Source organism: Ostrea edulis, chromosome 5 (assembly GCF_947568905.1).
Source record: "Ostrea edulis chromosome 5, xbOstEdul1.1, whole genome shotgun sequence".
In the NCBI taxonomy this organism is placed as follows: domain Eukaryota; kingdom Metazoa; phylum Mollusca; class Bivalvia; order Ostreida; family Ostreidae; genus Ostrea; species Ostrea edulis.
Window position 1 is genome coordinate 77758289 of NC_079168.1, and position 144179 is coordinate 77902467.

The following is a 144179-nucleotide window of genomic DNA, read 5'->3' on the forward strand; positions in this document are numbered from 1 at the left end:
CCTCTGTATATTCAACTCTACCTCTGTATATTCATCTCTACACTACCTCTGTATATTCATCTCTACTCTACTCTGTATATTCAACTCTACACTACCTCTGTATATTGAACTCTACACCACCTCTGTATATTCAACTGTATTCTACCTCTGTATATTCATCTTTACTATACCTCTGTATATTCAACTCTATACTACCTCTGTATATTCAACTCTACTCTGTCTCTGTATATTCAACTCTACTCTGTCTCTGTATATTCAACTCTACCTCTGTATATTCAACTCTACTTTGTATAGTCAACTCTACACTACCTCGGTATATTCAACTCTACCACTGTATATTCAATTCTACACTACCTTTGTATATTCAACTCTACCTCTGTATATTCAATTCTACTCTGTATATTCAACTCTACCTCTGTATATTCAGCTCTACCTCTGTATATTCAACTCTACTCTGTCTCTGTATATTCAACTCTACACTACCTCTGTATATTCAACTCTACCTCTGTATATTCAACTCTACACTACCTCTGTATATTCAATTCTACTCTACCTCTGTATATTCAACTCTACCTCTGTATATTCAATTCTACTCTGTATATTCATCTCTACTCTACTCTGTATATTCAACTCTACACTACCTTTGTATATTCAACTCTACACTACCTCTGTATATTCAACTCTATATATTCATCTCTACTATACCTCTGTATATTCAACTCTATACTACCTCTGTATATTCAGCTCTACCTCTGTATATTCATCTCTACTCTACCTCTGTATACTCAACTCTACACTACCTCTGTATATTCAACTCTACACTATCTCTGTATATTCAACTCTACACTACCTCTGTATATTCAACTCTATACTACCTTTGTATATTCAACTCTACTCTGTCTCTGTATATTCAACTCTACTCTGTCTCTGTATATTCCACTCTACCTCTGTATATTCAACTCTACTCTGTATATTCAACTCTACACTACCTCGGTATATTCAACTCTACCACTGTATATTCAATTCTACACTACCTTTGTATATTCAACTCTACTCTGTCTCTGTATATTCAACTCTACCTCTGTATATTCATCTCTACTATACCTCTGTATATTCAACTCTATACTACCTTTGTATATTCAACTCTACTCTGTCTCTGTATATTCAACTCTACCTCTGTATATTCAACTCTACTCTGTATATTCAACTCTACACTACCTCGGTATATTCAACTCTACCACTGTATATTCAATTCTACACTACCTTTGTATATTCAACTCTACTCTGTATATTCAACTCTACACTACCTCGGTATATTCAACTCTACTCTGTATATTCATCTCTACACTACCTCTGTATATTCAACTCTATTCTACCTCTGTATATTCATCTCTACTATACCTCTGTATATTCAACTCTACTCTGTCTCTGTATATTCAACTCTACTCTGTCTCTGTATATTCAACTCTACCTCTGTATATTCAACTCTCTGTATATTCAACTCTACACTACCTCGGTATATTCAACTCTACACTACCTCTGTATATTCAACTCTACTCTACCTCTGTATATTCAATTCTACTCTACCTCTGTATATTCAATTCTACTCTACCTCTGTATATTCAATTCTACTCTACCTCTGTATATTCAACTCTACTCTACCTCTGTATATTCAACTCTACTCTGTTTCTGTATATTCAACTCTACACTATCTCGGTATATTCAACTCTACCTCTGTATATTCAACTCTACACTACCTCTGTATATTCAATTCTGCTCTGTCTCTGTATATTCAACTCTACACTACCTTGGTATATTCAACTCTACTCTACCTCTGTATATTCAACTCTACACTACCTCTGTATATTCATCTCACTCTTCCTCTGTATACTCAACTCTACCTCTGTATATTCAATTCTACCTCTGTATATTCAACTCTACTCTACCTCTGTATAATATTATATAAATGCACATTACAAAGTTATTCTGGCAAAGGTGAGAATAATCTTCGGATAAATCAGAATTGAACCCGGGATTCTTGCACGACTACCGATATTTTGGTAATCTAACCACTGAGATAACAAGGCAGTCTGGCTGACATACAATATGTAAAGTATGGTACTATTGCTACAATATCAAATTCGGAAATCATCACATCAAGATGAAAAATAATTTAAACAAGAGGCCCATATTGCTCACCTGAGCCCATATCTAAAGATTTTCCTTACATAATCGCATGTAAAATGTAAAACTTTGATCCCCTATTGTGACCCCAACCTACCCAAGGGGCCATGACTTTTACAAACTTTAATCTGTACTATGTCGGTAAGCTTTCTTATAAGTGTGAACTTCTTTGGCCCAATGATTCTTTAGATTTTCGCTATATATTAGTATGCAAAACTTTGATCCCCTATTGTGGCCCCATCCTACCCCTGGGGGTCATGCTTTTAACAAATTTGAATCTGTACTATGTCAAGAAGCTTTCATTTAATTGTAAAGTTTTCTGGCCCAGTGATTCTTCAGAACATTTTTAATGATTTCCCAAATATATTTGTATGTAAAACTTTCATCCCCTGTAGTGGCCCAATCCTACCCCCGGGGGTCATGATTTTAACGAACTTGAATCTGCACCATGTCGGAAAGCTTTCATGTCTTTCCTAGCCAGTGGTTCATCAGATTTTCCCTATATATTTGAATGTAAAACTTTGATCATCTATTGTGGCCCCATCCTACCCCCAGGGGTCACGATTTTAACAAACTCCTCTTGAAAAGAAGACTTTTAAATGACTCCACCCTATTTTGTGATTATCACCCCTTTGAAGGGGGCATGGTCCTTCCTTTGAACAAACTTGAATCCCCTTCACCAAAGGATGATTTGTACCAAGTTTGGTTGAAATGGGCCCAGTGGTTCTGGAGAAGAAGACGAAAGTATGAAAAGTTTACAAACGGATAGACGACGGACAACGGGTGATCAGAAAAGCTGCTCACTTGAGCTTTCAGCTCAAATGAGCTAAAAACAAATGGCAGAAATCAAGCATGACCTTGAACATAAACTCAAAATTAAACCAAGGTCTTTAAATCATCTTGGGTCAGTGTCATGGCATCTTCAAGTCAAAAGCAACCTTTGCCGTAAATAATATTGCTATAGAATAGACAATTTAACCTCTGCTTCCTTGACATCATGACACATCCTCATCAACCAATCCTGTGAAGACCCGAGTACCCAATATTTCTGAAATGTTCGAAAAATGTGGCCCAGACACCATTAGCACAAAGTAATATCTACCCCCCACCCAGTCTATGCAAAAGTTTTTTTGACAACACAGGACATTCGGTCCTGTGTAATCAATGAACACACCGGACCGAACCAAATTTTGTCAGACCGAAAAACCTAATGTATAAAAGTGAAACACGTGAAAATGCAAAACCAAGGAAATCTTATTTATTATACCAGTAATACTATACCAGGGATCCTTCCCGCATAATACTTTAGACGGTCCATGCGGTTTTAATCATATTCATTTACGTATTTGGATTTGTGTGATAGTTTTTACTTATAACAAACATTTAAATGACTCCGCGTCAAAATAGTAAAGCTCAAAACCGGACAGTGAGACATCGGACATACCGGTCCGGTGTAAAAAATGACGCATCGGACCTTAGGCACTGCACATCGGTCAGGTCCGACGGTCCGATGTCTTTCGCATAGACTGCCCACCCCCACCCCAATAACGAAAAACAAAATCCTTTCATTTCAATTTTATTTCATATATACAATATTTTACATACAAAATGAATATGTACAAATAATAAATTGATTCCACTTGATCTCTCACACTGAACACAAACATGTGTGGTTCAACATCACTTATCACAGACACTCTCATCATGCAGGTACACATGTGTAGCACAAAAGCACTTGTAGTAAGATGAGATCCGACAGCTAGATATAACATATCCACATATTCATTGTTATTGGGTCAGTTTCTGACAATTTAATACAGATCAGAACAAAATGAGTAGCTCTTGCAAAGTTTTAAAATCTGCATCAAGCAGAGGTGTATAAAAAAAGCAATTTCCAAATGTTTTCAGTATTTTTTTCAAATGAAATATTTTTTAAATGAAATTCTGTTGACTGATCCACTGTTTTTCATACTATTCAGGATATTGGAAATTAAAAGGATCATTGTTACTTAAAATGATATGATAGTGATTTGCTATGAATACAAAGCCAAAACTCAAACTGAAATTCAAATATACACATATGATTTAATGTGAAGACTTTTAGCACGGTTTGTGTGTTATTCAAAATAAATACTGGAACATGCAATTAATTACCTCTCATAGGAAATAAAAACGAAGTCCTACTTCCATGTAAGTTTCCTCAAACCAGCTGCACTTAGAAGTGGGAGAAATCCAGACACAAAAACAGACACACGAATAAAAGTGGTTCAGCCTGTAGTCTGATGCTTGAAAAGCAAACACAACTTTCACACATTCCAATCATAAAACGGGCAGACATTTGTAAGAATAAATCCAGTCTACACGAGGGCTTCAAACTAAAATAACTTATCACATTTTCCTGAATGTGTCCGATACAAATAAAATGCACTGATGTTTTGTGGCAGTGAAATTTGAGAAATGAGTCCAGGCTAGGTGATTGGGATCATCTGTGATGGCGTCTAAATGAGATGATAATGTATGACAGAGAATGGAACATTCCCCGAGTTTAGGGGATGGGCAACTACCTCCAGTGTTTATTGTACATTTGTATGTGGTGTAGTGGATGAGGGGTGGGGGTCAAATCTTGGCATCCTGACTGGAGTTGGAGTAAAACGATGACCGATTCGTGTCCTCAAGAATTCGAGGCTCCTTCTGAGATCTACGGTCTGGAATTGCATCACCTTTACGCTTCCTATCTGAATGAGACTGGTAACTGAAAAGAAAAATTCTTAAATCACAAAGTGGATATGAATAAGAAATTGACAAAACTAAATCATATCATCGCCAGTGAAGACACTATTCAAACAACTCCCTCAAAAATGCTGAATACAAAAGATGGACATGTATGTACACTATACAACAAAGCCATCCCTTGCTGCTACTTTGCTTTCCACGCAACACATAATTTTCTGGGGTGGTCATAACATACATATAAGGTTCATACACTTTTCAACTTCCATGAAAGAATTTTCCTTGGTATACTTATCACATTTCTTAGCAACAAGTTAGTCAATGAATTCCACTTACTCTGTATAAATATATACAGATTAACATATAATACAACATTGAATGATACATTTAGATAAAAAAAACAAGAGGTACTGTGAGCAATGCTCACTAAGAACACCCCCCGCTTACCCCAATCTCCCAAAGGGTGTTGGTAATAGGTATAAACTACCTCTTTTCTGAGTGTATAAAACAAATGGCATGACAAACCGAACCATATTGCTACTTCGATGTCCAGTGTGCTTGACCTTTTGACCCCAAAATCGATAGGGAGCATCTTCATCCCATGGGTAGTCCATATGTATGATATGGTGACTGTAGGTGGAAAGGATAACGCTTTAGAGCCCGGAAACCATATTGCTACTTCGATGTCCAGTGCACTTGACCTTTGGACCCCAAAATCGATAGGGAACATCTTCATCCCATGAGTAGTCCATATGTATGATATGGTGACTGTAGATGGAAAGGATAACACTTTAGAGCCCGGAAACCATATTGCTACTTTGATGTCCAGTGCGCTTGACCTTTGACCTTTTGACCCCAAAATCGATAGGGAACATCTTCATCTCATGAGTAGTCCATATGTATGATATGGTGACTGTAGGTGGAAAGGATAACGCTTTAGAGCCCGGAAACCATATTGATACTTCAATGTCCAGTGCGCTTGACCTTTGACCCCAAAATCGATAGGGAACATCTTCATCCCATGGGTAGTCCATATGTATGATATGGTGACTGTAGGTGGAAAGGATAATGCTTTAGAGCCCGGAAACCATTGCGTCTACAGACGGACGGACGGACGGAAGGACAGACAGACGGACAACCCGATTCCAGTATACCCCCCCCCCCCCAACTTGTTGCGGGGGGTATAAAAAGAACATATGAAACAAAATATGCAAACTAAGTTTTGTTGTACAATTTCAATGGAAAATGCTGAAATTCAAGCACTTTAAAAGGACAGAGTCTAAAATTACACAACTTTCCATTTTATTTTCCATGACTTTCAAAGATCAATGTAAATTTCATTCATAATGAACTTTATTTCTATGATCACAAGTGTCTATAGTGTGCACCTACCTACTACTGTCAGGACGGTTGCTGCCGTAATCTCGGTGTCCATATTGTCCATACTCTGGACGACGGTCACCTCTGTGATCTGACCGGTAGTTACCATGGTGATCATGATGGGAATGGTAACTTGATGAGTGATCACCGCGGTCACGATGGTATGAATGGCTGGAGGAATATTCTCGCCGGTCATTATTAAATCTGAAGTAACATGGCATTGGATAGACATGAATGTACGATAAAACAGTCATAGCAAACTCTAGTATACAGTAAAACATGGTTATAGTGAACTGTCAAGTCCCACAAAAAACAGTTCAAAATAACCAAACTTCATTATACAGTAAAACACGGTTATAATGATCTGCCAAGACCCGCAAAAACAGTTCAAAATAACCAAATTTCATTATACAGTAAATCACGGTTATAATGAACTGCCAAACTTCATTATACAGTAAAACATGGTTATAGTGAACTGCCAAGACTAGTAAAAACAGTTCAAAATAACCAAACTTCATTATACAGTAAAAATAAAACATAGTTATAGTGAACTGCGAAGACCAGCAAAACACAGTCAAAATAACCAAACTTCATTATACAGTAAAATTTGGTTATAGCAAACTGCCAAGACCCGTGAAAAAGTTCAAAAGAGTAAACTTCATCGTATCCAATAACATTTTCATTATTATCATCTCGTACAGGATATCACTTTGAAGTCAGCGAGAATGCATTTTAAGCGTGGTTTACTGTATATGCACGTATTATACATGAACAAGAGATGTTTGTAAAACACATATGCCCCCCATGGTGCAAAATTGAAAAGGGTTATACACACACCTCATTTAATTGATAGTATTATCATCAATTCAAAATATTGAGCAGACAATATCTTCCTATGTCAAGAGTGAATTGACCATGTGACCTAAAATTCAATAGGGGTCATCTACTCCTTATGCTGTACCAGTGAACCAAGTTTGGTACGTGTCAATCAAGCAAATAATTCTTAAAATATAGGAGACAATGTATTACTATGTCCAGTTCAACTATTGACTTTTGACCTCAAAATCAATATGGGTCATCCTCTCCTGAAGATGTACCAATGTACTAAGTTTGATGTCTGTCAAGTATAACGGTTATCAAGATATTGAGTGGACAGTATATTACTATGTCCAGTTTGACCCTTGACCTTTAAACATGTGACCTCAAAATCAATAGGGATCATCTTCTTCTGAAGATGTACCAGTGTACCAAGTTTGATGTCTGTCAAGCAAAGGGTTCTCAAGATATTGAACGGACAGTATATTCTTATGTCCAGTTTGACCCTTGACCTTTGCTCATGTGACCTCAAAATCATTAGGGTCATCTTCTCCTGAAGACGTATCAGTGTACCAAGTTTGATGTCTGATCTTTGACCATGTGACCTCAAAATCAATATGGGTCATCTTCTCATGAAGACGTACTAGTGTACCAAGTTTGATGTCTGTCAAGCAAAGGGTTCTCTAGACATTGAATGGTCAGTATATTCTTATGTCCAGTTTGACCCTTGACCTTTGACCATACGACCTCAAAATCAATAGGGGTCATCTACTCCTTAGGATGTACCAGTGTGCCAAGTTTGATGTCTTTCAAGCAAAGGGTTCTCGAGATATTGAGCGGACATTATATTCCTATGTCCAGAGTAGATTGACCCTTGACCTTTGGACCTGGAAAACAATAGGGGTCATCTTCCACTCATAACCAACCCACATATGAAATATCATTATCATCAAGTGAATGGTTCTCAAGATATTGAGCGGACAACATGTGGTCTACAGACCGACCGACAGTTGCAAAACAATATGCCCCCTCTTTTTCAAAGGGGGGCATAATAAAAAGAGAATCTTATACATGTCTACAATTACATTTGATAGTAAAGGGAGAACTGACCTGTGGTGTGAATCGCCAAATCTGGGGTCATTGCCATGGTAACTCCTGTCTTGGTAATGCTGCTGACGCCCATAGGCACTTGAGCTGTTGTCGTACCTAGAGGTAGACGAATAAATTTCTTAATCAAGAAGCTCTCACACAGAGAATCCAAAATATGGGTATCACCATTCACAAATATACATGTAACTCAAACACAAAACATGGAAGCTACTTTTGCAAGAAACTTAAAATTTTACAACAGTACATGCATCATGACCGTGAACTTAAACTTCGCTTAAAAATTAGTGACATCCTTTCAATAAAATGAGACCAGAATTGACATTTTGTAAGCTTCTTGCCATTATGCCTTCATGGAATACAAGATTACAGTGCAGTATTGCCAGACCTTTATTATATGTAACCCCTAGAACATTCCCTCCCCAGGAGCCAATAGACAGCACACACAAATGACTTGCCTATTTCTAGGTTGATCTTCAGCCCTTGCTAAGGGACTAGCATGAGTCCACCTATCATTAGAGTTGGAGTCGTGACTAGAATCTAGGACACTGTGTTTGTGACTTAAGCTGTTGGTGCTGGTACTATGACGGGGACCATTACTTACTGAGGCGGAACTTAAGAAGGAAACAAAAATCAAAATCAAAATCACACTGACAAAATAGCTAACTCCAATCATCTTTCTGTGTAAATTTGTATGTATGGTGCAACATTTTTCTGTCAAATACTGAGACTGAACTTGTAAATGTAATGCCTTTCCAGTACAGGTCCTATGATCATAAAGGGACAAACTTTTGAAGACTTGAAGCTTTCACAATATATATAAAAAATACGAAAAATTAATAAAATAGATACATGTACAAGGATACAAGAAATTAATCTAGAAGCAGTGAAAATTGTACATGCATTATTTTCTTTTTTTCACAGAGCCAGAGTATTGATACATTCTATAAATAAATGCTTTTCTCCTGTCGGTAGCAAGACAACAAGGCAATGATTTCATAAAATTTACATCCTACAAAGACACCGAAAAGACATGCAATTACATAACACAATAAAGCTGAAACTACATATATTCAAAGCTAGAGGACTGGTGTCAGATAGACGCCCGGCTTACCTTTTATGTTCCTTGGCCCTATGTTCATGTGGGGGTCTCTTGGTGGCCTTGTCCCCATCCCCAAATTCTGCCGGTCGTTTGTGTTTCTTGCCCTCACTTTGTTTGTCTACATGGTTTCCGTGTTTCTCAGAGGTCTGGGGCTTCGTACTGCCACCCTAAAACAAATATGAGGATGTCTAAACATATTGGGGGTAGTTTGTCACCCGGTCATGTGGAACATAAGGTATATCACCTTAAGTTGGCAAAAATATTTTGCATTTTAGAATACATATTCCAAGGAGTGCATGTAACATGCATTTACTTTATCATAAAATTATGATTCTACTTGGTGAGAGAAAGACACTTCTCTGGAGGCAACAAAACCAACGATTGTAGGGAAAACTGATCGATGATTCAAGACGAGCAGAAAATCCGAGTTGCATACCTCCTGTTCCTGCTCCTCCTCCCGTCTCCTGTGAGCGTGCTTGTACAACTTATGAAGCTTTTTGGCATCAAACTCCGTGAACTTGGATACAAATATCCAGAGAAAACTGCAATAAAATGGAATACAGCTACAATCTTCTGATTAGACAAAAAATAACAAAACGGAACTAATACCCCCCCCCCCCCCCCCCCAGCACATTGAATAGTGGGAAAACAGTGAATTTATGCATACTGAAGTTTAATGAAGAATAAATGGTTTTTAAATTATACTCTGAACAATGACAACTTAACACAACACCTACTTCAAAATGGGGCAAAAAAAATCCTAACTTCTTAGAATGTTAAAAAATCTCAATCAAAATAGTTATTGCACATCTTCATTATTCATTTAAGATATGCACAAAGTTTTAATCATATCTGTTTTTCGGTGTTAGAGATATACATTGGACAAATTAAAAGACAAACAAGACGATTCCGGTATAACGCCCCCACCCAAATTCCTTTGTGGGGTATAAACAAAAAGGGAACATATTTTCTGATTCTAAGGTACCCCTGCATTGTAGCTACCCCATAGTTCAATCAACTCAAATTTCAATTTTGACAATTATCATAAACAGTCTATATTTTTGAGAGTTAAAAATGATACATGTAAATGTATCATTAATAGTTTAAGCTTAACCCACTTAAAAACATTTATTTCAAATTCAAATTCCTACTAACAAAGAAAATTAAGGTGGCTCACTACACCCTGAAATAGTTTCTCAAATCAGTACGAATTGATTTAATCATAAAAGATATCACGATATTTAATAAGTATTTAAGTCAAAAAGGCAGAAAATATGCAAATTTGGGTAAAAACATGATTTTCAAAAAAATATTTTAACACATATGAACAAAAGACTCTGGCGTATTTGAACTCTAGATCTGCGGTTCACCAGCCCTATGCTTTAACCACTGAGCTACGATGATAGACAAACAAATCCATCGATACAAATAATTTCACAAAACATTTAAATTGCCATTTTGTGACGTCATGTCATAAAGAGTATAAGCTTTAGTGTAGTGAGCTACCTTAAGTAAACTCATGCAACACCACAGCTGAATTCAAAACACTGTTTGCTACATGTATATCAAATTTAGAAAATTATGAATCGCAAATCAAAAGATTTATGTTCTGTTTTCAACAAAATTGACAAGACATGGGCTTGGGTAAAATCTAAGTACTATACTTCAGTATTGATCTTACCTTCTCCACTGTTTGATGACTTCTGGGTCATTATAGTGAGCCATACACTCATTTATCCTGTCCCCAATTTTTAACAAACACTGTCGAGTATGCACCAACTGCTCCCTGTCAGATAAACCCTCATCTGGGTTATCTAAACGTTTTAAAGCTTTCTTCACAGGTCGCATCATTTCTTTACACTGAAATCAAAGCACATTCTTTTCAAAATCATCACAGTTGCAGTACAAGATCATATGCCCGTCATTATTTTCATTAAGTATTTCATGGAAAAACACATTTTTTAAAGTCATACATGTATCTGGACAAATAATAAATATAATTAACTACAGAAATATTAATAAATTTCTAATAAATTTTTTGTTGAAAAATGACTGATGATTTAACTCCAATCATTTGAAATAGATGTACTTGTTTATCCCTTGCATTTTCAGGAAAAACAAGCTTACTTTGGACTTGCGTTTGCCAAATCTCCTTATTTTAGACTGGAAAATATAGTGGAAATTTACTTCAGTGTTTGAGAAGAATCAGCTAACATTTCTATATTTCATATTGTAGAATCTAATTTTAAAACTGGACCAAAAATCACATTAAAACATATTTTTCAGTTAAATACACTGTATCTAGTGTATAAAAATACAATGATGATAGACTAACCTGTAGGACCACATGGTGTACTTCTGAATAATGGAAATTGTAACAATTCTGTAAGTGTAACCTGAAACAAACTTTGAGGTTAATATATTACCTTAGCAAACACATCACTGGGGAGTTCTCCACTGAATTTGGTCTCTAATGCCACAGGCACTGGCACTGCTCCAGCAGTAAAATGCATCGCATCATTCTTCTTAGCTTTTTTGGATGCCTATATATAAAACATATAAATCATGTATACAACAAATCTTGTACACTAAAGACACTACTGTAAACATTTATCTGAAATCTTATCAAAGTATCCATTTGCAGTTTGTCTGCAAACATTTCTGTGGAAAATTTGGTTGAATTTAACGCCATAGATATTGCCCTCTGATTTCATCATGCAAGTATGAAGAAATGTCTTACAAAATTAGAGTTACTCCTATGTTGTTTAGCATGACGGGTTTTCTATGATGAAATATCAAATCTAGCACTTGAAAGAAATTTATATTACAGACATAATTACCTATACCAATCAAATCATTTTTCGTTGTACCTGTGTTTATGTCTGGGTTTATTTGAAACAAAATTACAGGAAAATTACTGCATAGTTTTCATTCAAATTTTCACAAGTAGGTTTGCTTACTGACAAGGACTGATCAAATTTTAGGAGTAACCTGTGCAAGGAAACAGTTACATTGGGCAGTATATATAGAACTTGTGTAATGGCTAGCTAGTGCCTAGGCCAATCACACAGGTTGAGCAACCGTAAGCGTGCCTTGATCAGTCTGGCTGGGTGATCACCTATTGTTACAATGAGAGATTGAGGTACATGTCCTTGGCACAGGTTTGCATTCTCTTGTTAATCTTCATCGTCCGAAACCCACGGTTCATCACATTTCCTTTACCTCCCGTGGGACACAATGCCGATATTTTTGCACAACTTCCAACTTTCACTCAACAGACACATCGTTTGTGTGCAGCTTTTGTACAAATAAATGATATCTGGTATAAAAATTCAAGGAGTCAATGGTCACAAAAGTGGACCAGATGAAGGCGGAAAGAGAGAGTTGTTAGGTATGTTTATAATTTGGAAAAAATTAATTTCAAAACAAACTGACAAAGAAGTTGTATAGCATCTCATTGAAAGCTTTGTAACTTTAAGATCTTCGCTTTGAAAGCATATTTGCTATGCCCCCAAACACTGGAAATAAGGGGCTTTTTCATTGCTTGAATATCGCAATAAGGAAAGGAAAAGTGACCAATAGCATATAGAAGCTGGGACACACCTTCCAGTGAAAATATTGGCGTTGTGTCCCATGGGAGGTATAAGAAGTGTGACTGAATGTGGGTTTCCGATGATGGTTAATCGTATTAAATTAAAATCATGGAAGGACACTTAATAATTGGGTACATTCAAATACATGTAAAACTGACTGAAATGCATGATATGATTGTCATGTACAGTTAAAATCATGAGTATCATTTTTATGTTAGCTTTTAACTGTACGTTATTTCTTTCAACTTTGCAAAATTTCATTTTCAGTGTTGAACTATGTGTAACAGTGTCACTATTTTCTGCCACGATTTGACAATCCTTCTTCCTGCACTCCAGTTGTTCTCCATTTTCCCTACCTTCTTCTTCCTCTTTTTTAAATCCAAAGAATCCCTGGTGTCTTCCTCCTCAGGAATTTTTTCACTCTTTACAGTGTCCTTCTTTTTCTTCTTTTTGAGGTGATCCACAAAACTATCACGACTGTTGTCGTCTCTAGCACTATTATTGTTTAAATTAGCACGAGAATCATCTTCAGAATCACTGAAGTCTTTGTCAATTATTTCTGCTGTAGACTTTGGTGGTTTTCCTTTCCGCTTTTTTCTTGGTTTGCTGGTTCCAATGGACACAGTGTCCTGAAAATCAAAAACAAAATAATCAGAATAAATCTCCTATATATGAGCAGTGTTTGAAGCTGGCTGTAAAATCAGCTAGACAAGCAGGGCCGACTGCTTGTAAACATTGTTAAGCCCTGCCAAAGACCTACTAGCCCTGAGAAAATAACTGCCATTTTCTATATTACAATTCATCTTTTAATTCAAACAATTCTGTGACTAAGACTCAGTTCCCATAACTTTCATCCAAATCATATACGATTTCATAAAATCGATGAGGTCTGCCCCTTGACTTGTTATGTAATGGTACAATAAGGAGATTTGATAAATCTAACTTTTATTTAGCAAAAATTCTAACACATCCAGTTGGACGACTATGCAAAGAAATTTGTTCGCCCACGGCAGAATTTACATGTATGTGTCTTGGGCGGTCAGGTACAGTTATTTCAAACACTGCTACAAGTGAACATACATGTACAATGAATGCATCACATCTCAAAAGTCCTATGTACACTTTACATGCAGACTCTGTAGAAAGGTCCTTACCCCTCCATTTTCCTGACCAGAATTCTTCTTGAGCACCTTTAGGAGATAGTCAGCCCGTGTAGCTAAGTGTTTTCCTTGTGGTTTGAAATCACTACCATCTGGCAGAATCTGGAAACAATTCAGACAATAATCACTCCAAGAACAATCTGACTGATTTTACAAGTGACATGGATATTTGTCTAAAAAAAAACAACTTGTAGTGACCTTGTCATGAAGCTGAAGTTCTGGGTCCATCTTAATGGCCTCCCAGCTGCCCATTCCGTACTCGTAAATACCCTTAAGGAGGTTGGAGTCCTCCTCTATGTCCCATACACAGTCCCAATGGACAGCCTTCACCTTGTGTGGAAGTTGGTATCTGATATAAAATAATCATCAATCATTAAGCTGACTCAAACAGCAATCTAAGAAACCACAAAATATGATGTAAAACTTGTATTTCAGTAGGATTGCAAGATAAGCACTTTTTCTTCTCTTCCTTTTCTGTCGGAATGGCTGCTGCCAGGGGCTCCAACTCCTGTCCAGCTTTGACAATTGCCTGGGCATTCACGGACACACTAGACATCTTAAAGGACGGTCCTCTATTTCCCTTCTTACCCCCTATACAAATCAAACAAAGACCAGTCACTGTATTAATCAATGGTACAGACAGAGACATCACACTTTACTGTATTGTCATACAGAGACAGCATGGTTCCCAGTTTCTGTATGTTTGACTGATTATAAGGAACACATTTAATACAAATTCACACTTACTGTGAAGCGATATTTATTATGAAAAGAAAATAACGACATTTTTTTATCAGATATAAGGAGCTATTTTTCACTGGCCCTGGAGATTAATTATAACCCTGTTTTACTGTTTAATGAAGTTTGGTTTTCACTCCTATCACTGGCCCTGGAGATTAATTATAACCCTGTTTTACTGTTTAATGAAGTTTGGTTTTCACTCCTATCACTGGCCCTGGAGATTAATTATAACCCTGTTTTACTGTTTAATGAAGTTTGGTTTTCACTCCTATCACTGGCCCTGGAGATTAATTATAACCCTGTTTTACTGACCTTCATTGGTTTCTGATTCCATTTTACTTTTAGCCTCCTCCATGGCCTGTTCACATCCCTTGGCCAGCACCTCTGCTAGTCTCTGTAGGTCACTCTCAGACTTCTCCTGCAACTCAGCATCACATGCAATAGCATCCAACCTACATTTACAATTTATTGTCATTCATCACTATTGAAAGTTCCAAATATTCTAGACTGCACTCATTTCTTTTATTCTAAGCAACGTCACCCACCTTGTCAATGGTCTGCCAAACTTCTTAAAGCTTTTAATAAACCGTCGAATTTCTGAATCATTAAATCCTTTGACTGATGTCTTTGACATTTTTGGTCGGCCTCGTTTTCTGGGTTGATCATCATCTTCGTCATCATCATCCTCATCATCTTCACTGTCATCATCATCGATATGCCTTCTACTCTTTTTTCTATTATTATCATCAGAGTCATCACCAACCTGAGGCTAAAAGAACACAAGTTGACTTTGTAAAATGTTGTGCCCCCAAGAGTGGTTTAGTTCAATTGTGGTGAAGTTCATCTGTGGCAAATCTGATCTTTTGACCTTATAACATCAAATTCAATATGGGTCCATTGTATCAAGTTTAAAGTCTATCCAACAGAGGGTTATCAAAATATTGAGTGGACAATGTTTTCTGATGTGCAGAAAAGTTTGACCTCTGACATCTTGATCTCAAAATCAATACTGATATCTATATAGGGCTTACATGTATACCAAGTTTTATGTTTATCAAGCAAAGGGTTCTCAAAAAGTTAAGCAGACAATATTTCTTCTTCTTCAGTGGCTCACCCTGAACTTTGAAACCCCAAAATCAACAAGGGTCATCTACTCCTAAAGGGGAACCAGTGTACCAAGTTTGATTTCTAGCAAGCAAACAGTTCCCAAAGAAATTGTCCAGAGTAGCTTGACTAGGGGTGCAATGATACGCTTGCCTCACGATACGATACGTATCACAATACAGACCTCACGATACAATACGGATCATGATACATTTAAGATGCTATGAATAATAACAAATGAACAATTACACTGCTCTTAGCATCATTTAATTGCACCTCATTGTTATAACTGTATGTTTTTCTTTAAAAAGATCAAAACATCAGCATGATCTACCCTTCCACAGAATCCATTGTAAATTTATGGGTCGCAGGATAGAAATAATTCAGCAGCACAGTCAGCACCACATTTTCCATTACCGTAACAGAGTTGGCGAAAGAGTATAAAAAACTACCAGACATCATGTCCTGTAGATTTGGGATAATTAAAAAAAATCTACCAGACAAGTTAAAAATTTATCAGACAGAATAAAAAATCTGAGATTGTTTCACCTTTTTTATTTTCAAGCCTTGAGTGCGACAGTTTAAAACATTTACTTGTGTTTAACAATTCTTTATGCTTTGACCACATATGAATTAAATTGTTAAACTTTCTTATCAATATTTTGTAGTTTGATTTTCATCCTTTTTGTTCAAAGGTGCTTGTGGAAATAACCATATATCCCAGAACCTTCAGCCAGCACCCCCCCCCCCCCCCCCCCTTACAAAAAATATCTATACAACAAATATAACCATTTTCGTTTCTTTACTCATTCTACAATGCATGTTCACCATGAAACGTAAAACTTGCCATTTCTAGCATCTTTGATATATCTTAAAAGTAGACAAGGTCGGAGACTTCGAAAATGAAAGTAGATAACTCCTTGGAAAACTTCACTAAGTACTAATAAAGAAAAGTAGTTGTTTACTCACTCAACCTTACAATAAAAATTCTTCAAACTGTGCAGCACAAAGCCATCCAATATTTACGTGATCTATTACATATAAATTTTCATAATTTGTAACCAACGAAAATCAGAGCTATCGCCATGGAAGTGAATAGTTATATTTATTCTAAAAAATATTTGTTGTCAACTAAAGGGGAGGGAGATATGCAATCATGTTGACATACTGTTCAAGCACCTGTGTTTACACATTCAACTTTCTTTTTTACGTCTGAACTATGATTTTTCAACCATGTGATAGGCCACACAAGTAGAATGACATGCGTGATATTGAAAGTACACGCACGGAGTGGGCTTACAATTTCTGGGAAAACACATTTGTTGTACAAAAGCAAGTTATCTATTCTATACTAGACTTAAGTTTTTGCTTGCACAAAAGTCAATAAACAAACACAGATATGATCCCTTTTTTGTCTGCCAATATCTACCGGACAGTTGGTCAGATGAGTTTCTAAGATTTACCAGACAAATTGAAAATTTACCGGAGATATCCGGTAGTCCGGCGTCTTTCGCCAACTCTGCCGTAAGCCATTTTTGCCAACATAATTTTAAAGCCAATCAGACGATTCAAATGAATCTGAACCGAGAATACCGAACCACGGTATAGTGTAAAGTATCGTGAATCCAACTGTAGCAAAGTACTACCGTGATAAACCGTCTCACGGTCAATCACTGCACCCTAAAGCTTGACCCGACCTTTGAACTTGTGAACTCAAAATGAAAGGGCCATTTCTCTATTGGGGATATCAGTGTCACAAATTTGATGTCTATCCAACAAAGGGTTCTCAAAATATTGAGCATACAATAGTTTCTTATGCCTGGAGCATTGTGATCCTAACCTTGGACCTTGTGACACCAGAATTCATGTGTATCATCTACTCCTTGGAAGGTACCAGTGTATCAAAGGGTTCTAAAGATAAGGAGAGAGCATCACTTGCTTGTCGACCAACAGGTGCAAACAAATTTCAAAGGGGGGGAATAACACATGAAATACATGTATAGTGCAAATTTAAAGGCTACCTGTTGTATAGATTTTCTAGGTCTTGGTGGCAGGTTAAGCTCTAACAATCTTTTTTGTTCCTCCTCTTCATCAATTCTCCTTCTATCAGCTTCAGGAATAATTGTGTCCCAGGACTTATCTGTGAAAGTCAAACAAACTACAATTACAAAAAAGATCATAATTTTACTAGAGGTTAGATTTAATGGTAGGTACCTATTGATAAGTGTGACGAAGGCACAGAATTTTACTACAGGCTAGATTTAATAGTAGGTACCTACTGATAAGTGTGACAAAGGCTCAGAATTTTACTAGAGGCTAGATTTAATAGTAGGTACCTATTGATAAGTGTGACGAAGGCTCAGAATTTTACTAGAGGCTAGATTTAATAGTAGGTACCTATTGATAAGTGTGATGAAGTCTTTCTGACAAGCATTACCTTCTTCCTCTACTTTTGTCCCTGGTGTCTGTTCAATTTCTTCATCCTCCATATTGTCAAAACTGACAACTTTAAACTGAGACAGCAGCTCGTCTCCCGCACCGGTGTTCTGATCTTCCACCTCTCTGGTCTCCGCTCTCTTTAGAATCTCATCGATGTCCACCTGATCCAAGAAATGATACACATTAGTACCTTTCCTTTCAAACACATAATACATTTTCTTTATTCATCATGCTGAAAGATTTTGTGTACATTTTACCTGTGGTTCATCCTCATCATCTTCATTTTCTTTAAACAATTCTTCAGCACCAAATTTGAGAATGGAAGTCAGCTCCTCTTTATTAAAGGGGGTAGAATTACTGTAACCCAACAATAAAAAGAGAATTTGTAGTAAACAACATAACAGACCATGATCATCAAAATCATTATCCATATCCTACTGTTTAACTGTTCTACAATGTATATACTGTATATGAAAGGAATCCCCGGTTGACCACTGCATGCCTTGTGGTGTTCATTCTCTGATTAAGCAGTATTTACCAGGAGAGAATCCCCGGTTGACCACTGCATGCCTTGTGGTGTTCATTCTCTGATTAAGCAGTATTTACCAGGAAAGAATCCACGGTTGAGTACTGTATGGCCCGTGGTGTCCATTCTTTGCTTAAGCAGCATTTACCTGGAAGGAACCCCCTGGTTACCACTGCATGCTTTGTGGTGTTCATTCTCTGATTAAGTAGTACTCACCTGGAAGGAATCCCACGGTTGAGCACTGTACGACCCGTGGTGTCCATTCTTTGAATGACCAGATGATCCAGCACCATTTTTCTTTTAGCCCGCTCGACTATATCTTCTTCTACACTGTTCTTGGTGACGAGCCTGTATACACTAACCTGTAAGGACACAACATATTTATAGAATGAATACTGACCCACATGTACACCTCCACTTCACTACGGTTAAGATTTGTAACGGTCTCTGCAATACATTAAAGAATCTGCATCCTGAGATGTGACAAAATTAAATGGGATGCAAGAAAGTTAAAGAATATGATTCAGCAAAAACTCTTAGTACTTGTATTTAAACAACTTGTCTCTGTGGTTCTGACAATTGCTCATGTAGAAATCATGAAGTACACCATCATGCTTTGCTGAGACAATACAAGGTTAGCTAAACCAAATCCACTGATTACTTGTTCATTCATGTCACTCCATTCTACAAATTACTGCATGTAACAATACTGCTCGTCATTTTCAGCTGATCGCCGTGATGCACCTTTCAGCTGATCGCTGTGATGCACCTCGTAACTTATTGAATGACAATAGATGTTTATCACTATGTTGAAATTGGCTTATAATTAATGTGGAATCATCAATTAAATTCTGAACTGATTGTAAAATGCATTACAATAGTTTAATCTTTGCTGAAACAGATGTACAATGACAAGAGCTCTGCAAGGTGGGGCATTTCCCCTAGCAATGACTGTCTACAGGCTATTCCTACAGTGTATCTCTAGTCTCTCATTAGGATAACCTCCTTTGCCCTGCCAGTGTACAGATCTTGTTCTTATTACCTGATTTTTTTGCCCTATCCTATGAGCTCTGGCCTGAGCTTGTAAGTCATTTTGGGGGTTCCAGTCGCTGTCAAAAATAATGACAGTGTCTGCCGTTGCGAGATTAACACCAAGACCTCCTGCTCGAGTGGACAGGAGAAAACAAAAGTCTATTGAGCCTTCGGCGTTGAAGTGGTCCATCGCTTGCCTCCTTAGATCCCCTCGAACAGAACCATCTAACCTCTGTAATGCACAGAATATCTGTTATATCATAAAATGAAACATGATTTCATAATAACTTTTTTATTTTTAGCATACCTTAAACTGTGATGACCCTCACAACCCTCTTACATATATTTCCATAAAATGAACTAACTTGATCTCCATGTAGTGAACTTACTTGGTATTGAAAATGTCTCATTTGTAGATACTCTCCCAAAATGTCCAGCATTCTCACCATCTGGGAGAAAATTAGAACTCGGTGACCTGATTCCTTGAGCCTCAGTAACAATTTGTCTAACAAAATCAGCTTGCCGCTGCCTTTGACCAATGCCTACAAAACAGAACATGAAACACAGATGTCATAATGTACACTAGGAAGATGTCATCCCAGTTTTATTTTCACTCATTTTACCATCATCCTGATTGGTTAAATTACCCTCCAGTTCATCTCGTAATTGACAGTTTATAGTTATGAATATATTCAAAACAGGGACAAAATCTATTTTCAAAGCATGTAAGCAAAACTTTCTTGGTGTATAATCTACATGTAGTACTATCAATATTTTAAAATCATACAAATTCTTTTTTTTATCATACAAAAGTTGGTAACTTACTGCCAATCTGTCTGTTGTCTCTTCTTCTGGCGGACGAACAAGTTGAGCATGATTACAGCATTTTTTCAGTTCCATTATAATGTTCACAAAACTTGACACATTACCCTTCAGACCTTTACTTAATGCTTTGTAGTTTTTCGTTAAAATCCATCTGCAAATAAATTATGATTCAATTGTTTATCAAGGCAATTCAAAAATTAAATAGACAAACCACTTACACGTATATCCAGTATCTTTATAAGAAACTCATGCGACAGAAGATAACCATTAATTATGAATTTTACAGCAACCGTAACTACAACCACAACAGGGACTGGTTTGCATTAAAACATGTGTGTAACTACATCTAACTGTGGCAAAACTGATCATGTTGGATGACCTTGACCATAGTCACAGAGCATTGACCTTGATCTTTCAGTTCACTATAAATGAAGTTTCTACCTTGAACAGTTCACAAGCTGTGTTTCTTTCTCTTTTGTTTTATGTTATAGGAATGGTACCTATACCCATTAAATTGGGAAAAATAGCCTCAAAATAGAACAAACTGGGAATTTTCTTTCATATCGTTTTAAATTTGGAATAAATCTTATTGTGAAGAATAAACAAGTATTCATTGTTTATAATTTTACAAACAAGCACCATTTTACTGACCTCTACTTTCTATTTGAGAGGAAGTGAAGACATTAGTTAATTGGTACGATGTTTCATACAAAGCGAATACGAGCCTCAAATTATGAAAACTTAGCAGTTGATTACTGGGCATTTATTACACTCAAAATTGAGAAATATCAAAAGTTATCAGTACCAGTCATATATAAGGGGGAAAAAATGCTGCTATGACTAAAAGTTAAAGTTCAGTATAAACAAAGGACAGATAGTCCAACAATATGCCCTACAATTTTCTATCTGTGAGCATGATAACACAGAATTCATCATACTAGTTCATTGTATATTGCTTATACTTTACCTGTAATATTGTCTTTGTATAGATGACATTTCTACTCTAAGAATCTGTTCTGTCTGAAAATACATTTGAATCGTACATTCATTCTTACATCCTATGAACACAATGAGCAAGAAAACATCAACAAACAGTCATGTCATTACAAACCTCATTTGAAAACTTTGACTTACTTTAGCAGGTAGAGATTTTTCTACATCCTTTTTGACTCGACGTAACAGGAAAGATTCCAGTTCTTTGTGCAGTCCCACAAACCCTGTCTTCTGAGCTGAGGAGTGTTTATCCTCGAAGTCGGACCACTTATAAAATCTTCATAAAATAAACATTCAAACTAACAATCGGCAGGTTTTATTGGATAATTGAATGATTTTCAAAACTTTTTAAATGACAATCACTAAAGATGAAGTTTTAAGCAGAGTTTGATTACAAATTTATCTATGGTATGAATACAAATCTGTTTTATTGTGCTAATCTATTCTGTAATTCAGTCTGTTAAATCTGTTTTATTGTGCTAATCTATTCCATAATTCAGTCTGTTAAATCTGTTTTATTGTGCTAATCTATTCCATAATTCAGTCTGTTAAATCTGTTTTATTGTGCTAATCTATTCCATAATTCAGTCTGTTAAATCTGTTTTATTGTGCTAATCTATTCCGTAATTCAGTCCGTTAAGTCTGTTTTATTGTGCTAATTATTGTGCTAATCTATTCCGTAATTTAGTCCGTTAAGTCTGTTTTATTGTGCTAATCTCTTCCGTAAATCAGTCCATTAAATCTGTTTTATTGTGCTAATCTCTTCCGTAAATCAGTCCATTAAATCTGTTTTATTGTGCTAATCTATTCCATAATTCAGTCTGTTAAATCAGTTTTATTGTGCTAATCTATTCCGTAATTCAGTCCGTTAAGTCTGTTTTATTGTGCTAATTATTGTGCTAATCTATTCCGTAATTTAGTCCGTTAAGTCTGTTTTATTGTGCTAATCTCTTCCGTAAATTAGTCCATTAAATCTGTTTCATTGTGCTAATCTATTCCGTAATTCAGTCCATTAAATCAATTTTATTGTGCTAATCTCTTCCGTAAATCAGTCCATTAAATCTGTTTTATTGTGCTAATCTATTCCATAATTCAGTCTGTTAAATCTGTTTTATTGTGCTAATCTATTCCGTAATTCAGTCCATTAAATCTGTTTTATTGTGCTAACCTATTCCGTAATTCAGTCCATTAAGACAATAATATCTCAGCCATTCATAATCAACATCTTCCTTATTGTAAGGAAAATTCTGATACACCAAATCTGCATCTACACTGTAACTCACAGCAATGCGACTGCTTACTACATGTACTGATCGTTAGTTTACTTTGCAGATTTTTAGTAAAACAAGTCAATGAAAGAGATACAGGAGTGTAACTCATTTTGGCGATTTCCTTTTTCTCACTCCCAAATTATCTTGTGTCAAAAAGATGAATATTTATCAACTTTGAAAAAATGATTGCATGATCATCAAAAGTTACATTAGGAGCCAACTTACATGTATATCGCAGAATAAATTTTGTCCAGGAAGTAATAATTCAAGGGATTTAACTTGAAGATTATAACTGTACTGTTATAAACTTCGAAATAAATGCATAAAATTGTGATTATTCACAGGAAAAGACCGGACTAATTTAAATTCTTTATATAAAAAAAAAATGAACAAAATGACCTTTATTGTCCCTTTAATTTAAATCTCCACTTCAAGTCAACTCTGATTTGTGCTCTTAAAAAAGGAAAACCATTTTATGAACTTCAGGACATTTTTATGAGAGACAAAGTGAAATAGCAATACTATAATATTATACCCAAATAAATCAAAATTAAGCATTTATTGGACTAGAATGGAATACTTCTCCAACAGATTTATATCAATTTTTTACTAAATTTTTCATCTACGGAACATATCTATAGCAGTCTTATCATGAAAAATGCATTTTTTAAACTAATGTACTAGACTGTCTTAAAAGACAGACAAAATGTCATACTTGTCTGGCATGATGAAATGAAGAAGAGCCCACAGTTCCTTGAGGGAGTTCTGCAGTGGAGTACCCGTAATCAGAAGTCTATGGTTGGAATTAAACTCAAAAAGAGTTTTGTAGAGAAGTGAATCATCATTCTTCAGACGATGGGCCTCGTCTACCATTAATACAGCCCAGTTAACACTGCCAAGGAAGGACTAAAAAAAAATTATTCATCTTTTATTGTCAATGGATACTTTTCTTCAATTCGCCCAACTCAATTTTAACATTCTACACAACAAATAATCTACAAATTTTCTAGAGTATGGCTGACAAATTTGACCTCAACAGTTGAGAGTGTAATCAGAAGATTTATCCCTTGAAGACATACCTTATCTTTAAGAAGAATTTCATATGTCGTAACCAGGACATTGAACTTTAACCTTTTGTTGCCACTGTGACACCATTCATGTTCTCTAATCTGCAAAGTAAGAAGAAATGCTGTACAATGGCATTTTGTATACATAGATTATACATCCCTATTATTGAAAAAAAAAATCAATCAATACTTGCCTTATTTCGACTAGAAATATCCCCTAAATATACTACAACGTTCATTTCAGGAGCCCACAGCTTAAATTCCCTCTGCCAAGCAGCTATTGTAGACAAAGGTACCACAAGTATATTAGGTCCATACACTTGGAATGTATTGTATAAAATTGATAAAAATCCAATTGTTTGAATAGTTTTTCCTAATCCCATTTCATCTGCTAAGATCACACTGTTTTCTCTGAAAGAGTGAATGATGATTAATGTCAATGATACACTTGGATGAGTTTTATAAACAAATCTGTCAAATATAACATTCTCATTACTTGCATGTTCATTGTACATGTATAATACACACTTACTTTGACCATGTATGCATAAGCCAATTCACACCATCTAACTGATAGTCCCTTAATACTAAACTATCTCCACCCAGAAATGAAGGCTGAATTTTCAGAGGAGTAAATTTTGGACGGTATCGAAGAGCCTGCAATATCCAAATATAAGCGTAAATGAAGCATGGTAAGATTTCATAATATAAAGAATACATGTAAATGACAAACCTAAATACATGTAAATTCAAAGCAGTTACCTTAACTAAAAAATTAATTTAATCAATTCTTGGCTAAAAATGAAGCTTTTCTTGGTAGTATATTTCTAAAACCTTATCTCAAAATGGGAATGATGATTACAGCTTCAGATTTCATCTGATTAATTGTAAAATCAAACACTGAATTTCGGTCCAACCTTGCAGTATTTAGCTGGAGTGGGCGTCTTTTGTGACTTGTGCCTCAGGTTGTACTCATCCACAAGGATCTGGAATTTCCGTGACACCAGTTCTCCCTCTTCCCATGTACACTCCGAGTACGGAAGACCTTGCCACTTACACAGGTAATCGGGATAACCATTGTTTTCATTCGCCATTTTCTGATTTGAGTGAGCTGAAAAATGAAAACACATCTTGCATAACACTGTAAAAACAGCCTGCAATTTTAAAATACTGCTATGATTCTAATAATGCCGGATTACCAATAACTCTCTCCACAAGCATATGTTGTTGATACAGTTCCTGAACCATTTCCTGCTGACATTCAAAGTAGTCAATATCCTCTGGGGTTGCTTGATCTTTCCTGTAACAACAATAAAAATATAACTTCAATGCTCAGAACAAGTACAACATATTTTAAAGTACAGAAAGGTCAAATTTAAAACCACCTGACTAGCACCTCGCCCAACACAATTTTCTTCAAGGACACCATATATTTTCTCATTACCCGTTTAAGTATCTACATAACTAATGATACAAATTTTGACGATTATAAAAGCCCACACTGTAAATGCCTACTGGACTACTTTAAGTCAGTTGTGCTGTCACACAGATCTTCTTACATAACTACTGTAGATGATTGTGATGTCACATATCACGAAATATTCAATTCGATACCTTACTCATTTATACATGTACACTACACATACCATTCATTGATTTCCTCTTGCTTCCTTACATAGTTGTCCAACTTCTTGAGTCCATGGACTTTTTGATCTCGGAGTGTTTTGTAGGACTCCCAGGTGTTGTGTATGTGAGCCCAGTTTTTCCATTTGATCAGGAACTGTTTCTCCGTGTCTTCTGTTGTTATGATGACACCATCATTCGGATCTCCACTGTCCTGTACATTGTATATGGTGGTTTTGCTTCCAGTGGCTAAAAGAGTCATCCCATTTTTAAATAATATAAAACATTCATTTTTACAAATTAGAGTTGCAGTAAAATTCCACATTTTTGTACATAAAATTTCCCTGGTTTCTCTGTACCTGAACTCCGCCCAATCCGATCATCCAGTACTTTCTCTATAATTTCCTTGTTGTCTTCCTCCACTTCTCCCTCTTGCTGTTCTAAAGCAACCTCAATCAGATCATCCGAATCTGTCTGGTCATCTGAGTCTTCCTTATAGCTACACAAAAATAATTATAATTCCAGAAATCATTTCAAAAAACAGAAAAATCAGAACATTTTTTTCTGCAAAATTTGGGCCTTCATTTTCTTAATGGGACCCAACTCAGAGTAAAACAAAATAAAACGTGTTTGTGAGTCAAATTAACGGGGAAAAAATGCAACATTTCCATGTTGTAATTAATTATCACTGCAAGAACAATACTACCTATTTTATGGGGTTGGTATCTGAAAATAAATCTCGGGGGAAATGTTGGGTCCCTTGAAAAAATTGAAAGCCAAGATTTTTGATTTTTTTTTTTACCTGACTTTGCTTTTACTTCCCTTCCTTCGTGTCGTGTAGTCACGCCTACAACAAAAATTCAAGTATTACAACTAAAATCAATATGCATTACTGATAAGACTTATTAAAAAATTATCCTGTTCCCCCTGAGATGTTGGCTACAATCACCTGACTTTTTTGGAGGAGTATCTGTATGAAATAGTGTCTTTGTCCTCGCTCTCAGACTCATCAGAATCACTGAGGTTGTTGGTGGTCATATGTCCTCGTTTGGGTGGCGCTGACCGTAAACTCCTCCTATTACCAGATCTGAAAAGATTCTCTACCTTACTCACTGTCCTTTAATTCAAAACTGCATTACAAGAAAAGCTACCACTTGATACAAATCTTGGGAAAATTCATTCTATATTAGGGCTGTTCCAGAAATGATCAAATGGGGGGGTCGTGCGGCAAATGATATTTTTTTGTGTGGGTGGTCGTATTTTTTCATATTTTAATTGGTTCGTGGTTGGACTGTTAAAAAAATATTTATTATGGGTAGTGGGTAGTTTCTATTGTTTTATTTTGTGCCACGTGGGTGTTGAGTTTTCAGAATATTTTTATTGTCGCTCTTGTTGTGTTGGTTACGTCAGAGGGAAAATTGAAAACGTGCTTTCGAAATGCTGCTTTCGAAATCGGAAATCGGAAGTAACATAGAACTATTCGAGTTGTCGCTCTTTGCAGCGCATAACTTTCCATTACGGCACTCTTCAAATTAGAGGCGCGTTTAGTAGGGTCCCTTTGGACGTGATGGCGGCGAACTCTGTTCTGTAGATTATTAGTTTACAGTGCATCGATTTTGGGAATATTTTGAAACCAATAGGTATTCCGTTTTCTAATAAAAATAGGCAAACCTTAGTTGATTTATACGAGGGTACCGATGCGTTATATTTATCAGTCGGTGTGATGGTGATATAGAGGCCTCCGGGCGCGGGCTCCATTAGAAGACGAACGATTCGTGGAAAAACATATCCATACCCATTTCATGATAATAGCATCGTTTGGACTCCCAATCTTTCCAACATTCCCGCCATAGATGCCTTTGATTGTTGATGTGACATCGTTTCTTCAGAACTACTGTGATGCAATGTCGCACAGGCATTACCGCGTCATTGACTAGAATGTTTGTCCCGAAAACCTCGCGAGATTTGTACCGTTTTCATTTTTAAAAATATTTTTGTGGTGGGTCTGGTTAGTTTTTTTTTTTATTAGATGGGTCATTGTAAAATGAGTTTATTAATTTGATGGGTCATGGGGTAATTTTTTATGTTTTTCTATGGGTGCTTGGTATATACAAAAGGTGCCTCCCGACCCCCGACCCCCCCCCCCCCCCCCATGTATTTATTTCTGGAATAGCCCTTAGTCAATATAAGAATGCTTCATTATCATTTCCATTAATTCTTGTATTAGTGAGCGAAATTTGGCTTTAATTGAGGAGCGTTTTTAAAAGACTTGGATCAAACTTCATGCAATTTCCTATTCATCTTTTTCTTTGACGGCAGATAAATTTACATCAGAAATTGAATGTAGGATTTTCTAATGACAGAAAAAAAGACTTGATGAAAATGCTAAAGTTACACACTTAACCAACTGAATATCACCAGAGACCATTCTGATTGATCAGGAAATATTTACTCAGGATATGGGGATTAAATTTATCAAATGCATACATGGATAACTACCTTTCCCATAAACAAAGGATTACGGATTAATTTATGATCCTTTTTTTTTATACACATACTTATGATTTTACTATGTCACGAGATCAACTGAAATTCACCCAAGTAAAAATTTCTATGAATAGGTAATAGTTACACAGACAGATAGGTAGAAAATTGAACTACACTGTAATAGACTAAGTCAACAAACCCTGTTGAATTTGTGGATACAGGGCTAATAACATGAATAATGGAAAATTTCAAGCATTAGTCTTCACACTGCAAGCAGTCAAAGAAGTTTAAAAAGAAATATAAGCACAGCACAACAATGCATTCAAACAAACTCAAAAATTCATGTACAAAATAAAATGAAATAAAACCTGGTTTCTTTGTACTTACACTCATTGAAACACCGATAAATTTCAATTTTGGTTGCACATGTATTTGGTCAATTTTTTCTCTATTATTTATTTTTTTCTTCCAGTTTTTTTAAACACGATGCAAAAAGTATAGCAGTGCAGAGAGGATTGATTTAGAATGTTAACACCAAGGTTTCTGTCTTTTTTAACAGCAAGTTTTCAAATTAACACTATGCATGTTATTTCTGGCCTTGCCAGACAGTCATATGACTTTCTGAATCATGTGACTGGTCATGGGGTACCTGGACAAGGCCTTTGTAGAAGGTTTGTAATCATCACTCTCATCACTGCCACTATCAGAATCGTTCCAATCGTCTGAACTGAAAAAGTGTACACAGAGACTAGTAAGTGAAAGTTATAGGACACAACGATCAGTAAAGCATGGATAATCCAACACCCAAAACACATCACTGACATCTGGCAACTTAGTGATATTTGATACCATCAATTCAGACTTGAAAAATGGATCAAACTTTATCAACCGTATCATTTTTATTAATTTTTTTGGGATGAAATCTGTTTCAAGGTTGAGTCAAAGTTACTCATCACATTTTGAAAGCCCAAAGAAATCTTTATAGTACCACAAATTGGATGCAGTTCCACCCAAAAAAAAGAGAGAAAGGGACCACACAGCTCACCGATTCATTATTAGAATCTAATGCAGTTGTTATCTAACATTCCTACTCCACCAGCAACATATGCTAACAATTATTCAAATAATAACTTTTAAATATTTACATTTTCAATGCTTTTGCCTTTGATATCTGTACAAATTGTAATGATAGTCATTTCCTCGTGAATGTATTGCAGTTGTAAACAATGTGCTTATGAATACAGAACTACTTAATAACAAGATATTGAGCGGACAACATGTGGTCTACCGACCGACTGACATACCGGTGCAAAGCAATATGCCCGTCTTCTTTGAAGAGGGGCATTAATAAAGAACTTCTATTCTAACAGCACAGCAGGGGATTCCAAAAGAAATGAAGTGTGTTAGCAACAATCAAAATTATTTCTTAAAAATCCTTTACAAAAATGAAATGCTTATAGTGAAATTTCAATTTTATATCTATCAAGTCACTGCTGACAAATTTGAACAGAAAAAGTTACACATTCATTGTAATAAAGATATGAATAAAAAATTAACATGCACATTTAGTCATGCTTGTACATCTATACAAGATAACAACATAGTCTTTTCAATGTTCTTATAACTCTACATAAAACAATAAATAATTTCTATATATAAAAACATATAGATGTATCAATATATAAGTCAACATACTCACCCCTTTCTTCTTCCTCTTTTCTTAGATTTGTCATCATCATCACTTTCGCCCTGGAGTTGAGAATATTTTAGTTTTAAAAATCATTTATTACAAGGATATCAACTACATGTATGAGGCAAGTGCTGTATTTCAAAGATAAGCAATAAAGAACTCTTCATAGTATGACAAGCAGAGCTCCGTCTCTTACACTTACCATAGCATTGTATCTAACAGGCTCTTTTTTGGCTCTTCCTGACCTTCTAAGACCCAAGAGGTCAGGGTCATCTGACATTTCACGCAAGATCTACCAAAATGGAAAAAACATTGAACGAAATCAAAAACAATCTTCAATTATGATCATGCAGGTTACATGTTCAAAGATATCTTTTGAAAAAATATATACAGTATAATCTGTCTAAACCGGCTATGTCTGGTTCCAAAGAAATTGGCCGGTTTACACAGAGTCCGGAGTGCAAAATGTTGACAAGAATGAGAGTTGCTTCCCTTGTATTCACTGTCTATGCATACATGTGTAATGATTGCTAACGTTTTAATATTATCAAAATGTAAAAATATAAATGTCAGTGTTTTATTGTCGTGTTCTTTTGAAAAAGTTTCAATTTTTATTAAACAGTTTAAAATCTGGGAATTATTCGCGCACTTTTCTGTTGGTAAACTGTCGATTTCGTCTACATCATCAAGTGCTACATTATATACGTTTTCGTCAAGTTTGTGTTGTGTTCGTCTAAAATTTGTCTTTCCCAGCTTTCAGCGTAAATGTATCGCTTTCAACGGCGAGTTGTGCTAACTAACTGCATATCATCACTGTCTGACTCGCCGGAGAGCTCCGAGATGTCCACAAGGGGAAACCCTGCTTTTGGAAAACATAACTGGATTGTTGACGATTTTGTTTCATTCCAAGAATGTATCGAATTCATCGATTAATTGAACTTTGCCTTTTAATGTCAGTTCTCGTCTCTGTCGTTAGGGGGAAGGGCGCCATTACCTTGTGCGTAGTGCTGTCATAATTGAAAAGTGCATCCCCCCAATAATCAGGTTTTACTTTAACTCTTTGCCGATCACGCCGCCTATGACGTAACAGTAGCATTTGCTTTCGCCGCTGAATGATGACGTTATCCTTTTCCCCACAGCGCTTTGGAGTTGATTTGTGAAAATTCGGATTTTTTAACACATTTCTTCATAGCGTTTTCCATTATTATATATTCTGTTAGTTTATCGCGGATAGTTCTGATAAAAGCTGATACTTTAAGACTGTCAAATCGGGAGTGAAAGCAAGTGAAAAATTACGATAATTATCGGATAAAATATATTCTTTTGAAAAGATATATTATCCAAAATTCGCTTTTTTTCTTATTATTTTTATTTTATTAATTCTTGAACATGTATGTTTGTTTAACAAAGATATACCATGAATGAATACTTGCTTATCTACTAGTATTTTTTAAAATCATATCAATATATCTACATTTCCAATGGGTTTTTTCCCTTCGATATGTTCTGTATATTATTTGATTTCAAAGAAAAAACGTAATAAATTCAGTTTAAGACAAGGTTTAACATATTCATTTATACTGACGACTGATTCAAAGTTTACTTAATAAAAAATGAACGAATATACTACATCATGTTTTGTAAATAAGAATTCTCCTTTAGAGTTGAAAAATTCTCTTCAATGTTCAAAACAAGATGTGAAAAAAAAAGCAAAGCACTGTTGTACATTACGCAGTCCGCATCCATATGCAGCGCCCTACGTTTTTTGGGGGAGGGGTGTGCTTTAGAACAGAAATTACAAAAATGCACTATAGACACCTTTCAATTGTTTTGGCGCTGTCCTGCATGTTCCGATAAGGAGCTGTGTCAGTGCAAGGCCTAAGTGTCATGCTGTCTAAATACCTCCTCTTCAGGCACGTAGCATCGTCTTTTCAACAACATAAAAATGGAGGGGGGGGGGACGAAGATGTCTTGTCTAAAATCATTGGCAAGGAAATAAAAATAGGGGAGGTTGTCCAAACTTCAAGTCCAAATTCGTGGAAAAGGGGAGGAGTGTTCATCAACTAAAACTGCCTCAATCTCCACCCGACTGCGATTAATTAGATAGTGTGTGTATGTCAAACATGTTAATGTCTCGAAAAAATGATTGGTCTGAACAGAAATAAGAACATATCGTAACTTATCACAGCATTTGTAATTCTATGAAGATGAATTTAAAACTACACTTATTTTCCTTCTATTCTAGAAATTGGATGAAACGGTCCATGTCAAACAGTCATAATGTGATAAAAGAAAATCTAAAATTTCTGGTCTAATGATTATTTGATAAATACTTACATGTGCACATTGTTCTTAACAACTGATCCAGTGAAACACTGAATATTATAAGCAAGAATATTGTCTCTCTACATTTAACATACGTATCAGCTAGCTAGTGTACCCACTCTTAGAATAGGTTAAAAGTAATGATTACATAAATCTAAACTAAAACCCAGTCTTTAGATATTTGACTCTCGTGTTTATTTTGACACCATTCATTTCGCAAATCATTTTATGTGCTGAAAAATGCGCATTTTACTGGTAATTGTATCTTAATTAAATGGTAGAATATTTACATATATATATTTGCCTTGTTACAGTGTATCTATGTATGATTGCGCAATATTTTCCGTCTACAAGTGCGCTTGAGTCTTGATAATTATATCATCCCGCGGTTCGCTCGTAAAAGCGGGAAAATGATGTATTCACGTTATAGTAGCGTGTTTTGATATAGTTGTCTTGGTCCATTATAATATTGACCAATAGGGGGTAGTATACTGTCACGGGGATTAAGCGGGTTTTGTTAGGTTGGTCACTTTCTAGCCGGCGTTCATGCAGATAGGACAACTTTTGCTATTTTTAGTTTTTATCTAGCATTTTATATATTTGTAAAGTGTGAGGTCCGTCACGCTCTCCCTGCATCATGGAGCAATGACATCGGATACAGGCTTCCTAAAAAATTTCACGATTATTATCGTTTTATTTCTAGGTTTTTCCTGGCCGATTCTGGTGTTTACAAAGGACCGCACTTATTAAATGCAATTGTACTAGTATGTTTATAGGAACGGTATTGTGTATTTTCACTCACATGTGCACGTCTTCCAGCGTACACGGCTGGCTGTATGCTATGTACTTAGGTGTTGAGTTATGTTAAACAATGTTAAATACATGTAGGTAGTAAAGTTAATACTTACACGAGCGTTATTAACAATCGATACACTACATGTGGCCAAATTGGCAAATACATTTTATTGGGATTAAAATTGATGGGCTGGTGTCTTTTCCTTAAAAATATATTTCTTTTTTATTGAATCTTCAACTTTTTAAAAATAAAATAAAATAATAAATGCATAGATCTTAACAAAAACTCGACCAGTCTTCAATAAAATTTAATAAATTAATGAAATTATAATTAAATCCAAGCCTTCGTTTGAATCTCGTGTGTGTGTGTGTTGTTATATATATATATATATATATATATATATGTTTTGTAACCCGTGTGGTTTTATGGTTACGTAATACTTCCTGTCTTTACGCGTGTTCAATCGGAGTTTTGAAATGCACGGGTTTTACGAGGAATTGTCAGTTCGAAGCGGCATGGCTTATCTGCAAATTCTACCTGAAACTTGGCCAAATTGAAGGCGCACCCCCCCCCCCCCACCCTCTTATATTAAAAATTGTTACTTATTCTGTGATTCATCTTTCATTTATTGCAAAGTAAAAACTTTTAGAAATGAAATAAAAATTGCAAAGATCCAAGCCTACGATAAATCAATGAATTCACTTGCGAAAAATAATGATAAACAAAAAGAAAGATTTTGGGGCGAGATCAAAAGTTCAACGTCTGACAAAAAACTAAATTCACATAGTTTTTACCAAGACCCCCCCCCCCCCCCCCAAAACTAAATATGACGACTGTTGAAACTAATCGATTAACAGGTAATGACCAACGAGTATACCTTTTCCACTGTTTATTCACAAAAGAAAGTGTACATTTAAACTATTTTAAAATGTTAATTAAAATGTAATATTATCATGTGGTTTTTAAGTCACTAGTTTTTTTTGTTTGTTTTTGTTTGGTTTTTTTTTTTCTCTTTCCACTAATATCTAATCGATGTCGGATGACAGAAACTTGCGGAAGTTTTCACCCCCCCCCCCTCCCCCTCACTATTTGAATTTAGATTTTTATCCGACACCGATCTTTAAATCTCGCCCCTTACATATATACTTCATTTTGCCAATCATTTCATTTAAAATCTAGTAAAATGTTAAGATTTCCTGTCCATTACTGACTTGATTTGTTTCGGTAATTTCTTTTATGTAGTATGATTTTTTTTAAGGTTGCGTAATCTGTGTGTTCGAGTTTTGAAAGGCACGGGTTTGACTAGGGTCTCTTTATCAACACTACAAATGACCAAATTGAAAATGTACACACATTTCCTCTCTCATTTAAAATAAGAATGTTGTTGCGTTAACCTCGCAGGAGAATACATATACATATATGTCTTTTAGAAAATATTTCCCCCCATTTTTTATATTTTGTTTGATATACATAACTTATGCATACCACGAAATCGATGATGTAATTTGTGATGGGTTTTTACCCCCCCTCCTCTTTCTGATGCTTCTTTAAAATAAAATAACCATCTTCCTGATGATCAGAAATATTCATAAACCTATAGATATATAATAAATTGAAATAATCAAATAAAATAATAAAACCAAACATGAATAATTCTTCTGCAATACCGCGTTAGATTTTTCCCGTTATGTAGTAAACAATTTGGAGCTGCGTTGCAGTAGTGTATCCCCTAATCTATCTCTTTACTACTGTTGGAACTATCAAATAAATCTGGTAAATCGCTCATTTTATCATTATTTTGTCTTACAACCCAAGATATTAAAAAAAAAACAAACACCACTTTTTGCTGTATCAACGATAAAACGCAGTCAAAACAAATGCGCATTGAAAGTGCGTTAAAGTGCGTGATTGTGGGGCAAAGGTATATGCGTTAAAGTGCGTGATTGTGGGGCAAAGGTATATGCGTTAAAGTGCGTGATTGTGGGGAAGGGGGTTAAACTGATTACGACTCATCGCCGGTTGTACTCTTTTACTTACCTGAGGCTCCCCTTAAAACACTCTTTTTGTATACCGCATGTGATCAGCCGAATACCGACAGGATGGTCATCATGGGGTGGCTGGTTTAAATACGATAATTAGAGCTAATTACGAGGAGTTGGGACCTCGTGTAAACCGAATACAATTAACTGTAACAATTAGGGTGGTGCATCATCGAGGGGCCGGTTTACACAGGATAATTAAAGTTAATAGATAGCAGTGGGGACTGTGTAAGCCGGCCGATATACAGAATACGCAGTGTCCGGAGTACAGGGAATTATTAATAAAGGATTTGTTAAAGAAATGTTAGGGACTATATTTTGTGGCCAGAATTGACAGAGCGTCGGAGTACTCAGAGGCCGGTTTGGACAAATTATACTGTAATTAAAAAATACATGTAAACTCAGAAACTGAGAAGGCACCTGTTTGATTTCATTGATGCTGGACCTGCGTGGTCGTCCTCGTTTGGTGGACTGAGTAGTACTCTGTGTGTCTTGCGAGTCGGTATCATCTAATACTGATTCTGTCTTGCGTTGTTCCTTGTTATCAGACTTGGAATCATCAGAGTCTAACGAAGAGCTGTCTGTGTCTGACCCTGACCTTGAACCGGACTCGGAGTCACTGTCATCAGAGCTTGAACCACTACTAAAATGTATCAAATTTCATAAGTTAACCAATTTGACTTCAGATAGATTGTTTTAACAAATTATTATGATGTACAAAATCTATGCCATTTATGTGCCTGTGCTGTCATAGAGTACCCACCTCGAGTTCCCTGAGTCTGAGCCTGATCCACTTGCATTGTTGTCAGCTTCCTTTTTAATAGATTCTTTTTTGTCTTTCTGAGAGGAAACTGATTTGGGACTCTTGTCATTACTTAATGGACCAAATAATGGACTGTCAAAGTCTGCAGGATCTTCAATAGAAGTCTAGAAAATAAAATAAACAACATCAATTTCAAGAGCAATTTAACTATGCACACATAACTAAATCTATACATACATATCAATACTGCAAGCATGCATTTCTAAATAACCAGGTTTAAATGATAGTACAATATAAAACAAATTAATATATGTTAAAAGTCTATGATATTCATCTGTAGTATATAATTAATAAGTATTTCCCTTTGTCCTAAAATTGGACCATCTTCAGAATTTTGTGAATAACTTTCTAGATTGAAAAATGAGACAAATTTCATTGCAGTTCTTAGTTTCTATGAATTCCAACATTGCTGTAAACACCATGTTTGATCCATCTAACCACAAGTAACTGAGAGATTGCTATGCCTGTTTGTCTATCGCAATATATTCAATATATATGTGAACTCCTTAAAGATATTTTAAAAGTTTGTTTTAAAACAACATGTGATCTGCTGTACAGTGGTTGCAATTTAGAATTTTACATAGGTTACTCCCTGTGGGGTATTACCAAAAGGAATAGGTATCAAATCCAGACTGTTTTAGTTTTTGTAAGGAGAATATGGAAATAATTGTGCATATTATTACTTTTTGTGAAAAAAACCCTCAACCATTGTGGAGCGAGTTGAGCCTTCACATTTACAGAAAGACAAATGTAAGAGTTGGTTTCAATGTGTCAAACATAATTTTTGGTGAAATTCCTTCCTTTATGCTTTCATAACAAAGTATTTAATTGTATTAATCTCTATGCCAAATTTTTTATTATTATTTGTTTTAAGGATTTTTTTTTAAAAATTGGGTTGGGGGGGGGGGGTGTTGAAATAAAAATAAAAGTTATGTGTGTATGTATGACCATGGCACTACTAAGCCTTCAAACTTCATATCACAAATTATGGATTCAGTATTTAAGAAAATATCTAATTCAGTAATAACAAGGATTTAAACGTTGAAAATGTTCAGATTTTCAAACAAGGAGGAAAAAGTCAATCCAAACTACCTTCTGCTTTCATTATTTGGTTCAAAAGATGTGGTCAATAAAATCAATCCAAATTTCTGAAAATGGGCCCTCTTCAAAAATGTAAAATTTAACAATCAAAATAAATTATACAAAGTGAAAAATCACTGGTAGGAGCTTTGCTGTGGTTCAGAATTGTATAAGTATAAGTTAGAGTATATTAAGTGAAATCTTAATGGATAAGAAGGGGCGGAGCGAACGTTAGTGAGCGAGCCCCTTCTTATCCAATAAGATTTCACTTAATATACTCTAACTGGCTTAGAATGTAACCTAGTTTTTCATTGGCTGGGAACATTTACAATGTCATAAAATTTATTTTCAAATAGCCAATCACAGTCAGTCACGTGATATCTCTCTGTTGGGAATTCTTAATGAATAAGTGAGCCACTTAATGAACAACTTCTTGAAATCTGATTGGTCGACAAACTAGGTTATATTCTAATGGTTGTTTCAATAAAGACCTCTCTTGTGGATAGTATTCATGTATGATGGCCACATTCCATGAGGAATTAAGTAAAGTTTATCACATTTATCAATTAATACATCTTCAATAAACTAACATTTCTTAATACATGTAATATTCATAAACAAAAAAAGAAAGTGATGTAATTTCAATTAAAAATAGCACAACCTTTCCAAATTGCTTTGCAGGATATTTCAATAGCATCATTCTCAAAACAATTTCAAGTCTCATCTGAATAGCATACCATAAAAACATAAAGATGACATTTTCACTAGAAGAAAAAAAAAAAAAAAAAAAAAAACCGGGGAAAAATACAAACAAACAACCCAACACCAAAACCACAAAAACACCCCTCACCCAAAAAAACCAAGCTCTCCAAAAGTAAACACAAATATACATGTATATTCATGAAATATTTTTCATAAATAAAATCTTCTTTGTACATTTTTAAAAAATTTTGGTTTTGTTTAGCTAAGAAAATGTTCTATAATCGTAATGTAACAGAGGTTGTAGTAATTGAAAACCACATCATCATCACACACAGATATGTAAAATTATAAAATAAACCAATCATTTTTTTTTTTTCAAATTAAGTATCATTCTAAAATTATAAAACTAGATAAAAGATCTATGATATGCCTTACAGAATCATGAAATAAATAAAATATGAGAATATTCCTATTCCTCTTATTTCATTTATGTATGCTTTATATTTGATGAGGGTGCATGGAATCAAACCAATTTCCTGAAAATGGGCCCTCCTCAAAAATTATAATTTTTAACCATAAACAGAAGCATATACAGTGAAAAACCACTGGCAGAAACTTTATTGTGGTTCACAATTGTATAATGGTTAATAATACTTAAATCTTTTCTGCGGACACTGTATTTATGTATGGAGGCAAAAATCCATGATGAACCAAGTTACAGAGAACACCTTTTTGAATAAATAAAAATGCAAGTTGGAACAAATTGCAATAATAATCACTCACAAAATAAGGATTCACTCAAATTGCTACTTAAAATGATACATATACTTATTCACATCAATATACAAGACACCACTCACTTCCCAGTAACACTGTCTCAATCAAGTCACATTTGGAACACAAGTTTTACCTCAAAACCATTTTAAACATGCATAAATTTCACAGAATGCAATCAAATGTAATAAAAGGAACAAACAACTCACAAAATACCTATAAATTATCTACCAATGCTACCCACATTTAAACACGAAGACCAATGTCACAATTCAAAACACCCATGTCAGCCATTTTGTTTGTCAAAATAGAGCATCCATTTTGTTTTTCTGCAGTTACCTCCTCTTGACCAAAATCAATTTAAATACTTTAATTTTTAGAATGTCCCATCAACATAATCAACACCATCCAACAAATAAACTTCATGATGTAACATAGTACATGATCACTGAACTACAATATCTTGTCATATTTTTATTTTAGAAAAAAATATGTAAATGGACAGTTTCAACAAGGGCTATTTCTTGTGCAGGTTATTCAATTGTGATGGAAGGAGGCATATATCTAATCAAAATTTGAGTATATGCAAGGTAAGTTGACTTTTATTAAAAAAAAGAAGAAGAAAAGCTTAACCAAAATATACTACGAGAATTCTCTAACTTAACTTCCTAGCAACAGAAATTGGTCAAATTAAAGGAAGATTTGAATCCTTATAACATTCATTCACACCTGAAATATACATGTATGTGTATATGTGCACGTTTCATGTCATTTACACATTTTGAAACAGAAATGATAATTACAACTGAACTTCATTGAAACTAATATTGTGTAACTGAGTAAAGAAAACAATCAAGAAAATAATTATATATGATTGATTAATTTAGTAACCAACTTCATTTTATTTACTTGCTTTCTACTCTCATGTGTAACAACGTATCTTAATGTGACTCATCCAATATTTTTCATACATAAGAATTTTTACCATATTCAGACAGTTTCTTCTCACAAAAAGTCTCAAAATGGTGTCAAAATTGCCCAGAGATTAAATGATAAAACTTGGTTTCGACTTTAAGTTGTATAATAAATTCAAAATAGTAGCAAAACAAAGCTAATATGTTACAAAAACCTAATTCATATAAGGCTTTTTTTTTATTGAGTTGGTTTACGGATCCGCCACACTGATTTTTTGATGTTGGAAAAAAAATAAAATGGTTTTTCACTCCTTTTTATATTTCCAACGCTGTAATTTTTCCTTTTCACAAAAAAAAAAGAAAGAAAGAAAAGAAAATAGATTCCGCTGAACTGGATATTTGGACAGACGCATCCGTCAAAATCTCGGGACAGTCCATAATATTCAGAGTCATATGTGGAATATCAGTCAACTTCAGCCGGTGCTAACAATTATTCTGCACCTTAGTAATAATGCTTTTTGCTTCCAATAAGTTATCTGTTTATGAAACTAACTTCTAATTAGCATTAGTTATGCATTGCATACCATTTAGATATGTAAATCCCAGAATAAAAACAAACACTTGTTTTCAGATGGCATCCTCGACGTACGTTAGGTTACACTAATCGCTTAAAGAAGTATAACCCTACCTGACCTTACCATGCATACATTTTGCCGAGGATACACTTTTAACTTCTTACTAATGAATTTCAAAGAAATATTCTTCATAATTAATATGTGTAATTCTTCATATATTGAAGGAGGTTGAAAACATATTTAACATTATTGAATTCATTCATTGTATAAAATTTGTTGACTACCAACAATAAATTGATCTGACCTATATAAAATTCAGAATTTTTTAATAAATGTTTATAGGGTTCATGAATTTTATTTATAACTTTACTTGACTTCATAAATATGACTTTAAAACTTAAAAGTAAATTTTTAGACAAAATATATGCTTGGTAAGGTCAGTCAGGATTTTAGTACTTCAGGTGATTAGTGCGTCCCTATATATACGTCATGGATGCCATCTTTTGAATGGAAAAATGATGTGGTTCTTTTATTTTGGGATTTACATAAATAAACGGTAAACAATGGACAAAAGTTAATTTAATAAACAAATAACATTTTTGAAGGAAACAGCATTGTTGCCAAGGTGCACAATAGTCACTATATACCACCGTCTTAAGTTGACAGTGAAGAGAATATTAAAGTTGATAATAAAACATTGACCTCAAATCAAGTTCATTTTTATTACATAACATTTTGTCATTTGAACTTTTTTTTTTTTACCTCCTCCGAACGGATTTGAAAATTTTGAAATCCGTAAACCAATTAAAAAAAAAAAAGGGCTTAAATATATGTGTAATTTTTCAAACATCAAAGAAATGGACATTGAAAAATTCCCAATATCCGAAAATGTTGATGATTCCCCAAATCAAAAGGACATGAAGTTTTGAAATTTGTGTGGAAAAAAAACCCTGCACACTTAAAATGACTCCTATATTTTGCATATATATTGTTAGATACAAAAATTATATACTTTCATCTTCACAATTACTAAATTGGTACCAGTAAAGTGTTAAAATACTAAACTTGATCTCCTAATCTGTCGTGGCCATCAAATACATTTATGTTATGAATATTTTACAAATGTAAAGTTTTGATGGTGAATATGCATGGATTTTATTATACATTAAAATTTCTTTGAAGATAAAATGGCAATTGAATTTACGTGTAAAATGAAGTTGTGTATATCTACAATGATCTACGTGATAACCAGGTATTACACATTCTATAAATTTATGCAAGACTTTTAAGAATGATTTAGAAAAATATGATAAAAAAATGTTTGGATTATCCTCAGAAAATTGTCAGACACTAAAGTTAAAAATGCAAATGCATAGATTTCTAAACAGTACTTAATCTCTCATATTTTACTTCCCTCAAGAATAGAAGTTAACCTTAAAACTTACCCTAAAGTGCAATTGACAATCTGCACTACCATAATTACATACATTGTATCTGGTACGCAATGTTATTAGGTTAAGGATACTTTGATAGAGATACTTCCAGAATTCAAACCTTGGTACAAGAAAATTCTGGCAAAATGAATGATTTTATGATATAAAATTAAGTATAAAAGCATTCAATTGAAATATATATATAGATATTTGTATACTTTATATACATGATTGTATTATAGTCTGTATAAAGAGCATTTGTCGATGGAAAAAGAAATAACCTCACATCTGAATAAGAAACTAACCTTAACATTCTACTTTCGATTGTGATGTAAGTTGATAAAACATATCTTAAATCAAATGCTGTTTTCATCATGCAATCAAATAATTAATTTAAAATGTATTTTTTCATTTCACTTTGTTCATTATTGTAAAAAAATAATAATTCATTTTCTAATTTCAAATTCCTAATTTTCATTTCCATATGCTGTTTGTTGAGATTCATTTGCTCATCACATGTCACATAGGATAGTGCATGTATCATAATTCTTGGTCTAACTTTACATTAATAACCTCACATGCATCGTACACTATAAAGAAAACTTACATTGTACTGCATGTAGTCTAATAAAAATTCAAGACGTTCAACATCCATAATTCAATTATGCAAATTATTGAGCAAAGAAAATATCTGAAAAACCTATTTCAAGAATTACTAAACATTCAATATTCTAATCCTTTTCACAACTTTATTCCTAACATGTTCACTAAATATATGACAAATCAATCTCTGCAGGTATGTTCCAAAAATACATGTTTTTCTTATCAATTATGTGAAAGGTTCAGAATATTTCTTGCTTAAGAAAATGCAAGTATGTATTATTTCACATTTAGAATTAAGTCTTCCCACCTCCATGTTCGCATAGTGGTTGCAACTAAATCAACAATTAAAAGCACTATATTGTGATAATGAAATAAAAAGGCATGGTTTAAGTAACTCCAAGAAACCATATATATTTTATTTTCATTTAAATTATTACAAATTACCTAATAATTCTACTGATAAGAAATGGGTATCACCAAATATAGAATAATTTTTTTTTAGTAATGCATGTACACTCCTTTTAAAGTTGAAAAAAAAGAAAGAAGAAAACACTCAAAATCCACCATATTTCCCTTATTCTATTCTATTGAAAGGGGGGGGGGGGTACTTAAATCAAACCTATTTCCTGAAAATGGGCCCTCTTTATAAATCAAAAATTCTACAATCAAACAGAAGCATATTGAATACAAAATCACTGGTACAAAATTTATTGTGGTTCAGAATTGTATAATAGTATTTTATATAACTTGAATCTCCTTGCGGACAGTGTGTATAGTCCACATTCTGAAATCAAGTTGTAGAAAACACTTTTTTCTTAAATCAGTTATATTCAAAAGGGCATAAAACATTTTTTTTAAAATAATAATGATCATCATGAATAAGGAACCAGACAAATTCATTGTTAACAAATATGACAAACATAATTTTGTTAATATGCAGGTCAACCCCCACATCCCAAATGATATAGTCTCAACAATGACATTCTAAAGAAAAGTTTTATGTCAAAAGCATAAAAATTGTGTATGAATTTCACAAACATATAATTAAATGCTGCAAAAACAACAAATAAATTGCCAACTATTTATAAAATATCTGCTATGGCCACTCGTATTTCAATCAAAAGTTAATGTTACACTTCAAATCTCTATGTCGGCCATTTTGTTTGAAGCATCCATTTTGTGCATTGGTAGTTACCTCTCTTGATTAAAATAAATACTCACAATTCACTGAAGGTGGTATTGCTTTAAATCATCAACATTTTAAAGACTGTCCCACAAATTCAATCCAACAAATAACATTAACTCTCAACAACTTCATTTTGTATGCTCTCCAAACAGCAATAGCTACAAATGCAGACATTTCAGAACAGCTAAAATTTTACAGATTATTAATGTATGTAAAAATGAAAATGAAATAAAAGACTGAATCAACAATTAGGTACATTATTCTATGTCTAGATGCACCAGACTTTTTCCAAATAACAGCACTAGGTTTTGAATATTCTCTAACTACATTATGTAATAGAATGGTGTGAAATAAAAAAAAAAATATATATTAAAAGAATAAAAATTATGTATAGCATAATTGTGGAGGAAATAGAATTTTGAAAAAAAAAACATACCATACATGACTTACAGAGATTTAAGTATATGTGTAAGTACACATCTGGTGCTATTGGAGACAAAAATCATGGCAATATTTAGAGAAATCCAAGACCACCGAGTCTTTAAAGTACCTAATATTAAAAAGAATAATGTGCATCATTTAAATGATTTAAAATATCAAAATAGTAACATAACTGGATGGAAACAATGTCTAATTGAGATTTATTCCAGTGAACCTTTTCCTTTGTGATAATCTACCTATGGAAATCTACATAAAGACAATCATTACCATGATATCCATTATCTTTTGATTCTTAAACCATTCTTCTTGACCATCTATGTGTCCCACTGACTTACAAAAATGCTTTAACGAAGCCTAGTAAAAAGCAATAATTCAGAGCAAGTCATATCTAATAGATTTTGATTCGATCATCACACACATCCCAAAATGTAATTTCTGTATCTCAATTGATATTTCAATATTTTATACAGAAAAGAAAAATCATTACATAATATGAAATGCAATTAAATTACCATTATGATTCAAATTCAATGAACATTAAGTAAATCTGTTTTACACTATAATCTTTGGAGCTTTAGATATGCAATGTCTAAGAAGTTCAACATATCTCAAGAAGTAAGAATAAAAAATGAAATCAATGTATGCCTTTAGATAAGTAAATTCTGTGATCTACTTGGTAATACATATAAATACTAATGAGAAGCCCTATTTACAAACATGCTCTCATTCCTTAGATCGCCTCAATTTATCTGGAATTATCAAGAAAAATATATTTCAACCTCCACAATATATACTACTTATATATTAAAACGACTGAATGAAAAAAACAAAACAAAAAAAAACCCATATCAAGTCCTATCAAAACTATATAAATCTAAACAAAATTTAATGGAAGATATTAATACATGACGCACATCCTTGTTTCACCTCCAGTCATAGGGCTGAAACAATTAATCGCGGTTCACTCGAACCGCGATTCACAACATTCGGTTCAATTTTAGGTTCAACATCTTCAAAGTTCGATTCGGTTAATGTTTACATTTTTTCTGGAAATAAAGAATTCAACACGGATTTGGTTTTTTACCTTACAATTTATTACAACAAAAATGGCGGACACTAACTCGGGAATCGTGATTAAAAACCCTCCGGCAATCTAAGGTCCCCTGTATGGAAGCATTTTGGTTTTAAAGAGAACGGAACTGTGGCAGTATGTAGATAGAATTTGTTTCACTGAAATAAATTACCAATGATCTTGGATATTTTATAGCATGTGATATAATAAAGACCATATTCCGTTGTTGAAAACAATGATTTTCAGGGGGAAAATGAAATAAAAACGTGAAAGTTGTGTATTTTTTTTAATTGTTTATTAGAGTGTTTGACAACTATTGAATTGAATCGAAAATAATCGAATTGTGGCCTAAGAATCGAAAATTGAACCGAACCGGGAGGTACCTGAATCATTTCAGCCCTATCCAGTCAACTTAAGATTCTAGGTTAATTCTGTACAGAAAGGGCCATTCTGAATGTGACTTTTAAGGGTTTTCAAAATACATTTTGTCTAACATTTACCTCCCTTATTTGAATTGAAGCACGGCTTTTGAAGGGTGGAAATCAAAAGAAACTGATAATTTTGTTGGCAACATACTCCCTTTTGTTAAAAAACATTTGTTTACTATCATTAAAGATTTACTAAACATATATTTTTGAAGCTTTTGAGAATATGAACAATGACATTACATGGGGGAAAAAAACCCAAACAATTAAAAACACCTTAAAATCCATTTAAATTATTAGCATCATTTTCCCCCCAATAAGAAATACATTTCTTTATGAAAGGAATTAGTTCAATCCAATTGTATGTGCACCTCAAAATCCATGTTGACAATATATCGTATTTAAAGATCTTTACACACACACATGTATGCAATAACTCATATATCTGAGATCCTAAATATAAATAATTTGGTGTTTTTCAAGAATGAATCATTTCTAAGTCTACTTTTTATTCAAATATGTTATAGTTTTAATCTTCAACGATACTCCCATAATGTACTTACTACGCCCTACCTGCAAGTTCACAATAAAAGCAATTTCCCCTTTGATTTCATGACACCATTAAAAGATATGTATTCCATCAAAAGGGGACTCATCGCATGAAATTTAAAACATTTCCCTCTTAACAGTACCATAAAAAATATGATAGCATAATCACGCTCATGATTTAAGAGTTATCAAAACTAAGAAATAAAGCAAAGAATGAAAACAACTGCATTAAATGATCTTTTTAAATACTATATATATGCATTCTTATTCCAATCAAAACATTTATGCTAGATGAAATAAAATGCATCAACATGCCACAGTGTCTTTACAGCTAATCATTGTGGCATTCCATTGTACAGCCTTCAAAACTATCAAATATCATTTCCTTTCTCATAACCACAAATTAACAGCAAAATTAATGTAAATAATGTATGTAAGAGACAGTTCACTCTTAAAGGAGCAAACACTGCAGCAAATGCCTAGAATTTCATTCTTTTGATGGATACAATATAAGGACAAAAAAAATCATTAAAATATGTCTGTAATTACGAGGTAATTGCAAAAAAAGAAAGAAAGACATCCAATGTACTGTGACATTTTCTGTACTAATCAGATTGTGATGAGGAATACACATACATAATGTTCATGGCCATGTAGGTATTGAAAGCAACATTTTCACCTTTTCCCTGAAAAAATCTAAGTCCAAATACATGGTAATTTTTCTAAAATGGGTCCCATTCAAATTCAATTTTACTGAAGGTCACATCAAAGTCAATGCACTACTGACTTCATATCAACACGAATTAGACATGTTCAAGATCTATTATACACATATATTGCCAATTTATTTTTTAAATTGTAAAAATCAAGCATGAAAGTATCAACAAAGCCTTGCAAACTATGGATATTTTTCAACATATTTTTCATATTAGCTTAAAAAATAATTGTTAATTTGACGCTATATAGCACAGGTAAATCGGAAATAAGCAGTACATTACATATATTGTCATCAAAATCATGCATAATTGAAGATATTTCGAATATCTTACAAGTCTTCCACAAATTTTCAATTTTTCCAAGATGGCGTCCGATGTGCACAACGTCGCAAAATTCATTTTCTGGAAGCAAAACTGTCGTCTTCTAAGTTCTATCTGTAAATATGCTAAAACGAAACACATTTCTCATAGAAAAACATGAATATGAACCAACCTTGCTCATAATGACTGGTGCATTGCCGGTGACATGGCTTCGCGTAACGGGTTGTACTGCGGTAAAATCGAACAAAATTCCTTTCTAATCACGTGTCATGCTCACGTCATGAGTGTTCCTAAACTGCAAAAAACACATAAACAATCACTTAACATAAAACTACCCCAAAATTAGCTAAAAATAACAACTTTTGGAAATAAAATACGAACCTCTAATGAAGGCATGGTGTGTCCAAGTTTATTTCACATTTCGAAGCGAAGACTTGCTGATACTACGGCATGACGAAGGAAAACACGTTCAAATGCATATAAAGAAATGCAAAAAAGAATGCAAGTTACACTGAGCACAAAATCAAGTCTGTTTTACCGTTTTGCTCTTCATTGTTTACATTTTTCTTTATCACAACCTCCTCAGACAGTAATCAACAAATATGGCTGCTGACGAGGTATTCAAAGCGGTGCATTCTGGGTAATGATATGCTAATGATATTTTTGGGAAAGGTGTGACAACATCGTTCGAACATCATCATCTCTATTTCGTCCAAATCCCACAAAAACATATGGTTTATTATGGAAAATATTTTATTCTTAATTCTGTGGAAATCTTTATATGATAGTTACATGGTTACTTTGTTTAAAAATATCTTTAACGGTAAAAGTATACAATGGGTTCAGTAGTGTAGTGGTTATCACGTTCGCCTCACACGCGAAAGGTCCTGGGTTCGACCCCCAGCTGAACCATAATTTTTTTCCCCCAACAAGGTAGCTCGTTACACTAAATTTTTATTTAATAACTTGTTAAAACACCTCCTATGAAGTATGATTTCACCATCGAAAAAGTGATACAAGCTCTCAAGTATTTTATATGATTTTTTTGTGATTTATCCCTGAATGATAGAAAAGGTACTTTGTTTGCAAATAAGATACTCTAGACAGAGTCCAAATGTCGCTGTGATTTCATGCATAATATGAATATCTAAGAAAACAGGCCTATTGCCTAAACGACTCAGATGGACGTTCTAATTTTTTAAATAAAAAAATATTTATGAAAATTGAAAACGTTATTTGCATGCTGATATTTTTTATATCTTCGGATAAAATCTTGGAAACATATGTCAGTTAGAAAAAAGATATACCAGAAAAATTTATTTTAAAAGAAATTGAAATGAAATGGTCAAAATTCAGAAATATTACGATTTTTCTGATTTGATCCAAGCCCGATGGGAATTATAAAAAAGGTAGTCATAGAAAACATTGTAATCAGACAACCACATTCCTTTGATGTAAAATGGTTTACAAATTAAACGAATTTATTAAGGAAACTAATTTCTTGATTAACAGTGCATACAATTAGCAACAATATGATTATTTTAGTAATTTCTATCAATTTTGATCAGTACTTTTTTCTCCAGTTTGAATATAGTGATAATTATATCTAAACTATGGTCAGTTCGTTTCAAATTCTTTTTATAATATATTTCTTTGATAAATTTCTTTTCTAACTGAATGTTTTCTGAAGATTTACATGTATCCGTAGATTAAAAAAGTATTAACAAATAACGTTTTCAATATTTTTTCTAAAACAAAAACAAAAACATAAACAAAAAACCAGAATGTAAATATCTTAATCTTTTATGCATGTTTTCAAGACTTACTTGACTTAGTCCTCTTCGTCCCTTACGGAACATAGGGCTGAAACAGTCATCCTCCATCTAACTCTGTTTTGAGCAATTTGTTTGGCTTCTCTCCAGATGGTTCCAATGTTATCTAGTTCTTTCAGCCTTGTTCTTCTCCAGCTGTGTGTTGGTCTCCCTCGTCTCCTGCATCCCTGTGGATTCCAGTCCAACGCCTGTGTTATGTTGTTCACAGGTTTTCTCAAAGTATGTCCAATCCACTGCCAAGATCATTTTTTAATTTGTTCATTCACTGGGTCTTGCTTTGTTTGAATATAGAGGTTCTTGTTACTAATGGTTCGAGGCCACCATATTCTACATATATAACAAAGACAATTGTTGACAAACACCTGGATTTTGTGTTGGAGTCCTTTGGTAAGTCTCCAGGTTTCAGACCCATAAAGTAGAACAGATTTTACGTTTGTGTTGAATATTCTGATTTTTGTATTTGTAGAAAGTACGTTGGATTTCCATACAGGCTTTAGCATGGCAAATGCCTGTCTTCCTTTGCTTATCCTAGAATTAATGTCTTTTTCCGTTCCACCTGTTTTGCTTACAATACTTACCAAGTATGTAAATTGGTCTACTTCCTCAATGTCTTCACCTTCAACTGATATTGTTACCCCTTTCCTGGTCATAACTTTCATTATTTTGGTCTTCTTGATGTTAAATTTCAATCCGATCTTTATCCCCTTTTCATATAGTTTCTTGGTTTTGTCTCTCATGTCTTTTATACGGTGGGGTAGCAATGCTAGGTCGTCAGCAAAGTCTAGATCCTCAAGGTTGTTCACCATTGTCCATTGTATTGCTCTCTTTGAATCAAAGGCCTGTCTTGTAACCCAGTCAATTACTATCAAAAACAAGGTAGGTGATAGAAGGCATCCTTGTTTAACTCCAGTTGTTACTTTAAATGATTCCGTTAGGTTTGAATCATGTATTATTTGTACATTGAAATACATGTATTCATATAATGCTTTTATCATGTTGACTATTTTAACTGGCAGACCTTAATGTCGTAGCAACTTCCACATTCCATCTCTGTTTACATTATCAACAGCTTTCTCAAAGTCTATAAAATTTATATATAGTGAGGACTGCCACTCTACAGATTGTTCGATGATGATTCTGAGTGTAGCAATTTGGTCTATGCAGCTTCTGTTTTGTCTAAAGCCAGCTTGTTATTCCCTGAGAATCTTGTCTAATGCATTTTTAATCCTGTTCAATATTATACATCTCTTAGCTTCTCAACATTGTATTTTGTACGTTTGTTTTCTTTTTCTCTTTTGCAAGTTTGATTTTAACTTTAGCTATCACTAAATGATGGTCTGAGCTTACATCTGCACCCCTAATTGCCCTCACATCCTGTAATGAGTCTCTCCATCGTTGACTTATCATGATGTGATCAATCTGGTTCTGGTTTTTCCATCTGGTGATTCCCATGTTGTTTTATGTATATTTTTATGTGGAAAAATTGAACCACCTATCACAAGTTCATTGATCTCACAGAACTCAGTCAGTAATTCTCCATTTTCATTCATTTCTCCTGCTGCTGCATGTTTTCCCATAACTCTCCCCATTGGCGGTGTTTTGGCCTACCTTGGCGTTCATGTCGCCCATTAAGATCTTTATATCACGTTTTGGGATATTTTTCCAAACTAGTTCTAACTGTTCGTAAAAATGTTGTTTATCCTCTACTTCTGCCTCATTTGTTGGTGCATAACACTGTACTATGGTAAAGTTTTGACCACGAGCATTAAATCTGGCCCATATAATTCGTTCATTTACAGGTTCCCGTTCCATTAGGCTGTTCTTTGTTTGTTTAGAGATCATGATGGCGACTCCTTTGGTGTGATGGTCATTTTCATTTGGATTACCAGAGTAAGGATGGTCTCCCCGGTCGCTAGTGTTACAACTCCACTTTGGTTCCATCTAGCCTCATTAATTCCAAGGACACTTATATCATAGTTCCTCATTTCTTTTGCTATTTGCGCACATTTACCAATTTCATACATGATGCGCACATTCCATTGTGCAACTTTAATGACTGTTTTCGGCGAGAACAGAGGTTGCAGTGTGTTATACGTCATTCGTTGTCTCGCATGTCGGTCTACAGTTGCTGTGTTTAAGATACCTGCTGTCACATCCCTAACAGGGCAAATGGCAGGATTTTTGACTGCTTCAGTTCCTGTAATCCGCGATTTTCTACAGGATTGGGTGATTGACCCAATGCCAAACTCCACTTCCAGGAGGGCCAGGGGTTTATAGTCAACCTTCCTCTAGATGAGCTGCTTTCCAGAGCTAGTGACTCCCAGCCAGCCATGTTTTCATATCTTGCATCAAATCACAGCGAAATTTTGACTCTCTTAGTTGCAAACCAAACACCTTTTTTTATCATTCCGGAAAAATAAAATAAAATAACTGAGAGCTTGTATCACTCTTTCGATGGTGAAATCATACTTCATAAGAGATGTTTTAACGAGCCAATAAATTAAATCTTAGTGTAATGACAAGAGTTTAAAAATTAAAAAGCCATTATAAACATCAGAGGATAGCTAGTGCAAGATATATATTTATTATTCGCTACATAAAAAGTTATTTCTAACACCATATCATTAAATTCTCAACCTATCAGAAGCGAGGCCTGTAAAGTATGCAGATCTTGTTTGTTCCATAGAGGTGTTCACCAGTAATCTGCCATGGCAGATCAAAATATATTAAAGGTCATGTCACAGTTGAGAAGTTTATAATTTTTGAAGACTTTTGTTTCGTATATTTCTATGTAAAACTTCAAACCTTGGTTCCAAGGTTAAATACCTTCTAGGAATAAAACTTGAATCTATATCAAACAAGGGAGTTTTTATTCAAAATTTGACTATCCTGATTCAGAGGTTCTGAAAAAAACATTTGTAAGCTCCACTCTTTTTCTCATTCATCTCCCCTTAGAAGGAGACACATCTGCTTATTTCTACAAACCTGAATCCCTGGGCCGTTATGAAATGGGAAAAGTTAAAAAACAGAATGCAAACAGGCCACCACATTACAATGACAATACTCACTGCATTTATCAAATATGCATGGAGGGTGATTTTAATAGATTTGAGAAGAATAAGATCATCTAAGTGAAGAAATAGCCCAGGTGAGCTAAATGTTGGTATTACCATATGATAAACCGTATTACGAATTCAATGATATATAGCTGTTCTATTGAAATGGTAATTAAGTTAATAGTTATTACGAGATCATTAATATATGTCATAATTATGGACAAAATCATGAGGCAGAAAATCATTATTACAACTTATGATAGTGTAACGTGTGTCCAGTCACTATTTATCTGTGGATACGTACCTGGTTACGCTCGGGATTCTGCAGTGCATGATTTACAAGAATGCCTGTTGTCTATAAGGCAAGAAACGAACTTATTCAATATATTTATGATGATTATTTCAACACATTTACATAATCAATACTACAATTCGAATTTCAAAAGCAAGAAAAATTCAACAGGGATTTAACCAACTTTTTAATTCCCTAAATCCAAAATCCCTGGACAATTGGCCTCTACCAATGGTTCAGGCTATAGACCTGAGGTCTCTTACCAGCTGATGTCTCCCGCTCACTTTGACACTGGGGTACATACTTATTCAGCCTTTATTGCCAAGTGTCAAAGCTACGATGGTTGATCAGTTAGCCAACCTAGACCATAAGGCTAATTCAGCCCGAAGGTAGCATTTCACCTGCTACACTAGGTTAGTTGCGGCGAGGCGACGATGGTGGTCGTCTCTCGGATCCCCTGGGAACGGGGACGGGTCTTCTTGAAGATCCGGGGATGGTTGGGTCCTCCAGAAGGTGTTGGATGGGTTCATCTCTTCCTCAGTCGATCGCCCACGGATCCCCGCAGTATAGTCGGGGGAAGGGCTTCTTGAAGATAGCTTGCTATTCTTCACCTGTGGCCGATCGACCCTCGGATCTCCCTCAGTAAAATCGGGGGAATCGGACTGTACCTAACTGATGTGCGGTCGAGCGTTTTATATATAGCATAGACCCAGTCCATTTTACTGTAGGGAGGACAAGTTATCACCATGACCAAACTCCATACCATCCGAATTTCTTTGATTAGTATAACCTGTTTCATGACATCACTCACCCCATAAAGTCATACGTCCCGTATGAAAACAACGAAGAGTAACATATTTATTTTTTCTTCAAATAATATTGGTACAGAAGTAAATAGGAACATGAGAATATTTTTCTATTCATTTTCGCACGTTCTCATTGAAACTTTTCAAACCTCATGATTTACAATTTAAAAAATTCGATCTTTTTTATCTTCCTACCTTCAGCCCTTCTTGTGACTATCTTCCCACTTTCTGTGACGTAAACAGGGTCATACTGACACTCTTTGTGTTGGACTGATGGTTTCTACGTTATGGGCTCACAAGACACAGCGTCTATAACAACAGCAACCTTGGCAGGGGCAAAATCAGACATGGGCCTAGTTGGTTTCCAAAAGAGTCTACCTTCTTCAATCTGCGAATCACCATTATTTGGAGGTGTCTTTTTACTCCTTTCTTCACCCATGTCTTCATTGAGCATTACTCTCACTCTCACTTATATCTTCGGGAAGCAAAGACTCCTTGATGATCTACAGGATCCTGTCTGACCCAAGATTCTGTATTAGACTCGTTACTTTCAAAGTGAGCTTTACTTTGAACTGTTTCTACCTCAACACCATTGTCTTCACCAATATCATGCTAACCGCAAAGTATACAAAAACAAATCGCCAAGGACAAACTTTTCAAAGCTAAGATTTCGATCATGATATGTCTTTTGCCGACACATAGCTTGCTTTGTATTTTCTCGTACAATTTTGTGAGCTTCTTCTAGGCGTTCCTGTAACTCCCAAACTCATTGCTCTCGAGGAGTGACTTTCAACTCTTCCGGTAATTCGTACATGAGATCTAGGGGTGTAGATGTCTCTCTACCTAACATAGGAAAGTTATGGGTATAGCCACTAGTCTCATGAACTGCTGATCGATAGGCCTTCATTACATATCCCAAATTGTTTGATGATCGTTCGAGTGCACTAAACATGGTGGCAAGGGTTTTTTAAACCGCTTTACCATCCCAGGTAGGTGGTAAGATGATGTTATGGGTTTTTTAATATGTAAAAGGACACAAAGTTCTTAGAACAAATGGCTTTCGTACTGTCTGCCCTGGTCCAAATGAAGTATTCTTGACACTCCAAATTTTGCTTTTTCAACCAATATTTTAGCAACAGTTTGGGACTCGATGTTGGGCATGACGAAACTTTCTGTCCACTTAGTAAAGTAGTCGGACACAACCAATATATACCGATTACCCTGATCGGTCTTTGCAATTCTCCTAAAATATCCGTGGTCACTCTTTTTATGGAGATTCCAGATTTAACCACCTTTATTAGAGTTCTCTTTGTAACATTTGGACCTTTATTTATAGAACATTTCTTACACCCCGTGACGTATGTTCTCACATCCTTCCTTCACACAGGACAATAGTATTTGCTTCACACTCTTTCTCTTTTCTTCTTATGACCTACATGTCCAACCCCTTGAAAACATGACAAAAGTTGAGTACTTTTCGCCGTGCTCTCGTTGGTATAGCACTTTCAAAGATAGGATTTCCCCGTCCCACTACCCCTTTCCTGCAAAGTAATCTATCCATAACGAGTAACATGTTCCATTGTCTTGCAATGTCTCTGACAAGAATAGTTTTTGCTGCCAGTTTTTCTAATTTGGGTTTTGTTCCTGCTTTCAACCATTCAATGACCAAAGAAACATCTTAATCTTTTTCTTGAATACTTTCGAGAGACGAATCATCTGGTAATTGAGTGTCATCCTCATCCTATACAGACCCAGATATTTTGTCTTGATCCCCTACCCCCGCTGTGGTCTAGAGGTAGAGCATTCGCCCCGCATACGAATGGTCGGTGTTCGAATCCTAGTCTCGACAGACCTAAGTCGTTAAAACAGGTAGTGGCAGTTCCATCACCAAATGCTCGGTATCAGGTGGGAATGTCACGAGACCTCGGAGATGACCTTATCAGAGGATGTCCCATGTCACAGTAGGTGTGACACACTAAGAACCCTCACTGCTCAATGGCCGTAAGCACCGAACAAAGACCTAAGTTTGAAGCCTTTCACCGGTCTTGGTGACGTCTCCATATGCGTGAAAGATTCTCGTGAGGAAAAACAAGATACAATCAATCAATTAAGTAATCAATCAACTTCTTGATCCCAAGAAGACAAGAAACCACATTGTTTGCATGGTATCCTACTTAGGACATTAGTATTTTGATGTTGCGCTCAAGGTCGGTGTTCGATCAACATGTCGTATGTACTTAGCACCTCAAGCCACCTTGCCAGTTGGCCTTCCGGGTTTTTAAATTTCATCAGTCATCTCAGGGAACTGTGATCCATTCTTATACGAAATTTTCGTCCCTCAAGAAAATGCATAAAACCCTTAACAAACTGGACAACTGTATTGAGTTCCTTTCTGGTGACACGATAACTTCTTTCACTCTTGGACGACTGGCATATGCAATGACTTTCTCATGACCTTCTTGTTCCTGAGAACGTATAACCCCGATTGCATCTCTGCTAACATATGTATCCAATATAAACTCTTTCGCGAAGTCAGGATGACCTAAAACTGGAGAAGGTATAAGCTTTTGTTAAAATAAATCAAAAGCATCATGGCAGTCATTATTCCAGACAAATGGTCTACCTTTTTCAGTCAACTTGTGTAGGCACTTTCGATCTTTGCAAAGTCCTTTATTATAAACTTTCCATAATACCCACATAGTCCACGAAAAGATCTTACTTCACTTGCATTGGTAGGTACTGGCGAGTTTTTCACACTATCAATCTTTTTAGGATCTATTGTTATTCCTTCCTAAGAAATTATGTGGCCCAAGAACTTTACAGACCGCTAGAACAAATGACATTTTTTGGCCTTTAATCGCAACCCATTTGACTGAAGTTTGTCAAACACTCGTCCTAAATTAACCATCATTTCATCGAATCTTTTCCCCATTATGATGATATCATCCTAGTAGACTAGCCATACATCCTATTGTAATCCAGACAATACTGTTTCCATTAATCTTTCGAACGTAGCAAGTTCACAACAAAGTCCAAAGGGCATTACTCGGAACTGAAACATACCTCTCCGTGTGGCTAAAACTGTCTTAAGTTTGTCTGCAGGGTCAAATTCCATCTGCCAATATCCAGAAAACATAACCAAGGTGGAGAACCAGCTGTATCCAGACAATTGTTCCAAGGATTTGTCAATCCTGGGCAAAGGATATGCGTCTTTAGCTGTGCAAGCATTAAGACGTCTGTACTCTACACAAAACCAATAGGAATTATCTTTCTTTTTCACCAACACAATAGGTGAAGCCCACGGGCTTATCAAAGATTCTATGAAATTGTACTCCAACATTTCGTCAATATTTCTTTAAATTTCTTTCGATAAATGCAAAGGGCATGGGGAACGGGTTGCTTTATCGGTCTTGCGTCCTCAGTATCAATCTTGTGTTTAACTACATTGGTTTTCCCAAGATTATTGTCACTCTTGGCAAACAAAGATGGTACTTCCATTGAAAATATTTCACTACCCTGGCCTGCCTCTTGTTAGATGCTTTACAGAGTCTTGATACAATTGTTCGATATCAAGTCGCTCTGTTAGATAACAGAAGCCATCCGAATTTACCTCATCTGTTTCTTGGAATTGTCCAATCTCGGTATTCTTATACACCACCTTTGGCTCAGGGTCCACATTCAACAACCGTACTAGTACAATATTATTTTCAAGAGGTTGGGCAAATGTTCTGGCTGTCAATGGTCTGTTTATATCATCTCTATCTTTGGACTCTACAATACATTGGGATTGAACCTGTCTCTCATTCAAAGTGCATACTTTCCCTGGTACAATTAATTCATTTCGAGGTGGTTTGCTGACTGTTTCTTTAGCCACCACTCTGAAGCATCCAAATTTACCTTCGTACACCACCGGAATACTATCATCCTGAAATGACAAGACACCTTGTTTTTGCATCTATGATCATATCAACATGTTTGATCATACCCAATCCCAATATACCATCTACTTGAACTTCAGCTACTAAAGCTAACGTCTTGATATGATGTTTCCCAATTTTCATCTAAATATTGACATTACCTTCCAATATCAATTCATCGCCATCTGCAGTAAAAACGTTCATGCCAGGCTCTTGGACCTATAATTCCCCTTCGTCTTTTACTTTCTTCATTGACGCTGTTGATAACATGGTGACAGTAGCCCCTGTGTCCACCAACATTTTCACTTTTATGCCATTAACCATTACATAAATGAACATTCCTGTTTTATTTGAGCATGACTCAATTCTCCGAGTTAGATGCCCACTTGAACTCTTATGATTATACTTTTTCTCAGCATTTTTCTCTCCGGAACTCTTCTTATCAATAGGAACACTTGTTTTTCTCTGGACAATTCCTTTTATGTCCTTTCTTATGACATCCATAACATTCTATTGTATCCTTCTAGGCACTTGCTCCCACCTCTGGTCTGTCCAGAGGTCCTTGTTTGCCCAACTATCTATTTTGTATTGTTTTTAGAAGTTGTGAGATTGATCATTGTTCGTTATATTCACCTTTCATCCAAATATTTACTTAATCGAGATGAGTCAGCCCTCCGCTCTTTCTGAATTGTTGAATTTCCTGTCTATGTCTGCCATAGATGCCATCCTGTCATTCAATTCCATTTTGAAAGAACCTTCATTTGTGGTTACCTCTTCCCATAACTGGTGTTGGTAAGCCCTGTAACCTCGTTTGTCTTCTGCCCTTAGGTGTGCCTCCAGCTCTACTGCATGCTTTATGGCATCGTTTAGATTCCTAGGACGCGCTTGTTTAATTCTTATTCTCATGTCCGAATCAGGCAAGGCATCCAGAAATTGTTCCATTGCCAGAGTTTCCTTTACTTCAGATGGGGCCTTTGGATACGCAAGATTTGCTAATCTTCCGACAGCATGTTCCAATTCTGGTTTAGTATTTTTTGCTCTTTTCCGCCTCTACCTTAACTGGACTCTGTACAACTCCGTTTGCTTGGGTGGAGCAAAGCGTTCTTCTAGAGCCTACACAAGGTAGTAAAAATCGGTGTTATCATCTCGTAAATTTCAAAGGACAGATTGAGCCTGACCACGAAGAGATGCCGCGAGAAATAAACCATTTCCCTCTTCTGTCCACTCATTAAGTTTGCAAAGGATATTAAAATGGGTCATATATATAGTCCAACCACGAACAACTCCCATCGTAGGTTGCGGCTTTGACCTCCCTTCTGTTTAGTTTCCTAGTCTCAGGTTCTTTTCCTTAGGCAATTGGTCTGCGATAACGCCTCTCTGTGATAGTACTAGTATCCACTCCAGCTTCAATGCCCTTTCTAATATCTGAAAAAATGATCAACCAAAAGACTCCTAGGAATATTTGAGGAAGGCTGACCACTGGCAATCCCCGAGTCGTATTTGCCATGAATCTCTGATTCGCGAAGCCTTGGCGTTGAATGTAAAACGCTTTCATGAAAGGTGAAGATAACAAACAGTGATCAATCTCAACTCCTATAAGCAATAGAGAGTTGGGTAAACATGCACCCCTGGGTATACCAGAGGTGGGATCAGGTGCCTAGGAGGCGTAAGCATCCTCTATCGACCGGTCACATTCGCCTTGAGCCCTATATCTTGATCAAGTAAACGAGAGTTATTCGTAGTCAAAATTAGTGTGCCAAGAACGGCATAGCAATCGGTATGAAACATGTAAGACAGTATTTGATCTAATGATAGGTTGTATCGTTATAACGACCATAGAATTTGTGAAATACTGACTTTACACGAGGCTGTTTGAAACCCCTGCACCATCAACTTGTCAATAGCCTGCCTCGATTTAAAAATCAACCATACGCAGAACAAGCTCTTGCGTATCAAAGCACTTGAGAGATATAAACACCATGTTCAGGTAATAATGGAATATTGCTACATAAATATGGGACGTTGTCAGTTTGCCGTTAATAGTTACTTTGAATAAAACATACAAGTAGGAAGCAAATGTAGACGTCTCTGTGGTGTCTTTTATTTCGAGTTCACACACACACACACACACACACACACACACACACACACACATATATATATATATATATATATATATATAATCCAAATAGAAAGATTTTTTTTTTTTTACATATATATAAATTTATACATATAAATATCTACATATAAAAAAACACAAACATATATGCATACATACAAACATACACACATATAGTATACTGTTATATAACAAAATTTATTAACATGTTATGGCAAAAAATGTTGTTATTTTTACGGAAAAACAACACAACAATATAATAATGTACATAAAGAACCTGAAACTGCCATACGCGGGGTTAACAATTCAGTTCATATCACAACCCCCATGGCAGCACTATAGGAGGACAGGACCCCTCCTCATAGTGGGAACTTCTTGCAAATACCAGTATATAAAAGGTTCATTACAAAATTTTATTTGATATAGAAATATAGTTATTTGTAATCAATTCAAATTGTTCAAAATAAACTCACATTGAAGCATAGTTAAAAATGTGCATATACAGATATTTGTCAGAGGTTTCATATTAGAAAAAGTCACACCTGCAAAGGTGTATAAATTACAATTTGTCTTTAATTGCTTTCATAACTTTAGCATATTTTTTTGTCCTGAATTTTTGTGTACACTTCTGTATAAAAATTCAATTTACTTTTCATGTGATTACATATTTCTTGAGGTTTTTCGTCTTTGTTATCTAATCTACAGTACATTTTAAACTTGTATATTTTACAGGCAATAAGAAATATTATGCTATTCAAAAAGAGTGTCTTTTCATTGTTTTCATAGTAAAATCCTATCACAATTGTTTTCCACGATATATCAAATTTTAAAATTTGTTTAACAATGTCCCATATATGAGAAACATTTTTACATTTTAAGATAAGATGTTCATTGTTTTCTTTAACATCTCTGCAAAAGACACAAAAATCATTTTCTACTATTTTCCATTTCTTCAGCAATTCTCTGTTACACAATAGGTTATTTAACAATTTATAATTAAATTCTGATATACTTCTGTCTCTTATGGATAAGATTTTTTGTTCATAAATAGATTTCCAAGCCGTTTTTGGTATTTCAAAAACCTTTCCGTAATATGCTTGGTGTAATGGAGGTATAAATTTTTCATGGCAAAGAATTTCGTAAATCAACTTTGAATTGATATCACACACTTTAACATGTCCTTTACATAATAAATCGTATGATGTATAGAAAGAGTTGATATCACACAGTAAATATTTAAAATTTGTATTCACCTGAGGATGGATGTTAAAATCCAGAAAGCGCTAGTGATTTAAATATATTTTGGAACTGTATATTTGCCTGCTTTTTTTATTGAATTATATATATATATATATATATATATATATATATATATATATATGTGACAGACTCATATTATACATGTATATTGTATAATTAATATGATGGGTATATGTATAAAGAATTGGTTCATTGAATAAAATGCTTAGGCAAGGTAATGTAATTTAAACATGCAGTCAAGCATAAAAATTTGGTCACTTTCCCAGTGTAATGGCCTGGGGTATATAACTATATTTTGGCCAAATGTCCCTTGTGTCTTTTAATTTCATTGGTGTTTTAGTTTGTCTTATGTCATTGGATTGGTCTTGGAGATTTTCCCTCCAAGAGTTCTGTTCTTTGTGGTCAGTCTTTATTCAGTTTTTGAAGAAGAGAGTTGATTTCAGTAGATCTGACATATTTTGACAATTAGACATAGACCCGACATTTTTCCTCTTGAATGGTAAGTTAATAATTTATTACTAATGCTAATCTATTCTATAATTCCTTTACTAAATGTTAAATCTGTAATTTTGCATAAAATTCCTTTTGTTGCCACATTCCTGGAATAAATGATCAGTGAGAGTGAGACTTATATAATGTAAATATCTGTGATAGTAATGTATATGATTCGTCTCACTGTGATATTATTTTAAAGTAAAAGTATGTTTTATGACTTACAAGATATTGTAGATATCATAATTAATTTATTGATCAGACCAGTTTGGTGTCATCTGTAAATATTGTTCACTCGAGCCTATTCCCATAGAATGGTATGCTCACTATATGGTTTTTATTTAATTCAATAATTAATAATGTTAATACATATTATAATGATAATTATTGTAAAGTTTTATGATGAAGTTAAAGTCTATAGGACTTGGGAGATTTAATATGTGATGTATACAGGTATAGAGTTATCTCCCTTGATATAGATCACCGATGTAATGCTATAATCGTATATTGGTTGTACATCAGTAATTATGTGAAATTATAGTATTCATGTTTTATATAGCATATTACTTAAAATTGTTAAACATTGTTGTTATAGGGTTTCATCATTGGACAATTCGTGCATTGCATGGTAACTCCTGAATAAACGTCTTGTCGAGAACCCAAACAGGTGTTCCTGTTATTACTTAAGGGAAAGAGAAACCTGTTACATATATATATCTCGAATCGACACATGAAGGAAAATTATTATTATCAATAGATAATACGTCGTCGATATATTTAAATGTCGAATAGAAGGCCACAGTAAGAGAATTTTTCTTCTCACGTAGTTTTTAAATATTTTCTGCTTCATAAGAATATAAAACAGGTCAGCTAACATAGGAGCACAATACTGTCGAACACTTGATTTCAGCTCTCTTATTTCCTCATGGAGAACTGTCATCTCCTATTCCAAGTCAGCAGAGTCATCTTACACATTCAAACATTAAAACACAGCAACATAAATTATAAAACAAGTCAAGTGACTCCCTGCACTGCAAAATGTCAATGTTGTCACGAAAATTCTGTAACGCGTGTCCGACGGCAGCTGAGCGGTCACTATTACCATAACCCTGGAGTTGTTCATTGATAATATCTTCGTGGTCTTGATCAGGTCTTCCAACAGTCTGTTGGAATTCTCATGGGCACGAATTGTGCTCCTTTATTAGCTGACCTGTTTTGTATTCATGTGAAGCAGAATTTATTCAAAAACTTCTACATGAGAAGAAAAAAATCTCTTGCTGTAGCCTTCAACTCGACATTTAAATATATCGACGATATTTTATCTATTATCATTTTCATTCATATATCGATTCAATATATCCCAGTGAACTCGAAATAAAAGACACCATAAAGTCCTCCACATGTGCTTTGTACTTATTGGAAAAAATATCAATAGCAATCTAACAACTCAACTTTATGACAAACGTGTTTACATCTCTCAACTGATTTGATATATGCAAGAGATTGTTCTGCATACAGTCAGTTTTTAAATTGAGGCAGGCTATACTGACAAACAACTTGATGTTACAGTCTCATTAAAGTCAACATTTCGCAAATTTTATGGTCATTATTACAATCTAGCTTGCCAATACAATCTATCATTGGGTCAAATGCTGTCTAAAGGTTTCATACCAATTGATGGACCATTCTCAGCACTATGATTTTTACTACGGATAACTCCATTTACCTGATCAAGATATAGGGCTCACAGTGGGTGTGACCGTTCGACAGGGGATGCTTACTCCTCCTAAGCACCTGGTTCCACCTCTGGTACATCCAGGGGTCCAAGTTTGCCCAACTTAATATTTTGTATTCCTTATAGGAATTATAAGATTGATCAGTGTTCATTATCTTCAACTTTCAAAACCTTCTTCAGGGTCATAAATTAAAAACCTGACACAATCCTTACAATGGTGATCGCTTTTTTATTTTTTGTACAGGATCTGAACCTAATGAAAAAACTAAGACAAACAGCTGCTTGCAACAAACATCATAATGATTTCATTGAATTTGTCATCACAGAATCAGTAAGTCAAATCTCAAAATCTCAGACTTGATGGGGTAAAAAAAATAAACCACTTCGAGATATTTGAGTCTTTGAGATAATTTGAGGTTAAAATACATTAAGAAAATTGAGTTGGGACTTGCAACTCCCTTTCATATACCCATGGCATTCGAGATATTGATGTTTGAGATACCAAAGTTCAAATGTAAATACACACTTCTTGATTATGGGAGGAAATAAAACTCTAAATCTTACACAATGTCATCATCTTTGGGAATTCTAATCTAGCAGCAGTATTTTTATCCCATGGACATTAACACAGGGATGTTTATTAATACTGATAAAATATCACATACTTTTCCCAAAAACTAAATAAAATATACTAGTACAACATTAAATTCATGCAGTTATATATTCAATGTGAAAAGTTTTGTAGTATACTATGCTATCTAGCTGAGAATTTCAACATAATATATGGAGACACACAAGTAAGTTAGGGCTAAATATAGACGTTTCTATGCAGACGAGATGATTCAAATGCATAACATCCATTAAAACTACCCTGATACACGTTTATTCTGAGCATGTTCCTGTATCTCTTGGTACTTGAGAAAAATTTACCAACATATACTTGGCACACTGATTTTGACTACAGATAACTCCGTTTACCTGATCAAGATATAGGGCTAATGTTGGGTGTGACCGGTTGACAGGGGATGCTTACTTCTCCTAGGCACCTGATCCCACCTCTGGTGTGTCCAGGGGTCCATGTTTGCCCAACTATCTATTTTGTATTGCTTGTGGGATTTATGAGATTGATCACTGTTTGTTATCTTCACCTTTCATACACTGCATAGGTCTGACTATGATGTCACATTATAATGTTATGTATTGCTTATTATGGATGAAAACAAACAATGCCAACAAAAAAGTGGCTTTGACACAAGGGTAAATACACTAAATAAATTAATTATTAATAATTAAGACAATATTAGTATGAAAATAAACAAAATTGTCTCCACAATATCACTATTGCTGTGCAAATGTCGTCTCTTCATCATGTAACCAATGATTAAAATATTTCAAGTGTAATGATTGTCAAAATGCATAGACTAGTATCATTTTCTTAGATTAATGATCGAACAAGGTGATGTACAGGAATTGCGCAGCAATAACATCAAGATGTATTTAATTTTACTTAATACCTTCTGAAAGAATCTCCAAAACATTTTGTGCTCATGCCATTACACTAGATAAATTTAGTGTAAATTTTTTTTTCGCAGTATAAGTGTCATTTTGTGACGTGATGAAGTGTAATTAATCATAAGTCATATATGGCATCTGTGTTAAACCTACTTCACATTATAAGAGTCGAGTATGAATTCATTGATTTTAAAATCAAAATTATTGGTTCTCTATTTGTTCAATTCTCATTTGCATAAAAAGAATTGTAACTGACCTAATTCATATGCAAAACCATACATAATATATATATCGCATCCAATAGAATTAAACACCAATATATATAAGCCTGAGAGCTGCTATTGGTTGAGAGTTAGAACAGGATGTGATTACAAAACGGTATGTTTCCTTACGTCTATTGTGTATAGTAATGATAATTACAATTTAGCTAAAACATAGGTAAACATGCAAACATCATTTTACTATCACTTTAAAAACTAATTTGCATGAAACATGACACCTTCACTGAAAACATGAAACTTGAAACATATGCTTAAATTCAAATCAATGTGTGTAAATCAAGAATTTTAAAGTGGAAATTTTGCATGGACCTAGCTGGTGTATTATGGATCCTTGGTGCCGGAGGATGATATGGTCATTGTGATGTCACTGATATTGCACATGCAAAATACTAAGTACCAGTATAAGATAAAGTTTTTGTAGTAAAAATAATAGAAAACATAATAAACTAGAGTCATGCAGTTTTTCATTAAAAGTAAAAACGTTTTGGTAACAGTAGAGTTAAATATACAACTGGGATTAATGATAATCAACAGAAGCATGTAGCTGTGTGTAGTGTAAACAAAAATACATTTAACGTCATAAGAATGCCCCCGAAATTTTTTTATGGAATTTATAAAACTATTTGAAAATGTTTTAATATTGTTAAAAACCCATATTTACCACAAAATGTTTCTATGAAACCACCTTTATTTTGGTATTATTTATAAATCTTTAAAAATATTCGATGGAATTAAAATATTACTCAAAAATTGAAATCCTTCAAAAACATCTTTTCATTGGTGCATTTCATGTATTTAGGTAGCTCAACACTCATGGGACTTATCAAAATTAATGGTTCAAAGTAGAAAATTTGTATTAATTTCCACTTCATATAGATTAATTTAATAAAAAAAAACCGAAGAAAATATATATGTTGCCAGATTTTTAAAGATGTTGGACATACAAAAACAAAACTTTATATCAACATCAGAAAATCGCACATTTAAATATCAATTTCAACTATTTAAACATAAAATGCTGCTTTATAAATATATATGAATTAATTGTGGATATCAAGGAAATCATTGTATGATAGATAAACATATAATAGAGAAATACCAGCATACATCTGTAGGAGTTATTGCCCTCGACAGCATTTTTGTAATACAGATAATTGATTATTCATAGAAAATATACACCTTTTCAATATCAAATTGTTTATACTGGATTTTTTTTATTATAGCCTGTGAATAAAATTCCTCCTAAAGATATATTTCTATCATGCATAAATTTTAATGAAATAAAGATTTTGTAAAAACCTATATGATGTCGCATGAACCTATATGACGTCACATGAGAATGGGATTCCCTTAATGACCCATTTTAGGCCATTTAAATTGTTGTTTGATCAAGTAACAGAAAATCCCATGTAAACACAGCAAAATCTGCTTCATTTGATTATATTTAAAATTTTGGGTATCCTAGGACCTTAGGCTTAAAGGGACTGGTTCATGATTTTTGAAAAAGATATTTTGCATTTTTGATGCATAAAAAATATGACTCATTTAATGTTGAGAGCCAAAATTTTGACCTTCTGAATGCAAGAATAAAAGCAATATTTTAGCCTATGTAAAAAAAGACTAGAGTCTTTTTATGTATACAAACAAACCAGTGAAATATTAGTTTTGTAATATAAAGCATCTTAATTTTGCATAGTCACAAATTTCAACTTTTAGATGACAGTCTACCCAAAGAATGCTTGAAATGTGAAAGATACTGTAGAATCATTTAAATTCGTGGGGGCCAATTTTCGTGGATTGCTTAATTTTTACAGGTTCGTGGGGACATAATTTCGTGGATTTATATATTTGTAATATATATTGTATATATATATATATATAATATATATTGTATATTCATTGAGGATGTAAATTCGTGGGTGAGGGGTACCCACGAATTCCACGAAAATTGAGCCACCATGAATTCTAATGATTCCACGGTACAATAAAATTAGATTGATATCCATTTCTTTTGAAAATTTCGTAAACAATAACATACCGCAATCTTTGTTCACAAAACAAATAACAAACTCTCTAAAATGAGCTTCTGTGATAATGTATAACCTTACTTTTTATGCGAAATCTTTTCAATACATTAGACAGTAGCTAGGTTTTGATCATTAAAAGTAAAAAACAAAATTTTGGGGAAAATCGTGAATCAGTCCCTTTAATGTCACTTCCTCAGGTAACATCAACAAATGTAAAGATTTATTTCGAATCATGCTAAATACATGTACAGAAATGAATAAAAAGAAATCAACCATTGTAAAATAGACATAGGACACAATGTGTTGCATACTAAACATAAATCGAATTTAACTTATTAGAAGATAATTTAAAATAAAAGTCAGTTATAATTGCAACAAACAGATTTATTGACATATTTGTTATATTATGTATGTCCTAGTTGTTATCAGTATCAACTGCAGTCATGATAAAAGGAGTATTTTCTCTCTATAAAAGTGATCATTGAATTTAAAAATTCTCAACTTATGATAAATAATTCTATTCATAATGATTCCATGAACAAAATTCATAATCCAAAATATGATATAAACAATTTGAATAAGCTCTCCCATTTCCTGAATTTCAGGTTACATAGAGAGGCAACATTGAGATACCATCAAGATATTGTAAAAAGATGTAAACAGAGATAAAAATGTTTGGCACTCTAAGGTTAAAGATCTAGGGGCATATGAAATAGTGACAAAAAAACCAGATTGTCATCAGGCTCCACTCTTTATAAAATAAAATGGAAATAATCAATCCTTACTTGTTTCACTACCATTAATCATATCGTAGAGTTCTACATCCATATTATAAATGTTCTATTTTCTATTTGTTCATACTATAACAGGGTACATGTAGAGGAATTCTTTTTCTGGGTGCCCTTATCAGATTTCATTACAGGCATATTTTCAGATGTTTGATTACCCTGACCTTTTTGTTTGTCTTCATTACCTTGACCTTTTCCTGATTCATGGCTGCCCTCCTCTGGAATGTTTTCTCTAATCTTCTTCAGAAGCTCATCAAAATACTTTCCCTCCCAAGATAACTGCACACTTTCATCCTTTGAGAAGTTGACATACAATAACTGTGTAAGAACCATACTCATTGGTCCACTTGGGGGCCAGTCTATTTTCTCCATCAACATAGGGATGATAGGCTTCTTCAGAGCATCTGCTAGACTGACCTCTCTCCTGCAGTTGGCAGACAGGGCGTACTTGGTGGTTACCGAGGACAACACAACCTTACAACCTCTGACCCCCCCGTCAATCTTGTCAAACAGGGAGTCCCCTCCTCCCATTTGATGAATGTCCATCCAGCAGGTGAACCCCAGACTGGTCAGTCTCTGGAACAATGCACATATCTCCTTCTGCTTTCCCCATTGGTATGAGATGAAGACATCAGGGGAGGTAACTTTTTCCTTCAATGAAATTTTTTAAACTAGTATTCCAAAAGCATTTGATTCATCATCATGGTAAACTGGATATAACTGAATTTTCAATATGTATCTTAAAACATCTGCACATATGTGTTCTCTATAAATGCATATTACAACTTCAATATTTCCTTTGCACTCTCCTTTATGAATTATCATTCATAGGTAAAATTTCCAGGTGTCACCCAATATGGTTTGGTTGATTGAATATTGTTTTACGTCCCTCTCAAGAATATTTCACTCATATGGAGACGTCACCACTGCCGGTGAAGGGCTGCAAAATTTAGGCCTATGCTCGGCGCTTATGGCAATTGAGCAGGGAGGGATCTTTATCGTGCCACACCTGCTGTGACACGGGACCTCGGTTTTTGCAGTTTCATCCGAAGGACCGCCCCATTTAGTCGCCTCTTATGACAAGCAAAGGGGTACTGAGGACCTATTCTAACCCGGATCCCCATGGGAATATATGGTTTAGAATTTCAATATGGTTTGGAATTTCAAAAACATTTTATGCAAATTTAGAGTAAAGCAAGAGATAAATGAAAATGAAGTTATGAAATTTAACAGACACAGAAACTGTTAACGAGAGGGATAACTATATGCAGACCAAATATCAATCCCTGTGAAAATCGAGCCTTAGCTCTAAACTCCACTATGCACATTGAAATAAAAGTAAAAATAAGATACGGTTGTGAAACACTATGCCCCTGGTGGCACTTTTGTTTTACCAAGAAAAAACAAGATTTGTGAAACACGAATGCCCCTAATGACCAATGTCAAATTTTTTATAAGTAGGTCAAACTCCAAGGTCAAGGTCACACAGTAGAGAATACTGGTACCCATGGAAAGGTCTTGTCACAAGGAATACTCATGTGAAATATCAAAGCTCTAGCACTTACTGTTCAAAAATTATTAGCAAGGTTAAAGTTTCAGACAGAATGACTGATCAGACAAAACAGAATGACTGATCAGACAAAACAATATGGCCCCCCCCCCCCCCCCCCCCCCCCGATCTTCGGGGCATGAAAAAATAACCCGATAACAACAAATCTGTAAACAAGGTAAAAAAACTTTAGCACCAAAAGAAAATTCTTGTCAGAAGGAATGCACATATGAAATATGAGAGCCCTATCACTCACTATTCAATAGTAAAGTTTTGAAATTTGAGTCAAACTCTCAAATAGTTTGGAAGATATCACCTTGGTTAAAGTTTTAATAGTAGGCCAAGCTCCAAGGTCAAGGTCACAAGATTAGTAATGTTGGTGCCAGAAAACAAGGTCTTGTCACAGGGACTTCACATACAAAATAAGAGCCCTATTGCTTACCATTCAAAAGTTAAGAGCAAAGTGAAAGTTTCAGACAGACAGAGAGTACAAAAACATGTCCCTAACTTAAAGGCATGAAAATGCCAAAAGTCAATTTTTTTTCTTTACACGAAAGTTCACAGGGCTAATTTTGAAATGTGTAGATATGTTCAGCATTTTATCATAAGGTTTAAATAGAAATGTATTGGAAAACCTCCATAATCATCTGTGTTCACATTAAAAATATCTCTCAGCTATAGATATCTTAACATCGGTCCACAATAACAGAATATAACAAACCAACTTTCCTATATAAAAAAAGGGGGGCAGTCAAGGTAAAAGGAAAGGGAAAAGGGGCCAATTGAGGGAATGAAAAGGTGAGAGAGGATGAAAACTGGAAGACATTAGAGGAAGATTTAGGAAGTAGATCCCTCCTCCCCTCATTTATTCCAACATGATTTTGTCTGCAATATTTCACATTATCAATTACCTGATTTTGTACTCTAAGCTGTTATGAACAAGATCTATAATTCTATATATCAATTTAAACATAAGATTTGAACATTCCTACATAATTTCAATTATCTCAAGGTTTCCAATGCCTGCCTAATTGTAACATCTTAAAACATTCAAAGTACACTCCACTGCATATTCAGTTCTTTTTATTTTTGTTAAAAGTTAGATAATGTTTAACTCATAGAAATTGATTGGTACCATGGGTGTGTCATCTGCAGCAGGCTTGAAGGCTTTTTCCTGTTTCCTCTTTGGAATCACAACCTCCTGGGCTCCTGAGATCCACCAGTTCTTGTACTCTGATAAATGGTAGTACATAACACAAGGAAATTATTTACATTTGTGTTCTTCATACAGTTCATGAACCAAGATGCAAAAGTAAGGTATAGCTTCATGCTCACAAACCACAAGTACAGAACAAATTTTGGTTTATTGAGTTTCCATGATAGACAGATTTAGAAATTTAACAATTATAACTGACCTGTGCTTGTAAAAACAAACTCTGTACCTTTGGTAACTGTTTTTTCATCCGGCATCACTTTTAAACAGTTAAGCTGCATGAGGAGTTCCGTAAACTTAGCAGCAGGCCAGATTCGATCATCCTTCGTTTCCTCTTCAGGTCTTTGGAAAAACCGGATAAATAGGTATTCACTGAATATTGGTCCCATGGAACCAGCAGGAGGCCAGGCCATCTTTTCTATCAACAGTGGGATCATTGGCTTACCGAGATTAACAGCGAGATTTACCTGAAGTCATTTATGACAAGAATAAATACAAATTCTTCCAACACTTTTAAAAGTTGCTTGTTGGGCCATATCAATGTATGACAACACGGTGTACCTCTCTGTTGCAGTTGGGTGATTTTGCGTACTTCTCCGTCACACAGGAAATGATGACTTTGGCAGCTCTGATTCCGGAGTCAATCTTCTCAAACAGCTTATCTCCGCCCCCCATCTGGCCCACATCCATCCAGCATTTATATCCGGCCATCTCCAGGTGACGACTGATCTGCTTGACCTCATTCTGGTGACCCCACTGGTAACTAAGGAAAATTTCAGGGGGTTCTGGGTAATCTACTGGTTCATCTGCTACTACTCCCTCTGAAAAAATGTAGTACATATATTGTTATGTTAAATACTTCAATATGATATCATCAACACAGCATCCTTCTTTAAAATCTTGCTTTTTAATATATTTCCCAAACAGACCTGCAGCTTTCATGGCGTTTTCTACAATAACAGCAGCATCCAAACGATTCATTTCCTGCAGAATATTCAGCACTCCTCTAGATGCCTCAAACGTTTTATGTGTGGCATACCATTCACTCAGCAGCGCCATGCAGGGATCTGATTGGGTGGCCCAACCTCTGATGTCATCAGGACTGTAACCAAGACGACTAGCCAGGAGTCTCCAATCATGTTCAGATTCTGGATTCATCAGTTTTGTTACATCTCGAGACCAAGTAGGTGCATTACTCATTGTCTGAAATATTGTGATTCTCTTGATTATATCAAGGTGACCTATTATGTATGATGTCATACTGATGTTTCTTACAATCTAATTAAAATTAGATTTGTAAATCAAGATCCTCTACAATACACTCCATACATATTTTTAAAGGTCATTTTCAATGTCTGTAATAAACTTAATTCCTTCAAAAATACTGGACCAAATTTCCTAGCTTCTCAAAGTTTTAGGACCAAGAATGTACATCCTTTTAATAGTACACATGTATTTGCTCCTCATCTTGAATTGCAAAAAATCAAAGAGAGCTGAGTCTTGTCTTGGTTAGCAGAGTGTTTATATCCACCTGAGCTATTGACAAACTTCAACTTGCAAAATAGAAAACCTAACCAGTCAATATCAGTATGGTTGCATTAGAATCAATGTAATATGAATACAGTAAATTATCACGCCTCAGACAAAATTGTTCAAATCTAATTGGTCAGATCTTGGTCACATGACGCCGTGAAAAAAACCGTATCATGCGAGTAAAATCCGTATTGGGCGAGTAATTTTATTTATCGTCGGGTTCGACTTGCAGCCGTGTCAAAAGGAAAGACATTTGACTAAGTTGTATGATATAGACCCCCCACATATACAGTTAGAGGTCTTCGACGTGATAAATTCGTTACACAGTTAGTTAGTGACCTGATACGGAAAAATACATGGTGTGAAAAGAAAACCCGTATCGGGCGAGGCGAAAACTAATAACATGGTCATAGTGAACCTCTGGGTCAATGAAAAACAATTCATTATAACCAAATTCTGTTATATTCAGTTTTGTAATTTTCCTCTCAAAGGGGAATAATTATCATTTCACAATAATCGTGAATTCATTATAAGCATGTTCGTTATAAGCATGTTTTACTGTACAGTGCTTGCCTTGACATGTTGACACGTTCTGTTGGCTCATTAAACCCAAGAAATCAAGATAGCATTGAACAGAAACAAAATACCTGTTTACATGATGGATTTCCTTTTCAGTTTCTTACAACAATGTCAGAAATGTTTAAGTATTTAGTAAACATGTCTCACCTTTTTATCCACCTCCTCCACTTTCACTTTTGTTTCTTCTAGGTCATCCTCCACAACATCAACCCTTTCATTGACCTCCTCTAGACCAGTCTTGACCTCCTTGATATCTTTACCATGCTCCTTGACCTCTCTGTGAACTTTATTCAGGACGACCTTGGTACCTGCTACACCAACCTCTACTTTTCCGATCTTTCCCGAATGGGCGTCAACATCCTCAACAACCTTCTCCAAACTGATTGAATAACCAATAAATAATAAGAATGGCAATATTGATTACATACAGTTTTAAAGTACAGTAAAACATGGATATAGCAAACCTCCAGGGCCAGGAAAAAACCCCAGTTCATTATGACCAGACTTGTTGATATTTTCCTCTCATAGAGGAATAGTTACACTTCACAATAAGTGTGAATTTGTAATATATATGTGCGCTATATAGAGTGTGTTTTATTGTATTGTTTAAGCTTTACTTAACTTGTAGGAAATGAATGACCATAAACTCCGGCAAAAATGACTTGAATGCAAGGGATTATCAACTACTATCAGGAGATTGGCCATTAGTATTTTACTACTGATGAGTCTTCTAGGTGACCTGACTTAGATTTAGCTACATGTACTTGTGAAACACCAGTCATTCTCTGCATTTATTTGAACTGTTTGTGCTGAACCGGGAGAGCAGCATGAATGGCCACAGATTTTCTTTAAACTTCATGCAGTGAGAGAATTGATTCTACTACTCAGTTGTGCTATGTTTGGTTGCCATGACAACAGGCCAAAACCTCTGCCAAATAATAAAATTTTGTAATGCAATAAGATATATTACATCATTATTTAGATTGTTTATTGTGAATATTTACTATGTTTATATCTTATCCTTATCTTTAGAATTACCATTTTTCCTTCATACACATTGAAAATCAATTATGGCATCATATTATATGAATATTTTTTTGTGAATATGTTATATTTTGGTTTAGAATCACCATTCTTCTACAAAGAAAAATTAATGATATGATTATTACTAAATCAATAGCAATTCAATATATTGATAGCTCAGAAAAGGCCAGGGAGGGGTTATTTAAGAAATAAAGTTTGTGTTTCAGTGTATGTTGCAGGATTAACCTCTGAGGTCGAGAAATGGTGTTTTGAAGCTGTGACTTTTTTATTTCAAACAACATTTCGATACTGAGGTTATCCTGCATCATCCATGAAAACAAAAACTTTATTTCTATTCTTTTACGACTCTGAAATATACAGCCGATCATTTAGCTATACAACTACGAATTGGGTCACTGTTAAGATGGCAGTTTCTGATACAGAAGACAAACCCTACCTGTTTTTGCTGATGAAAATAAATGGTATACTAGATCTATTTTACAAAATACTTCAAGTATTTGGTTTGATGTTGACAGATCATATCAACTGCTTTGAATACACATGCAGTCCAAGAAAACTACACAAACGTGGAAGAGGTTTAATTTGTCTGTGCATCAACCTGTTTACAAGTCTATTGATCTTGGAATGCAGACGATTGTTTTATATTAAATTACAAATGTTCTTCAGTCATTTATAAATTTGTTTTGCAAAATATATTTATTTATTCTTATGGTCATAAACTTTAATTATCAGTTATCAAAACATGAAGTGCAAGTGAGAGGGGTATCAATTATCTTATAATCGGTTATTACGTACTATGAAGGTATATTGCAGAATAATGACTGCAGCATTATTCTTTGCAATAGCCATTTAATGCAAGTTAGGTTTTAAAAAGTTATCTCCCCTTGCACAAAACATTTCATCAGAATTTACCAGGCGACCTAAATTTCTTTACAGATTATGATTGACAATTGTTTTATGCATCTTTTCACCAAAACCTTCTTTAAGAAATTGTCTTTTGTATTATGAAAGGTGAAGATAATGAACAGTGATCAATCTCATAACTCCTATAAGCGATACAAAATAGAAAGTTGTGCAGACATGGACCCCTGGATATACCAGAGGTGGGATCAGGTGCCTAGGAAGAGTAAGCATCCCCTGTTGACCATTCACACCCACTGTGAGCCCTATATCTTGATCAGGTAAATGGAGTTATCCATAGTCAAAATCACTGTGCCAAAAATGGCCTAAAAGTCAGTATGAAACACGCCAGACAGCATTTGACCCAATGATAGGATGTGTTGGCAAACTAGACAGTTATAATGACCATAGAATTTGTGAAATGCTGACTTTAAATGACTGAAACTGTTGAAACCTCAGCACCATCAACTTCTTTGTCAGTAGCCTGCCTTGTATTATTTTATGTGCTAAAAGCAAGTTTTTCCCATACAGTATACAGAATTAATAAGACAAAAATTTTAAAGTATATGGTTATTCTTTAAAAGTCAAGTGAATCATTTTCTACATGGATATCCTTTATATAAATGTAAAACCAGGGTTTTAATATCTAGTTTTTAGAATCTTAATTCTCCCTTGATAATTAAAGCAATAATATCTACAACTGTCTCGTTTCCTTGGTTACATCTGAAACAATGACCAGCTACAGCTATTGCTATAGAGAATTAGAGAAAAATCGGCACGTTATCTAATTATATCTTCAAGGAAACACCATCACTGAAATCATTGTCCAAAAGTTTCCATGTTATCCTAAACATCTTGTCTACCAATTGTCAATCCATTATTTTTGTTTATTTGTTTGGATGCATGAAATTGTTTTATTTGTTTGGATGCATGAAGTTGCTTTGTTTATTTGTTTGGATGCACAAAGTTGCTTTGTCTATTTGATTGGATGCATGAAGTTGCTTTGTTTATTTGTTTGGATGCATGAATTGCTTTGTTTATTTGTTTGGATGCATGAATTGCTTTGTTTATTTGTTTGGATGCATAAAGTTGCTTTGTTTATTTTTTTGGATGCACAAAGTTGCTTTGTCTATTTGTTTGGATGCATGAAGTTGCTTTGTTTATTTGTTTGGATGCATGAAGTTGCTTTGTTTATTTGTTTGGATGCATGAATTGCTTTGTTTATTTGTTTGGATGCATGAATTGCTTTGTTTATTTGTTTGGATGCATAAAGTTGCTTTGTTTATTTTTTTGGATGCATGAAGTTGCTTTGTTTATTTGTTTGGATGCACAAAGTTGCTTTGTTTATTTGTTTGGATGCATGAATTGCTTTGTTTATTTGTTTGGATGCATGAATTGCTTTGTTTATTTGTTTGGATGCATGAAGTTGCTTTGTCTATTTGTTTGGATGCATAAAGTTGCTTTGTTTATTTTTTTGGATGCACAAAGTTGCTTTGTCTATTTGTTTGGATGCATGAATTGCTTTGTTTATTTGTTTGGATGCATGAAGTTGCTTTGTTTATTTGTTTGGATGCATGAATTGCTTTGTTTATTTGTTTGGATGCATAAAGTTGCTTTGTTTATTTGTTTGGATGTATGAAATTGCTTTGTTTATTTGTTTGGATGCACAGTTATTTGTTTGGAAGCATGAAGTAATGTTTTGTTTATTTGGTTGATAAAAATCTGTGATTCAGATTGCCAAAAATAGTTTATAATTTAATAGTACAAAAAAAGAACGGACACTACAGTATTCTTGTCTGACCTTCTCCCTGCCATATCGTCCAAAAGATCCTGGGCCGCATCTTTCACTTGCGCTGTTGGAGCATCAGCCCTTTTTTTCTCTATTAGGGCTTTGTCATCCTCTGAAAAAACTTCTAAACCACGGATCTGCAACATTTCTCTCAGTCCCATCAATGCCGCGAACAAAACAGTATTATCATTGGAGCTCTTCAGCCTCTCTATGAAGAAGTTGTAAACAGGCATTTGACAGTTCTGTTAAAAAAATTACACTGATTTGTTTTGTCATTGCACATAAACTAAGACGTACACAATTCACATAATATTAAATATACAGTCAAACATCGTTATCTCAAAATTGATGGTGCTTAAAAAAAACTTTAAGATATCCAAGCGTTTAAGATATTGAAGATAAAATACTTAAAGAAAATATAGTTGAGACTTCCAAATCTTTAACATTTCCATGTTATTTCAGCAGCCACACTGAACCTACCTCACTGACAGCCACCCTGAACCTACCTCACTCACTCAGCCACACTGAATCTACCTCACTGACAGCCACCCTGAACCTACCTCACTGACATCAGTCACCCTGAACCTACCTCACTGACAGCAGCCACACTGAACCTACCTCACTGACAGCCACCCTGAACCTACCTCATTGACATCAGTCACCCTGAACCTACCTCACTGACAGCCACCCTGAACCTACCTCACTGACTCAGCCACACTGAACCTACCTCACTGACAGTCACCTTGAACCTACCTCACTGACAGCAGCCACACTGAACCTACCTCACTGACAGCAGCCACACTGAACCTACCTCACTGACAGCAGCCACCCTGAACCTACCTCACTGACAGCCACCTTGAACCTACCTCACTGACAGCAGCCACACTGAACCTACCTCACTGACAGCCACCCTGAACCTACCTCATTGACATCAGTCACACTGAACCTACCTCACTGACAGCAGCCACCCTGAACCTACCTCATTGACATCAGTCACACTGAATCTACCTCACTGACTCAGCCACACTGAACCTACCTCGCTGACAGCAGCCACCCTGAACCTACCTCACTGACACCCTGAACCTACCTCACTGACAGCAGCCACATTGAACCTACCTCACTGACAGTAGCCGCCCTGAACCTACCTCACTGACAGCCACCCTGAACCTACCTCATTGACATCAGTCACACTGAACCTACCTCACTGACAGCAGCCGCCCTGAACCTACCTCACTGACAGCCACCCTGAACCTACCTCACTGATATCAGTCACACTGAACCTACCTCACTGACAGCAGCCACCCTGAACCTACCTCACTAACAGCAGCCACACTGAACCTACCTCGCTGACAGCAGCCACCCTGGTGATAATATTCATATGGTAGTTGGCCATATTCTCCATAAAATGCTCTGGATTTAACAGAGGGATAGGAATGAATGGCTCAATTAATTCAGGTCGAGACTTGGACAATGCATCCATGTACATCATGACTGGAATGTTAGCTGTGAGGTCCATATAATGAACCTCAAAAAAGAACTTCATGGCTTCTGGTGTAAATGCCTTCAAGAGAAAAAAACAAAACAAAACAAACAATAATGTGAACACCAAAATTAACCTATATACCTACACACATCTCTAATATACAGCGTTAAAATTAACATATATACCTACACACATCTCTAATATACAGCGTTAAAATTAACCTATATACCTACACACATCTCTAATATACAGCGTTAAAATTAACCTATATACCTACACACATCTCTAATATACAGCGTCAAAATTAACCTATATACCTACACACATCTCTAATATACAGCGTCAAAATTAACCTATATACCTACACACATCTCTAATATACAGCGTCAAAATTAACCTATATACCTACACACATCTCTAATATACAGCGTCAAAATTAACCTATATACCTACACACATCTCTAATATACAGCGTCAAAATTAACCTATATACCTACACACATCTCTAATATACAGCGTCAAAATTAACCTATATACCTACACACATCTCTAATATACAGCGTCAAAATTAACCTATATACCTACACACATCTCTAATATACAGCGTCAAAATTAACCTATATACCTACACACATCTCTAATATACAGCGTCAAAATTAACATATATACCTACACACATCTCTAATATACAGCGTTAAAATTAACATATATACCTACACACATCTCTAATATACAGCGTCAAAATTAACATATATACCTACACACATCTCTAATATACAGCGTCAAAATTAACATATATACCTACACACATCTCTAATATACAGCGTCAAAATTAACATATATACCTACACACATCTCTAATATACAGCGTCAAAATTAACATATATACCTACACACATCTCTAATATACAGCGTCAAAATTAACATATATACCTACACACATCTCTAATATACAGCGTCAAAATTAACATATATACCTACACACATCTCTAATATACAGCGTCAAAATTAACATATATACCTACACACATCTCTAATATACAGCGTTAAAATTAACATATATACCTACACACATCTCTAATATACAGCGTCAAAATTAACATATATACCTACACACATCTCTAATATACAGCGTCAAAATTAACATATATACCTACACACATCTCTAATATACAGCGTTAAAATTATACATGCTATTATTTTCCTTATCTTCACTTACTGTACAATTATTTATAAGAAATAATTTAAAAGTGTGTATGTATAGAAAAGAATCATAGTTCATTTGTTTGCAATCTGCAAAACAAAGAGGGTCCAAGATTTGTAGTACAAGGTATACATGTACCAGTGTTAATTAACACTTTGGAATCAGAGGCATGAAAGTGTTTACAAAGTTATTATTTGAGATTTTATCCTTCATTATACATGTATAAAAAATAATGGATTTTATGCCTTATGCAAGTTTTGGTGTAATAGTTTAATATCAGACACAGGTTGAGTTCTGAAGTTGAAGTTAAAGGTCAGTGCATAGACTTATGAAAAATAAAACTGGGCTGAATAATGGAGGAACTTCAATACTTTGATTTAAAATTGTAAAAATTTGATACTGTTGTAAACTAAAGGAAAAACTTTGATTTACTGTTGTTTATTATTAATTAATGTGACAGAGTTTGTTGTTTAATTAAATATTTTTGACCATTTTTTCTCTGTACAGTTAACGCTCGATAAACCATCACCTTTTGTTCTTTTGAATTTATGGCGTTATAACGAATTTGGCGATGAATTGAATTTCCGCCATCTTGGGGAGAAAGAGTTACTTTTATTGTATATGTAAGAGTTATCTATCCTTTTCGTACAAACTTAATAAAAAAATATCTCGCAATTATTTTTCCAAATTTTCTAGCATGATTAAAATAGATTTATCAATAATAAAGCTTCATTTCAAAACAATACACATACAAGACACATATACACAGTATGTTTCAAGTAATTTATAAAACATGTTCATTGTCGGTATTTAACGCAACGCATGGCTGTTTCCTGGTAGGTGAGCCGTCATTAACTGGATGAAGATCAATGAGTATTTCGCCCTTTGCAGCCAAAATATCACCCATTGTCCTCTTTTTTATGGACTTTTCTCATAAACAGTAGAATAATTGGAGATTTCCTGTTGTGTACATTTCGGATTGTTTCCGTGGTATGTAATAATTTGCTTGTTTTCTTAGCAATTCAACAGAAATTCCTCTTTTGTGGCGAAGCCACAGCTAAACTGAAATATTTTTCGATGAGGTAAAAACAACAAGACTACAGTTCCTATTAAGTAATTATCTTGTATATTTGATACTGGGTACCTTCTGCCCAGGTGTACGCCGGAGATCGATAATGACCAATTTCCCGCATCACTGATCACATGCACCCATGGCGGTTTATCGAAATAATTAACACTTTGATATAAACTTTTGTACTAAAAATACTGTGGCAAATGGCGATAGCGAATTTGGCGTTTTAATGAGAATTTTAAGTAATAGGAAAAATGTTCTTAGAAAAATGCGGCGTTATAACGAAAATGGCGATGAATTGAGTGGCGATAATTCGAGAATTAACTGTATATTCATCTGTCTTAACTACTATAGTATTCAAGTAACTAGAAAGGAATCTACTGGACGCCCAGTCAATAGTTCGCTAATTTTGGAACGGAAATGTGTTGACAGGAAAATGTGGTATTAGTTTTAAATTCATAAACTAATGTGCTGTGTCAGTAAGGTTCCCAGGGCAGGAAATATTCATACAGTATGTTTAAGTATTTAGATTTTCTTCAGCAGAGATTTCAATCAGTCCCATTTCAGTAGAGCAGTAACCTGTAGTCATATATCTGGTTGAAATATTTGTGTTCTATGTCCAGAAATAAAATGAGAACAATGGTTGCATGTCATAAACGTATTTGTTTCGAAAAACATAATCTTCATGATGAAATATCTACATTTTCAATTATTTCACCATTCAAATTGTAATGATAGCAATTACCTCAAGAATACAATGCATTTCTTAACTTAGTGTGCATGAATCCTGGTGAATATAGTACATGTATTTTCATGGCTGGGAAATCAAACATAAACGAAAGTAGAATGTAATAATAAGACATAAATTTCAGTTTTGAAAATAATCATGAAGGTAGGAACTGCAATGCTTCATGACTATGGAGCGCCAAATTAACATAAACTCAAATAATTGAAGATATCTTCAATTATTTGAAGATATCATTAATTCATTTGATGCGCGCAACAATTGAATTAAAGATCTCTTCAAATAATTAATGATATTTCAATTCTGAATTATTGCGCGCATTAAATGAATTGATGATAGCATTAATTCTTCTGCTGAATTGATGCGCGCTTTAATTGAATTAATGATCTCTTCAAATGAATTAATGATATCAACAATTGAATTGATGCACACTACAATTCAATTAAAGAGAGCAATAATTGATATAATGCGCGCATTAAATCAATTGATGAGAGCAATAATTGAATTGATGCGTGCATTAATCCATTTGATGAGAACAATAATGGATTTAATGTGCGCATTAATTCAATTATTAAATTGCTCTCTTCAATTGAATCAATGATATCTTTAATTCATTTGAAGAGAGCAATAATTCTTTTAGAGAGAGCAACTAAATAATTAAAGATATCTTCAATTCAACATATCCACAATTGAATTAATGATCTCTCTAATTGAATTGTTGCTCTCTTTAAAAGAATTGATGCGCGCATTAATTCCTTATACAAAAGCATTGTAAATAATTAAAGATATCTTCAATTGAATTAAAGATATCATCAAATTATTTATACCGAGCTCTAAATCAATTATTGCGAGCAATATTTCTACGAAATTAATGCTCTCATCAATTGAATTGAAGAGAGCAATAATTGAATTAATGCGCACATCAAATCTATTATTGCTCTCATTAATTCAATTGATGCTCTCATCAATTGAATTGAAGAGAGCAATAATTGAATTAATGCATGCATTAAATCAATTATTGCTCTCATCAATTGAATTGATGCTCGCATTAATTCAATTGATGAGAGCAATAATTGAATTGAAGCGCGCATTAATTCATTTGATGAGAGCAATAATTGATTTAATGCGCGCATTAATTCAATTAAAGAGAGCAATAATTGAATTGATGATATCTTCAAATAATTGAAGATATCTTCAATTATTTGACTTTATGTTAATTTGGCGCTCCATACATGACGGCATACTTTTCATGAAGCGTATTATATAAGCATGAAGCATCGCAGCTCAATTCTTAAATATACGTACAGTGTATTTATATTTTTGCATAATGAAATACTATATTAGATGATAAAACTGTTATTTAATGTCGGACCAGCCAACAGATCAGTGGCCCTTTTCAGAAAATATCTTATAATCAAGATGAAAAATTTCATCCCTGTAAAGCAGTTTTATAATTCTTTGCTCATATACATGTATTTCTGAATGAGCAAAACTAAGTATATATATATATATATATATATATATATATATATATATATATATATATCTGTGTGTGTGTGTGTGTGTGTACATAGGTGATAACACTTATACTCTTAATTAGGGCATAGTTGCTGAGTCAGTTGAGTGTAAGCAGAGACAAACCCTAACCCTTATTGCTAGGTTCTATAACCCTTGGCCTTGGGTAATTGCATTCTATATTATTTAGGTCCGGATCATTAATGATTGGGCTTGATGTAGGTTTACAGTCCGAGTCACCAGATAATCTAATGAGTGGTACAAATCTGGATACTTAATAAACACAAGTACCAGCAACTACAATGAGTTGCTCTTGATCTGAAATATGCAACACATGACCATTCATTCAAAATCATATACCCCTGGTTGTGTTTCTGCGATTTTCTTCAACAGTAGACCCTGCATGACAATAGCGCTTGTCTGCTTATCTTTGGCAAATGCTTCAAGCAGTTGATCAAATCGCTTAGCAAATTCCTTTGGACTGATATTGTAGACTGCCTCTAGATTCACTGTAATCAAGAACATGTAGATATTAACTGTATAACATGAAACAACTTTTCAACAAAAAGTTTTGAAGAAATGAAATAACTGCGACTGTGATGTTGTTCTCTATAGATGTTTTAGAGCTGAATAAAATGAAGGGTTTTTTTTGCAGTTCAGTTCTTTGTTGTGTTCCAATTCATTTACAAAAAGTCTGTCAATCTATCAATATGTTACTGTTGTCATTTAAGCTTCATGTCTGGTTAACGACAAACGCAAAACAATTAATGACAAGCATTGCAGAGACAGTAACAGGATACTGATGGATATAACAATGTAAAAAATTGATCTCACTCATTATCTAAATTACTATCAAAATTAAAACACTTATATGGAAAGAAAAAGTGATTTTCCATGGACACAGGAAATTACCACATAAAATTGCAATTTCACCAAAAGAGTACAAAATTACAAGTATACTTTGAAAATGCACTGTGCTCTTTTACTAATGTGACTGAATCTACAAATAAATGAAATATCATAGTACCTAAGAGGTTTGCATCAGGATGTTCACAATAATAAACAATCAGGGTCCCAATGTCATCAGGCTCGTATAATTCAGAAGCCTTTTTGCCAACGACAAAGAGAAACCATGAACACATCTCTTCAATTTCATCATCTTCATGTTCGGAGAGAAGACGTTGAATACTTGGAATAAGTGGCTTCAACCGTTCAATGTTTCCATTATCACTCTTCTGTGTAGATAAAAGTGTATTTCCATTAATGTATGAGTACTATCTCAATATTTACAAGTCACCAATTATCAGTATTACTTTAACAATACAGGAATCAAATTATGGAGATTTAATGACAATGTAGCAATTCAAGTGTATTTCCTGAAAGAGCATAAAAGATAATCATGTTATCTGGTTAAAATCAAATGTTATGTTATATTCTCTCCCTGCAAATATGACTTTAAACAACAATGATTCTTTTAGGTATTTAAGATAATATGGTTTCCATGAACTATTTGATTTCAACCATATTCATAGATATAGATGTCATTGGCTGCCTACAGATATACTAATTAAAATACATACACATACTAGATTTCATCCCTCTAGAACCCAATCATGTCCCCACATTCCTAGGCTTTATACACATAGATTTCACCCCTCTAGACCCCGATTATGTCCCACATTCCTAGGTTTTATACACATAGATTTCATCCCTCTAGAACCCAATTATGTCCCCACATTCCTAAGTTTTATACACAAAGATTTCACCCCTCTAGAACCCGATCATATCCCCACATTCCTAGGTTTTATACACATAGATTTCACCCCTCTAGAACCCGATCATGTCCCCACATTCCTAGGTTTTATACACATAGATTTCACCCCTCTAGAACCTGATCATGTTCCCACATTCCTAGGTTTTATATGCATAGATTTCACCCCTCTAGAACCCGGTTATGTCCCACATTCCTAGGTTTTATTCACATAGATTTCACCCCTCTAGAACCCAATCATGTCCCCATATTCCTAGGTTTTATACACATAGATTTCATCCCTCTAGAATTTGATCATGTCCCCACACTCCTAGGTTTTATATGCATAGATTTCACCCCTCCAGAATTTGATCATGTCCCCACACTCCTAGGTTTTATACACATAGATTTCATCCCTCTAGAATTTGATCAGTGTCCCCACATTCCTAGGTTTTATACACATAGATTTCACCCCTCAAGAACCCGATCATATTCCCATATTCCTAGGTTTTATACACATAGATTTCACCCCCCTAGAACCCAATCATGTCCCCACATTCCTAGGTTTTATACATAGATTTCATACCTCTAGAATCCGCTTATGTCCCCACATTCCTAGGTTTTATACACATAGATTTCATCCCTCTAGAATTTGATCATGTCCCCACATTCCTAGGCTAATTTTATACACATAGATTTCACCCCTCTAGAACCCGCTTATGTCCCCACACTCCTAGGTTTTATACGCATAGATTTCATCCCTCTAGAATTTTATCATGTCCCCACATTCCTAGGCTTTATACACATAGATTTCACCCTTCTAGAATTTGATCATGTCTCCACATTCCTAGGTTTTATACGCATAGATTTCACCCCTCTAAAACCCAATCATGTCCCCACATTCCTAGGTTTTATACAAATAGATTTCATACCTCTAGAACCCGCTTATGTTCCCACACTCCTAGGTTTTATACGCATAGATTTCATCCCTCTAGAATTTGATCATGTCCCCACATTCCTAGGTTTTATACACATAGATTTCACCCCTCTAGAACCGCTTATGTCCCCACATTCCTAGGTTTTATACACATAGATTTCACCCCTCTAGAATTTGATCATGTCCCCACACTCCTAGGTTTTATATGCATAGATTTCACCCCTCTAGAACCCGGTTATGTCCCCACACTCCTAGGTTTTATACGCATAGATTTCATCCCTCTGGCATCCTATTACGCCTCTTTGTTAATCCTTGTTTATTTACATGTACATAGATTTCATTGGTATATATGGAATCTTACAATGCTAAAAGTCATATACCATAAAGTTATTTCTAATAAAGTACTATAAGTATGTGCAATGTTTAGTGAGAAATGGGTTTTTGGTCTGTATTTAGTATAAACTCTTAACTAAATCTGAAATAATATCAACAAGCATTTAATGACGTAACTGATCTAGCAGACGGTAATCTCCTCTTCCTTTAAAGTTGCTATGAACAAACTTGTATAAACTGTTTTAGAATGACTGAAAATTCATTGAATAAAATGCATGATACCATATATACTCGCCTATAAGTCGTATTTTTGGGAGTTAAAATTTGATCCAAAACTCTATATCCAACTTATAGGCAAGTCCTAAGAAGAATAGTATTTTTCTGGACGACATAATGTATAGTATTTGTTAATGATATAATTGGTAATGATTATGCTGATTCTGCACCGCACACTATGAGTAACATCACAAAAGACAATATCAACGACCAGTCCGAAAATCCATATCACATATCAGGCCGGCATGCAAAAATGCAATAGCTGGAAATTACGTATTCGCTCGTAACAATCACCATGTATCAATGTTTTTGCCATGGTAAATCAATGTTTTTACTGTAGTAAATAAATGTATGAGAGTTTTTACCATAGTTAATCATAATTGATATATCAAATTTTTTACATGCACCATGCATATATAGCTAATCAATGTATCAGAGTTATTCAATGTACCAAAGTTTTTTACTACAGTAAATCATTGCATCAAGGTTTTTACCATAGAAAAATACTGTATCAAATATTCCTTGATTTGCCTTTAAAATGCAAAAATGTAACTCGGATGTGATAACAAGAATATCATTTTATAAAATCAGCTTTCAAACTCCTTATCAACTTAAAAAAACTCATCAAAAATACTATCCTGTTTGTATGAAATATATAAGCATAAAAAATTGCAGTATATGATATATAGAATATTACATGCCAAAAATCCATATCATATGTCATATCATCCCTCAGGCCCTCGAGCTGATATGGGCCCACTTGGACTGATATGACATATGATATGGATTTTAGCATGTAATATTCTCTATTCAAACAACTTTGTACTCTGATGATTATCATGATTAATGTTGACTGGACATATATTATTCATGTATTCTATTAGATTGCATAAAGTACAAGTATTTACATGTTCTAATGATCCATTTATCTTTAAGGATATGCGGGACGATGATCACGTGATGGCTGCGAATTCATTATAAATTTAGAACCGGATTCAGCGTAGTTAAAGCTTCCCAAGAAAAATCACAATGCTTTACAGACACACTATATGATGTCAAAATAAAAAAGTACGTCACACTGTTGTATCACGTTGAAAATGTCATCATATGTTGTCGTAATTTGCTACCACTACCCAAGTGTCACGTGTAAATCTGTTGACTGAATTCTTGTCAAATGATATTTCTATTTGATATTAATTAGAAGTCTCCCTTTTCATATACATTGTATATATTATATGTATTTTCATGCTGCCCTTTGAGGACCCTTGATTGGAAAATAAAATATGTTCCATGTTCTATATAGTATGCGCCACGGTAATTTTGATAGTATAGCCTATCGAGTCACTGAATTCGCCCCTAATGTATGCAATTTGCATCTAGGCATTTAGAAAAAGAAAGTCAATCTTGCATAAACAATGACTCGGTGCAAGTGTAAGATGATGATCGTTTGTTGACATTTACGATAGTTGTGTGAAACTAAAACTGGACACATATTTCTCTGAATCTTGCTTGGGAATTAAAGGAACGAATTACATGTATTCTGGTGCTTTTATAATCGATCTCTGTGAAAAATACACACACACACTCGTATGACGAAGATCTATACTTTTGGTCAAATATTAACGTCCATGCTAGGAATGTTTAATTTTCCCAAGCATTTTCATGTAAATCTTAAAGTACGCTTTACCTCTCTAACTATTTTAGATTTCAAATCATTTTTACCAACTTTACGAAACACTGCTGCGGAAATCAGGTAACTAATGTAAAAAAAATATATAATACACGTCGGAATGTATGCGAGAAGCAGACGTGTGAAAAAGAAAAAGGTGCAACTTGTCACAATGTGTGCGACACATAAATTCCTTGAAAAATAGCATGGAGATGATCAAGCGACACTATAGCTACCATGGCCACGGAAGTGCTGTTGGTCTTGTAAACGAAGTGGTAGCTCATATTGACGTTAACTAGACCTAACCCCGTGGTTTGAAGGATCGAAGACGAATTGTAGAGCTAGACGTTTTGTCCGAAGCCATGTCATGTATAATATATACATGTATATTTTTAAAAAATTAACTCAATTTTTGTTCACTTATTATAATCATGAAAATTCTAAACATTTCAATAGGTTCAAAACAAATATAGTTTCCAACAATGTATTCCAAAATAGGCATGAAGAATTATAGTCGAAAAGGGGGGGTAATTCAAAACTTATTACCTCCCTTGTACACCTAGAAAGTGGCCATGAAATTCATACAAATTGTAAAGGACATCCCAAAGGTGCTTCATGAAAAAAATGAAAAAAATATTTACATGTATTGACTAGTTATTTTTGGCCACATCGTCCCACATGTGTTACTGTTATTGAAATTGATTTGTTGGGAAAATGAATAGATAGTGGTGCATTTCTCAAAATATTATTTGGAAAAGAGTTGAAAATATTAGAGCACTGCAGATTTGAAATTGTCAACCGATTCTTGCAAAAAAGTTATACCGACTTATAAGCGGGTCAATTAATGGCAAATCCCTCCAAAATATTTTTAAAAATATACAATCGACTTATAGGCAAACCAACTTATAGGCGAGTATATATGGTCGCTTTTTATTTTCTTATGAGGATTTACCTTATTTTAAAACTGAATCCCTATTATCAACATCACATTGTAAACTTAATTGGAACCCATACTTATAGTTCTCATCTACATCTATAACTGCTGTTCAGTATCCTTAGATTGTGGATAATCCTAAATACTACAAAATACAAAACTTAAATCCCAGCAAAATTTAACAAGAGGTACTGTGAGCAATGCTCACTAAGAATACCCCCCGCTTACCCCAATCTCCCAAAGGGTGTTGGTAATAGGTATAAACTACCTCTTTTCTGAGTGTAAAAAACAAATGGCATGACAAACCGAACCATATTGCTACTTCGATGTCCAGTGCGCTTGACCTTTGACCTTTTGACCCCAAAATCAATAGGGAACATTTTCATTGCATGGGTAGTCCATATGTATGATATGGTGACTGTAGGTGGAAAGGATAACGTTTTAGAGCCCGGAAACCATATTGCTACTTCGATGTCCAGTGTGCGTGACCTTTGACCTTTTGACCCCAAAATCAATAGGGAACATCTTCATCCCATGGGTAGTCCAAATGTATGATATGGTGACTGTAGGTGGAAAGGATAACGCTTTAGAGCCCGGAAACCATATTGCTACTTTGATGTCCAGTGCACGTGACCTTTGACCTTTTGACCCCAAAATCGATAGGGAACATTTTCATCCCATGGGTAGTCCATATGTATGATATGGTGACTGTAGGTGGAAAGGATAACGCTTTAGAGCCTAGAAACCATATTGCTACTTCGATGTCCAGTGTGCGTGACCTTTGACCTTTTGACCCCAAAATCAATAGGGAACATCTTCATCCCATGGGTAGTCCAAATGTATGATATGGTGACGGTAGGTGGAAAGGATAACGCTTTAGAGCCCGGAAACCATATTGCTACTTCGATGTCCAGTGCGCTTGACCTTTGACCTTTTGACCCCAAAATCGATAGGGAACATCTTCATCCCATGGGTAGTCCATATGTATGATATGGTGACGGTAGGTGGAAAGGATAACGCTTTAGAGCCCGGAAACCATATTGCTACTTCGATGTCCAGTGCGCTTGACCTTTGACCTTTTGACCCCAAAATCGATAGGGAACATCTTCATCCCATGGGTAGTCCATATGTATGATATGGTGACTGTAGGTGGAAAGGATAACACTTTAGAGCCCGGAAACCATATTGCTACTTCGATGTCCATTGCGCTTGACCTTTGACCTTTTGACCCCAAAATCGATAGGGAACATCTTCATCCCATGGGTAGTCCATATATATGATATGGTGACGGTAGGTGGAAAGGATAATGCTTTAGAGTCCGGAAACCATTGCGTCTACAGACGGACGGACGGACGGACAGACGGACAACCCGATTCCAGTATACCCCCCCCACAACTTGTTGCGGGGGGTATAATGATTTTATGAGACTATATAATGGACCACCTTAGCTTCAATAATTATCGACTGAATCAGCTCTTAATCTTCACTACACAAGCAGCATGGAAGTTTTTCAATTCTCCCCACTTGGATCTGGAGGAAAAATGATAAACAACTGTACCATATCCTCAAAATTTCCTAGTTATGTCCCCCTAAAAAAGGGTGTTGTTTCTTCTTTTGAAGTAACTGAATAAATTAAAACATTTTACCCAGAACAATTTCTGCAGTTTTGTTGAAATTATTCACATATTTTTGAAAACATACTCAAAGATGAAAAAAGTATATGCCAGAGATATGCATGGACAGTGCACACTAGCGACCACACAAAATATATAATAATAATGATAAAATGCTGCAGCTTAAGTAGTTAGTACTATCAGTCTCAGGTCAAAAGTACAGTAGAATACCATCACTATGCTGCATTACTAAGAAAAAGTTTGCAAAATGGGTTTGTCATATTCAACTATGGAAATTTCAATACTTAAAAATTCTTGTGATTGCTTCTAGAAAATCAATAAACAACTGCAATCCTTTTTTTTTTTTTTTTTAAAACTCTACAATTTACCTACACATTTCATTCATTGAAAACCAACCTTTGTTACATGTAGAACAAGATGTGTTTGTGAAACACAAATGCCCCCGATAATGGCCAATTCCAAAGATGGCCAAGATCACAAGGACAAATATCTTCGTACCAGTAGAAAGATCTTGTCACAAGAAATGCTCAGGTGCAATATGAAAGCTCTAATATTTACCATTTAGAAGTTATGACCAATGTAAACCAAATTTAAAAGTAGGTCAAACTCCCAAGTCAACATCACAAGGTCAACAAGGTACTCACGGAAAGGTCTTGTCACAAGGAATACTCATGTGAAATATCAAAGCTCTAGCATTCACAGTTCAAAAGTTACTGGCAAAGGTTAAAGTTTTCAAAAAGTAGGTCAAACTCCAAGGTCAAGGTCACAGGGTTGAAATGTTGTCACCTACGAAAAGGTCTTGTCACAAGGAATACTCATGTGAAATATCAAAGCTCTAGCACTTACTGTTCAAAAGTTATTGGCAAGGTTTTAGTTTCAAAAAGTAGGTAAAACTCCAAGGTCAAAGTCACAGGGTCAAAAATGTTGTCACCTACGAAAAGGTCTTGTCACAAGGAATACTCATGTGAAATATCAAAGCTCTAGCACTTACTGTTCAAAAGTTATTAGCAAGGTTAAAGTTTCAGACAGAATGACAGAATTACAGAATGGGGACAGACAGGACAAAAACAATAGGCCCCCTGATCTTCGATATCGGGGGCCTAAAAAGTTACAGCAGCTTACCGCCCTGGCAAATGTTAACAATATAGATGTGGCAATAACTCCATAAAGATTAAGTTCATCAGCTTCCTCATCATAAATGTCCCGGTCTTCACTGATACTGTACAGAATGATGTCAACTATTGTTTGGTCCACTTTCTCATCATCGAATTGGGCACTTGAACACAAGATACATTCATTATATATGCATCATAATATTAGATATGTTACATCACCATGAGGCTGCATGATGATGGTTTGAGAAAAATTAAAATAAAAGGTTTCAGGTTGTTGTGTTAACTTTTTATAATGCCAGTGGCGACACATTAGTATTGCCAATAAGACAGATGTTTGCGACTATAAATCAACATTAACGTTTGCAAAAAACAAATGAAAAATTCTAATGCTATTTCACACTTAGCTTGATGTTTATGCCTTATAGTGTTACATAATAATAAGTCACCAAAATATTTACATTTGATGTTGTTTTTGCCTTAATTCTACTAAGTTCTATGACTTATTCATGCCCGCATAAGGATTGCAGATTTTACAGGGAGGTAACTTGCTCATCACCCCCTATAATGCCAAAAACTCCAAAATGATTTGGACAAAGTATTGTGGGTTTTCTATATACATTGTACTAACATTATGGTGGCAGATGACGTCCCATCTTGTCATTTTGTGGTGCGTGTACAAATGTTTAAAAATATGGATATGACTCAGAGGCACTTCCTTATCATCCGTGTTGTATTTTTAACTCGGATACATAATGTAAAAACGTTGTTTTTCTAGTCAAATTTTTTTCACTGAACCAGTGCTTTTTGGCATAATCTTGTCCCTAGTCTATCTATTCTGACTGTATATACATTTGTTTATTGTCATTTATTGAATTTTTATTTGAATAAATGACCATTCTTATTCCTTTACTCTTATGATTTCACAGGGCTGACAAACAAACATAAATAGTTTTCTCATGCCGCTTCAATTCCAAACAGTTTAAAATGTTGAATTTTTTTTAACAGTATTTTATTATGTACATGTATAACATGTAATAAGGATTAGGCACCAGGCAGCATCTATATAAGCCTTCTCCTTTAAAGACCCCCAAAAAACACCATATGGTTGCTCCACGGATCACTGAATGTGGGCGGAGCTTATCCATGGTCAATGTTATTTACCTGGAATTTACCTGGCCAAGAGATCAGTTGTTGATGTGTATATTTTTATGATATACACAGGAAATTTCTCAGGTTATTACAAATTATGCTTAGTGTCTTGATTTGTGCAAAAAAAAAAAAAAAAATTAAAATTTCTACCTACATGCATACCGCATTTCTATTTCCCGTAAACCTTCAAACTTGGCCATATTTATGTATTGCAAATGACAGGTTTAGCCCATTTCTAAACCTTTGCTTTTTAAAACTTCTAATTAAATTGTTATATATCGTATATAAATATTTTCCTAAATATGATATTACCCGGCGTTTCCGGGCACTTCCTGGTGTCCTGGGAGTTCGCGGTGTCGTGGGTGTAGTAGGTAAAATATCCATGTTTCGAGAGAATGAATAAATCCAAGTCGATCTGTGTACATGTACAACCAAATGAAGAATGATCAAGATACCCCTCAATATGGGCCGTCTGTAGGGTTTCTGTAGCTGTAGTGTTTGCGTAATGGTGGTATCCCAAACAGAAGCTGACACGAAGTCTACCCCCCCCCCCTCCTCTCTCTCTCTCTCTCTCTCTTTAGGGTTTCTGTGGATGTAGTGTTTGTGTAACGATGGCATCCCAAACAGAAACTGACACGAAGTCTACACCCCCTCCTCTCTCTCTCTTTAGGGTTTCTGTGGACATAGTGTTTGTGTAACGATGGTATCCCAAACAAAAGCTGACACATAGCTAGTCTACCCCCCCCCCCCCCCCCCCCCCCCATTCTCTCTCTTCCTTATTCCCAATCATTGACTAAATGAGTAATTATTGTCATACGTATGCAACACTATTGCCATGCCATATTATTTCATCTATATTATTGCTACAGTTTTACATATTTCTCTCTCTCTCTCTCTCTTTCTTTATAAATATAAAACTGTGATAACTTATAAATAGCTCAATAACTCTCTCTCTCTCTCTCTCTCTCTCTCTCTCTCTCTCTCTCTCTCTCTCTTTTATCTTTATAAATAGAAAACCGGGATAAATTATAAATAGAAATATCTCAATAACTCTCTCTCTCTATAAATATAAAGCTGTGATAAATTATGAATAGAAATATCTCAGTAACTCTCTCTCTCTCTCTCTCTCTCTCTCTCTCTCTAAATATAAAGCCGTGATAAATTATAAATAGAAATATCTCAATAACTTATTTATGCTTTTTTACTATTGTTTGATTTCTGATTGTGTAATTTATAATAATCCATGTGGTATCTCAAACAGAAGCATTTTTTTTAACTACTGTAACAGTTTTACGCATGGGCAATATAACCATTCATTATACATGTTGATGTGCTGCGTCAATAAAGAATTGTTCATGTTTTTATAAATATAAAGCCACAATAAATCATTAATAGAAAATATTCCAATAACTTATGTTTGTTTGGTTGTTTTTTTTTATTATTATTATTGTTTGATTTCTGATTGTTTAATCTATAATACATGTATAAAGATGGAGAGAGAAAATACGATGATAAATTGCATTGTATAGGGGACATTAGAAATTAAATATTCTAGGTGCGAGTCAATGCTATCAAAACTCAGGTATACTGGGGCTTTCCTGGAGATCTGAAGACTGTTGGTCATCATTAGGCATGATTGTTATCAAAACATCTGTCTGAGGTAGCTGTAGACCATGGTCTCTGCAAATGTCAATCAACCTAAGCTCTATTGTTAAAAGTTTGATTGACCAGCGGCTTATCATTGATCGCAACACAGGTAAAATTTGGGGGCGTTAACTTAAAGTTGGGTCTTTAAGGTACACTTGGTAAAGTCCACATAATGATGTACATGAGAAATTACAAATGAATATATATATATATGATGATTGATGATAGTATATCATATTAATATCAATATATATTCATGAAGTAAAAAAAATTGAGAGTACTGACTCAACAGGATAAGAACAGACACATACATAAAGAACTTGCATGTATTAAATGCATTTTTCAAAATCTTTTGCTTTCCAGAATGTATTTCTAAATTTAACCTATTCAAAAATGTGTATGTTGTCTTTGAACTCAAGATTCTCATCACCACTGAGCAATAACTTTAATGATATGGGAACTTGCAATTGCATTGCATTTATTGACTCTAAAAGAGTAATTCTTTGTACTGAGAACTAAACACATTCAAATAAAAAATGATAAGCATTTTCAGTAGGGTGACCACACATATCACAAGTAGCATGTTGAATATTTCAGGGAATTTGAAAGAAAATGGTGGTAAAACATACTTACTCCAGGTATATGGGTGCAAAAAGGTAATTTATAAACTCTCTGCCAAGACGGTTTTGCTTTGAGTTGTCCCAGGGAACATTGTCATCCTTCAGGAGTGCAAGAAAACGTTCCAAGTAATGTCCATACAAATTTTTGTTGTTCTGTAACATATGGGCAGACAAAATGTTTATAAACTGTGAAATTCTTTAAATAACCTGCATATACCTAAAGTACATACCAAAAAAGTTAAAATTCCACAGAGCCAAGAATCAAATATCAGAAAAATAACAAGAGGACCACGGGCCTTATCATATTTTAAAATTACCTGAGTGTGAGTTAAAAGGCCATACTAATTTTCCTGTTCTGCACCTCATATTAAGCAGCAGTATAAAACAAGATGTGTTCTTAAAACACAAATGCCCCCCCCCCCCCTCAAGTGCCAATACTAATGAAAGACTTTACATAATACATGTACATGTATATGTTATATTAACACTATATGACTATTTTGGACTTGCCCTAGAGTCAGAACACTGTTTGGAAATTCATGATTTTGATAAATTCCTTTCTGTTTCTCCTAATTATGCATTTAGTTTTTATACAGTATCAGCAAAATTAAAGAAGACTTTCAAATGATGAAGACAATAATCACTATCATAACTCTGACCTCGACATCCTGGAAACAAAACCAATTGGAGCATGATATTTACAATTTTAGTAAAGGATTACCTGTTACTCCTAAATATCTATTTAGTTTTAATTATAAGTATCAATACCATTAAAGAAGACGTCATTTCAATGTTTTACACATAAGCACTACCGGGGTATATAAAAAGTTTGGCCCCACCCTGAACCAGAACCTCTACTCCAAGAATCATGAAATTTAAAATTTTGGTTGAGGCTTTCCTGTTCTACATGACTTTCATATGCATTTTAAATTAGTTGTTTGTACAGATACATGTATGTGGTTGTAGAGAAGATTTTTGAAAAATTGCAGTTAACATTTGGCAGATTTTGCCCTGCCCCTATGACCCAGCGGTACAAGAGTCCTGAAATTTATAATCTGAGTCCCCTTGTTCCACAGATGTTTCATAAGGTTCAATTGTTGACGAATGGCACCAATATCAGGTGACCTAACAAGAGGCCCATGGGCCACATCACTCACCTGGGTTACCTTGGCCCATATCTAAAGATTTTCCCTTTATATTCGCATGTAAAACTTTGATCCCTATTATGGCCCAATCTATCCCCGGAGGCCATGATTTTTACACACTTGAATCTGCATGTCAGGAAGCTTTCATATAAATGTACACTTCTTTGGCCCAATGGTTCTTGAGAAGAAAATTTTTGCAAGATTTTCTTTATATATTTGTATGTAAAACTTTGATTCCCTATTGTGGCCCCATCCTACCCCCAGGGGCCATAATTTTAACAAACTTGAATCTGCACTATGTCAGGAAGCTTTTATGTAAATTTCAGCGATTTTTAAATGACTTAATCCTATTTAGCATTTTTGTGATTATCTCCCCTTTGAAGGAAGCAAGGACAAGCTTGAAAGCCCCTCACCTAAGGATGCTTTTTGTCGAGTTTGGTTGAAATTGGCCCAGTGGTTCTGGAGAAGAAGTCAAAAATGTAAAAAGTTTACAGACAGACAAGCAGATAGATGACGGACAACGGGCAATTAGTGAGCTAAAAAGCAAAACGTAAACTTAAATACAAGAGTTTTCATTACTTCTTTTAATGTTTTGTATACAAATTATTCAGACACCAATGACCTTACTGACCTTGAGTGTGACTTTGATGACAGCTTGTTTGCTGTACTCAAACAAATCCTCCACTAGTTCATAGTTTTCCAACAGTCTCATGCTAAGATCTGTTATCAGAGGCTCATAACTGCCTTGGCTTTTGCGGATTTTGCTATAATAAATGGATAAATCATATTAAGCATCATTCCAGCATCTACAGTCAAACCTTGTTATCCTGAACCTTATGGGCTGAGAAAACACTCCAAGATATCCCAGAGGTTAAAGTACATATAGAAAATGTGGTTGGGACTTTCATCTCACTTCGACATAGCCATGGTATTCGAGATATCAATGTTTGAGATACCTGACTTCAGCTATAGTTCATAGAAAAGAACCAATCGATCAAAATTTTATTTTTCACCATTCTAATAGACCAAAAAGGTTTGGGATCAAGAAATTGCATGATATATTTGCAAATTTATGTGTTTTATGATAACTTTAATATCTGATAATTACTCATAGAAAAATTTATATAGATATTAATCAATCATTTATGTTGATCATTTCATTCTTAAACATGCAATAAAGAAATCATGTGTGGTAATTCCTCTCATTGTAATAAAGTGTTTATGTTGTCATAGGAACAAACAAAAATGTTGAAACTAGAAATTAATCAAGTTAATTTCAGAAATATCTCCATATTAATATCACGTCTGACAATTGTGATGCTGTCATCATACACTACACCTACTCGAGTTGTTCCATCAGGTTCTTCACAAGTTCCCCAGCATGTCCAGCCACTTCTTCCCGGTCTTCAGAACTCGAGTACTTAGTAAAATCGATATCAATCAGTGTCTGCAGGATTTCATTGGCAGCCATGGCATTTTCCTGCAGGATAATCGACAATCTGGAGATTTCACTCAATAAAAATTTTCTCGTAGTATACCCCTGGTGTTATTTATAATTTAAACAATGTTGCTCATGCAGTATATAGCTTGAAGTACACACTACAAAGTGATATGTTGGCAAGTGACATAAAATATGCAAATTCAAAGCAGTACGTATTTCATTTATAGACATTCAATAACTTCATTTAGGAATCTGTTAAAATCATTGGGAAAAATGAAAAATGTTACACGTTAATTCTAACAATCATGTTCCTAAAACAGAAAAAGATATTGTAAAACACTTCCATTTGTTTTGCCATTAATATCACACATATGCAAGAGTTGTTTTCAAAAGCAAATAAATCTAAATGACAAGAGTACCACAACATATGCCCGATGGACATTGAAATTCAACCTGTAAGCATATTATGCACTCTGAATTGATATCACACACATTTTGAATAGAAAAGCCTTAAAGTAGATCATGGTGCACCAATCCATCTGACATGTGAACTGGTTAATATGTATTTCTCTGAGAGGGAGGTTGTGACAAAATGTCAGTGCAATATCTGTATCTATGATGAGAAAAAGTCCAGGAAACTATTTGACCTACTTTTAGACCGAAAGTAGGTCATGGTGCACCAATTAAATTGAAATGATTAAAATGTGAACTGATTATGTATTTCTCTGTGAGGGGGTTGTAAAACATTTCAAGGCAATACCTGTATCCATAATGAAAAAACAATCTGAAAAAAAGTTTGTCTGGAAAACATTACCTTGGACTGACACACAGACAGATTGACAGACCAATCCAGCTGGAATCCTCTCTGAGAGAAAACTTGTGACTAAATTTCAGGGCAATATATCTGTATCCATAGTGAAAAAAAGTCAGAAAACTGTTTGACCTACTTTTAGCCTGAAAGTAGGTCAAGAACAAACCAATCCAGCTAAAATGCATTCTGAACTTACAGTCCTATGAGAGGAAGCTTATGACTAAATTTCAAGGCAATATCTGTATCCATAATGAAAAAAGTCTGGAAAACTGTTTGACTTAATAATAGCCCTAAAGTAGGTCAAGGTGCACCAATCCAGCTGCAATGCAAACTCATTCTTACGCTTCTTGATGGAGAAATTGTGAACACGCTGAGCATGCATCTGTTACGGAAAAAAAGTCAGGAAAACATGACCTCGGATCGACAGCCAGCTGGACAGATGCACGGACGGACACATGAACAGCACCACAAAATAATAAGTCCCATCTAACAACAGGTGTATAAAAATATACTCTTAATTTCAAAGCTTGTTGGGGACAGTGCCACAGCATGGTTCTATGGCGGTAATTCATACGATCATTGTCTGCAATTTGTAGATATATTTAATTCAAAAGTGGTCAGTGTTACACCTGTGCCCACTAGATTTTCCTGGAACTCTCTTACCTTCCAATTCAGACATCGAACCCATGCATTATCCCCGATAAATTTAGCTGCCGCAGCGATGGTAACAGCAAGTTGCCATTTCACACAGTGAATCAGAACCGGTATCCATAACTTGTCATGTGATCTGTGAATAGACTGAATAAATAAAAAAGAAAACAACACCCCAAAATTAGAAAACTGACAAGTCAGAAAGGGCCGCCTGAGCAATGATTGTTTTAACACAAAAAATTATAATCCCATAACTCCATAACGACAAAATCAATAAGTCTGAAAATCTAGTATAAATTATCTATGAATTCTATGAAAATCTAGCATAAATTATCTATGAATTCTATGACAATCTTCTCAAGTAATATCAAGTTACTGGGTGCCATAGAAAGTTCTATTTTGTTCAATATAAAAAAACATCCCATAACTCTGTAATGACAACGCCAATAATCTGAAATTGGAAGGGATCTTCCTCTGTTTAAGTTTAAAATTTGAGACTTATTCCAAGAAAACTAAGGTTATCATCCCATGCCATAGGATGTGCTGACAGACAGATGGGCAGATGGTACAACAGACGGACAGACAGACAGAGTTATTACATTTTGGCACCCATCATATGACAGAGCCTATATTAACAAAAGAAAACTATAATTTATAATGTGTGTTTATTAGGTCTATAAATTCAAGTGGTGAATAGAAGACCTTTGTTGTCATCTTAATTCTCACTGAATACCATTTCTCTCTTTCTCTATATCCATCAGTAAGGTTGAAACGATACAGTCCCCCTTTCACGATACAATACATATTGCAATACTTATGCCACGATTCAATACTTAATTTCAATATGATACAATATACAGAAGAAATCAATAATAACATTGAAGAAAAAAAAAAGATTACCAAGATTCAAAATCAAAGATTTAAAAGCAAAATGTTTACAAACTGTCATGCGGCAAGACTGTTGGCTCTCATTACATAGTTTAAACTGATAATTAGTTCATTATTATTTTCATCAACCTTAAGGAAAACAATAAGTATAGGCCGAGCCTGATGTATATTACTAAATCTGTTTGTAATAAATGTTTCGAACTGAAAAGCGAGGCAATGAATCGAACATTGAATCGAGTGTTCATATTGAACAGTATCGATATTTCGGTGAATCGTTTCAGCCCTATCTATCAGTACTTTTAATTACCAATGTACACATCATTTTCTTATAAGAAGTATCTTTTGGACATAGTGAGCATACAGTTTTTAGCTGTATTTTATCACTCATTTACAATAAACATGCATGCCAAACTAACAAATCAGACAGTGCCCTGCAATGAATATTTTAAAAATACAAATGATTCATATGTACCATAAACTCTGTAACAACAAAACTGATAAATCTGAAAACAGAAAGGGGTCTTCCTCTTCTTAATTCCACCATTACAATAAACATGCAATTAACAAATACTATTGTTGTTGTTGAGCATAATCTCACTTACTGTAGAGGCTTAGTGTGCTTCTGGTATTTATACATCATATCAGACAGGAGTTTACCAGTCTCATTCAATGGCGGTCCCAGCTCCAATATTGCCAGAGCTACTGGGGCCCAAGTTTCAAACATTTTGGGTTCTTCCTGTGTAAGAAACAATTTTAACCTTTGAGAAAAGATCGATGCCTTCATAATGTCACGAGGATGACATCATAATGTAACTTTTAATTAATTGTTTACATTGTTTAAAAATCTACTGACAACGCCTGTTGGGCGAAAGCGCTATAGATTTAAGTTTGTGCACTGCAGATTTGACTTTTTACTTGTATTCTACCCAGATACTGAAAAAAGAATTTAATATTGATAGGTAGAGAGAGATAGAGAGGCTTTTGTTAAGAATATAATCTTTATATAGGTCATTAAACTTACCTTAATGTGTTTTTCATTAATATATTTTGTACACACATCAAAACCATTGATAAGAGAAGGATATTTGAAGGCATTAGGATTGGTGACCACTGTTCGAAGGAACTGAAGCGTATCTCCATATACATATGTTGGAGTGTCTCTTTCTCTAAAAATGAAAGGTTATATATATATATTGGTGCTTAATGTGTGAGCCAATCTAATGAAAATTAGATGTTAGATTCAATCACATATACTCGCTACAGTTTGTGTAGCGAGTATGTGAGCAGATCTAACATCTAATTTTCATTAGATTGTGTGTGGGCCTGATTTTTATTGGTGTTAATAAACATACACAATATCAATATAGACTCATAGTATACAAAAAGTTGAGGATATGAAAACTGACACCACCATAATGTAATACATGGCTTTTGCTTCAGATTAATTCTGTTGTAATAATAATAGATTTGAAGAAAACGGTTTTACATATTATAAATTTCCCCCTTCTTTCCAGTCTTTTTGACTTGTAAATCCTGATTCATGAATCTAAATATTATCACTCTTTAACTGATAAGCTAAAAATAACAATCCATACTTCGTTCTAATTTTATCATTAAAAATACACATTCAGCCAATTTTAAAAACCATGAATTGCATTTAGCAACTTTGCATTAGAACATTTATTGAACTCAGTCTTTAATTTCTTGAAAGTATCTTCGAGCAAAAAATAGTATTGGTGTGTGATTGCTTGCATTAACTATTTCATGCATTCCACCCCTAACTTGTAACTCTAACACTAACTGGAGACTAACCCGTAACTCTAACACTAACTGGAGACTAACCCGTAACTCTAACACTAACTGGAGACTAACCCGTAACTCTAACACACTAACTGGAGACTAACCCGTAACTCTAACACTAACTGGAGACTAACCCGTAACTCTAACTGGAGACTAACCCGTAACTCTAACACTAACTGGAGACTAACCCGTAACTCTAACACTAACTGGAGACTAACCCGTAACTCTAACACTAACTGGAGACTAACCCGTAACTCTAACACTAACTGGAGACTAACCCGTAACTCTAACACTAACTGGAGACTAACCCGTAACTCTAACACTAACTGGAGACTAACCCGTAACTCTAACACTAACTGGAGACTAATCCTAACTCCAACTCTAACCCTATGGTCGTTATAACAATCTAGTTTGCCAATACAACCTGTCATTGAGCCATATGTTGTCTGACATGTTTCATGCCGATTGTTAGGCCGTTCTTTACACACTAATTTTGACTATGGATTACTCTGTTTACCTGATCATTTACCTGGCTCATGGCATTTGTGACCATCAACTGGGGATGCTTACTCCTCCTAGGCACCTGATCCTACCTCTGGTATATCCAGGGTCAGTGTTTGGCCAACTCTTAATTTTGTATTCCTTATAGGAGTTATCATCGTCAGAACATTCTATGCAGTTTAACGGAGAGAAAACCCATGGGCTCTGATGATGAGGAGTTATGAGATTGATCACTGTTCGTTATCTTCACCACCTTTTATTTAACAAAATACTAAAGATTCCATACTTCACGCAAATACTTAATATGGTGAAATGACTCGAATATGTCAAATTGCGTGAACATGAATTTGCGTGTTATCTGTCAATCAAGAATTCTTACATGTATTTTAGCAACACAAAATTAAAAGCGAGTAATTCTATTTCTCAAGTGACACACAATAATAAATTTCTCGTGTATATTTAGGAATCTACATATAACACATAACATATATAATGGAATACATCGATCTATATTCCTTACAGGACACCCAGGCATTCCTTGATGACTTCCAATGTGACAGTTACCACTTCATCATTCTGTGGGAAGGTTGGGTCACATATAAACTCTTGGAGGGTTTTAAACACAGCTCTCAAGAAATCCAAGTCCTTAAGTTCCTACAAATCCATAGTAAGGAATGTATTGGTACTTATATATTCATATAGCATGTGTAACACACCAGAAAACATTGTATCATTCTTTAATTTCATAAAGTTGGCAGAATATTCATTTTAGTGGTCATATGCAAATGAAATTGAGTTACTAGTATGAGTTTTGAGAAACTACACTCGGAAATCAATTTCTGTGCCTTAGTTTGATTTCAAGTCAAGCTAAGAATAGTGTTCTGAAGTGCAACTTTGCCACAAACTATGTGCCAGAGAGAAAAAAAAATGCTTACACAAAATATACTTGTCGCAAATGCACCACAATAATGGCCGGGCAGTTGCGGCAAACTTGCTGTAAATTTGCTGCAACTGTGGGCCATAGGGCTTATATTTTGGTAAAGAGTGGCCTTTTTCACAAAATATTTTATGATTAAGATTACATTTGAACTTTGGTATCTCAATTGAACATCAATATCTTGAATTCCATGGGTATGTAACAGGAAGGGAGAACATACAGCGGACCAGACAGAGATTAGAACCCAGGCCCCCTGAATCTCTAGTCAGGTGCTCTACCAACTGAGCTATCTGGTCATCAGCAATTGAATCTAACTGACCACTACATTCGTCCCTCCTTAAGTGTCTTTACACTTGAAGACATCAACCCAGGATCATTATCCCCTGGCAGGCAATTTTGCCCATCAGTTCCAGGATCCTGCATGGTCACGGCACCAAATTTAACAGGAAGGGAGAAAATGCAACAAACCAGACCAGGATTCAAACCCGGGCCCCTGAATCTCTAGTCAGGTGCTCTACCAACTGACCTGCCTAGCCACCAGCTATTGAACCTGCATGGTTGACTGCTACAGGTACAGTTAATTCTCAAATTATTGCCACTCAAGTCATCACCATTTTCGTTATAACGCCGCAATTTTCTAAGAACGTTTTTCCTATTACTTAAAATTCTCGTTAAAACGCCAAATTCGCTATTGCCATTTGCCACGGTATTTTTAGTACAAAAGTCTATATCGAAGTGTTAATTATCTCAATAAACCGCCATGGGTGCACGTGATCGGTGATGTGGGAAATTGGTCATTATCGATCTCCGGCGTACACCTGGACAAGAAGGTACCCAGTATTGAATAAACAAGATAATTACTTAATATGAACTGTAGTCTTGTTGTTTTTACTTCATCAAAAAATATTTCAGTTTAGCTATGGCTTCACCACAAAAGAAGTTTCTGTTGAATTGCTAAGAAAACAAGCAAATCATTACATACATGTACCACGGAAACCATCCGAAATGTACACAACAGGAAATATCCAATTATTCTACTGTTTTATGGGTAAAGTCCATAAAAAGGAGGACAATGGGTGATATTTTGGCTGCAAAGGGTGAAATACTCGTTGATCTTCATCCAGTTAATGACGGCTCACCTACCAGGAAACAGCCATGCGTTGCGCTAAATACCGACACTGGACATGGTTTATAATTAACTATGTATATGTGTCTTGTATGTGTATTCTTTTGAAATGAAGACTTATTATTGATAAAACTATTTTAATAATGCTAGAAAATTTGGAAAAATAATTACGAGATATTTTTTTTAAATTTAGTTTTTACGTAAAGGAAAGATAACTCTTACATATACAAGAAAAGTAACTCTTTCTCCCCAAGATGGCGGAAATTCAATTCATCGCCAAATTCGTTATAACACCATAAATTCAAAAGAACAAAAGGTGGCGGTTTATAGTGAGATAACTGTATGTCAAAGAGAGTTAGAAGTGACCCAACTATGTTTTCTGTAAGTATCTTAACCTCAAGATCTCCAACCCTTGGATATCTTGAAGTCTTCTCTCACTCTCATTGAGTTTGAGATAACAGGGTTGGACTGTAATTTGAAAAATTACTCTAGTTTAATCCTTTATAATAATTCTTCACATACATATTTTTTAATGAATGAGCTAAACTCAATGTATACATAAAAACGTGCATTCCTTCTTGGGGTGTAGTGACATGTGGTTGAGTAAAGACAAAAAATTTATCTAAAGTTTCATGGAATACATAAAAGAACTTACAGTGTAGCAGTTTTCCTAGGAGGGTATTTTGTGTTATAAATCCACCAAACCAAATATTCAGATATATTTGAATATCCATGCATACCTTGAACATAGAAAAGTCTTTAATAATCTTTAACATTCTCTCAAGAGCTCTCTTTAACTCAGAAAAGTAGTTTGGGGGTACATGTGGCATCTTTGTGAGGTAGAAAATGTACAAATCAATGACCTCTTTCTGGAATGTTTCTGGGTTGTCCTTTCTGGAAAACAAAGTAAGTTAGAAATTTATTTTAAAACTCGATCGTATCACGAATATAAATCAATACATGGATTAGAATTTAAATTTACTGCATGCAAAGAGGTAAATATTTGTTTATATTTTATTTTCACTATATTTGCAATTTAATACATCAAAGATAACAAAATTCAAATTATCACAAAGTTACCCAAATATTTGGGAGCATGACTTCATCTAAATGTTACAATTCTAGCTCAGTTTATTTACTTTACTATTTATCTGAAGGTAAATGCATAAAATACATACATATAAATTATGTACATTGTTCTATGTTTGATGACATAGGAGAGGTGAATCTTGTAAGCATGAAATACTAAGAGATGAAAAACTAAGTGTTCAAAGAGGTTTGTCCGTGAAATTTAAAACCTTTGTGAAATACAGAATAAAATGGATATATTTTTTGTCCCACAAAATTAAAACCCTTTACCATTTGAACATTGTTAATTAATTTTTGATATGTAGTATTCAATACTCCTTCATTGTTCCTGTCTACAATATATACGATGATATAAAAGATGAATTTTCAATCAACGTTTTGAATTTTTTTCTGCCCCCTCCCCAATCTTAATTACATTTTATAAAACATTGCTTTTTTGTACACACTCTGAAAGAACAGTACATGTGCAGAGACGTCTTATACAGACCTTTTATTGATTTTTTTTCACAATATTGACCTATTCTGTTTTAAATTAGCATTATATCTTGAGCGTCTTACCCTTTGAGATCTCCATTCTTTTGGCTAGTTCCACCTGAAAGTTGGTTCAAACTCTTTTCTTCAAGATCCTGTTAATAGGTTTACAATTGTACAATCGAATATTCATATAGAAGCTAGTGTTTCAGGATCACCATGATTGCTTTTAATGTCATCCCCCCTCCATCTTAACAAGCATTCTGAAAGTATATATTGCATAAGCAACAAATGTCCCCTACTGATGCCCCCATTAATTGACAACATTAATTAATATTCAAGGAAATGTACATTTGATGTTGTTTGACCTTGAACTTTGACCCAATACATTGGCACCAAGTCACCATGTTTACCAGTGTCAAATTAATTTAATGTTTTGTTCTTCGTAGAGTTGACACATGTAGTTTTTATCAGGATGAAATAATAATCTTTACAGAAAATAAGTGGGGGGAAATATTTATATAATCATGCAAATGGGACACAAAACAACACACTGATATAACATAAAATATCTGTATGTTAAATACTTATAAAGGACTTCTAAATACTACTTCATGTCATACTTTTACCATATTTCAATCAGAACACATGAATCCTCAGATCCCGATGAATAAAAAATGTACAATATAAAAATTCATTTTCTTTAAAACTTGTCCATCAAATGTTACGAAATTCAAACTTGAGATGTAGTTTGCCACTCTGAAACTACACTGTAAGTTTCAAATGAAATTCAGAATCCACGCAAGCATAACAGAAAAAAGTCTGGAAAGCCAGTATGGGACAGACTGACAGATGGAGAAAAAAGCAATAGTCCCCTTTGGTTTTACAGAGAGGAGAAAATCTTTGGCTGGACCAGGTATCGAACCCATGACCCCTGCATTACTAGTCTAACCACTGAGCTATCCAGGCCGACATCCATGGTCCGTATAGCCCTAATTACTATATTCCTTTCTCCTTAATTTGTTTTCACCCTCGAAGATACACACAACCCAGGTTCTTTAAGTTCGCCCCTGGCAGGACAACCTGCAAATCCAGGGGTGGTCAATGGCACCAAATGTAGTATAGGAGATAGGAGAAAATCTTTGGCTGGACCGGGAATCGAACCCGGGACCCCTGCATTACTAGTCAGGTGCTCTAACCACTGAGCTATCCAGACCAATAGCCACGGTCCGTATGGTCCTGATTACTATATCAATAAACCTGAAGTGACTCACTGAGTTTAATGACTGTTAAGATACTTCAACAATAGCAAATTCATCATTCAAATCAGGTCAGATATTTGCAGATAGATTAAATTGTTTGTTTTACATCCCTTCTAGAAGTTTTCACACATATTGAAATGTCACCGGCTACAGGTGAAGTACATTCAGACCCATACTTAGTGCGCAGGGCCATGATGCAGCAAGATTTTTAACATGTCAATGCAAGGTGCAAGTTAACATTAACAAAAAAATTGTCCAAACTATAGTGAGATGATTTGTCTATAGAGTTGAATTAATGCAATCATCAAGAGTCAGTTACATGTTATTTTTTTTTCTGCACTAACTCATTAATTGTCTGCCTCCACAACTTTTGAGAAAATATCAAAGCATATAAACATTCTGAGTTTAGTGTTATAATCTATGCATATTCAAAATTAAATGATAATGCTGTCGCTAATTGTTTTGAAAGAAATGAAATACAAATAAAAAGCTAGTACAATAAAAACTAGGAAAAAATCTTGTTGAATGAGACTACTAAGTTTATATGATATACAAAGAATGTTTATAGAAAGTCAAATGAACTCATTTGGAACACTTTTATCATATACCGGTGCTGTTCCCCATAGATATATGACACCTACATATATATAACACCTAACCCTAAACCTACACTTAACCCTAACCTTTGATACTTGGAGTAGGGACCAGCATACTAGAAATTATACCAAGATATTACCTTCAAATGGTTCCCGAAATTTGCATCATCCTTTTGAAAATCATAACCAGAGAGGTATGATTTCACTAAATTTGCCTGCCAAAAAAAAAAAAAAAAAAAAAAAATCACAAATATTTAAATATTTATATGGATATTAAAGCAATTATATGAATATTCAAACAATTATACACATTCATATTTCATATGCACACTCTACTTAATTATGCGCTATTTATCAAAAGCTCGTCACATTTAAAAATAGTTTATAAATCAATTATTTAATGTCAGAGACATGTATCATAATAATCATATATAAAACAAAATCCTATTTACCATTTTTGGAATATTTCAATACTTCCAGCTTTCACCAGTCCAGTAAATACGAGACATCATTATGCAGTTATATAGTGAGCCAAAGGAGATCCATGCAGATTGCATGCACTGAAAATAGCGTCGTTGTCAACAGAATATTTTTCAACACCGATCCCGATGGGATTGCGTTCCGGGTATCGGGGTATCAGGAGAACTCGTATTCAGGAGAACTCTTACCCCGAATTATGGGTAAAAATTCTCCTAGAGAAATCTTCTTTTTCTTCTTCTTCTTCCAAGGGCTCTTGTGAATAAATTGTTATAGAAATGATAGTTGGTAAAATGGATGGTGAAAACCTAATTTCTGTGGAAACGAGGGGGTTATTCATGTATTCGGGGGAGGGGGGGGGTAAGGAAAGACCGAATATAAATAACCCCCTCGTTTCCACAGAAATTAGTGAAAACCGGGCCGTTGGTGAGACCGCAAAAACCGAGGTCCAGTGTCACAGCTGGTGTGGCACGATAAAAATCTCTCTGCGCAAAGGCCATAAACGCCGAGCATAGGCGGAAATTTTGCAGCCCTTCACTGGCAGTGGTGACGTCTAAACAAGAGACCACGATTTACCTTGAACCTTAAATCCACCACTGGTATGGATATTACTACCCCCCCCCCCCCTTTAAAATATTTTTTGGCGGGGGGAGGGGGCCCAATAATTTCTCTGAAATGTGTGAATTCCCTGTCTATCTCATCCCACAGACACCTGAAACTTCCCCTTTCAACGCATTTTAGAATGTTGCCTCTGTATAGAATAGAATATGATTTATTTCGAAATTAAGGCCCTCTCGGGCATACAGCATACCCGATTGTTAACATTTCAATGTGCAGTGTTTATTAAAAAAAAATGATGATAAAAAGAAAAGAACAAAACAAGAGCAAAATATGCACTATTAGTATGAGCAATGTTCATACATGAGACATTTTGAACATGATAATACTTATTTGTATTATATGTAAGTACCACCGTGTATCCTAATGCAAAACAGTCAGAAATACACACAGAAAAAAATGTATATACATGAACATAACAACACTACATGTAATAATAGTAAAGGTAGTATAAGTACATATGATTAATACTCCACTGTAATGCAAAAGATACCACGGGACGGTGCATTGGTACTAGGTCAACATGTCATGTTTATAATGAGTGCATATGTGCAAATATGGTTTCATATGGTTCACACATAATATACAGTAATACTAGTAGTATGTACATAACATGAGACATTACTTGATGTAATATATGTAAGTACCACCATGTATCCTAATGCAAAACAATCAGAAATGCACACAAGAAGAAAATAATAACAATATATGCAATGACACATAATAATATAGTAAAAGGCACGTAGTACAAGTACATATGATTGACTGTAATGCAAAAGATACCACGGGATGGTGCATTGGTACCAAGTCAACATGTCATGTTTACAATGGGTGCATAATTATGTATAAAGATATTGGTTTGAACTTTTACATGATTCATTTTATATTGCTTCTTTATATATATACTCATGTTGTTCTTTCCACTATTTGTTTATAATCCATGTAGCGGAGGACGGTGGATAAAACAGAAAAATAAGAGCTTCGTTAAGTAAAAGCTCAACGCTACGCTATTGATTTATAATCCATTGTACACATTGAGGTTGACATGTTACAAACACAAATGTCTTCATTTTGGTACATATCTCACCTTATCAGGTAAGAAACACACTAATATTCCCTAAGCGTACACATTGACGTTAACGTATATAACGTCAAACTAATATTCGAATTGCGGATCGAATAACATGATAATGCCGAATGGTCTCGGGATTATTCGCGGACCAATCACACAACACGTTATAAATTCGTACTTTGTGACCTCCTTTAGAACTGCCAGTGATTGATTGATTGAATATTGTTTAACGTCCCTCTCGAGAATATTTCACTCATATGGAGACGTCACCACTGCCGGTGAAGGGCTGCAAAATTTCAGCCTATGCTCGGCGCTTATGGCTTTTGAGCAGGGAGGGATCTTTATCGTGCCACACCTGCTGTGACACGGGACCTCGTTTTTTGCGGTCTCATCCGAAGGACCGCCCCATTTAGTCGCCTTATACGACAAGCAAGGGGTACTGAGGACATATTCTAATCCGGATCCCAAGAGAAGAAGCCCTGTTCGATCAATGCACGCAAGGTTGTGACAAATAAAAGAGATGAGATGGGTTTTGAGTTGAAGACACTTGTAGTATGACATCTCCCTGACCTGCCACTCTCCAAAATTCCTTAGGTAACGCCGTAATTACTTGGAAAATATACCCCGAAACGGAGACTCTCTGTTTGTTTACAAATTTTTGTTTCATACCTTGTTTATTTTATTATACCGGTAGAAGGCCAATCTCTAAAGCTTACAAAAAGCTTGAAACGATTACATAAATCGAAAGAGAGATGAGATAGACAGGGAATTCACACATTTCAGAGAAATGATTGCCCCCCCCCCCCCCAAAGATTATCAAAGGGGGTGGTGGATGGTGGGTAGTAAATTTATAGAGAATTTGAAGGTTGTTCTGAACATAAAACTAATCTCCAAATATCAATAACAAAAATGGTTTTATTTTTTTACTTTTGGATGAAAAGAAAATTATACAAAATAGTCTTATTCTGTGGTAGCTGCAGAACTGTAGCTCTCTGGAAAATTTTTGGGACAGATCAGAGATATCTGATCTTTCCCAATATTTTTTCAGAGAGTTCTGCAGCTAATTATGTGGCTGATATATTATATCTACACTATGAGATGTAAAGATAAGACACTGAATGTAAATGCTGCAATATCGCTATTGAATACATTTTATGAAACACAAAAATAAATTGCATATAAAAATGGTGAAAAGAATATGTTCGACGCCTTCTGGAACCGCTGGTATCGTTTCGTCAAATAAGTAGTTTTTTTTATATATAGATAAACGTTTAATATGAAAGGCGAAGATAACGAACAGTGATCAATCTCATAACTCCTATAAGCAATACAAAATAGACATTTGGGCAAACACGGACCCCTGGACACACCAGGGGTGGGATCAGGTGCCTAGGAGGAGTAAGCATCCCCTGTCGACCGGTCACACCCGCCGTGAGCCCTATATCCTGATCAAGTAAACGGAGTTATCCGTAGTCAAAATCAGTGTGCCAAGAACGGCCCAACAATCGGTATGAAACACGTCAGCGAGAACAGGTTGTATTGACGAACTAGATCGTTATAACGACCACAGTTTAATATACATGTATTAGATACTGAGGGTATGTGACTCTCTCTCTTTCTCTATTTCTCTTAAAAATGTATGCATATACAAGAACTTTCCATAATATCTTATTAATTAATATTCAATTAGAATTTTACATTACTCATTGTGTAGAATTAATCACACTCACATTCTATATGCACTTCTCTGTCGGTTCACGTTATCTTCATTTTTCTTTGTTTGTAAGGCTCATTATTACAACTGTATTTTAAACGAACTTGGCATTACTTCCACTTTTGGTAATCGTACCAATACTCCAACTACTCTTTCAAAAGACGAAATTCTTCAAAACCATGCTTCAGTTTTAAATACATTTAATATTCCGGTCAAAAGGTTGGATGCATATGAGTTACCATACCTATACTGGATTCTTAAACTTCATAAAAACCTTACAAAGATACTTTGCTGGATCCAGTAAATGTTCTACCAAGCCCCTAAATCTTGGCTCCTCACGAAAATATTAACAGCTGTGAAGGAGAAACTTCAAACGCACTGTGCGACTACATATGCAAGAAAAATAAATAAATAATAATGATCAAACTTGTTGTGAAAATCACAATACTTTTAAATTATTTTATTAAAGCAATTTTATTAGGCCTAATCATTATTTTTTGTTATCAACACGTTGTTACTTAGGAAGTGGGAGCGGGGCGTGCTGTTGTTGTAAACACGTACGCGTTCCTTAAAAAAAATGAAAGCATTATAATTCAATTCAAAGTCGGAAAATATTATATTTTATTATTTATAATTGGAAGTTCAATTATCTTTTATCTTTAAATTTCTTTTTTAAAACTACCAGTTGGTAGACACTGCTAGCAAAGTTCTGCCTATATATGTTGTTACAAGGTGAAGGCCAGTTGGTGCGAGTGTGTATTGAATTCGAGAGCAGAACGGAAAGCATATGCCGTAGGCCTATATGTAACAGTGCGTAGCTTTGATAGAACCATTTTCTCGCATTTTATCTACATCTTTGTCCAAGTGCTTGTTTGAAAAAGTACAGGAAAAAATTCTACTGGGTTTTTTTATGGCAAAGTCGTTGTGCCGACAAAAAATATTCACGTCTTGTCCCTCATACCTTCCTTCGAAAATTGAAAAAAACACAGTCCAAATCCTCTCTACTGACAGCAAGTACACCCTTAAACGGCACAAAACACCCTAATGCAGTGTTATTTACAAGCTGTTAATGTGATAATTGGTTTTTTTTTGACAATTAAATCTAATCTGTTTATGAAATGGCTATCAACTGTTTTCAAATCCGCATATGACGTCACAGATAATGGCGCGTAAACTATCGAAGAAAATATGCATATCGCAAGATTTGAATTTCATCGCTTTCAAACTCGAAAACTACGCAAACTGTTTCATTTAAAACACATGTAAAGTAGTTTTAAGCATGAAATGAATTAATTTTGCTGAAAAAATTAAAAAGTTTAAAAACATGCGATGTGTCCTTTAAAGTTTACATTTTGTCAACACGGTATCATTATGCTCCAAATAATAGTTAAGAGTCTACGATGATAAGATATTTGGACATGTTTCCAATAACTTTTCCAGACATTGGAAATTAAATTTTTTTCTTTTATATCCAAATCTAATTGACGATTTCAACTTTCCTAGGTATTTTCTGACACTCAGGACAGCAAAAAGAAAATTTCCCTATTTTCCATGCTATAAGCCTAAACTAATCCGGCCGTTTGTACACAATAAACTAGCGTCTTTTTACTGTCATCAGTATTCTCTTACATTTTTGTGTACCTAATGGTATTTGGAAACCTCGTCTCGGATTTTTATTTCATTTTAAAAGTAATGGGCCGCGACAGAAATATATCAGCATCACACCTTCCGTTCGTTGAAGTTTGTAAGGTTAAAATAATGTAATTGAACGACGTGAAGAAATTATTGCGCACCAATTAGCGTTGCATGCAAGGTGAAGATAACGAGCAGTGATCAATCATTAGTTGATTTAGATTGACCGTTCTTTTCAGTTGGTAAGTTATTTTCAATAGGAATTCTCAGCGAAGTGCAGATTTTTTAAAAAATGTTGCCGGCTGAATTGCACATCTTATTCATACCTTATAATCGGTGATACGACATTTTGAAAAACGGTTTCTATGCAAAATGTATATATTCCATTTAAATTAAAACCCGAAGTTTAATATTTTATCAAAAATACACCCGAAATGCCATCAAAAATACAAAGAGGGGGAATGGGACATGGAGTCTTATACACAAGCACCTGTGCGTTTAATTGATCAATATACATGTATAAGGCTCACGGTGGGTGTTAGGAGGTCAACAGGGGTTGCTTACTCCTCCTAGGTACCTGATCCAACCTCTGATATGTATAGGACAGAGTGTTTGCCCAACTTTTAATTTTGTATTCCTTTTAAGAGTTATGAAATTTATTATTTTGACCAAAAATGCGCAATTTTAAGAGTGTATACTATATTGAAATAGTGAAATACAATCCAGACAAGGTGTGACTTACCAGTGTCAGACGCTATATGTATGTACACATAAATAATTGCGCGTTGATTGTTATAGAGACACAACATACGTTTATGCGTAAGGGTATGCCTTTTGGGTGTACTTCTCTATTTTGTTTGGTGTTTTTTTTTTACTTCTCTAATTTTAAAAAAAAAAAATAATTCTCAACCCCAGAAGCATCTGGTGCAAATCAACATAAAATCAACTCCCATCAGTACTTTTAGTACTTTGATTTATTCTTTATAGAAGTTATGATATTCGTTTCTTTGAGATATCCCTTTGATAAACAAATATCGTCTACATAACAATATGGCCCCATACGACAAGGAATTGACAAAAGAGTAGAAATATATCATTGTTCAAATGTCAAATGATGAATTTCTAGCTAGAATTTGAGGAAGTGACGGGGATAAAGAGCAGAACAGTTCAGAAATGTCTGAAGCGTGTGAAGAAAAGACTTACCTCGAGGTGAAAGCTGGAGAAAAACTCCTCTATCGTAGCATAAAAAAATAACTGGTGTCAATGCAAGGACAGAATGCAATGTGTCAACCAGAACTGTGAGTAGACTACAGTATATTATTCGAAGACGGCTATAAATGGTGTGTAGTTTTCAAGAAAGCGTGAATTGGGAGAAGAAGGATTTTGTCGGCACAGATTACACTGGACAGTTAATAATCACCGATCTTCCGTCATTGTTAGTGATGAGACAAGCATTTAACTTGATCATAATAATGCAATTTATGTATGATGGAAATCAAATGAAAGATAACGCCCCGAATGTTTACTGTTCTGTGCAGTGACAGGGAGACGTAATGACGTGCTTTTGTTATGGTATGGAGCTGTAAATCCTACTATGGTGTTGGAACTTTAAAAGTTGTTAATGGAACATAAACAGCTATAAATATATTGAAGTTCTTCATAAATGTCTTTGGCCAGTTGCTGTTCGACACTTTATAAATTGCCGCCGCCGGATCTTTCAAGAGAACAATGCGCCTTGTCACGTATCTTTGCGCACTAACCAGTGGAAGCAAGGCAATGACATCGACACACTTTCATGGTCTCCACAAAGCCCAGACATTAACATTATTGAAAATATTAAAACTTCGGGTGCAGAGACGGACAAATGAGATACGAAATGCCAGTGACCTGGAAAAGGTTATTCGTGATACATGCATTTGGAGTGGCCTCCCTTTACATTACATTCGGAGCCTTTATAACAGTTTATCCAGGAAAATTCGGAGTGTGCTACGTATCCGAGGTCATATGACAAAGTACTAACTCCATTTGGTAAGTGAAATTACCGCTGCTGTTGTAAAACATGTGGTTAGAATGATTCAGCTGTTATTGCGATTGACGTGAGGAAAACATTTATGTACTGGTGTCTTCAAATTTTGGAACTGACCGAACTGATAAGCTGCACCAAATTCAGTTATGACAGAATAAAAATTCATGTCCTCACTGTAATTCTAATTTCTCTAACTCATTTTGTCTTTCTTTCTCTCCTTCCATCTCAGCTCTTTTATTTTTTCGTTTCATCTCTGCTCTTTTATTTTCTCATTCCATCTCTGCTCTTTTATTTTCTTGTTCCCTTTCTACTCTTTCATTTTTTCTCCCTCTTTCTTTCTCTGTCTCTTTCCATTTTCTAATCTAATTTTTTCTAATAGCATTTCTATGTCTCTTTCTCTAACTGAAATATTCCTTCTTGTTGACACTTTTCTTGCAATCGTAACTCTAATATTTTGCTTTTTCTTAGCAGATTAAACATCTAACCCGAAGTTTAAACCTAATGCAATCAGTCATACTTTTTCAAAGTATCAAACACCTGAATGGTCGGCGAGTCAGGAAAATCTATAACCGAAAAGATGTTGATTTCTGTGGCAATGAAATTAAATAAATGAAATAGATTAAGTTCAAATCTGCAAAACATGCGGAACTTTTTTTTTTTTTTTTTTTTTTTTTTTTTGACAAAGCCCGGAAATCATAGACCAGCAAAATAAATGACAAGCAATGTAAAGATGTAACAATTTATTTACAACAATTTACAACTATTTACAGCAAACAATATCAATGAAAAATCATAAATTTACAGTGTCCGATGAGTGTTTACCGCCGTGCCGAATTCACACGAGAATAAGCTGTCACATATAGGCGTTGAGTCAGATCCCCTGTAATGTAATATCAAATTGTAATTCAGTAGAGTACTTATTTCAACATTTACAGCTTATTTATGCTAAAACAAACTTCGAGAGAATAACATTTTAGAAAGTAAACAGTGCAGGCAAACAGGTTTACATCATCTACTAGTATCTATTGAACTCAAACAAACATCGTTCTAAAAATAGAACGTCTGGAATCTTGTCTAGTACGCAAGTGTCAATGTAGTACAAATATATATATATATAAAGCACTAAAATCCAACAACACTCAATATCCAAAGTGTCGGATCTAATAGTAGATACGAGGTCAAATAAAAAAAGATATAAAAAGCACTAAAAATGACCAACGACACGAACAACAGTGACTTGTCAAATTTTCAGGACAACCTGTCCCTTCCTCAGGACGATAGAATATTTACAAAGAAAAGAAAACTAAATAGAAAAGGAAACTACAACTGATAAGGGTTCACAGATTAGGTAAATTTGAAGGCGGTGCTTATTTTCTCGGTCTTTAATATAGATAAAACGTCGTCGAGATATCTAAATGTCGAGCTAGAGGTCACAGTAAGAGATTTGTTTCTTTTCCAGAGAAGCTTTTGAATAAATTCTGCTAGATAATAAATTAAAAACAGGTCATCTAACAAAGGAGCACAATCTCATCAATCCCATGAAGAATAGAAAATGAAAAGTAGGGCAAACACGGACCCATGGACACACCAGAGGTGTGATCAGGGGCATAGGAGTAAACATCCCCTGTTGACGGGTCACATCCGCCGTTAGCCCTGTCTTGATCAAACGTGGAACTCTTTCCCAAATCACCTTATACTTAATCCACCTTCGTGTTCTTGTTCTTGATCTTCTTTCAACTATAGTCCAGCTGGACATGTCGTTACTGGTGATGTTGATATAGTTGAAAATGAGGACCTAAAATACGGAGAACCTCGGTCTTTCAATTGACGATAGAATTTCATCTCTATTGTGAATTCTGTCGAGGATTATGCCAGACGATGGGCTGAATATGAAAAAGAAGAACTTGATACATTGTCAAAATTAAAAGTATAAGACAAATACTAAAATCCCGCATTAGATATATTAAAACAAAAGTACGTACCATCTATCCTTCTGTGTTTAGTAAACCAGAAGTGATAAAAGAACTTAATAGGTTATATGAGGAATATGTCTTGGTTCCAGCTGACAAAGCTTGTAATAATATTGTCTTTGTTTGTAAGGCTCATTATCACAACTGTATTTTAAACTTGGCATTCATTCCACTCTTGGTAATCGAACTTATACTCCAACTGCCCTTTCAAAACACGAAATTCTTCAAAACCATGCTTTAACTTTAGACACATTTATTATCAAAGTCAATGAGTCGGATGAATGCAAGGTGAAGATAACGAACAGTGATCAATCTCATAACTCCTACAAGTAATACAAAATAGATAGTTGGGCAAACACGGACCCCTGGACACACCAGAGGTGGGATCAGGTGCCTAGGAGGAGTAAGCATCCCCTGTTGACCGGTCACACCCGCCGTGAGCCCCATATCCTGATCAGGTAAACGGAGTTATCTGCAGTCAAAATCAGTGTGTGCCAAGAACGGCTTAACAATCGGTATGAAACACGTCAGACAGCATTTGACCCAATGCGAGGTTGTATTGACGAATATGAGTTACCGTACCTATACTGGATTCCTAAAGTTTATAAAAACCCTTACAAAGATACATTGCTGGATCCAGTGAATGTTCTACCAAGCCATTATCTTTGCTCTTCATGAAAATGTTAACAGCTATGAAGGAGAAACTTTAAACATACTGTGCGACTACATATGCTAGAAGTGGTAAAACTCAACTGTGGATTCTAAAAAAAATTCTAAAGATCTTTTAGCAAACTTGAAATCGCAAAACTTTCCTCAAATCAACAACATCGAAACATTCGACTTTTCAACACTTTACACGACCATTTTTCACGATAAATTAAAGACTAGACTTTTTGACATCATAGACAGTTGCTTCTTCAACAAGAATAGAAAACGGAAATCTAGTCAGTCCTCCACAAAATTACTTTATTAAACGTCATTCTGACTCCATGCACAAAAAATAAAAGATATGCTGAAGTTCCTCATTGATTTATATCTTCGTGGTCTTTGGTAATCATGTCTTCCAACAATCTATTGGAATTCTCATGGGCTCGAATTGTGCTCCTTTATTAGCTGACCTGTTTTTATATTCCTATGAAGCAACATTTATTCGAAAACTTTTAAGTCAGAAGAAGACATCTCTTGCTGTGGCCTTCAATTCGACATTTAGATTTTTTGACGACGTATATCTATTTACAATAATAATTTTCATTCATGCAAGGTGAAGATAACGAACAGTGATCAATCTCATAACTCCTACAAGCAATACAAAATAGATAGTTGGGCAAACACGGACCCCCGGACACACCAGAGGTGGGATCAGGTGCCTAGGAGGAGTAAGCATCCCCTGTTGACCGGTCACACCCGCCGTGAGCCCCATATCCTGATCAGATAAACGGAGTTATCCGCAGTCAAAAATCAGTGTGCCAAGAACGGCTTAACAATCGGTATGAAACACGTCAGACAGCATTTCACCCAATGCGAGGTTATATTGACGAACTAGATCGTTATAACGACCATAGAATTTGCGAAATGCTGACTTCAATCGAGATTGTTGAAATCCCTGTACCATCAACTTGTTTGTCAGTAGCTTACCTCGATTTAAAAACTGACTATATCCAGAACAAGCTCTTGCATATCGAATCAGTTGAGATATATAAACACCATATGCAGGTGATAATGGAATATTGCTACATAAATATGGGAAGTTGACGATGGAGAAGCTGAAATCATCCCGTTTGTCATACAGTTGAGTTGTCAGTTTGCCGTTAATGTCTACTTTCATAAAATATCTAAGTATGAAGCAGAGGTGGACGACTCTGTGGTGTCCTTTATTTCGAGCTCACAGGGATATATAAAAAAAGACATATTAATAAAAGTTATTATTGTTTTAAAATAGATAAAAAGTCGTCGATATATCTAAATGTCGAATTGAAGGCCACAGCAAGAGATTTTTTCTTCTCACGTAGAAGTTTTTGAATAAATTCTGCTTCAGATGAATACAAATACAGGTCAGCTAACAAAGGAGCACAATTCGTGCCCATGGGAATTCCAACAGACTGTTGGAAGACCTGATCACCAAAGACCACGAAGATATTGTCAATGAGGAACTCTAGCATATTTTTTATTTCAACTTCAGAGTACTTGTGCGTGGAATCAGAGTGGTGTTTAACAAAGTAAGTTTTTGAATGACTGATCACTAGATATGAATATTTCCGTTTTCCGTTTTTGTTGAAGAAGCAACTGTCTATGATGTCAAAAAGTCTAGTCTTTAATTTATCGTGAGGAATGGTCGTGTATAGTGTTGAAAAGTCATAGGTTTTAATGCTATTGATTTGGGGGAAATTCTGTGATTTCAAGTTTACTAAAAGTTCTTTAGAATTTTTTAGAATCCACATTTGATTAACACCACTTCTGGCATATGTAGTCGCACAGTAAGTTTGAAGTTTCTCCTTCACAGCTGTTAACATTTTCGTGAGGAGCAAAGGTAGGGGCTTGGTAGAGCAATTACTGGATCCAGCAATGTATCTTTGTTTGTAAGGTTTTTATGTAGTTTAGGAATCCAGTATAGGTACGGTAACTCATATTCATTCGACCCATTGACTGGAATATTAAATGTGTCTAAAACTGAAGCATATAACGGTTCGATATATCTCAGTGAACTCGAACTAAAAAAAAATCACAAAGTTGTCCACTTCTGCTTCATACTTACGTAGTTTATTGAAAACAGATATTAACGGCAAACTAACAACTCAACTTTATGACAAACGGGATTATTTCAACTTCCCATATTTATGTAGCAATATTCCATTATCACCTGCGCATGGTGTTTATATCTCTCAACTGATTCGATACACAAGAGCTTGTTCTGCTTATGGTCAGTTTTCAAATCGAAGCAGGCTACTGACAAAACAGTTGATGATGCAGGGGTTCGAACGGTCTCGTTTAAAGTCAGAATTTCGCAAATTCTGTGGTCATTATAACGATCTAGTTTATCAAAACAACCTATCATTGGGTCACATGCTGTCTGACGTGTTTCATACGGATTGGTAGGCCATCTTGGCACACTGATTTTGACTAAGGATGCCCTTCATTTACCTGATTAAGATATAGGACTTACTCCTCCTAGGCATTTCTTGTCCGTGTTTGCCCAACTACTCGTATGTTGTATTGCTTATTGGTGTTAAGAGATTGATAATTGTTTGTTATCTTTACCTTTCATCGGGTAAACGGAGTAATACGTGAAAATCGGTATCCAAAGAATGGCCTAACAATTCGTACGAAATACTACAAGCACCATTCGACACAGTGTTAGGTTGTATTTATGAACTAGATCATTATACCGAACTTAGAGTTGACGAAATGTTTTATTCTTTATAGGATTGATCACTGTTGGTTATCTTCCAATTGTTCATGCATATCTCTCATCTGCATATGATGTTGATGTCTCTCAACTGATTCAATATGCAAGAGCTTGTTCTGTACATCATCAGTTTTTAAATCGAGGCAGGCTACTATCAAACAAGTTAATGCTACAGAGATTTCAAGAGTGTCGTTTAAAGTCGACAAATCGCACATTTTATTGTCGTTATAATCTAGTTTGCCAATACAATCGGGCATTGGCTAAATGCCGTCTGGTGTGTTTCATACCAATCGTTAGGCCGTTGTTTACACATTGATTTTAACTACGGACTGCTCCATTTTTCTGATTAAGATGCAGGGCTTGACGGGTGTGACTGGTCGATAGGGGATGCTTACTCTTCTTAGTCACCTGATCCCGCTTCTGGTATGTACAATGGTCAACGTTTTCCGAACTCTTAATTCTGCATTCCTTATAGGAGTTATGAGATTGATTACTGTTCGTTATCTTTAATTTTGATATGCCACTTCAAGGTGATTCCCCTGAAAATAAAATAAGTGACCGCTTTCCCTTTGTTATATATACTTAAAGTTCTGTGACTGTCCTTACAGGCAATGTAAAACACGGTTTTCGAATTTCTTAGTTACGCCAAAATTCACAATTTCACCTATATGTTTTTAAAGGTTGTTACGTCTTTAGGCAATGATTTTTTTTTATTGTTTTCACTTGTAAATCATTAATCTGATTATACATTATGTAATACATTATGTATGACAATGAAACTGATAAGACTCTTTGGTCAATTTACTCTATTTTGCGTCTTCCAAGCACTCTACAGAAACACCACACACCTATCGCACATTGGTATCATGATTTTTCTAAGTAAATAAATCTTCATACTTCGTTAGTATGATCACGCCATGAATGTACATTTTAATCTAATATCCGAAAATCCTTATAAATCTGTTGGGTTTAACTGCGGATGTACTCGCTTGCTGTTGATATGTATGACAAAATGGAAACCATGGTGACATTACCACCGCAGAGAACACGGTATCAGTTTTTTTCAAAGTGAGAAAAGAGTTGGTTTGCAAATCTTTACAATAACATGAATCAAAATAAAACATTTCATTTCAAAAATTGGAAAAAAGTCACTGTCTTGAAATGCTTATTAAAGTTTAATAAATTTATATAAGTGAGACATTTCAGTAATGTTTTTTTTTTAACCTTAAACATCTCAATTATGGAAGTACTGCATAAATTTGCATGTATTTTTCATTGAAGCAGGTTTACTGAAAACACATTGAAACGAGTCACTAAACCGATAATTGGTCTTTCCATCTTTTAGAATGGATGATAGATACATGTATACTCATACTACTTACGCCCCCTAAAGACACTTAGTGTGCAGACCTTTTTGTCTCGACAGAAAGATGTAAGAGCTCCATTCAGTTGATTTATAAACTTCGAGGATGTGGAACAACCAATCCCTGGTCGAGAACAAGATCACAAGATACTCGGTTCGCAGTGGATATGACCCGTCAACAGGGGATTACTTCTCCTGGGCACCTTACAGTACTTAAAAATCACAGTGAACCAGATAGGATATGTGACGGAGAGGATGATCGAGATAGAAGGCGAGAGATGGAGATTGCGAAGAGATACATATGTACGTTTTATGTACATGTATATATACAAATGTACTTTCACTGAATAAAAGTCTTTACTAATCAACTTTACGTCTCTTTTGTTCATTCCCGTCATCGAATGTCTAAAATCAGCACACATTCTTACGTTGAACATACAAAACATAAGAGAATAAATGTGAGAGAAAAGGAGAAAGTGATAGAGAGGTGGTGATAGAGAATCATTATGATATTTACATTTCCAATGTTTTAACCTTGATATCTTTACCAATTGAAATGACAGTCATTTTCTCATGAATGTGAACAATGTGCGGAGGAATCTTGATAAATATAGTATAGCTATTTCAGAGGCTGGGGACATTCCGAATGAGATGAACTTAAAATATAAAAAAGAATTGAAATCATTTTAGAAAATGCATGAGGGTATGAACTGCAACACGCTAATACACGTTTCATTAAGCATTTTATGAAAGGTGAGATTAACGAACAGTGATCAATCTATTTTAAAAAATGAAATTTCTTAAAAATACACAAATCTGATTTCAATGGTAGTCTTTTTCCGGCCTTTGATGAAAAATGAAGATAATAAACAATACATGTAATCAATCTCATAAATCAGGAATATAGAGTAGGACAGACAATAACCCCCGGAAACTCCAGGTGACATAAGGTGCCGAGGAAGAGTACTCACCCCTGTTTTCCGGCCACACCCGCTATGAACCTTCTCTCTATCAGTGAATGCTTACTTTTAAGCCTCTGATCCCATCTTTGGTGTGTCCAGATCCATATTTGACCTTTGAATATTTGTATTCTTTATAGTATTTATGAGATTGATCACTGTTTGCTATCTTCATTTTCTTCTATACATTTGAAGTGAATAGGAAGTTCTGAGGTGGTCGATTGAATTCAATTTGCATCTTTGTACATAATCTAGTTATGATTGTTCAATTCTACAAATTATTACATTTTTCTTTATTCTGCTTAGATTCCAAATGAAAAAATCGTACCTTTTGTGTTCACATGATCTAATCAAATGTTCTTACAGCGATACCAAACGCGACAGATCGGACGAGCTGATAAACAATTTATCGAATACGTATCTTATTAATCAGATGGGATGGTCCAAAGCCCCCGTTTTCCGGGTTCTATATGTGGTGATACCATTACTTATCAATGTCCTGTTCTATTTCTGGTCAGTTTATCAGTTTACGGAAGTTCTCTATACGATTTCTTTAAACCACAGGACCTTACGACCTTATCGGACACTCCAAAATAAAGGCCACGAGACAAATATTCGTTGCCAATATCATTGTTTATATATACATATTTGCTATATATTTTATCGTAGAAATACATTGGCATGGCCTTCCATCCACGCCCATTCAGAAGATGGTTGTATATATATATACAACTCTTTTTCTGATTCACTATTTCGTTTCGTACAACTAAAGGATGTTTACATTCGTTCTTTGGTTAGCCGTCGTTTCACACGCGGCGGCGCTTTCGAGAGGTCAGTATTCTTAAAATATTTTTCATTATCTTTTTGAAAAAAAATTGTGGAACTGAATTGTTTCACCCAGTTTGATATATCATTTAGTTATACTTAATAATCAAAAGAATCTGAATCATCACTTTGAAATGAAGTCCTTTTGAATACCGTCCATTTTGCCAATGATTCTGTTATACAAGAATTTGAAGATAACGAATTTGAATTTGTTTCATCAGGAGTTTATATTTTTAAAATTTTCTTTTGATGTAACGAAATGGATAGTTTGACGTTATATCATGCGGGATAAAATAATGCATCCATGAAATATCTTTACTTTGAATTGTTGATAATATATTAGAGGACGAGTTTTATTAGTCCTGTATTTGAAATTAATTCATTGTAATGATACTCCATCGTCAACTTCCCATATTTGTGTAGCAATATTCCATTATCACCTGCATATGGTGTTTATATATCTCAACTGATTCGATATGCAAGAGATTGTTCTGGGTATAGTCAGTTTTTAAATCGAGGTAATCTACTGACAAACAAGTTGGTGGTACAGGGATTTCAACAGTCTCGATTGAAGTCAGCACTTCGAAAATTCTATGGTCGTTATAACGATCTAGTTCGTCAATACAACCTCGCATTGCGTCAAATGCTGTCTGACGTGTTTCATACCGATTGTTAAGCAGTTCTTGGCACACTGATTTTGACTGCGGATAACTCCGTTTACCTGATCAGGATATGGGGCTCACGGCGGGTGTGACCGGTCAACAGGGGATGCTTACTCCTCCTAGGCACCAGATCCCACCTCTGGTGTGTCCAGGGGTCCGTGTTTGCCCAACTATCTATTTTGTATTGCTTGTAGGAGTTATGAGATTGATCACTGTTCGTTATCTTCACCTTGCAATGATACTAACTAGATATTGTCATTAATAATTAATAGAATAGATGGGAATTACTTTTTCAGTCTGACGGTTATTGGGAGGAATTTGTTATCCGTATGGCTATTTGAAAACTCATCCAAACCGTGGCCCAGAAAAAGAAAGAAATGTAGGGGGGAAACTGCATACACATTGAACACTTTCAAATTTATTTTATATTTTCAGGGTGTAATACAAGAGCTGATATAGCGCTTGTGATAGACTCATCAGACACAGTAGGACAAATTGACTTTAACAAACAAATAGATTTTCTGAAGGATGTGACAAACAAATTAAATGTGGGACGAGATCAAGTTCATGTTAGTGCATTGACGTTCAGCTCCGGAGTTCACAACGGGTTCTACCTCAAGGATCACGTGGCCAAGAGCGATGTTCTGCACGCGCTCTCTAGTATTCAGTATATCCCTGGTAACGCCGATACTGCTGATGCCATTAAGTTTATGTCACAGCAAAGCTTCAGTCCGGAACATGGAGTCCGGGGAGATGTGCCACACATTGCTGTTCTTCTGACGGACGGGCCCTCTACCACAAAAGCTATTACTAAACTACAGGCCCAAACTGCGAAGGACAACAACGCCATCATATATACGGTTGGCGTGGGAAGCGGCGTAGATGTTGACGAACTGACGTCCGTGTCCAGCAATCCAGACCTCAGATACTCCATGTTTGCCGATAACTACGACACTCTCAGGAGCTTGTCGGATATGCTCGCAACCAAAATCTGTAATGGTAAGACAGGTTTCAAAACAAAAATTATCACATTCTATGGACATTGAAGTTGATGAATTGTTCTAATTTCCTCTTCCTGTATTCATAAATATGTATGGAATCCCAAAAAGAACGTAGTATATAAGAATAAGTGTTTGCCTTACAAAATATAGATCATTTAAACATTGAACTCAATAATGAGCGTAGAGTTATTGGATTTCACGATCATTTGTTTTCTGTCTTGTAGAGCTACCACCGGACACATCGACTCTCCCAGTTCCAACAGGCAAGTCTGTCAAATTCTCAAGAAAGAAAACCAAACACTCAATATGTCTATAGATATTATATATTACCGAGTACATGATTCCTTTTTCTTCGTAGGTTGTCTTCACAAGGCAGACGTAGTCTTCATGGTAGATTCCTCTACAAGTGTGGGAAGCGAAGACTTCCAGAAAACTCAAAACTTCTTGAAGAACATCATTACAAACATGGATGTTGGCCACGACAAGGTGCAGGTCGGTGTCATGCAATACAGCAGCTACCCAACCATGGGCTTCCCTCTCATACTATATAATAAAACCGGCGATGTCCTGCATGCTGTGGAGAATCTGCACATGATCAGTGGAGGAACAAACACAGCCGATGCGATCAAATTCACCACAGACGAAATGTTTTCTGCCACAAGTGGAGCCAGAAGCAACGTTTCTAGAATTGCCATTTTACTTACCAACGGCGGTACTGTGAACAGTCACGCTGCTATCAATGCTGCAGATGTGGCGAGACAAGCAGGGATTGGAGTAAACGTTGTGAGCATCGGAAACAACACCAACCAACAAGAGATTAATGCCATTGCCAACCAGCCAGCTGAAAATCACGTTGTGATTGTTAGCAACTTCGACCAACTTGAACAAAAAGCAGCCCAGATCCTTAACCAGGCATGTAACGGTAAGTTCCTGAGTGCTGCATCGTCTCGGCAGTGTTCTAAAAGAATACGCTAACTGTGGGTCACAATGGGGACTTTAAAACTGTCAACAACAGTTTCAGCTCTCTATCGCCGACATTTGGCCGAAATTCAACCAGATTGAAGTTAAATAACATTCAATCTGACATTCTATTTACGTACTTTGCTTACCAAAATGTTTTCATGACACGAAAATGTATGATGTTTTAAACAGTCACAAACACGTTCAACTTTGCTGCCTCTGCTGCCGTAACTTGTGCTGACAAAATCCCAAACTGCAGGGAATATGGAAGTAGCGTGTGTAGAGACTATCCAACCTGGGCCGAAACCAACTGTAAAAATACATGCGGACGTTGTGCATGTAAGTAAACATTATTCATTATTTGAATAATTATTCACAGAGGTGAAAGAATTGTGTGTGATTGATCTATAGAAAAAATGGTCGTCGTCTTCAAGAAATGAGCATTTCATTTCATGAAAGCCGCCCAAGTTAAGGGAACTATTTTTTCTTCGTCAGAAAAAGTGCATTTAATTAACTCATCCAATGTGGTAGGAGACTTCTGACTAAGTATTCGCAATGGTTATCACATTTCTAGTTTCCAGGCGTCTATGATTGCCCTCATCATCGGTTGTGTATTTTATAGGATAATGAAATTGATTACTGTTTGTTATATTTACTCTTTTCATTTTACTTCTTATAAATGTTCAAATATTTCTACCTTACCGTTGTAAGCGTAACAACCTTATTTACTGTCCGACCACGTGTGTAGAAGGCGCGCACAATTAATATATTATCCAAATAAGGTCGATCAAAGATATCTGAGAGAATTAACTTCAAATTTCTACATATCTTTTTCATCTGGAGTGAAAAAGCTTTATATTACATAATTATTATATATCGCCATTATAGATCCGTATGAATGCATTTGAATATAGTTAATAATAACAACCATATAATAAACGAATGTGGTTTTTATTGGATAACAATAACGTTTTGAATCGAATCATCAAATAACACAAATTCACATGTTCTAGTGATTCAAATAGGAAATCTTATTTCAAAAACGTTTATTATCTATAAATTCCTCTGACGTAAAAGCAGGGATCTACGCTCGTAAAAATGATGACGGCATGAAATGGAATGCAAATATCCATCCCACATTCAAAGATTTTACTACTTTTCAAACACTTTGTTGTAAGTTACGCTATTTACATGTAATAGCATATCATTGATCAACTTCAAGTCTGTCAACCATGAGCTTGTGCTACTACGCTCTTAACGACACTGGTCACATGCTGACTAACGTTTTAAAAATGATGAAAGCTTTTACGTTTTTGTAAATAAAATGACTACCATTCACCGTATGGAATTTAACTTATTCCCAAGATTTCTCAATTGAGTCCAAATTTATAGGGAGGGGTAATATATTTCAACTTTTGAACATCATAGAAAATTGTAACTTTGAAAACACCCGCTTCAAAATTTAAAAGAAAAATAGCATGTGCAAAATCATTACAACTCAGAGTCAAACTTTTTTTTATTCATGATGTATGTAGTCTTTGTACCTCAATTATGTTTGAAGAAGATTGACTTAAGTGCGGCTATTCAATACCAAACATTGACACTGTTTTAAAACTAACAGCAAAATCTGCAAACCTTACCTCGTGGTTTGTAATACGTATGGAAATCCCGGTGGGAGAAGGTTGCAACGTTTTGTTAATGACTGGAAATTCTTATCAACTATTAGTTTGAAGTAATGAAAGAACATTTTGTGGAGGAAGAACACATAAACTGTATCTTTAAAGCATTTCAAAATCATTTTCCGTTGGTTTTTTAAATTTGGAATGAGACTTACTGTTACCTCCAGTGATCGAGGATCGCGTGTACATCAATCACTCTGTAGTAAATTCCCTTCTGGGTCTGTGGTATTTTCCGCTAAAAAAATCCCTAGTTTTCAAATCAAATTATTGACTTGATGTGTTCGATGTATTTTTCTCAAACTAGAATGTTGTCGTAATCTGACGGTAAAATTGGATGTTGTAGAAATTCTTTGGTAAATCGAATTGTGTTGTAATCTGTTCGTAGAAATATATTTCCATCACGAGTAGAACTTTTGACAAAATTATAAGTACAACGATGTTATGAAATGTCAATGTCGTGTTACATATGTACATATTTATGGGTGTATGTAATTAATGAAATGAGCATTGAAACCATGTACAATACAAATGATAAGATAAACTGTTAGCAGTTAGTTTAACACAATCGTGGTATATTTGATTTTTTTCTACTATAGATCAGTATACCATAAATTTCCCAACATGCACCAACAAACTAACCAATTGTGACAGTTATGGCAAAGCTATATGTACCTCCCACGAAAGCTGGTCACGTGACAACTGTTCACTGTACTGTGGCTTCTGCGGTCAGTAGAGATAAATTATCAACTTACATGTAAATAAAATGTACTTACAAAGATTAAAAGTTTTAATGTAAACATGGCTTGATTCTGTAAATATATGTTTTTTAACTTTTGGATTTTAGGTGCTGTAGGCAGCTCCAATGGATTCTGTAAGTTTGCTGATTTTGAAAAATATTATTTTGAAGTCCAACATCAAATATGGTTAATCCAGTAATTATAGCTGAACCATATCTTCACAGAGTTAATATCAATGATTCACAATATAAGAAAATTTGCACAAAAAAAAATTATTTTGCACGAGTACACATACATTTAAGCCTAGGAAATTCGCAATAAATAAATGCGAGCTTTTCATTTTGCAAAAAGTCAGTTGCTGTCATGTTTTGTAATGTCTGCAGATGGAATGTGTAACTACAAGGGAAAGCGATACCAGACTGGGGAGAAATGGGTTGATGGATGTGATTATGAATGTGTATGCAATGATGGAAGCAAAGGCACCTATAAGTGCTACAACAGGTTTGGCTTCTTACATGTAAATCTTCCAACAATTTTATTTGTTTTTGTATTCTAATTTTTGCAAGAAGTTTATTTGCATTGTTTCATTCTAGAAAGTTTTAAAACATGTAGGTATTCATATATGGTTTCCGAAGTGGACTGTGTTTTACAAACCAACGAACTATGTTCATTATGAACGCATTTAATGAGGTGATGATATAATGTAACAGAAAAGGGGGGGCATTAAAGATTATTTTCTGAGGTAGCTAATTTCTTATTGTAGATGCCCCTTGTATTACAATCTGCCGTCTATGTGTACCTTGGTGAAGAAGGAGGGCGGGTGCTGTTTACAACCGGTGTGCAACTTTAATCCATCAATCACCCGATTCAACAACACAGCTATGGCAACCACGGCTTCTGGAATACGTAAGTGAATGCAAATTCTTGAGAAGTCACATTGTGGAAATTAAATGTTAAAATCTCGAAAGAGGAGTTCATTAATCCCCCTACTCCTTCCCCCCAAAAAGATTATTCAACATGTACACAAGAAAAAGTAGCTCATTTCATTCCCATATGAAATTCGAATGAATTTCATGCAAATATTTCGCATGGGAACAAGACGCATGATATTCGCCTGAAATACTCACTTGATTTTCAGGCAAAATATTTGGCAGGGTGGTCATCTGGATGTGGTCAATCTTGTAATGCGTACATCAATTAAAATAATCATTGGTTTCAAGGCTAAAAATGATAATCCATGATATAAAGTGTGATTTTCGATTTAGAATATCCCATCGATAGTAAATCAATTCAACAAAAACAAATATGTTATATTGGATGTTAATTTATGAATTTAGAACCTTGGAAAATATACCAAATAATTTGTTGGGATCCGGGTTGGAATAGGTCTTCAGTACCCCTTACTTGTCGTAAGAGGCGACTAAATGGGGCGGTCCTTCGGATGAGATCGCCAAATCCGAGGTCCTGTGTCATAGCAGGTGTGACGCGACAAAGACCTCTCTCTGCTCAAAGGGCTTAAGCGCCGAGCATAGGCCTAAATTTCGCTGTCCTTCACCAGCAATGGTGACGTCTCCATATGAGTGAAAAATTCTCGAGAGTCCATCATTTTCTAACAGTTCAATATAGCATAATGTTTGCAACATTTTCATGCAAATACTACAAGGTTATCACATGAAGATAGCCGAAAGCTATTAATATATATAATAAATGATTTACATTTCCAATGTGTTTTACTTCAATATCTTTACCACTGTACGTATTCATGAATCTTGTCAAAAGAGTACGCTTATTTTTCCGACAGAAATGAAAGTAGAATGTAAATATGAAAAATAAATGTCATCTCTCAAAAAACTTGAGGGTTTGAACTGCAACGCTTTACGCCGGTGGTATACTTGTCATGACGCGTTAACGCACTTCATAAAGTACGCTGGCGTGAAGTGTCGCATTTCAAAGAAAGTGTGTAAAACTTTCATGAATATCATGCGAATAAATTTGCCTTATATTCGCCATGAGTGATTTTTGGTATGATTACACTATGATTTTCAAACAAATTGGATATATACGGATGGAAATCATGGTACACACTTTTTCCAGTGTAAATTATCACACGAAGTCTTACAGTTGGGAAAAAGATTTCAAATTAATTGAAAGGCTGCATGTTACAAATAATAAATAAGCTCATTCAATTTATTTATTCTGCCTTTGATACTGTAGTTTATATGTCACTGAAAATTTACTGTCGGACCAAAAGACATTTTAAAAAGAGGGGGATGTCTTTAGAAATAGAGTACAAATACCTTCACTTTGTTATTTATTTTTATTCATATGATATCTGAAAATTATTTGTTTCTAATAATTTCCCTCTAATTTTTGTAGCTGTGTGCAGTTACAAATCTAAGCTGTATTTCCAAGGACAGACTTGGAAGGACTCCTGCCAGTATCAATGTACTTGTACAGATGCCTCTAAGGGACTCTACACTTGTGAACAATTGTAAGTTTGTATGCCTTTTATAAAAAAAAAAAAAAAAAAAACAACACGCACTATAATACCTATATTGGTATATGAATCATTGTCTTCATCATTGAAGACAATGAAGAAAATGTATTATCTTCCCGTATAAATTCTTGTAAAAATCAGTACTACCATAATAAATCATTCTGAACTCATTTTGCTGTAATTTTTATGAAATCTAAAACATTTATTGCAAAACATCTGGACATAAAGTCTCTCCATGAATTTTTAATTTTTTTTTATCAACGATTGCAGAAGTATGGCAAGTGATACTTTAACATCAAGTTTTAGCATTCCATTTCCTTATACACGTACATAATTCTTTGTAAGCCTAGATGGTGATGTTCTTGCAGTGCAGTCATATGATATGTATAGCTGTTCAGGAAAAAATAAAACACTGAATCTAGATACTGCAGATATTTGTGTTGTTAGTAGTGTAAAAGGAACTTTCGCTACTTTGATTGCGCAGGTGCCCCACCTATCCAATCCTCCCTGCCGGTTGTCACTTACATCAAGCCCCTGGTTCCTGTTGCCAAACCCCACGATGTGAATTTAATCAACAACAGGGTAGCTACACAGGCTATGGTTTCACCAGTGGCAATGGAACAGGTTTGTAGTTTAACAGATACATTTTACAATTGTATTTATTAATTAGATATGATAGATTATCACTAAAATTACCTGACTTGATCGAGATATTCACCTCTATTCCACTATCTATGGCTTACTCCAGTCCGACTGATTTTTGGCCGGATTATATTTGGGAACAAAGTGTAAAACTTACTACAGGAACTGGTAATTGTTTCTATGATAATGATAATAGGGCTCTATACCATACCACCCCAACTACAAAAATATTTTGTGATTGAATGTTGTTTAACGTCACTCTCGAGAATCTTTTACTCATATGGAGGCGTCACCACTGCCGGTGAAGGGCTGCAAAATTTAGGCCTATGCTTGGCGCTTATGTCCATTGAGCAGGGAGGGATCTTTATCGTGCCACACATGTTGTGACACGGGACTTTGGCTTTTACGGTCTCATACGAGGGACTGCCCCATTTAATCGCCTTATACGACAAGCAAGGGGTACTGAGAACCTATTCTAACCCGGATTCCCACGGGGAAAAGGGGTGGTATGGTATAGAACCCTACTATTAGTATTACAGACAAAATCACCGGTCCCTGCTTACCTATTCGACCATCTAGGCAATTCAAAAGCTTGCTGTTGGTAATGAATGGATTTTTCACAGGACTACAATTGAAATATGTGTCATGATATTGGATTTATTTCTGAATGCCGATAATATAGGAAATACATGTATCTATGGAAAAAAAAACAATAATGTGAATATCATATACATAGCTCAAAATGTGGATCCACCTCAGCCCTGTGTAGATGCTGCCACCAACTGTAAAGTTTACGGGAAATCTGTGTGCAAAACCTATGCACAATGGTCCTCTGACAACTGTCGAAAGTACTGTGGCATATGTCGTAAGTTTACAGCATTTGGATGTCGTGCCTATAGGTCTAAGTCATAAAATGTTAAATTCATTATGAATGTGTCATGAAGTATTTACTTGTATTTGTTGAATTATTAGCAAAGCAATTTGGCTGTGTGTATGTAATTGAATAAGAGGCAAATGATACAATATGAAAAATTGATTATTTCAGAAAACTTGGTCGTTAAACCTGCTGCTGGAGGTAAGTGAAGAGGAGTAACTCCGTAATAGTATTTTGTGATATCCTACCGATTTTTTTTTATTGGTGATAGTAGTACTTACTTAGAATTGAATGCATTGTTTGCTTGAATTGTAGACGTGTGCATATACATGGGTAAGACTTACCAGCAGGGACAGACCTGGGAGCCAGATTGTAGCACAAGGTGTACCTGTGAGAACGCCCATTACGGCTACTACAGATGCAACGAGGCGTGAGTAGATACTTGTCTTTGATGAAGCAACCCATTGAATAGTATAAGTTGTATTAAGTCGATACCATAACAACACATTTTGATAACTATTTCTCAAGATTTACAACTTGTTTTGAGCCACAAACACTTGCATGTTGCAACCTATGAACACTTTTTTCTGTGATGACTACTGTTTTGCGGTACACGGTAAAGATGTGTCTTATTGGTATTTTCAGATGCCCGCATTATAATAACCTACCGGCTGTTTGCAATACAGTGAAGAGAGAGGGATGTTGCCCTGTTGTTGAATGTCAGACTGGAGTTTTCTATACATCCAGTCAAAACATTGACTCCATTGGAAACGGAGGACTGATTACAGTTCAGCATCCTCCCGCTAACCACATCCAGAATCCACCTTATGGGCAAACCCAGATAGGATCCGGAGGAACTGGATTCATGGCCCCTACACTGAGTATGTTAAAAACTTTATGTTTCTTTGTAACAATAACTTTACTGAAAGCATGAGTGATTTAGATAATTAAAAAGATCCATCTTCACTGTAAAAGCACGCCCTTTGAATATTGATATGAATGTTTGGGAATAAATCAGAATTTGTTGGCAGGAGGTTGTCTGTACAATGGTCAGATTTATGGACATGGACAAATGTGGGATGATGGTTGTAAGTACACCTGCACTTGTATGAACGATGTCACTGGTGACTACAGATGTCGTGAAAAGTAAGTAATATAACATTGAGTTTCACACGAAAAGTCAGGAAAGTGTGTGGGGTTAAAAACTCTAATTTGTTAATAGTTATATAATGCTATTCATATTCATATCATAATTGAAGAATGGTTTAAATGTGTGACTATAAGAGAAGTGGATATGAATTAGTAATTATATTCTAAGGATTGTTTTGGACGGCACTTCATTTCTATATCAAAGTTTCTAGTGGATAATGTACAAATTACTTGTAAAACAATTTCTTTTTCGTAGATGTCCATCCTACCCAAATATGACATCGACGTGTGTTATGATCACAGACACTAATGACCCATGCTGCAAGGTCCCTAAATGTGGATTTGATGTTGCTACTGGTCAAATCCCCATACCAGTGCCTTCTTATAATCAGACATCCATTGCAGTTGGAATTGTAAAGCCTCCAACCCCTACCGTATATCCAACTCTTTCCCAAAATACATCTTGGGTAATTTTAAACACAACTGGAGGACAACCTGTTGCACCAACTGCCCCAGCAAATGTCAAACAAGGTAAACAGATCAATTCAGGGTAACAAAAGAAAAGACCTATAGGGGAGACAATTCAGGGTAACAAAAGTAAAGACCTATAGGGAGGAATGATTTTCGGGGGAAAAGTCATTGTTATATAAATTTTCATTGGGATTTTATTGGGGGTAGAAATGATGGGGGGAAGTCATATTGTTATATCAACTTTTGTTGATTTTTTTCATTTTTTACAAAAAACAAAATTTTTTTTTTTACATCTGGTACAAAAATATGCACATTTTCCTTCAATAATTCAGTTAAAATGCACGTCCATTCTTTATATAAAAGGCATTTAAATGAAAGCAAATTGTAAATTCCCAACACACAAACGCAATCAAGTGGAACTATACATCACAGATATGATCCAGAGATAACAGAAGACAATAATGATTCATTCTGTGTTACTCAACTCAAGTACATGTGCCACGTATAAAAACATACCAAGCAAATATTGCTGTGTTTGCCAATCAGAACTTATTTTTTGTTGGAGGAATACTGAAGAACAGGTTTATATCATTGCTGCGGATAAATGTGTGTATTGACGATGTTCTAAGCAAAAATTGCAGGAATAAAGTTTACAGAAAATATGAAATATAATTTGGAAGTAACGAACTTAAAATCTGTAAACAATGAAGGGTGAAGATAACGAACAGTGATCAATCTCACAAGTGACCCTTAGTAATATCAATTTATACCAATTCTTGGGCCGTTCTTTACACACTGATTTTTACTACGGATTACTCCGTTTACCTGATCGAGATGTAGGGCTAGTGGCGGGTGTGACCGGTTGACATGGGATGCTTACTCATCCCAGACACCTTATCCCACCTCTAGTGTATTCAAGGGGTCGGTGTTTGCCAACCTCTTAATTTTCATTCCCTTTAGGAGTTATGAGATTGATCACTGTTCGTTTTCATGTATCATGCTACATACATGTATATGTACATTGTAGTAAAAGAGCCATTGAAAGTTTCTTCCTATATCCACATACTATAGGCATTCCGATGTGCTGAAAACAACTTATTGCATTTGTTTAGCCTAAAGTCATCCACTAGAACGAATATGGATGGGCTTTTTGTATGGGCTAAAATCAAATTCATCTCAATAGGTTTTTGTTATCCTGAATTGATCCTTTCCTGTTTTGTTCAAAAGCGTCGTTTTACTGATTTTGAATCCCTTTACAATTCAAATTTCTTATATGCTGTTTCAGCTTTTAAGATTTTCAAAGTTTTCATCAACATAAAAGACTGTTTAACTGATACATGTACTTTTCATATATGATAATAATTTTAGTTTCTTTATGTTTTGTTGACTTCCCTGTCTTCTTGCAGGTTTCTGTATCTACAAAGGCCAGCGTTATAGTGCGGGAGAGACCTGGGATGACGGCTGTGACTACAACTGTGTATGTGATGATGGCTTACTGGGACACTACAGATGTATAAGCAAGTGAGTAATATCTATCCCATGACTGATTACATAACAACTGTGCAAGTTAAGGTTGCATGAAGAATACAAAAAATTACCCTTCACAAACAATAAAAACACCATATCCAGCTGTCTAACTATCCAGTTACCGGTATGGCATTAATTCCACCTTTGGTAATTGTACTTATATTCCCAATGTCCTTTCAAATGAAGAAATTCTCCAAAACCATGCTTCAGTTTTAGACAAATTTAATAATCCAATCAATGGGTCGGATGAATATCAGTTACCATACATATACTGGATTCCTAAACTTCGTAAAAACCCTAACAAAAAATCTTGCTGGATCCAGTAAATGTTCTTCAAGATCCTACTATGTTTTTCACCACCATATTAACAGCTGTGAAAGAGAAACTTCAAACGTACTATGCCACTACATATGCCAGAAGTGGTGTAAACCAAATGTGGATTCTAAAATAGATTCTAAAGAAGTTTTAGTAAATTTGAATTCGCAAAAACTTTTTTCAAATCAACAACATCAAAACGTATGACTTTTCAACACTTTACACGACCAAACTTTTAGATATCATAGAAAGTTGCTTCTTCAATGAAAATGGAAAAAGGAAATGTTCATGCTTTGTGATAAGTCATTCAAGAAATTAGTTTTTAAACACCACTCTGCTTTTACACAAATGTAGTCTCAAAGTTGATATTAAAAAGATTCTGGATTTCCTCATTGACAATATCTTCGTAAGTTTTTGTGATCATGTCTTTCAACAGTGTGTTGGAATTCCCATGAGCACGATTGTGCTTTTTGTTAGTCGACCTGTTTTTATATCCTTACAAAGCAGAATCTATTCAAAAGCTTCTACAGGAGAAGCTAACAATTGCTGTGACCTTCAAATCGACATTTAGAGATATCGACGACGTTTTATGCAAGGTGAAGATAACGAACAGTGACCAATCCCACAACTCCTACAAGCAATACAAAATAGACAGTTGGGCAAACACGGACCCCTGGACACACCAGAGGTGGGATCAGGTGCCTAGGAGGAGTAAGCATCCCCTGTCGACCGGCCACACCCGCCGCGAGCCCCACATCCCGATCAGGCAAACGGAGTTATCCGCAGTCAAAATCAGTGTGCCAAGAATAAACCACATCTGTTTCTTACTAAGATATTTTATTCATGACAAACTAACAGCTCAACATTATGACTCGGTATGATTTCAAGCTTCTCCATCATCAACTTCCAATATTTGTGTAGCAATATCCCATTATCACCTGTACATGGTGTTTTGTCTTTCAACTGATTCGATACGCACGAGCTTGTTCTGCGTATGGTCAGTTTTTTAAATCGAGGCAGGCTACTGACTAACAAGTTAATGTTACAAGAGTTTCCACAGTTTCCTTTAAAGTCAGCATTTAGCAAATTGTATGGTAGTTATAGCTACTTAATTTACCAATACAACCTGTCATTGGGTAAATGCTCTCTGACATGTATTATGCTAATTAGGGTAGTTCTTTACACACTGATTTTGACTACGGATTAATCCGTTTACCCGATCAAGATGTGGGACTCACAACGGGTGTGACAGGTCGACAGGGGATGTTTACTCCTCCTAGGCACCTGATCCCACCTCTGGTGTGTCCAGGGGTCCGTGTTTGCCTTGTGTTTAATTTTGTACTTTTTATAAAAGTTATGAGACTGATCATTGTTTGTTATCTTCAGTTTTTCATTTGATTGAAAGGTTGTTTATAACCAGAGATTGTGATATCATCGTCTACAGTGAAAATCTTTCGGTCAAAACATGTGATATGATTGGAAACGTTCTTGTTACAGTTATTACTTTTTCATGTTAGGACGTTATATGTTTGATAAGAAATCATTTTTACAGGCTGAAAATTGGACCATTTAGGGAAAAGTTCACGAGGAGTTCAAATACTTATAATTCTTGTCAGTTCTGACTGTATGATTTTCATGATTTGATATAAGGAAACAATACCATGATCACATTTTTTCACGGTTTATGGAAATTTTGTGAAGGTTTGAATTTATGATCACATTAGAACCCTGTAATTGGTGGTCGTACAGTACATCATCGGAAATGTGCTTCATGTCTGCGTTCAATCTAAATAGCATTTTGCTTTATCATACATCATGGCATTTGATATATTCATTATGCTGATGGATTATTCATGATACATGTATGCCATTATTTATCTATATGTAGATGCCGAACATTTGACTACGTCCCACGGCCACAATGTAGACTTAAACAGGATCCCAATAACCCTTGCTGTCAAATCCCTGAGTGTATATTGAACCTCCACAACCCAGAAATTGAGGGCCAGAGAACGACACCACGTGTGCAAGGAAGTAAGTTATCAGATCGTTTTTATTGCTACTTAATTAAGAATCATTGATCATTGTTTGTTATCTTCGCCTTTCATTGTATACTTTAATGGCGTAAAAGATGTCATAAGTTTGAGTGTTGAGCGCATCAAATGAAAGGTGAAGATAACGAACAGTGATCAATCTCATAACTGATACAAAAACATTAGGAAGTGACTAGTCCTCAAACACTAACTCTGCATGTAGAAGTTAAGAGTCATGGGTCTTTCGCATGATACCTTACATTCGGAATCACGCTTGATGGCCAGCACTGGTGCGGTAGCCAACCTTCACGTATACAGGTCTGAGCACTAAACATAGGCAATTCTTCAACAGATAGTGCCGTCTCTATATCAGTGAATACCTTCAACGAATGCAAAACAAACACAGCCAATGTAATTTTTTATATAACATTATAATTACTTGTCTGAATTTTATATCATGGAACCTAACGCCAGAGGAACATCGAAATGTTGTTCTTCATTATAAATCAGATTAAACATTTTAAATTATAAAAATAACCGACAACAGTCAAATATTGCAAATCATATTGGTAGAATTATTTTATATTCTTATATTCATCATAACTAAATATATTTACACTTATGACAGATTATTGTATGTACAATGGCAAGCAGTACCAGCAAGGACAATCCTGGTATGATGGTTGCAGCTACAAGTGTACGTGTGAGGACGCTGGAAAAGGAATCTACAGATGTCTTAGCAGGTCACTGACATTTACTTTGACTTAACAAATGATGTGTCCTTTTTATGGATTGTGTTTGATAAAATAATACACAGAATGAAATATACCGGAGAAAATGTGATTTTGATGCAACAAGTCATGTTTTAAAAACATTTTATTTGAGTGTGTTGGGGAGGGGGTAGTTATATCATGTTTTGCTCTTCAGTAATATCTGCATATGTAGATATATATCAGTATACATTATTTACTACATCTTATCCATTTATAATGCACTTTCTTTCATAGTAAGCATTGATGTAGTTTTAGGCTTGTAAATGTGCAATACTTTAATGATAAATAACAATTATTAACATTATGCTGCTAATTACAGATGTCCTGAAATCTTGAATGCAGAACCAGGCTGTAACTACATCACAGATCCCCGTGACCCTACTTGCTGCAGAGTTCCTGACTGTACCCCTGTCAATATAACCAACCCTCACCCTATTCCTCCAAAGACCTATCAAGGACAAATTGTGGGAACATCTGGTATGGAAGGCATTTAGTGACATTTCAATACTAGTATTCATATGGCTCTTAGAAGACTCCTTAAGGCCAAAGATCCAAGGTCTGAGCGACAGTTATATATTGCATAACGTCTGAATTTTCCATCTTACACTTCTAAAGACACTACTCGTAAAACATTGTACGTCGTTATTACATTTTCACAAAACTTCTCTGAAACCAATGAGTCTTGATTTGAACGTATTTTACTGTATATGATATATACAAAAGGATCAGAAGCACGTTCGTACAACTTCCGAGTTCTTCTCCTTTCTCCAATTCATCAATTTCAACCAAACTTTACGCAGAGTATCATTGGGGAAGGGCGATTAAAGTTAATTCCAATGAAGAACCACATCCTCTTTGAAAGGATTACTGAAAAAGCTTGTAACAAGATTTTCTTTGTCTGTAAGACCTATTATTACAACTGTGATGATTTCAGACCTTGGGTTTTAATTCCATATTTAATCATTCAACTTTTCCTAGAAGTTCCCATTCAAAAGATGAAATGCTTCAAAATCAAGTTTCAGTTTTAAACAATTCCATATTCCAGTCAATGGGATGAACAAATTTCAGCTACCCTACCTATACTGAGTTCCGTAACCATTACAGACATACATTGCAGGATTCAATCAATGTTTTACTACCTCTCTTTATTACTCTTCATGAAAATATTAACTTCTAAAGACGTTTTCTGCTACAACAAATGCGAGAAATGGTGCAAATCTTGGCACACTGATTTTAAGTACGGCTAACTCCGTTTACCTGATCAAGATACAGGGCTCAGGTGGGTGTGACCGGTCGACAGGGAATGCTTACTTCTCCTAGACACCCTATCTTACCTCTGATATACCCAGGGGTCTGTGTTTGCCCAACTCTCTATTTTGTATTGCTTATATGAGTTATGAGATTCATCACTGTTCGTTATCTTCGCCTTTCATGTGTATTATCAAACCTTCAACAAATCTTAAGTAAATTTGAATTCACAGAACTTTTCCAAAATAACTTTTACAGTTTACACCATAATTCTTGCAATGAATTAAAGATTAGCATATTTGACATATACACAAGCTTGTTCAATGAAAATAGAAATATTCAAATCTGGTGATCAGTCATTCAAAAAAATAATTTGTTAAACACCACTCTGATTCTATGCACAAGTACTCATATGTTGATATGATATCGTACTTCCGCATTGATAATATCTACGTACATGTAGATTTTGGGGATCAGGTCTTCCAACAGTCTGCTGGAAATCCCTTGACACGAATTGTGCTCCATTTTAGTTTACCTGTTTTTGCATTCTTATGAGGAAAAAATTTGTTCTTATCAATATTTGAAATCACAAAACTTTTCGCAAATTAACATGAAAACGTATGCCTTTTTAACACTTTACATGACCATTCCTCATGATAAATCAAATACTAGGCTTTTTGACATCACAGGAAGTTGCTTCGTCAACAAACATTGAAAAAAGGAATATTCATATCTAGTGATCAGTCATACAAAAATACTTTGTTAAACACCACTCTGATTCTATGAACAAGTATTCTGAAGTTGATATAAAATGATGCTGAGTTCCTCATTGACAATATCTTCATAGCCTTTGGTAATCATGTCTTCCAACAGTCTGTTGGAATACCCATGGGCACGAAATGTGCTCCTTTAGTAGCTGACCTGTTTTTATATTTTTATGTGGCAGAAGTTATTAAAAAGCTTTTACATGAGAAGAAAATACCTCTTGCTGTGGCCTCCAATTCGACACTTAGATGTATGGAGAACGTTTTATATATTAATGAAAATCATTTAATTCATATGTCGATTCGATGTATCCCTGTTAACTCGACATAAAAGACACCACGCTCTTTTACATCTGCTTCGTACTTACAAATTTTATTGAACATAAATGTTCACAGCAAATCAACAACTCAACTTTATGATGAATGGGATGACTTCATTTGAGCTTCTCCATCGTCAGCTTCCCATATCTATGTAGCAATATTCCATAAACACCTGCATAATGGTTAACAGTGTCTGACTAATCATAGCCTGATTATTCAAAATGAGAATTTGTATATGATCTGCGGAAATAATAGTAGAACTGTGGAGGGTTGTTCAGTACATCCGTAGAAGGTTGAAAGCTTCCAAATGTTGTTGCAAAGTTCTATTTATAAATACATGGATATTTATTTGAAAGTTATTGTGATTTCAAAAGATGAATTTATCAATGCAGTAGGACAAAGAATTTGATATTCCAAATTTCCAGAAATAGCTGCATTTATATGGGGTGGGTTGATGTATTATTCATTGGTTTAATAGCAAGAATCTTAAATACTGACTTACACTGTAATGGTTTTACTGTAATGGTTGTATGACAACATAACATAGATATCGATTGAGTTGTGGTGTTGAAATTTCTTAAAACAATTTTCCATGGATTTATATTGTACAGGCAAATGTGTATACAAAGGAAGTGAGTATCGGGCTGGAGAAAGCTGGGAAGATGGCTGCGACTTAACTTGTATCTGTACAGATGTCCTCAGGGGACACTATGAGTGTGTGGACAGGTGAATATCTTTTCTTGAAACTTGTTCCTGGTTTGTAACGTAATAGGTTAATGTGGCCCCATAGTCACAGTAGTTTCTGAAGAATATATTTTAAAGGATTCTATGTAATGAAACTATATTTACTTAATTACTTAAACAGATGCCCTGTGTACACCAACTTGCCAGACACTTGTCGAATGGTCAATGATTTCACTAACCCCTGCTGTAAAAAGCCTGAATGTAACATCCCAGGTCAACTCGGAGGAACGGATGGTTCTAAATCGACCACAACAAATCCTGTTCTCCCACAAACGCTCCCGCCAAAACAACGTAGGCATATTTAGTTAATTTCATGGGATTTCCCCATACATGAAAAGGGCCAAGGGATGGTAATCCATATACATATCTGCTTGTTTCATACACATAAGTCATTGAGAGGTTCTGTGTACATTTATTCTGTACGTATAAGTACCCCAGTGGCATCCACAAGAATACCCGTATTGTACATATGCATGTATCGAGATCAGTAGGACTTTCATTTGCAGAATGAATAAATTGGGAAGGAACATCAATTAAATAATCAGTGCTATTTTTATCATATGAATTTTGAAAGAGCTCAACCAACCTTTGGTTGTATCTTTAATTTTGATTCTCAGCATTCTTAATATTGTGTGTACTATTCACTTGTCATTTTCTGAAGTTTTTGTGTAACAGTTATTAATATTTATGTGGTCATTTGTAGAGTATTGCGTGTACAAAAGTGCACAGTATCTACAGGCACAAGTCTGGGAGGATGGATGTAACTACAAGTGTCGTTGCGATGACTCCAGTCGTGGGATCTACACATGCAACCAGAGGTTAGCTGTGTTAAAAGATCTGAGAAAAGTGGTTTTTGTCTTTCTTGACAAACCTTCTTTGAAGTATATGTACTAGAAATGAAAATGAATTTGCAAAACGAACAGTAAAACTATTTACAGTGTACATGTAGTAGGAATACTGAAGTAAAACTATAGCAATGGTGACATTTCTTAAGTATCACAGATCAACAGAATTATGACTAGAGACAGGAAATTGCCTTGGGTTCTGCGAGTTCAACTGCTGAAGTGGTAGAAATGTTTGTCTGTATTTTCAAAGGTTTCAGCTGTGCACAATACGATTTACTTATTTTGATTATATCTTTAGATGTCCAACATTCTCAAGTTTGACCCCAGGATGCACATTGAAGACTGACCCAAAGGACTCGTGCTGTTTAGTTGAAGTTTGTCCACAGCCTACACCAGGCCCTCATCAAACTACACCAGTACCGACCATTCTGCCAAAGCCTTTCACAGGAAGGGTAAACCTGCCCATACCAAGTCCAGTTACTGGACACGAAAAACCTGCACCAAAACCAATTGGCAAGTCTTACACTTTCTTACTTACATGTACATGTATTTCATCTTAACAAAGGCCTAACCATTTTTTTGGTTTGCATTTGTGCCATTTGTCTGTTTTTATGCTTGGTAAAATGTTAATGATCCGCATATTTTATTTCATTTTCAGTACAGTTACACTCCAAACCAACACACTTTGCAAAAATGTATACATATCTCTTCCATGATCATTAAGAAGGCAATTCTAATAGTCAAAATTCTGGTATGGACACAATGATATCTGATTATCTGTACTATTTTGACTTCTGTACAATAACTGCTTGCAGAAAGAATATACCTCTGATTAACAGAATTTAGAGTATTTATCAAAATTCAGATTTTCGGATCGGGTGCATAGGATGTGGGATCAGATGTCGTGGCTATGTCAGATTGATATATCTTAGTTAACTTGAAGTAAAATACATCACAATGTGTGAGGTAAAAGACATCACAATGTCTTCCTCATCTGCTTAATATTTGGGTATTTTATTAAAACTAGACGTTAGGAGCACACTAGCATCTCAACATTAGGACTTCTCATTTTCTATCTTCAATATCTATGTAGCAATATGGTGTTTATGTCTCACAAGTAATACGATATGCGACAGAATGTTCTACATATGATCAATTTTTAATTCGAGGACGGCTTCTGACAAATAAGTTGATGTTTTAGTTAGAATTCCATAAGTTCTATGGTTTTTGTAATGATCTTATTTGCGATATATCTTGTCATTAAATTGAATGCTGCCTGACGTATTTCATACCATTTGTTAGACAGTTCCTTACATACTTTACACACTGAATTGAATACGAATTACTCCATTTATCTCATCAAAATAGAGGGTTTATGGAGGATGTAACCCATCAAAGGAGATATTTTCTTTTCACTTTTTTCATTCTTCTATTTAAAAAAAAATAGGATGGTTTTATAATCCAAAGACATTTGATACGAAAATTAAGAGTCTTCTAGATTGCAGAAATTGTTGCTAATATGTGCTGAAATTTGTGAGTATCATATCATACAATAATTTAACACAGGTTTCTGTATATACAAGAGTGTCATCTACACTCAAGGACAGAAATGGAGTGATGGATGTGACTACATTTGTGAATGTTATGATGCTGATAACGGAAAATACAGATGCACTCCCAAGTAAGCGCATCATGTTCTTATTTTACAAATGTTTTGGAACGATGCTTTTTTACATCCAACTTGCAGTATTTAGACATTTGTAAATGCATTATCCATTTATACCATTGCTGGAAAAACATATGCATTGTATGTGCTTTGAAGGAAACACTGCTATTTGCCATATCCAATCAAGAGTAATTGTTGCTCTTTTTTCATTTTGTTTGGTTCTAGACAGCACAAAACTAAGAATCATTACACATTGCAGATGTCCTTCCTACATTGACTTGCCAACAGTTTGCAGATTTCATAAAGATCCTGCCAACCCTTGTTGTGATATTGTGGAGTGTGCCGAGCTAACAACTACTCCTACTCAAACCACACAGCCTGGTCCATCAAACCAGGCTCCGAATGAAAATCCAAATCCGCAGACGACCACCAACATCACACCGACTGCAACTCCACAATCTAGATGTAAGTCAGAATCAGCATTGCTTCATTTTGACTGATACTGTTGGACTTCGGTATCTCAAACATAGATATCTCGAATTCCATATGTCGATGAGAAATGGAAGTCCCAACTACATTTTGTATATCTGTTTTAAACTCAATATTTCGAAGCCTGGGATATCTCGTTTTTTTTTCTTTAATTTTGGCCCCATCGAGTTGGAGATAACGAAGTTTTACTATACTTCTTTGTACTGAGCTATATCTTACTTCTTATAAAATCAATATTATTTTTTATTATTAATATACATGTACCTGTAACTACAACGACAACTATCACATATACCTTTTTTCCCTATTATACATATGTGACTAGGTACGTGTGAATACAAGGGACAGCAGTATATACAGGGTCAGCAGTGGTTTGATGGTTGTGACTTCTCCTGTGTTTGTGAAGACTGTGTTACCGGTGTGTACAGGTGCAACCAAAGGTAAGTCTTTCTTTGATGAGATTGACGAGCAGGATGCATATGCTTTAACGAGACGTGATGTCAGTTTTGAATATCTGAGGCACTTGATTTTAATAGGTGTCCAAGTTTTCAAAC

General features: G+C 35.1%; 4 protein-coding genes and 1 non-coding gene across 11 annotated transcripts in view; 2 read left to right on the forward strand and 3 right to left on the reverse strand.

Moving 5' to 3' along the window:
- Nucleotides 1-3747: 3747 nt before the first annotated feature.
- Nucleotides 3748-47282, reverse strand: LOC125651709 (chromodomain-helicase-DNA-binding protein 1-like). 7 transcript variants are annotated; one of them, XM_048880426.2, is made up of 41 exons: nucleotides 47183-47281; nucleotides 47026-47087; nucleotides 46817-46939; nucleotides 35794-35957; nucleotides 35451-35673; nucleotides 30073-30162; nucleotides 29880-29929; nucleotides 28830-28907; nucleotides 26643-26780; nucleotides 26496-26540; nucleotides 26053-26192; nucleotides 25717-25942; nucleotides 25270-25370; nucleotides 24988-25181; nucleotides 24603-24727; nucleotides 24265-24481; nucleotides 24083-24172; nucleotides 23719-23909; nucleotides 21874-22009; nucleotides 21707-21759; nucleotides 20740-20890; nucleotides 20304-20456; nucleotides 19925-20146; nucleotides 19099-19244; nucleotides 18614-18713; nucleotides 18355-18517; nucleotides 17939-18057; nucleotides 15359-15582; nucleotides 15126-15265; nucleotides 14528-14663; nucleotides 14271-14421; nucleotides 14067-14174; nucleotides 13269-13541; nucleotides 11746-11862; nucleotides 11001-11179; nucleotides 9756-9861; nucleotides 9332-9486; nucleotides 8676-8831; nucleotides 8221-8316; nucleotides 6307-6498; nucleotides 3748-4936 (listed from the first exon to the last, which is right to left on the reverse strand). In XM_048880426.2, exons 3-41 carry the CDS (start codon nucleotides 46823-46825, stop codon nucleotides 4801-4803), a joined length of 5493 nt encoding a protein of 1830 aa, XP_048736383.2. In that variant the 5' UTR covers nucleotides 46826-46939; nucleotides 47026-47087; nucleotides 47183-47281; the 3' UTR covers nucleotides 3748-4800. The 7 variants fall into 7 exon arrangements, with proteins under 7 accessions (XP_048736383.2, XP_056022252.1, XP_048736381.2 ...); XM_056166277.1 differs by having other exon boundaries at nucleotides 35451-35670; nucleotides 47026-47282; XM_048880424.2 differs by having other exon boundaries at nucleotides 46657-46939; nucleotides 47026-47272.
- A 201-nt stretch (nucleotides 47283-47483) lies between these two features.
- Trnav-cac (transfer RNA valine (anticodon CAC)) lies at nucleotides 47484-47556 on the forward strand. Its single transcript has one exon. It is a non-coding gene; the product is annotated as a tRNA-Val (tRNA).
- Nucleotides 47557-48475: 919 nt separating this feature from the next.
- LOC130055019 (uncharacterized) lies at nucleotides 48476-49282 on the reverse strand. The gene is made up of 2 exons (XM_056166169.1): nucleotides 48950-49282; nucleotides 48476-48664 (listed from the first exon to the last, which is right to left on the reverse strand). Exons 1-2 carry the CDS (start codon nucleotides 49280-49282, stop codon nucleotides 48476-48478), a joined length of 522 nt encoding a protein of 173 aa, XP_056022144.1.
- Nucleotides 49283-62372: 13090 nt separating this feature from the next.
- LOC125649761 (uncharacterized) lies at nucleotides 62373-106871 on the reverse strand. Its single transcript, XM_056166280.1, has 22 exons — nucleotides 106622-106871; nucleotides 106310-106384; nucleotides 104399-104466; nucleotides 103492-103645; nucleotides 101209-101342; nucleotides 99409-99553; nucleotides 98990-99123; nucleotides 97512-97635; nucleotides 95940-96076; nucleotides 95228-95360; nucleotides 93465-93604; nucleotides 90043-90196; nucleotides 82415-82622; nucleotides 81748-81896; nucleotides 76711-76929; nucleotides 75381-75610; nucleotides 71783-72014; nucleotides 70453-70726; nucleotides 70085-70344; nucleotides 69753-69990; nucleotides 69446-69543; nucleotides 62373-67412 (listed from the first exon to the last, which is right to left on the reverse strand). Exons 1-22 carry the CDS (start codon nucleotides 106622-106624, stop codon nucleotides 66834-66836), a joined length of 3888 nt encoding a protein of 1295 aa, XP_056022255.1. The 5' UTR covers nucleotides 106625-106871; the 3' UTR covers nucleotides 62373-66833.
- A 15305-nt stretch (nucleotides 106872-122176) lies between these two features.
- LOC125649760 (uncharacterized) overlaps nucleotides 122177-144179 on the forward strand; it is a 61327-nt gene continuing 39324 nt past the window's right edge. The window contains exons 1-29 of the mRNA XM_048877493.2: nucleotides 122177-122234; nucleotides 123326-123889; nucleotides 124116-124154; nucleotides 124250-124813; nucleotides 125044-125190; nucleotides 127127-127255; nucleotides 127375-127401; nucleotides 127651-127768; nucleotides 128031-128173; nucleotides 129644-129758; nucleotides 130249-130388; nucleotides 131143-131271; nucleotides 131452-131481; nucleotides 131596-131710; nucleotides 131926-132161; nucleotides 132312-132426; nucleotides 132686-132960; nucleotides 134307-134421; nucleotides 136631-136776; nucleotides 137404-137518; nucleotides 137868-138025; nucleotides 140493-140607; nucleotides 140747-140916; nucleotides 141329-141443; nucleotides 141769-141983; nucleotides 143037-143151; nucleotides 143396-143601; nucleotides 143951-144065; nucleotides 144162-144179. The exon at nucleotides 144162-144179 is cut by the window's right edge and continues 260 nt beyond it. Of these exons, the coding sequence (XP_048733450.2) occupies nucleotides 122177-122234; nucleotides 123326-123889; nucleotides 124116-124154; nucleotides 124250-124813; nucleotides 125044-125190; nucleotides 127127-127255; nucleotides 127375-127401; nucleotides 127651-127768; nucleotides 128031-128173; nucleotides 129644-129758; nucleotides 130249-130388; nucleotides 131143-131271; nucleotides 131452-131481; nucleotides 131596-131710; nucleotides 131926-132161; nucleotides 132312-132426; nucleotides 132686-132960; nucleotides 134307-134421; nucleotides 136631-136776; nucleotides 137404-137518; nucleotides 137868-138025; nucleotides 140493-140607; nucleotides 140747-140916; nucleotides 141329-141443; nucleotides 141769-141983; nucleotides 143037-143151; nucleotides 143396-143601; nucleotides 143951-144065; nucleotides 144162-144179 (4547 nt within the window). The remainder of the gene's footprint in view (nucleotides 122235-123325; nucleotides 123890-124115; nucleotides 124155-124249; nucleotides 124814-125043; nucleotides 125191-127126; nucleotides 127256-127374; nucleotides 127402-127650; nucleotides 127769-128030; nucleotides 128174-129643; nucleotides 129759-130248; nucleotides 130389-131142; nucleotides 131272-131451; nucleotides 131482-131595; nucleotides 131711-131925; nucleotides 132162-132311; nucleotides 132427-132685; nucleotides 132961-134306; nucleotides 134422-136630; nucleotides 136777-137403; nucleotides 137519-137867; nucleotides 138026-140492; nucleotides 140608-140746; nucleotides 140917-141328; nucleotides 141444-141768; nucleotides 141984-143036; nucleotides 143152-143395; nucleotides 143602-143950; nucleotides 144066-144161) is intronic.

Coding starts and splice junctions, on each gene's coding strand:
- LOC125649761 (XM_056166280.1), bottom strand. Junction 97,636..98,989: donor AAGCACACTAAGCCTCTACA/GTAAGTGAGATT, acceptor GTCTATTCACAG/ATCACATGACAAGTTATGGA. Junction 70,345..70,452: donor AAACGCCATGAAAGCTGCAG/GTCTGTTTGGGA, acceptor ACATTTTTTCAG/AGGGAGTAGTAGCAGATGAA.
- LOC130055019 (XM_056166169.1), bottom strand. CDS start 49,282: ATGGTGAACAACCTTGAGGATCTAGACTTTGCTGACGACCTAGCATTG. Junction 48,665..48,949: donor AGCCTGTATGGAAATCCAAC/GTACTTTCTACA, acceptor AACATAACACAG/GCGTTGGACTGGAATCCACA.
- LOC125651709 (XM_048880424.2), bottom strand. CDS start 46,785: ATGTGTTTCGTTTTAGCATATTTACAGATAGAACTTAGAAGACGACAG. Junction 29,930..30,072: donor CTGTTAGATACAATGCTATG/GTAAGTGTAAGA, acceptor TCTCAACTCCAG/GGCGAAAGTGATGATGATGA. Junction 9,487..9,755: donor AGGAGGAGCAGGAACAGGAG/GTATGCAACTCG, acceptor TATTTGTTTTAG/GGTGGCAGTACGAAGCCCCA.